Here is a 142,099-nt window from a genome sequence, read left to right as displayed (position 1 = left end):
GCTCGAGACCAGCCTGAGCAACATAGCAAGACCTCTTCCTTATTAAAAAATAACATAAAGTAAAAATTTAAATAATGTATTTTAAAATGCAAGAATAAAATATACTGCAAAATTTTAAAAATCCAGCATAACTATTTACATAGCATTTATGTTGTATTAGGTATTATAAGTAATTGAGAGATGATTTATGTACAAGAAGATGTGCACAGGGTATATGTAAATTCTACCATTTTATATAAGGCACTTGAGCATCCATGGATTTTGGTATCTATGAGGGGTCCTGGAACCAATTCCTAGAGGATACTGAGAGACAACTGCATCCCATCACCACAAACAGCTCCCTTGTTCCACCCCTTTATAATCATACCCACAAATCTTTTTTTTTTTTTGAGTCGGAGTCTCGCTCTGTCACCCAGGCTGGAGTGCAGTGGCCAGATCTCAGCTCACTGCAAGCTCCGCCTCCCGGGTTCACGCCATTCTCCTGCCTCAGCCTCCCGAGTAGCTGGGACTACAGGCGCCTGCCACCTCGCCCGGCTAGTTTTTTTTTTTTTGTATTTTTAGTAGAGACGGGGTTTCACCGTGTTAGCCAGGATGGTCTCGATCTCCTGACCTCGTGATCCGCCCGTCTCGGCCTCCCAAAGTGCTGGGATTACAGGCTTGAGCCACTGCGCCCGGCCCATACCCACAAATCTTATTATCCATCACAATTCTGCCATTTCAGGAATGTTGGCTGGGTGCAGTGGCTCACGCCTGTAATCCCAGTACTTTGGGAGACCAAGGCAGGCAGGAGTTTGAGACCAGCCTGGCCAACATGGTGAAACTCTGTCTCTAGTAAAAATACAAAAGTTAGCTGGGCATAGTGGCACATGCCTGTAGTACCCGCTACATGGGAGGCTGAGTACACCTGGGAGGTGTAGTTGGCAGTGAGCCATGATTGTGCCACTGCACTCCAGCCTGGGAGACAGAGTGAGACTCTGTCTCAAAACAAACAAACAAACAAACAAACAAAGTTATATAAATGTAATCACATGGTATGCGACCTTCTGAAATTGACTTTTTTCTCTCAGCATAATGTCCTTGAGATCCAAGTTGTTACGTTTACCAATAGTTATGTGCCACATGATGCTTCAGTGAGAGACCACATATAAAACAGTGATCCTATAAGATTATAATATTGCATGTTTACTGTATGTTTATGTTTAGATACACAAATACTTACCATTGTGTTACAACTGCCTACAGTATCCAATACAGTAACATGCTGTACAAGTTTGTAGCCTAGGAGAAATAAGCTATACCATATACCCTAGGTGCGTAGTAAGCTATACCATCTGTTTTTGGAAGCACACTCTGATGTTGGCACAACCACAAAATTGCCTAACAATGTGTTTCTCACAACACATTCTTGTCGTTGAGCAACCCATGACTGTATTTCATTTCTTTTTTATTGCTGAGTAGTATTCCATGGCATGGATGCACCAGTTTGATTAACCATTCACCTACTGAGAAATATTTTGGTTTTAACTTTTTGGATATTAACAGAAGAGCTGTTATGGACAATCGTGTACAGGATTTGGGGTGGGCATGTTTTTATTTTTCTGGCATAAATGCCCAGGACAACTGCTGTGTCATATGATGAGTATATGTTTAGTTTTTAAAGAAAATGCCAAAGTATATTCCAGAGTGGCTGGGCCATTTTACATTCCTTTTTTTTTTTTTTTTGAGAGGGAGTACTGCTCTGTTGCCCAGGCTGGAGTGCAGTGGCGCGATCTCAGCTTACCACAACTGCCACCTCCTGGGATCAAGTGATTGGCCAGCCTCAGCCTCCCCAGCAGCTGGGACTGCAGGTGTGCACCACCATGCGCAGCTAATTTTTGTATTTTTAGTAAAAACGGGGTTTCACTATGTTGGTCAGGCTGGTCTCGAACTCGTGACCTTGTGATCTGCCCACCTCGACCTCCCAAAGTGCTGGCATTACAGGCCTGAGCCACTGTGCCTCATCACCATTTCACATTCTTACCAGCAATCTGTAAGACAGCATGTCTTAGGCCCCTTGCCAGCATTTGGCAATGTCACTACTTTTAACAGTTCTAATAGGTGTACAGTGATATCTAAGTGTGGCTTTATTTTGGTTTTCCTAATGAGTAATGATGTTAAACATCTTTTTTTTTTTTTTTTTTTTTTTTGAGACAGTCTTGCTCTGTTGCCCAGGCTGGAGTGCAGTGGCACGATCTTGGCTCACTGCAAGCTCTGCCTCCCGGGTTCACGCCATTCTCCTGCCTCAGCCTCCCGAGTAGCTGGGGCCACAGGTGCACATCGCCACGCCCAGCTAATTTTTTGTATTTTTAGTAGAGACGGGGTTTCACCGTATTAGCCAGGATGGTCTTGATCTCCTGATCTTGTGATCCACCCACCTCGGCCTCCCAAAGTGCTGGGATTACAGGTGTGAGCCACCATGCCCGGCCAAACATCTTTTTATGTGTTTTTTCCCATGCATATATTCTCTTTGGCGAAATGTCGCTTTATTTTTTTTGCCCATTTTCTAATTGGATTTTTTTAAAACTGTCCAAGGAAGATTCTTAATTTTTAAAATAAAGATGGTGTCTTGCTATGTCGCGCAGACTAATCTGAAATTCCGGGGCTCAAGCAGTCCTCCTACCTCAGGCTCTGAAAGTGCTGGGATTATAGGCATGAGCCATCTTGCCTAGCTGAGCTCTTTATGTAGTCTAGATAGGAGTCCTTTGTCAGATAGGTGGTTTGCAAATTTTGACCCCAGTCTGTATCTTTTCACTCTCTTAACAGGATCCTTCAGAAAGCCAAAGTTTTCCATTTTGATCATGTCCAATTTATCCCTTTTTTCCCTTTATTGATTGTGCTTGTGGTGCAACATCTAGGAACTTCCCACCATGCCCTAGGTTCTAAAGATTTTCTCCAGTATCATCTTCTACAGGGTTTGTAGCTTTGTTTTACACTGAGACGTGTTTTTTGTTTTTTTGTAGACATGTGATAGCCTACCTTGTTTTAACCTGATTCTCTCTTAGCTGAGGGAGCCAGACTCCATTTTAGTTCCTTCACTTACAGCCCCTTTACCTCCCTCCCTTAAGGGCATAACTAGTGGAAACGGACTCAAAGCACGTCCAGGAATGCACTTACTGATAAGATATGAGGCAAGCTGCACCAGCAGCTCCTGGGCACCCGCTCAGGCACCCAAAGCCCCTGCATTTATCTCTTTGTGATAGTTTAAGCCCCTGCACCTGGAACTGTTTATTTTTTGTAATAGCTTTTGTAACCAATTAATTTTTTGTAACTTTTTGCCAGTTCTGCTTCTGTAAAAATTGCTTCAGCTAAACTCCCCCCTCCCCTATTTAGACCACAGTATAAAAACAAAACTAGCCCCTTCCTCGGGGCCAAGAGAATTTTGAGCGCTGTCTCTCGGTCACCAGCTAATAAAGAACTCCATAATTTGTCTCAAAGTGTGGCGTTTCTCTATAACTCGCTTAGTTACAACAGACGGAGTCTCATTCTGTCACCCAGGCTGGAGTGCAATGGTGCAATCTCGGCTCACTATAACCTCTGCCTCCTGTGTTCAAGCAATCCTCCTGCCTCTGCCTCCTGGTGGTAGCTGGAATTACAGGCATGTGCAACCACGCAGGGCTAATTTCAGTATTTTTAGTAGAGACAGGGTTTCACCATGTTGGCCAGGCTGGTCTTGAACTCCTGACCTCAGGTGATCCACCCACCTCGGCCTCCCAAAGTGCTGGGATTACAGGCGTGAGATAACACACCCAGCCTGGGATGTGTCATTTTCTTAAAGAGAAACTGGAAACATAGATCATTTTATGTGAACTCATGTTGGCAACTAAAATTCACAATTTTAACAGGGGTGTTTCAAACAAAATGTCTGCAAGCCATGATTGGCTCGTGGACCATTAATCTACAACCTCTAGTATGTACTGAACTAACCAGGGCTGCTCTTCCTGGGTGTTTGAGGACAGATCCGCTCTGGCAATAGGGAAGCAACAGAACATGTGTTAACTTTTGAAAATTCCATTTTTACTCCTTTCAGATTCTGTGCTATAAATATACATGACGGCCTACAAGAAAAGCACTGGACATTTTGAAAGATGGCTAAGGCTCTTCCCAAGTGTCTAGAAAATGTTGGTCAGAAGCACTACAATTCTCCCAATAAGGGAATCTAGGAGACTTGACATTTGACACTTAGGATTTTGGAGATAAAAATTTTAGAGCTAAAATTCTATCATCAAAACTATCATAAGCCCTGAAAGCTGAAGTATCAGCTATTATGACAAACAAGTTCAAACTTGTTTTATTTTTATTTATTTATTTTTTGAGGCGGAGTTTCACTCTGTCCCCAGGTTGGAGTGCAGTGGCACGATCTTGGCTCACTGCAACCTCCACCTCCCAGGTTCAACAGATTCTTCTGTCTCAGCCTCCCGAGTAGTTGGGATTACAGGCAACAGGGTTTCGCCATGTTGGCCTGGCTGGTCTGGAACTCCTGACCTCAGTTGATCTGCCCGCCTCAGCCTCCCAAAGTGTTGGGATTACAAGCGTGAGCCACCGTGCCCGGCCTTGTTATTCTTTTTTTTTTTTTTTTTTTTTTGAGACGGAGTCTCGCTCTGCCGCCCAGGCTGGAGTGCAGTGGCCGGATCTCAGCTCACTGCAAGCTCCGCCTCCCGGGTTCACGCCATTCTCCTGCCTTAGCCTCCGGAGTAGCTGGGACTACAGGCGCCTGCCACCTCGCCCGGCTAGTTTTTTGTATTTTTTAGTAGAGACGGGGTTTCACCGTGTTAGCCAGGATGGTCTCGATCTCCTGACCTCGTGATCCACCCATCTCAGCCTCCCAAAGTGCTGGGATTACAGGCTTGAGCCACTGCGCCCGGCCCCTTTGTTATTCTTATAATGCGACTTAAACCAAAGTCCTCTACAGTTTTCTTGTACCTCACCCATGTGTTTTTGTTGTTGTTGTTTTGTTTTGTTTTTGAGACGGAGTTTCGCTCTTGTTGTCCAGACTGGAGTGCAATGGCACGATGTTGGCTCACTGCAACCTCTACCTTCTGGGTTCACGCGATTCTCCTGCCTCAGCCTTCCCAGTAGCTGGGATTACTGGCACGTACCACCATGCCTGGCTAATTTTGTATTTTTAGTAGAGACGGGCTTTCTCCATGTTGGTCAGGCTGGTCTCGAACTCCCGACCTCAGGTGATCCGCCCGCCTTGGCCTCCCAAAGTGCTGGGATTATAGGCATGAGCCACCACACCCAGCCACCCATGTGTTTTCCACCTATAAAATTCCCATTTATGACCATATTTACAATTAGCATTAAACTGCTACAGTGGAAAGGAAAATCAAGAAAACGATTTCTCCTTGCCTATCCCAAATAATGCATTAGCCAAGAAACTGTTATCACATTTTCTATGAACTCAAATGTACAGTCAAAGAAGAGCTACCACAAACTTTCCCAGAGAGGAATATTCCAGGAGGTTCCCAATCATTTAAAGAGGAGAGAAGAAAAGAAAGCCTGGCTGTAGAAACACAGCTTGAAGAAATCAGAAAAAGAATCTGTACCTGCCGAGGGAGGCTGGGGAAAAGGAGTGGGAGGCAAAAGGGAAGAATCAAATATAAACAAGGAGCATTACATTCGTAAGATTATAAAATTTCATTGGGGGCACAAGAAAAACTTGCACGTATAAGAAGGTTATACTTAACTGAATGTAACAGGGTTTCCTGGATTAAGCCTCAGGATATGCCTCTCAAACTCTAAAACCGGTGCTCAAATTTTCGATTACAATACTACAGCATTTACGGTAAATTCGATTTACGCTAACCACCCAATTCATTTTAAGTTTTCTGTCCTTTCCTAGAGGGAGCAGTTTCCAATTTCTCTCAGTTTCAGTTTTCCTTCTCCTTTTTCTCATCTGCTTAACACAGATGTGCTTCTCTGAAACTACCTTCAGCAGGAGAGCACGGGCCCCAGAGAGACCCCGAGGTTCAGAGTCCCGACACTTGAAGGCAGGGACAGCGTTGTTGATCTGAGCCGACAACAAGCCGAGAAACAGATCTTTCCCACCCCGATTCTTTCTCCCAAACCGACTTTTATTTATTGATTAAACAGACGGGGTCTGGCTGTTGCCCAGGCTGGACGGCAGTGGCTATTCACAGGCGCGATCCCACTAACGATCAGCACGGGAGTTTTGCTCTGCTTGGCTTCCGAGCTGGGCCGGTTCCCCCTCCCTGGGGAACCTGGTGGTCCCCGCTCCCGAGAGGTCACCACACAGATGCAGAACTCGGAAGCACCGCGCGATGGACACAGCGCATATACAGCGCAGAGCTCCCGGGCTCAAGCGCTGCTCCCGCCTCAGCCTTCCGAGTGGCCGGGGCCACAGACTCGCGCTGCCAAGCACGGCCAGACCAGCTTTTCCCCAGGTCAATTCCAGAACAGCACACGCAGCAAGACTGCGCCTTCTCCAGCCTGGCCCGGAGCTCAGTCCGTGAGCCACTGCCAACCCCCAGACCCAGGCCCCCGCCGCCCCACTCCCTCTGCAACAGGGACCCGAGTTTCGACAGTCCTGCATCCTCCATCGGCCCCTCTTACCGAAGCCGGCTCGGCCATGGCGGTTCCGCACAAACCGGCCCCGCCTGGCACGGCCTCCCCTCCGCTCCGCCCCAACCCGACTCCCAGGAACAGCCCGGGTTGCCCCACAAGGCAGCGCAGACCGGGCGCGGTGCATGCTGGGACTCGGCGCCCGGCAACGGCGAGGGCCTCTCCGCCCCCATAGCGCCCCCTGCCGGGTGGAGGAGCGGCGCCGCCCCCGGGGTCAGTCCTCAGAGGAGGGGCCCGGGAACCCTCCGTGCAGGCCGCAGCACGCCGATGTTTGAGGGAGCCTCGGACTCCCGGGATCTGCAAGCGAGGGAGGCGGTTGGAGACCAGATGAGGGAGCTGACGGGAGGGGAAACGGAGGGGCAGGTGAACATGGAGAGAGCAGGAACAGAGAGAGAGAGTAGCGACAGCGACTGGGAGACGCGCTCCACAGAAACCCAGACTGAGAGGCAGCAAGAGGGGAGCGTCCGGTGCGGTTCCTTCCAAAGCCGTCCCCGAGTCAGGGATGAGCTCGAGGGCTTCGTCCGTGAGGGGGTCCCGGGAATCCAGCGAGGCCGGATAGGTGGTGGGAGGCGCGCGGTGGCCCAGGGTGTCTGTTCCGCCGGGGGCGCGGAGGCCGTGGGGGCCCTGGGTTTGTCCCGTCGGGGACGCGGAGGAGGGGTCCGCCCACCACGTCCAGTCCCCGTGGGTCCAGGGGCCTTCTGGGCTCCCCGAGCAGCCACGCTCCCTCCTTGGCAGAGAACGGCCCCGGGCAGAGACCCCATGCGGAAGCCACCCCGGTCTCGGGGCCGCCTGCGGGGACTCAGGGTCACCCAGGGATGCGGGCCGGGCACCCTCGGCCCCCTGCGGGAGACTGTGACAGAGCGAGAGGAGAAAGACGGAGACCATGATACAGGGCATGAGAAACACGGGGACGCAAAAACAAGGGAGAGGTGGGAAGACACAGAAGGGGAAACTAGGGAGAGACAGAAAGGAGAGAAAGGGCAAGGAAGGGGGTGGCGATTGTTCCCAGAAAATCAACCTGGCATTCTGTCCCAGTCATGTTTTAGGTGTCAGGCTAAATAAAGTAACAAATGAAAATGACTGGTTCTGTCAGGAAAGGCGGGACAACTCCAAGCGGTGCTAACAGGTCATAGGAGGATTCAGCGATTTTCTGATTGGCAATTGGTTATCGGAAGACCAGGTTCATAGAAAGGAGTGTCTGGGTTAAGACAAGTTGTGGAGACTAAGGTTCTTAGGATGTCTCATAGTGACCGGACTTAGATGGCAAAAATTTCCTATTTAGACCTTTAAAAGGTGCTAGATTCTCTGACCGGGTGCCGTGGCCCACGTCTGTAATCCCAGCACTTCAGGAGGCTGAGGCAGGAGGATTGCCTGAGCCCAGGAGTTGAAGACCAGCCAGGGCAACATGGCGAAACCCCATCTCTACAAAAAATACAAAACTTTGCCGGCACAGTGGCAAAGACGTTAATCTCAGCTATTTGGGAGGCAGACGTGGGAGGATTACTTGAGCCTGGGAGGCGAAGGTTGCAGTGAGCCCAGATTGTGCTATGACACTATGGCCTGGGTGACGGAGGAAGACAGAGGGAGACTCTCTCAGAAAAATTAAATAAATAAATAAATAAATAAAATAAAAAAATACATAGTTTTTTTGGGGGTTTTTTTTCGAGACAGACTCTTGCTCTGTTGCCCGGCTGGAGTGCAGTGGTGTGATCTCGGCTCACTGCAACCCCTGCCTCCCAGGTTCAAGCGATTCTCCTGCCTCAGCCTCCCAAGTAGTTGGAATTACAGGCACATGCCACCACGCCGGGCTAACTTTTGTATTCTTAGTGGAGATGGGATTCTGGGATTCACCATGTTGGCCAGGCTGGTCTTGAACTCTTGACGTCATGATCCACCTGCCTTGGCCTCCCAAAGTGCTGAGATTACAGGCATGAACCACCGTGCCCGGCCCTATATTTTTATATAAATATATATATGGCAAAGAAGCATATTTGGGGATGAAATATTTTGATTTCCTTCTTTGTCATCCAATGTTATGCCACAGTCAGGTTAGAAACTAAGCCAGTATATAGGGTTAAACAAAACTCTTCTGGTGAGATTTTTATGGTTTGTAGGGCGTGACTCCCTAGGTCCCTTAGTTAGAAATTTAGGCAAGAAAGGAAAAAAGGTCACAATTTAGTTATCCATATCATTGTATGTGAAAAGTTTATTTTATTTATTTTTTATTTTTATTTGTTTGAGACAGAGTCTTGCTCTGTTGCCCAGGCTAGAGTGCAGCGGCTCGATCTTGGCTCACTGCAACCTCCATCTCCCAGATTCAAATGATTCTCCTTTCTCAGCCTTCTGAGTAGCTGGGACTACAGGTGCATCCCACCATGCCTGGCTAATTTTTATATTTTTAGTAGAGACAGGGTTTCACCATATTGGTCAGGCTGTTCTTCAACTCCTGACCTCAGGTGATTCACCCACCTTGGCCCCCCAAAGTGCTGGGATTACAGGCATGAGCCACTATACCTGGCCTACAACACTTTTAATTGCTGATAGTATTCCATGGTATGAATATACTGAAGAGTATTTACCCACTGAAGGATATTTGTAATTTTTCCCGTATTTTGTTTTGTTTTGTTTTGTTTTTTGAGATGGAGTCTTGCTCTGTCGCCCAGGCTGGAGTGCAGTGGTGCGATCTCAGCTCACCACAAGCTCTGCTTCCCGGGTTCACGCCATTCTCCTGCCTCAGCCTCCTGAGTAGTGGGGACTACAGGTGCCTGCCACCACGCCTGGTTAATTTTTTGTATTTTTAGTAGAGATGGGGTTTCACCATGTTAGCCAGGATGGTCTCGATCTCCTGACCTCATGATCTGCCTGCCTCGGCCTCCCAGAGTGCTGGGATTACAGGCATGAGCCACCACGCCTGGCCATGTTTTGTTATTTTTTTATATTTATTTGTTTGTTTATTTATTTTTTGAGATGGAATTTCGCTCTTGTTGCCCAGGCTGGCTGTGCAATGGTGCAATCTTGGCTCACCGCAACCTCCGCCTCCCAGGTTCAAGCAATTCTCCTGCCTCAGCCTCCCTAGTAACTGGGATTACAGGCATATGCCAACATGCCCAGCTATTTTATATTTTTAGTAGAGAAGGAGTTCCTCCATGTTGGTCAGGCTGGTCTCAAACCCCTGACCTCAGGTGATCTGCCTGCCTCGGCCTCCCAAAGTGCTGGGATTACAGGCATGAGCCACCGTGCCTGGCCTATTTATTTATTTTTGAGATGAAGTCTCACTCTGTTGCCCAGGCTGGAGTGCAGTGGCGCGATCTTGGCTCAGTGCAACCTCCACCTCTGGGGATCAAGTAATTCCCCTGCCTCAGCCTCCCAAGTAGGTGGGATTACAGGTGCACACCACCCCACCTGGCTAATTTTTGTATTTTTAGTAGAGAAGGGTTTTCACCATGTTGGCCAGGCTGGTTTCAAACTCCTAACCTCAAGTGATCCTCCTGCCTTGGCCTCCCAAAGTGCTGGGATGACAGGAATGAGCAACCACGCCCGGCCTTTTCCAAGTTTTAGAATTCTGAATAGAACCGCTATAAACGTTTGTGTACAGGTTTTTGTGTGAAGATAAATTTTTATTTATTTAAGGTAGATACCCAGGAATGGGACTGGTGAGTCATGGTAAATATGTATATTTAATTGTACAAGGAACCAGCAAACCATTTTTAAGAGTGACTGTACTATTATGTGTTTCCCTCGTGAACTTATGAGAGTTCAGTTGCTCCACGTTCTTTATTTGGTATTTTTAGCATTTTAAAAAACTGTTAGACATTCTAATCAATGTTGTTACTGAAACACCAGGGTTTCGGTCTAGGTGCTGCTGTTTGTGGCCCAGAAAGCCAATCAGGGAGACAGCAAGTATTGCCAAGGAAGAAGGCTTTAATTGGGTGTTACTGCTGAGGAGATGGGAGATGGGAGATCAGTCTCAACTCCATCTCCCTGACAGACTAACATGAGTGGCTTATATTGCTGGGAAGAAATGTAACCATATGCGGAAAAACATGAATTGCTGAGGGGTAAGGAAGAGGGGTTGGTCAACAGGAAGTAGGTGATGGGTTATTACAATCATGATAGGTGAGGGGTCTGACTTTCATTGTCCAAATGCAGTGATCTTGTGAGTTTCAACTGGTTCATACTATCTGGGAGGCCTGATGGTTTCCTGAGAAAGGAACTCAGATAAGACAAATGTAACTGTCTCAAGTTTTAAAAGGATCAGTTACTGTGTTTATTCAAAGAAACTGTATACATCAGCTCTATAGGGCAATTGGGTTTGTTTCAGTGTAGGGGTATCTCAATGTAGTTTTTATTTGCATTTCCCTAGTTGCTAATGATATAAAAAAATTATGTGCTAAATTGCCAACTTTTAGTTAAGTTTTTGTTCTTGTTCCTTGCCCATTTTTAAATTGTATTTTTCTCAGGTTGATAAATATGGACTTTTTATTAAGGAAAGAATTTATTATAGACAATTCTTTTAACATATTTAGAACAGGCTGGGCGTTGTGGCTCACACCTGTAATCCCAGCACTTTGGGAGGCCGATGCTGGTGGATCACGAAATCAGGAGATTTCCTGGCCAATACAGTGAAACCCTGTCTCTACTACAAATACAGAAATTAGCTGGGTGTGGTGGTGCACGCCTGTAGTCCCAGCTACTCGGGAGGCTGAGGCAGGAGAATCGCTTAAACCTGGGAGGCGTAGGTTGCAGTGAGCCAAGATAGGGCCACTGCACTCCAGCCTGGCGACAGAGCGAGACTCCGCCTCAAAAACAAAACAAAACAAACAAAAAACATACGCAGAACAATATAATAAGCCCCAGCCATAATCCAGCTTTGGAAACATTTAAAAATATATATTTTATTTAGCATTTCTATTGAATTTGAAGTGGGGGGAGGGTTTCGTGTTTTAGCTTAGTCTATTATCCTAGTGGAAAATTATTTGCTTTTGACACTTTTAAACAGTTTTAGACATTTTAAGTATGTTCACACCTTTTTTAATAGCTATGCAGCATACCAATTTACCACAACTTATTCATCCAGTCCTCTACTAGACATTTTGTTTATAGTCAAGTTTTAGTTTATAGTCAAAAATTGCATCAAATATTGCTGTCGATGAGTCTTACATTTGCAAATATATTTATGGAATATATTACTAGAAAAATAATTGCTTGGCCGGGCGCGGTGGCTCAAGCCTGTAATCCCAGCACTTTGGGAGGCCGAGACGGGCGGATCACGAGGTCAGGAGATCGAGACCATCCTGGCTAATACGGTGAAACCCCATCTCTACTAAAAAATACAAAAAAGTAGCCAGGCGAGGTGGCGGGCGCCTGTAGTCCCAGCTACTTGGGAGGCTGAGGCAGGAGAATGGCGTAAACCCGGGAGGCGGAGCTTGCAGTGAGCTGAGATCCGGCCACTGCACTCCAGCCTGGGCGACAGAGCGAGACTCCGTCTCAAGAAAAAAAATAATAATAATAATAATAATTGCTTGATCAAAAGGTCTACTTATTTACAATTGACACACTACTAAGCTGCTCAGAAGAGGTTATATCAATTTATATCTCCACCAACTTCCTTATATTTTCTTTTTTTTGAGACAGAGTCTTGCTCTGTCGCCCAGGCTGTAGTGCAGTGCCACAATCTCAGCTCACTGAAACCCTCACCTCCTGGGTTCAACTGATTCTCCTGCCTCAGCCTCCCAAGTAGCTGAGATTACAGGCATGTGCCACCATGCCTGGCTGATTTTGTGTTTTCAGTAGAGAGGGGGTTTCTCTATGTTTGTCAGGCTGGTCTCTGAACTCCTGACCTCATGTGATCTGCCCACCTTGGCCTCCCAAAGCGCTGGGAATACAGGCGTGAGCCACCCCGCCTGGCCCAGAGAACCAACTTTCTCTCTTTTGAGACAGAGGGGCACCCGAATGGGACCTCCAGACCTCAGTGGAGTGCACCGGATTTTATAGGCAGGCTTGAGGAGGCAGTGTCTGATTTACTAGGGGCCCAAAGATGGGTTGGACCAGGTGTGACATCTACATAGCATGAGAGGAAGCTGGCCACCCACCCTAATCTTCTTAATGCAAATGGGCTTTCCACTGGGCCAGTGCCATGTTGTCTGCTCCCCACTGCATAAGTGGTTGGAAAGAAAAAGAGAAGATGGAGTCGCCATTTTGAACACGCCTAGTCTCTGGTAGCCTTTTCTGATTGGCACAACAGCCGGCATTCACCCGTGCAAGCTTCCACTTGCTTGTGTATGTCTGCAGCTCAACTTTACAGGCTCCTTGTTAGAAATAAAATTTGGGGACTGCTTTTTATAAAAAGGAAACCCTTACTGAGGACTTTGTTACCCTCACTATCTGCCTAAATAATTTCTTTTTAACTCCTATATCAGCAGTGAGGACAACCAGAGGTCACTTTGATAGCCATCTTGGTTTTGGTAGGTTTTAGGCTGGCTTCTTTAGTGTAACCTGTTTTATCAGTAAGGTTTTTTTTTGTTGTTGTTGTTGTTGTTTTTGATAGAGTTTTGCTCTGTTGCCCAGGTTGGAGTGCAGTGGCACAGTCTTGGATCACCTGCAACCTCTCTGATGGGTTCAATCGATTCTCCTGCCTTAGCCTCCCGAGTAGTTGGGATTACAAGCCTGCCACCACACCTGGCTAACTTTTGTATTTTTAGTAGAGATGGGGTTTCACCATGTTGGCTAGGCTGGTCTCGAACTCCAGGGACTCAAGTGATCTGCCCACCCCAGCCTCCCAAAGTGCTGGGTTATAGGCATGAGCCACTGTGCCAGGCCAGCAGCATGGTCCTTATGACCTGTATATTGTGAGGACTTCCTATCTCATCCTGTGATTTAGAATGCCGTAACCATCCGGGAATGCAGACCAGCCTCATTTTACTTAGCCCCTATTCAAGATGGAGTTGCTCCAGTTCAAAGGCTTCTGACAAAGTGATCTGCCTGCCTGCCCCAGCTTTCCAAAGTTCTGGGATTACAGGCATGAGTCACTGCACCTGGCTTTTTGGTTATTTTTGTGTTTTTTAAATATATGTATATTTTTGTTTTTTGTGACCTTCAGATTTTTTTTTTTTTTTTTTGAGACAGAGTTTTGCCCTTGTTGTGCAGACTGGAGTACAATGGTGTGATCTTGGCTCACCACAACCTCCACCTCCCGGGTTCAAGCGATTCTCCTGCTTCAGCCTCCCGAGTAGCTGGGATTACAAGCATGCACCACTGTGTCCGGCTAATTTTGTATTTTTAGTCGAGACGGGGTTTCTCCATGTTGGTCAGGCTGGTCTCCAACTTCTGACCTCAGGTGATCTGCCCGCCTTGGCTTCCCAAAGTGCTGGGATTACAGTCGTGAGCCACCATGCCCAGCCGTGCTGTTTTCATCTTTTTTTTTTTTTTTTTTTTTCTGAGACGGAGTTTTGCTCTTGTTGCCCAGGCTGCGGTGCAATGGCGCAATCTCGGCTCACTGCAACCTTTGCCTCTCAGGTTCAAGCAATTCTCCTGCCTCAGCCTCCCAAGTAGCTGGGATTACAGGCGCCTGCCCCCACGCCCAGCTAATTTTTTTTTTTTTTTTTTTTTTTTTTGTATTTTTAGTAGAGACGCAGTTTCACCATGTTGGCCAGGCTGGTCTTGAACTCCTGACATCAGGTAATCCACCCGCCTCGGCCTCCCAAAGTGCTGGGATTACAGGTGTGAGCCACCGCGCCCGGTCCATTTTTGTCTTTTTGATATGAGATCTCATTCTTTTGCCCAGGCTGGAGTGCAGTGGTGTGATCATAGCTCACTGCAGCCTCCACCCTCTGGGCTCAAGATCCTCCCACCTCAGCCTTCCAAAGTTTGGATCTTTGGGGACTATAGGTATGAGCCACGGCATCCCATCCATTATATTCTTAATGATCTTTCTGTACAACTTAAATTGTATCTTTTCAACTCTGAGTACTTCTAAAGATATATTAACTAGACATTAGGTAATAGGTAAAAGAGTAACACCTAATCATGTATTATTTATTTACTTATTTATTTAGAGATGGAGTCTCACTCTGTTGCCCAGGCTGGTTTTTTTTCCTTCAGCACTTTTATTTTTGTTTTTGGACACAGTCTGGCTCTGTCTCTCAGGCGGGAATGTGTGGTGCAATCTTGGCTCACTGCAACCTCTGCCTCCCTGGTTCAAGCGATTCTCATGCCTCAGCCTCCTGAGCAGCTGGGACTACAGGCACACACCACCATGTGCAGCTAATTTTTGTATTTTTAGTAGAGAAAGGTTTCACCACGTTGGCTAGGCTGGTCTGGAATCCCTGGCCTCAAGTGACCTGCCCAGCTCGGCCTCCCAAAGTGCTGGGATTACCACCTGACCTCATTTATTATGTTAAAGACTCTTAAGAGATAATGCTGATTGCAATAACCACATTAACAAAGCTTAGTTGAAGAAGGCAAGCATTTGAAAGTGGTTTATTTTCTTATTGTTCAGTTTTGACAGTTCTTAATTTATTCTGAATGTAAGTCCTTTGTTGGATATATGATTAATAAGTATTTTATCCTGGCCAACATGATGAAACCCCGTCTCTACTAAAAATACAAAAAAACTTAGCCGGGCATGGTGCTGGGCACCTGTAGTCCCAGCTACCCAGTAGGCTGAGGCAGGAGAATGGCGTGAACCCGGGAGGCGGAGCTTGCAGTGAGCTGAGATCGAGCCACTACACTCTAGCCTGGGTGACAGAGCGAGACTCCGTCTCAAAAAACAAAAACAAAAAAACAACAAAGAAAGCTTTAATTTTAAGTGGGAGCTACGCTATGAGGACGCAAAGTCGTAAGAATGACATAATGGACTTTGGGGACTTCGGAAGAGTGGTGGCGGGGGTGAGGGATAGAAGACTACACATTGGATGCAGCGTACACTGCTCCAGTGATGAATGCACCACAATCCCAGAAATCACACCTGGAGAACTTATCCATGTCACTAAACACTACCTGTTCCCCCCAAAACTATTGGAATAATAATAGTCCGGGTGCAGTAACTCAGGCCTGTAATCCCAGCACTTTGGGAGGCTGAAGGAGATAGATCACTTGAGGTAAGCAGTAGTTGACGATCAGCCTGGCCAACATGGTGAATATAGGTGTCCACTGAAAATTCAAAGATTAGCTGGGTGTGGTGGTGCGCACCTGTGGTCCCAGCTACTCAGGAGACTGAGCATGAGAATCACTTGACCCCAGCAGGCGGAGGTTGCAGTGAGCCAAGGTCATTGCACTCCAGCCTGGGAGACAGAAGGAGACTACGTCTCAATAATAATAATAATAATGAAGTTTTAATTTTGATGAAGTCCAATTTGTACTTTGTTGCTTTTTGTGGATTGGGCTTTTGGTGGATTGGGCTTTTGGTGTCCTGTGTAAGAACTCTGCCTAATTCAAGGTCATAAAAGTTTTTTTTGTTCTAGAAGTTTCCTAGTTTTATGTTTTAAATTTATTTATGTATATGTTTATATTCCCGTATTTAAAACTTTTAATTTAAAAGTAAAATTTAATGTCAAAAATGCAAATTTGGGGAGGGCATAAAGATCACACACAAGGCGGCCACTTCAGATTTAGAGGGTTGCACAGCGGCCAGGCAAAGGCGCTCCTCACTTCCCAGATGGTGGGGCGGCCCAGCAGACGCACTCCTCACTTTTTAGACAGTGCGGCCACCAGGCAGAGGTGCGCCTCACTTCCCAGACGGGTTGGCGGCCGGGCAGAGGCGCTCCCCACTTCGCAGTTTAAATTTATATCTATGATCTGGCTTTTTTTTTTTTTTTTTTGAGACGGAGTCTTGCTCTGTCACCCGGGCTGGAGTGCAGTGGCCGGATCTCGGCTCACTGCAAGCTCCGCCTCCCGGGTTCCTGCCATTCTCCTGCCTCAGCTCCCCCGGCAGCTGGGACAACAGGCGCACGCCGCCACTGGGAGAACAGGCGCACGCCGCCACGCTCGGTTAATTTTTTTGTATTTGTAGTAGAGACAGTTTTTCAATGTTAGCCAGGATGGTCTCTATCTCCTGACCTCTTGATCCGCCCGCCTCCGCCTCCCAAAGTGCTGGGATTACAGGCGTGAGCCACCGCGCCCGGCTATGATCTGTTTTTATTTACTTTGCATAAAAAGTGTGAGAGGTGGGTTGAGGTTCATTTTTTTTGCATATAGAAGTCCAATAGTTGAGACACAATTTGTTGCAAAACTTATTCTATCTTCATTTAAGTGTTTTTATTTTTTATTTTTTTATTTTTTTGAGACGGAGTCTCGCACTGTCAACCAGGTTGGAGTGCAATGGCATGATCTAGGCTCACTGCAACCTCTGTCTCCTGGGTTCAAGGGATTCTCCTGTCTCAGCCTCCTATGTAGCTGGGATTACAGGCGCCCGCCACCACACCCAGCTAATTTTTAAATATTTTTAGTAGAGACGAGATTTCACTATGTTGGCCAGGCTGGTCTCGAACTCCTGACCTCGTGATCTGCCTGCCTTGGTCTCCCAAAGTGCTGGGATTACACGTGCCCACCAGCATTCCCTGCTAATTTTTGTATTTTTAGTAGAGACAGGGTTTCACCATGTTAGCCAAGCTGGTCTTGAACTCCTGACCTCAGGTGATCCTCCCGCCTCAGCCTCCCAAAGCGCTGGGATTACAGGTGTGAGCCACCATGCCCGGCCCACTGAATTGCTCTTACACCTCTGTAAAAAGTCAGTCGTCCAAATTTATGTGGGTTTATTTTTGGATTCTTGTTTTATTGATCCATGTGTCTATCCCTTCCCCAGTATGACATGCTCGTGATTACTGTAGCTCTGGAGGAGTGTTGAGAGTAGACATCCTTGCCTTTCTCAATCTGAGGGGAAGCCATTTAGTCTTTCACTATTGAGTATGATGTTAACTGCAGGGTTTTGTACAACTTTTAAGACAGAGTCTTACTCTTTCTCCCAGGCTGGAGTGCAGTGGCGTGATCTCCCTCATTACGACTTCTGCCTCCCGGGTTCAAGCAATTCTGCCTCAGCCTCCTGAGTAGCTGGGATAACATGCTCATGCCACCATGTCTGGCTAATTTTTGTATTTTTAGCAGAGATGGGGTTCCACCATATTGGTCAGGGTGGTCTCGCACTCCTGACCTCATGATCCACCCGCCTTGGCCTCCCAAAGTGCTGGGATTACAGGCATGAGCCACCCCGCCTGGTGTGTAGATACTTTTTATCATGTTGTGCTAATTCCCTTTCATCCCTAGTTTTGTGAGAGTTTTTTTTCTGTTTGTTTGTTTGTTTGTTTGTTTTTGAGACGGAGTCTTGCTCTGTCGCCCGGGGTGGAGTGCAGTGGCCAGGATCTCAGCTCACTGCAAGCTCCGCCTCCCGGGTTTACGCCATTCTCCTGCCTCAGCCCCCGGAGTAGCTGGGACTACAGGCGCCCGCCACCTCACCCGGCTAGTTTTTTGTGTTTTTTAGTAGAGACGGGGTTTCACAGTGTTAGCCAGGATGGTCTCGATCTCCTGACCTCGTGATCTGCCCGTCTTGGCCTCCCAAAGTGCTGGGATTACAGGCTTGAGCCACCGCGCCCGGCCTGTGAGAGTTTTTATTGTGAGTAAATGTGAGTATTTGTTTTGTCAAATTATTTTTCTGCATTTATGGGCAAGCACAATCACATCTATTTAATTTTGAAAAACTGGAACCTAATCGTGTAAATAAGTCAGAAGCACCCATAAGATGAAATACGTAGACATTAAATTTATGTTTTCGAAGAATATTTGGCCGGGTGCAGTGGCTCACGCCTGTAATCCCAACACTTCGGGAGGCTGAGGCGGGCAGATCACCTGAGGTCGGGAGTTCAAGACCACCCTGACCAACATGGAGAAACCCCATCTCTACTAAAAATACAAAATTAGCTGGGCATGGTGGCACACGCCTGTGATCCCAGCTAGTCGGGAGGCTGAGGCAGGAAAGTAGCTTGAACTCGGGAGGCAGAGGTTGTGATGAGCTGAGATCAGGCCATTGCACTCCAGCCTAGGCAACAAGAGCAAACCTCTGTCTCAAAAAAAAAAGGAAAAAAAAAAGAAAAATATTTAATGCTATGGAAGATATTCAAGTATATTAAATAACAAAGGCAGGTTTCAAAACAGTATTTATGGCTGGGTGCAGTGGCTCACGCCTGTAATTCCAACACTTTGGGCAGCCGAGGTGGGTGGATCACCTGAGATTAGGAGTTCGAGACCAGCCTGAACAACATGGCAAAACACCATCTCTACTAAAAATACAAAAATTATCCGGGCGTGGTGGTACACCCCTGCATCCAGCTACTCTCAGTCTTTATACATCCCTGTATATTTCAAATATTCTGCAACGCACAGAAAAATAATAATAAATGTGCTCACTGCAGCCTCAACGTCTGGGGTTCAATAGATCCTCTTATCTCATCCTCCGGAGTAGCTGGGACTACAGGTGCATGCCACCATGCCCAGCTAATTTTTTTTTTTTTTTTTTTTTTTGAGACGGAGTCTCGCTCCGTCACCAGGCTGGAGCGCAATGGCACATCTTGGCTCACTGCAACCTCTGCCTCCTGGGTTCAAGCAATTTTCCTGCCTTAGCCTCTGGAGTAGATGGGACTACAGGAGCACACCACCACGCCCAGCTAATTTTTGGATTTTTAGTAGAGACGGGGTTTCACCTTGTTGACCAGGATGGTCTTGATTTCTTGACCTCCTTATGATCCGCCCGCCTCGGCCTCCCAAAGTGCTGGGATTATAGGCACGAACCACTGCGCCCGGCCTTTTTTTTTTTTTTTTTAAGTTTTAATTTTTTTTTGTAAAGATGGGGTCTCACGGTCGGGCGCGGTGGCTCAAGCCTGTAATCCCAGCACTTTGGGAGGCCGAGACGGGCGGATTACGAGGTCAGGAGATCGAGACCATCCTGGCTAACACAGTGAAACCCCGTCTCTACTAAAAAAATACAAAAAAATAGCAGGGCGTGGTGGCGGGCGCCCGTAGTCCCAGCTACTCGGGAGGCTGAGGCGGGAGAATGGCGTGAACCCGGGAGGCGGAGCTTGCAGTGAGCTGAGATCCGGCCACTGCACTCCAGCCTGAGCGACAGAGCGAGACTCCGTCTCAAAAAAAAAAAAAAAAAAAAAAAAGATGGGGTCTCACAATGTTGCTAAACTGGTCTCAAACTCCTAGGCTCAAGTGATTCTCTCATCTGGGCCTCCCAAAGTGCTGGGATTATAGGCATAAACCAGTGTACCTGGCCTATCGTTACTGTGTGAATACCTACTTTTAAATTTAGGTATTCTAAATTCCAAATGTAACTTGAAGTATAAAATCTAATGATGTGCCAGGCACTGTGGCTCACACCTGTAATCCCAGCACTTTGGGAGGCTGAGGCGGGCAGATCATGAGGTCAGGAGTTTGAAACCATCCTGGCCAACATGGTGAAACCCGTCTCTACTAAAAATGCAAAAATTAGCTGGGCGTGGTGGCACATGCCTGTAGTCCTAGCTACTTGGGAGGCTGTGGCAGGAGAATCACTTGAACCCGGGAGGCGGAGGTTGCAGTGAGCGAGATCACACCACTGCACTCCAGCCTGGCAACAGAGACTCTGTCTCAAAATAAATAAATAAATAAAAATTTAAAAATAATAAAAATCTGATGATGTGCTTTAACGTTCAAATCCTGGCAGTCACTTTAATTATATATGAATATATATTTAATACTACAAAAGTAAAATACTATAATAATTATTGAGGATTATGAAAAATGTTATTTTATGTAATAAACAGAAACTTTTTTTTTTTTTTTTTTTTGAGACGGAGTCTTGCTCTGTCGCCCGGGCTGGAGTGCAGTGGCCGGATCTCAGCTCACTGCAAGCTCCGCCTCCCGGGTTTATGCCATTCTCCTGCCTTAGCCTCCGGAGTAGCTGGGACTACAGGCGCCCGCCACCTCGCCCGGCTATTTTTTTGTATTTTTAGTAGAGACAAGGTTTCACCGTGTTAGCCAGGATGGTCTCGATCTCCTGACCTCGTGATCCGTCCATCTCGGCCTCCCAAAGTGCTGGGATTACAGGCTTGAGCCACCGCGCCCAGCCGGAACTTTCAAATAGTTACATTGACAGTATGATATTGAGTGTGTTATCTAGATAACTTTAGAAAGAACATTATGTTCTTTTTGAGCCTACAGATGTTTATAAAAATACAATTGTACCATAGGGAAAGCGAATGAACATTAGATATAATAATTCTAGTTACTATGGAATTATTTTGCACAGTTGCATTCATAACAGTACATAAAATACTTTTTTTTTTTTTTTTTGAGACAGAGTCTCGCTCTGTTCCCCAGGCTGGTGTGCAGTGGCATGATCTCAGCTCACTGTAATATCTGCCTTCCAGGTTCAAGTGATCCTCCTGCCTCAGCCCCCCAGTAGCTGGGATTACAGTCACATGCCACTATGTCTGGCTAATTTTTGTATTTTTAGTAGAGACGGGGTTTCACCGTGTTGGCCAGGCTGGTCTCGAACTCCTGACCTCAGGTGATCCACCCGACTTGGCCTCCCAAAGTGTTGGGATTACAGGCGTGAGCCACCAAGCCATAAAACACTTTTTAGAAACAAATGTTTAACAGTTTTGTTCCACTCCCTCCCCTCAAAAAAAAAAAAAAGAAAAAAAAATCCCTGGCTGTGCATGGTAGCGCACACCAGGAATCCCAGCACTTTGGGAAGTCAAGGCAGGAGCATCCCTTGAGCCCAAGAGTTGGAGACCAGCTTGGGCAACATAGCAAGACCTCCTCTCTACTAAAAATTTAAAAGTTAGCCAGGTGTAGCAGGGTGGGTCTGTAGTCTCAGCTACTTGGGAGGCTGAGATGGGAGAATTGCTTGAGCCAAGGAGGTCAAGGCTGCAGTGAGTCACACTTGTGCCACTGCACTCCAGCCTAGGTGACACAGGGAAAACTTGTCTCAAAAAAAAAAAAAAAAAAAATCCTACTTGGTAATTTTTCACACATTAGGGAGAAAAAAGCACAGTGTCAACTTGGTCACCTCAAAATTTCACAAGGAGGGAGAATCTCGTGTACAACACATATATGATAAATCATCTTTGAATCATCTTTGAGATATGATTAAAAATTTTTTTAGGCCGGGCGCGGTGGCTCAAGCCTGTAATCCCAGCACTTTGGGAGGCCGAGACGGGCGGATCACGAGGTCAGGAGATCGAGACCATCCTGACTAACACGGTGAAACCCCGTCTCTACTAAAAATACAAAAACTAGCCGGGCGAGGTGGCGGGCGCCTGTAGTCCCAGCTACTCGGGAGGCTGAGGCAGGAGAATGGCGTAAACCCGGGAGGCGGAGCTTGCAGTGAGCTGAGATCCAGCCACTGCACTCCAGTCCGGGCGACAGAGCGAGACTCCGCCTCAAAAAAAAAAAAAAAAAAAAAAAAAAAAAAAAAAAAAAAAATTTTAAAGAGTGTATGAAGAAAAGGAGAAAGTTTAGATTAAAATGGGGCACTCCAAATACAATTGTTCTCTCTAATCCACAGACTTTTTTTTTTTGAGATGGAGTTTCGCTCTTGTGGCCCAGGCTGGAGTGCAATGGCACGATCTTGGCTCACTGCAACCCCCGCTTCCTGGGTTCAAGCGATTCTTCCGCCTCAGCCTCCCGAGTAGCTGGGATTATAGGTATCGCCATCATGCCCAGCTAATTTTTGTATTTTTGTAGAGATTGGGTTTCATCATGTTGGCCAGGCTGGTCTTGAACTCCTGACCTCAAGTGATCTGCCTGCCTCGGCCTCCCAAAGTGCTGAGATTACAGGCATCAGCCACGGCGCCCGGCCCTAATCCACAGACTTTATAAGCATGCTTTTAGTAAGACAGGTTATCATAGATTGGCATCCATGAAGGCTGTTTTTGTTTGAGACTGGGTCTCATTTTGTCACTCAGGCTGGAATGCAATGGTGCAGTCATGGCTCAATACAGCCCCCAACTCCTGGGTTCAAGCAGTCCTCCCACCTCGACCTCCCAAAGTATTGAGATTACAGAGGTGAGTCACCATGCCTGGACTAATGATTTTAGAGCTTGTAGAGATAACTGCTATAGACTGGTAACCATTTTCAGTTGCGATTTCCCCAATATCTTAATTCTAAATATTATTTTAGGAAACATTCCTAAAATATTTTTCCTGATTCATTTACTGCTGTGCACAAAAAGGTTAATGAAATATTAAATATGCTGCAATAATATTAAAAATGTCTTAAATGGCCGGGCGCGGTGGCTCAAGCCTGTAATCCCAGCACTTTGGGAGGCCGAGACGGGCGGATCACGAGGTCAGGAGATTGAGACCATCCTGGCTAACACGGTGAAACCCCGTCTCTACTAAAAATACAAAAACTAGCCGGGCGAGGTGGCGGCGCCTGTAGTCCCAGCTACTCGGGAGGCTGAGGCAGGAGAATGGCGTAAACCCGGGAGGCGGAGCTTGCAGTGAGCTGAGATCCGGCCACTGCACTCCAGCCTGGGCGACAGAGAGAGACTCCGTCTCAAAAAAAAAAAAAAAAAGGCTTAAATACCAGATATATACAGTATATAACTGTATATATACCAGATACTGTATATATCTGGTATATATTTGGATATGAAGAATCAAGCTTAATTTTTTATGTTTGACCACACAGCGACCAATTATTAATTCAACTGTTTCCATTTTCCCTACTTTATGAAAAATTCCTAGGTCTCAGTGAATCTGACTTTGAGAAAAATTTATGGAATGTTAACTCAGTAAACAGAAATGCATGAAAGTCTAATTTCCCATGGAAAAATACAGTAAAGGCTATGATGAGCACAAGCACACTATAGTTTGTTCCCATCTTCAGTTTTATATTCACAAAATAGGTATAGCTTAATGTATGTTATTTTATTGATTGATTGATTAGTGTAGTGGCATGATCTCGGCTCCCTGCAGACGCAACCTCCCAGGCTCAGGTGATTCTCCCACCTCTACCTTAATGTATTAATGATGTAATACAAAATTACTGGCCAGGTGCGGTGGCCAGAGTGAGACTCCATCTCAAAAAAGAAAAGAAAATTACTGGCAGCAAGCAGAAACACTGTAGATTTTGAAATTGTCTTGTTTTACAAGATACTTAAGCAAGCTGGAGCAGTTATTATGTCTTTCTAAAGCTGATCGGATAAAGGCTTTAATTCTGTAATTTTCAGAGAATATTACCAATGTAGCAAGATTTACCAATAACCAATGGTTGCTTGCAGACAAAAGAGTTTGTTGGAACTTGCTGAATAAATTGATGTGCCATGAGGGTACTTTTTACATGATATATGCTGAAAAAAATCTGTCCTTGATTCTATGCAAGGGAAGATGCTGAAATTGGTGTGCATATACAGGGAAAGTCAAGATGCAGATGGAAACTGTGATTATTTTGTTAACTCAAAAACCAATTGGCAGGGCGTCGTGGCTCATGCCTGTAATTCCAGCACTTTGGAAGGCCGAAGTGGGCGGATCACCTGAGATCAGGAGTTGGAGACCAGCCTGACCAATATGGAGAAACCCTGTCTCTACTAAAAATACAAAACTTATTTGGGCATGGTGGCGCACATCTGTGGTCCCAGTTACTTGGGAGGCTGAGGCAGGAGACTCGCTTGAACCCGGTAGGCGGAGGTTGCAGTGAGAAGAGATCATGCTATTGCACTCTAGCGTGGGTGACAGAGACAGACTCTGTCTCAAAAAAAAAAAAAAAAAAAAAAAAAAAAACCAACCCCAAAACAAACCAAACCAATTAAGGCTGGGTATGGTGGCTCATGCCTGTAATCCCAGCACTCTGGGAGGCCGAGGTGGGCAGATCACCTGAGGTCAGTAGTTCAAGACCAGCCTGGCCAACATGGTGATACCTCGTCTCTACTTAAAATACAAAATTAGCCTCCATGGTGGCGCACGCCTGTAATCCCAGCTACTTGGGAGGCTGAGGCAGGAGAATCACTTGAACCTGGGAGGCGGAGGTTCCGGTGAGCAGAGATTGCGCCATTGCACTCCAGTCCAGGCAACAAGAGTGAAACTCCATCTCAAGAAACAAAGAAACAAACAACCCCTAAAAAAGCCACTTAAATTGTTTCATAGTCACATTTCTAGATCCAAATTTTTAGGACAATTTTTTTTTTTTTTGAGGCAGAGTCTCGCTCTGTCACCCAGGCTAGAGTGCAGTGGCGCAATCTTGGCTCACTGCAACCTCCGCCTCCTGGGTTCACGCCATTCTCCTGCCTCAGCCTCCTGATTAGCTGGGACTACAGGCGCCCGCCACCATGCCCAGCTAATTTTTTGTATTTTTTAGTAGACACAGGGTTTCACTGTGTTAGCCAGGATGGTCTCGATCTCCTGACCTCGTGATCCGCCCGCTTCGGCCTCCCAGAGTGCTGGGATTACAGGCGTGAGCCACTGCAGCCCAGCCTAGGACAAGTTTTTCTCTAGTGATTATGTATAGCAGCAAGAGCAGACAAAAATAATATAAATTAAAAATAAGTTAGTACAACAACCTTAAATCTGCTTCTGAAAATACTGTGCATCTTCTTTAAACAGCACACAAAAAGCTTCAGTCAGTGAAATTGCTTAATGAAATGCCAGTACCCTCCAAAGAATTTTTTTTTTTTTTTTTTTTTTTTTGAGACGGAGTCTTGCTCTGCCACCCAGGCTGGAGTGCAGTGGCCGGATCTCAGCTCACTGCAAGCTCCGCCTCCCGGGTTCACGCCATTCTCCTGTCTCAGCCTCCCGAGTAGCTGGGACTACAGGCGCCCGCCTCGTCGCCCGGCTAGTTTTTTGTATTTTTAAGTAGAGACAGGGTTTCACCGTATTAGCCAGGATGGTCTCGATCTCCTGACCTCGTGATCCTCCCGTCTCGGCCTCCCAAAGTGCTGGGATTACAGGCTTGAGCCACCGCGCCCGGCCCGAATTTTTAAGGCCAAGAATTAAACAGGAAGAATTTCTTGTCTTAGTAAATTCCTATTCAAGGAAGGAACATTTAATAAATTGGTGGTAATATTACCATATTAAAGCAGAGAGGTAGCCTTGCTTTCCATGGAGCTCAGTTGAAGGTGTCTTATTTAGTAATACAAATGTCCCTGTGAAATGGCCATAGGAGCATCTGACAGAAATTGTTGTTCTTGCCTTATAACATCAAACTTGAAAACTTTACTACTTTTTTTTTTTTTGGAGATGGGATGTCAGTCGGTCACCCAGGCTGGAGTGCACGGGTTTGATTACAGCTCACTGCAGTTTCAACCTCCCTGGCTCAAGTGATCCTACCTCAGCCTTGCAAGTAACTGGGTCGATAGGTGTGCATTACCATTCCTGGCTAATTTTTGTATTTTTTGCAGAGACAGGGTCCCACCAGGTTGCCCTGACTGGTCTGGAATTCTTGGGCTCCAACAATCTACCTGCCTCGGCCTCCCGCTGTGCTCGGCTACTACTTTTTTTTTTTTTTTTTTTTTTGAGATGGAGTTTCATTCTTGTTGCCCAGGCTGGAGTGCAATGGTACAGTCTCGGCTCACTGCAACCTCTTCGTCCTGGGTTCAAGTGATTCTCCTGCCTCAGCCTCCTGAGTAGCTAGGATTATAGGCACCCGCCATCACGCCCAGCTAGTTTTTCTATTTTTAGTAGAGACGGAGTTTCACCATGTTGGTCAGGCTGGTCTCAAACTCCTGACTTTAGGCGACCCACCCACCTTGGCCTCCCAAAGTGCTGGGATTATAGGCGTGAGCCGCCGGGCCCGGCGTCTTGGCTACTACATTTTAAATAATAAAATTATACAACAGAATTTTCCTTCCAAGAAAATTCAGATTATTATGTTTTTGTAACCTGGTCATATTGTGATTCAGAGAATGGTAATTTTCATTATTAAACAGTCACCATCTGACCAATATGTATATTCAGGTAAATCCCAAATTACAGACTGCATATGTAGCCCCAGGCTAAAAGTAACTTAGTCTGCTCAAGAGTAGTTGCCCCAACAGGATAGTTATCATACTTTTGTGATTTACAGATAGTTATACTGTTATGGGCATTGATGTGTTGAAATACAGGTTTGGCAGGGTTTGATTCATACATGTTTGAAATGAAGACTTACTGGAAAACCAGGGTCTGTGCTTATCCTATCAAGACACACATGAAACCGCCCCTACAGGGTTGACAAAAACTGCATGCAGGTTCTGGACAGAAATATAGTTATAATTAAGCATTAATGTGGCTGCACTTTGGCCTACTTCCTTGTTGCTAATAGTCACAAGGCACTAGATACTGATATTTGCATGTCTATTGTTCCTATAGATAGGATTTCAGACTCCAGACTAAGCATTGATTTGCATCCCTGTTGTTCCTGTAGACAGGATCTCTGACATTAGAATCATAAGGCTTTTGTTTAAGGATCGCTTAAGATGTTTTTCAGACCACGAATTCTAGTGAAACAGTTGATTTCAACCAGTTTGAAGACCCCCCACAGAGGAATGGGAAGAGCATGAGAATGGAGTTTCCTCATCTCCTTGTACCATGATTTCACCCAGCACTCTCCCACCAATCAGTCATCTCCATTACCCTTACAAACTCCAACCCCAAATTCCTAGGGGAGATGGGTGTGAGGCTTCTTCCTGCCTCCTCCTTAAGCGGCCCTATGATTAGACCTCTTTCTCGGCTGCAACCTGGTGTCTCAGTATATAGACTTGCTATGTGCGTTGGGCAAGGAACCTACTGCAGTTACACACACTCTGTTGACTTAAAACACAACCTCCCCAGGTAACACTTTGCTGTCGCAGGTCCTTTTTTTTTTTTTTTTTTCTTTGAGATAGAGTCTAGCTCTGTCACCTAGGCTGGAGTGCAGCCCTGCGATCTCTGCTCACTGCAACCTCCGCCTCCTGGGTTCCAGCGATTCTCTTGCCTCAGCCTCCGGAGTAGCTGGGATTACAGGTGCACGCCACCACGCCTGGCTAATTTCTGTATTTTTTAGTAGAGACGGGGTTTCACCATGTTGGCCAGGCTGGTCTAGGAACTCAGAGTGATCTGCCCGCCTCGGCCTCCCAAAGTGCTGGAATTACAGGCGTGAGCCACCGCGTCCGGCCTATTCTCGCAGGTCCTTCAGCTCAGACGCAGCAAACCGTAACCCTAAGCTCGATCTCTGCTGCTCTCAGGAATTCCACTTCCTCCAGCTTGGGCAACATAGCGAGACCCTGTCTCTACAGAAAAATAAATAAATAAATAAATACAAATAAATTAAACATTAACCGGGCTTGGTAGCTGCGCCTGTAGTCCAAGCTGCTCGGGAAGGGTGAGGGGAAGGATCGTTTGAGCCCAGGAGTTTAAGGCTGCAGTGAGCCTTGTTTGTGCCACATGCACTCCAGCCTGGACGACAGAGGGAGACTGTCTCTAAATAAATAAATCAATAAATAAGGCCGGGCGCGATGGTTCACGCTTGTAATCCCACCACTTTGGGAGGCCAAGGCGGGTGGATCATTTGACCTCAGGCGCTCCAGACCAGCCTGGCCAACATGGTGAAACCCCGTCTCCACTAAAAATCCAAAAAAAAAAAAAAAAAAAAAAAAACCATTAACTAGGCATGGTGGTACATGCCTGTCATCCCAGCTACTTGGGAGGCAAAGGAGGAGAATCGCTTGAACCCGGAAGGCAGTTGCAGTGAGCCGAGATCCCGCCACTGCACTCCAGCCTGGGCGACAGAGTGAGACTCCTTCTCTAAATAAATACATAAACAAAAATTAAGAATCCCATTTCCAGACCAGGCCCCGGAGAGTCAATAATCCGAGATGTGAAAGAGACCTTAGAATATTATTTGATCCCAGCACGGGCCGCATGGGACGTGAACCGCCTCACCTTGGCAACCACGTTTGTAATTTCCGCAAATGATCTATATCTTCTTCATCCCAAAATTGTGCCTCCCCGTCACTCATTCCACCCACAGGCTCCCTTCAGCCCTGTCCCCCTTACTCTCATCCTGCACATTTCCGCTGTTTTAAATACGGCTGCACTTCAGCAGAAGCCGTTTTCTGCACACGGCGCCTGCGTATCGAGACTCGGTGAAGAAAATCACTCCCCAGAATGAACCCGGCTTTGCGGCTGGGTCCTAAACTGCAGTCAGCTGAACCTTCTCGTGGGAATATGAGAAAGCGGAACACTCGTGGGGCCCAGGTAACAATCCTCCCCACACCGAAGCCCACGAGCCCGAGGAGGAGGGGTGGAGGCGGCGCTGGCCACGGGGGCCGGCAGGGGGCGCGCTGGCCGCGGCTGGCGGGCAGCGCGAGCCTGCGGCACGTCTAGGCCCGCGCGGTTCCCGGTGCACTCGCTGCCCACAAAGCGCCAGCTGAGGGGCCGCTGCGGGAGGAGTGCGGCGGAGCCTGCCTCGCGACCGCAGCTTGACTCGCCGCCTGCCGCCCCGCGTCTGCGCCGCGTTCCTGCGCGTACCGAGCCCCGACGGCCGCGTGAGTCCCGTGCGTGCGGGGAAGGCAGGGCAGGGTCGGCGCCGCCTGTGGAGAGGACCCGGCGGCCGGGCCTGCGTGGGGCCGAGCGCAGCGGCAGTGGCGGCGGCGGAGACTTCCGAGGCCCGGGCCAGACATCGCAGGGCCATGGCTGAGGCGGCCCCGGCCCCGGTAAGTGAGGCCGCTCGCGTGTTGTGAGCCCCCGAGACCCAGACCCCGAGGGAGGAAGGCGGGCGGGCAGGGAGCTGGCAGGCACAGGCGCCGTTCTCGGGTCCTACGGGCCACGTCGCTCGTCGCCGGGGCTTGGCGGCTGCAGCCTCGCGTGAGGGGACTTAGCGGGTGGGTGTGAAACCGCCCACCCGGCGACACCAGGCCGGGGCGCGGGTCTGAGGGGGACTCGCAGGCAGCTATGAGACCCGGGGCCCTGCAGTTGGGTTGAAGCCAAGGGGTTGCCCGCTGCGTGTCAGCCCCACTCCTACCCGCCAGACGCTGGCAGCGGAGTTGGGCTGGGGAGCCGTCAGCCATTCTCGCGGCCACGGGAGCGGTCGTCACTGGCAATCTGAGCGGTGGCGCGGGCGGCATTTAGTGTGCTGAGGCGCCTTCCCGCCGCGCTGCGTGGCGCCCGGCACCGGACACGGGACACGGGGGAGGCCCTCCCGAAATATCTGCCGAATGAATGGTGCGGACCCGGAGGCTGGAGTGGCTGGCCTTGCGTGCGTGGCGGTTCATTCGCGGGTGTTTGCCAAGGCCTGCGGGGGCCGGCAGCGGCCAGTTGCCAGGGCGACCGAGGCGACCGGGCAGCGCCTGCACGCAGCCCCGTAGAATGAGAAGGGGACAGTCAGGCCACAGGGAAAGCACTGATCGCATTTGCCACCCAAGAGGCCTTTGGTCACCTCTAGGATAGCCATTGTACTGGGTCAGGAGCCACACTGGCACTTGAGGGGTGACTGGGAAAAGGAGGAAGAGCAGCGATGGGTGGGGGTTAGAGCAGAGGGAAGTGCTACCTCCACTCTTGGACCTGTTTTTTTTTTTCCAACCTTTTTTTGTGTGTGTGTATAGGTGGGATGGTAGAGATGATCCTGTCTGTGCCAGCCCTGGCTAATAGAAATATAAGGGAAGCCACATGCAAAACTCTAAATCAAACTTGTCCAACCCGCAGCCCCCAGGCCGCGTGCGGACTGGGACTACTTTAAATGCGGCCCAACACAGATTCGTAAACTTTCTTAGAACATTATGAGATTTATGCACGGACCTTTTTCTTTGTCTTTTTTTTTTTTTTTTTTAAAGCTCATCAGCTATCATCATCAGTATTTTATGTGTGACCCAAGACAGTTCTTCCAATGTGGCCCGGGGAAGCCAAAAGATGGACACCCCTGCTTAAATTCTCTAGGCGTCACATTTAAAAGTAAAAAGCCAGGCGCTGTGTTGTGCGCGCCTGTAAGTCCCGGCTAGGCTGGGGGCTGAGGCGGAAGAATCACTTGAGGCCAGTGGTTCGAGGCAGTCCACACCGTGTTTCTAAAATAAAAAAATTTTTTTGAGAAGTTAAAAAATAAGGATAAATAGATGAAATCAATTTTAATGATATATTTATTTAACTCAATATATGCAAAATATTATTTCAACATGTAATCAATTTACTTTTTTATTTTTTTGAGGTGGAGTCTCACTCTGTCGCCCAGGCTGGAGTGCAGTGGCGCCATCTCGGCTCACTGCAACCTCTGCCTTCCCAGTTCAGGCGATTCTCCTGCCTTAGCCTCTCGAGTAGCTGGAACTACAGGTGTGTGCCACCATGCCCGGCTCCTTTTGTATTTTTAGTAGAGACGGGGTTTCACCGTGTTTGCCAGGATGGTCTCAATCTCCTGACCTTGTGATCCGCCCGCCTTGGCCTCCCAAAGTACTGTGATTACAGGCGTGAGCCACCGCACCCAGCCTCATGTAATCAATTTAAAACATTAATGGCCTGGTGTGGTGGCTCAAGCCTGTTATCCCCAGCACTTTAGGAGGCTGTTGTGGGAAGATGGCTTCAGCCCAGGAGTTGAAGACCAGCCTGGGCAACACAGGGAGACCCCATCTCTACAAAACAAACAAAAAAAGTTGTTGTTGTTTTTTTTTAATTAGCCAGGCGTGGTGGCATGCACCTGTACTCCCAGCTACTCAGGAGGCTTAGGTGGGAGGTGTTTGAGCCAGGGAGGTGGAGGCTGCAGTGAGCTGTGATCCTGCCACTGCCCTCCAACCTGGCAACAAAGCGAAACCCTGTCTCAAGCAAACAAACAAATATTTTTTTCATACTAAGTCTTCAAAATCTCGTGTATTTTATACTCATAGCACATCTCAATTTAACTAACCACATTTCAGGTGCTCAGTGGCCACATGTGGGTAGTGGCTACTGTATTGAAGAGTGCCAGTCTACCTTATGGAGAAGAATCAGGAGACAAATTGACACTAAGAAAGGAACAACCTACCCAAAAAAGTGGAAGGGATTGGCATAAGTGAAGCAAATGTGGAGAGTTAAGATTTAAATAGGATGCAACTTCTTTACTAAGTAAAGAAAACTTAGATTCAGTTACTGATAAGTTTGAAGCGAGGAGTATAAAGAGAGTTGAATGAATTTAGGTCTGATTAATTTTTGTCTCAAAGTAAGAGGACATGTCATCTTCTGAGAGTAGGGGACTGCAGCAGACAAGTCTTACTACTCAGTGTCAGCATTACCTGGGAGTTTGTTAAAAATACAGAATCTCAGGCCGTGTACCATGGCTCATGCCTGTAATTCCAGCACTTTGGGAGGCTGAGGCAGGCGGATCACTTGAGCTGAGGAGTTTGAGACCAGCCTAGGCAACATGGTGAAACCCTGTCTCTACCAAAAATACAAAAATTAGCGGGACATGGTGGTGTGTGCCTGTGGTTCCAGCTACACAGGAGGCTGAGGTGGGAGAATCGCTTGAGCCCATGAGATGGAGGTTGCAGTGAGCTGAGATTGCACCACTGCACTCCAGCCTGGGTGACAGTGAGACCCCACCCCAAAAAACCAAAAACAAAACCCAACAGAATCTCAGTTTTCCTCACAGACCTACTGAATCAAAATCTGTGCTTTGACAAGATCTCCAGGTGATTCTCCCCAGGCCCCCCCACCCCGCCCACACTGTCTCAAGCTCTGTCCCAGGCTGGAGTACAGTGGCACAATCTCAGCCTACTGCAACTTCCGCCTCCCAGGTTCAAGTGATTCTATGGCCTCAGCCTCCCGAGTAGCTGGAATTACATCGCTTGCCACCACACCCAGCTAATTTTTGTGTTTTTAAGTAGAGATGGGGTTTCACCATGCTGGTCAGGCTCATCTCAAACTCCTGACCTCAGGTGATCCACCTGCCTAGGCCTCCCAAAGTGCTGGGATTACAGGCGTGAGCCACCACGCCCAGCCAGCCCCTCCAGCTGATTCTTATTTATGTTAGTTGGAGAACAACTGTACTAAAAGCTGAAGGACTGTGCTGAGGCTTTATAGTAGCCACTTTATGGAATGGGACAAGCAGCATGGAGGGCACGAGTCAATGTTGAGGTCCCCACTAAGCTTAGAAACCATTGGTGTGTGGTGACAGCAGTTTACTTGGTGGTTTCCTCTAGGTGTGCTTACTAATCTGCTTACAGGAATGGGAGAAAGAATGATTGGACTGATTGAAGGCTGGAGGTTACCTGAGCAGGTGAGGCAGAAAGACATGAGAGAAGGGGGTTTGGAAGTGACTGACATGATCAACTGGAGAAAAAAACAAAGCCAGAAATGGGCAGATAAACCAGGAGCAAATGGAATGGTCAAAGAACTAGGTGAAATGAGAATAAGGTAATGGGCAAGCTGGAAAGATGGCTGGAAAGATGAAGAGAGTGGCTTATCAGGTTCATAGAGTTAGAAGGCTTTGTATACGTCATCCTAGTCCAACTTATTCATTGTGAAAATTTTTTCCTTTTATACTACTCTTTGTTTCAAAGTAAATTATTTCGGAGCAGCCTTTTATTTTCTTGGAAAGATCAATAACCCAGGAGTTATAGGATACAATGAGCTATGGTCATGCCACTGTACTCCAGCCTGGGTGACCCTGTCTCTAAAAATAAAAAATAATAAAATAAAATTGAGCTATAGAAGACACTCTGAGGTGGCTGGTTTGCATGCTAGCCTATTTATTTATTCACTCATTCAACAAATTTTTTTTTTTTATTTTTATTTTTGAGACTGAGTCTCATTCTGTCGTGTAGGCTGGAGTACAGTGGCACAGTCTTGGCTAACTGTAACCTCCACCTCCTGGGTTCAATTGGTAAGCGGATAACATTTAAACTATCCATCTTAGACTTTAAAATCATATAAAATAACGTGGCCAGACGCGGTGGCTCACGCCCGTAATCCCAGCACTTTGGGAGGCCGAGGAGGGTGGGTCACGGGGTCAGGAGATCAAGACCATCCTGGTGAACACAGTGAAACCCCGTCTCTCCTGAAAATACAAAAAATTAGCTGGGCCTGGTGGCACCCTCCTGTAGTTCTAGCTACTAGGGAGGCTGAGGCAGGAGAATCCCTTGAACCCGGGCAGCAGAGGTTGCAGTGAGCTGAGATGGCACCACTGCACTCCAGCCTGGGTGACAGTGTGAGACTGTCTCAAGAAGTAAATAAATAAGTAATAAATAAATAAATAAATAATGTGATTTCCCTTAAAGACTTTTTTTTTTTTTTTTTTTGAGACGGAGTCTCGCTCTGTCACCCAGACTGGTGCGATGTCACTCACTGCAAGCTCCACCTCCTGGGTTCATGCCATTCTGCTGCCTCAGCCTCCCAAGTAGCTCGGACTACAGGCGCCTGCCACCATGCCTGGCTAATTTTTTGTAGTTTTAGTAGAGACAGGGTTTCACCATGTTAGCCAGGATGGTCTTGATCTCCTGACCTTGTGATCCACCTGCCTTGGCCTCCCAAAGTGCTGGGATTACAGGCATGAGCCACTGCGCCCGGCCTAGATTTCTTTCTTTCTTTTCTTTTTTTTTTTTTTTTTGAGTTTTGCTGTTGTTGCCCAGGCTGGAATGCAATGGTGCAATCTCGGCTCACCGAAACCTCTGCCTCCTGAGTTCAAGCGATTCTCCTGCCTCAGCCTCCTGCGTAGCTAGGATTACAGGCATGCGCCAACATGGCTGGCTAATTTTGTATTTTTAGTAGAGACAGGATTTCACCATGTTGGTCAGGTGGGTCTCGAACTCCCGACCTCAGGTGATCGGCCTCTCAAAGTACTGGGATTACAGGTGTCAGCCACCTACCACGCCTGGCCTCTTTTTTTTTTTCTTTTTTTTTTAGAGACAGAGTCTCCCTCTGTTGCCCATGCTGTAGTGCAGTGGCATAATCTTGGCTCACTGCAACCTCCAGTTCTCAGGTTCAAGCGATTCTCCTGCCTTGGCCCCCCGAGTAGCTGGTGTTACAGACAGACGTGCACCATCACCTGGCAAATTTTTGTATTTTTAGTAGAGATGGGGTTTCACCATGTTGGCCAGGCTGGTCTCGCACTCCCAAACTCAGGTGATCTGCCCACCTCGGCCTCCCAAAGCGCTGGGATTACAGGCATGAGCCACCACTGCCAACCACAATTTGTTTTTTTGAATAGTTCAATAATTATTTATTAGTGGGTCACAAAGGCACACACCTGTAGCCCCAGCTACTTGGGAGGTTGAGGCAGGAGGGTTGCTTGAGTGAGCCAGCCTGGGCAACATAATGAGACCCCAAGACCTTGTCTCTAAAAAGAAACAAAAAATGTATTGATTGTAGGCCAAAGTTTGCCTGTCTGAAAATTTCGTTATGTTGGTTTTAGTTCTGCCCTCTGGAGTAACATAGTGTAAGATGAAATAAGTCTATTCTGCCTTCTGTTTTGTAACCCTCATTATTTGAAAACAGCCCTCATGTTTTCTTCAGATTCAAGATTCTTAGCTTATTCAGCCATTACCGAATGGTGTGGTTGTAGTTTGTAAACAGGGTGATTGACAGGTCTAGAGCATAAGTCTATAATGGATTTATCAGAGGGCACTAGGTTCAGTGAGGCCTGGAAAGGATCCCTGTACACATTTGCCTTTTCCAGAGACAGAGGATGCTGCAGCAACCTAAGCTGCTGGGCCTTATATTGGAAGAAATATACCAGACTAGTTCAAGAGCCAATTTCATTAATTCACTGTTTTACCCAATCTATCCCAGAACCACCACGTCAGGTCTCTTGGCTGTTGTTGCCAGTGAGCTTCAGAAAGATGAGACAGTACTAAAATTATATTCAAATTAATCTCTGCTGGACAGTTAAGCAGTCCTTATCTGATTTTAGTTTGAAGTTAGGGTTCCGTCTAATGCTCAATGTCTTGTTCCATCTTTCCACTGCATGCAGACATCTGAATGGGACTCCGAGTGCCTTACATCCCTGCAGCCCCTTCCTCTTCCTACACCCCCAGCAGCAAATGAGGCACACCTGCAGACAGCAGCTATCTCTCTGTGGACAGTGGTGGCCGCCGTGCAGGCTATAGAGAGGAAGGTGGAGGTCCACAGCCGGCGACTCCTACACCTAGAAGGTCGGACAGGGACAGCAGAGAAGAAACTAGCCAGCTGTGAAAAGACAGTTACCGAGCTTGGGAACCAGTTGGAGGGCAAGTGGGCTGTGCTGGGGACCCTGCTGCAGGAGTACGGGCTGCTGCAGAGGCGGCTGGAGAACTTGGAGAACCTGCTGCGCAACAGGAACTTCTGGATCCTGCGGCTCCCTCCAGGTATTAAGGGAGATATCCCAAAGGTAATACCTTCATTTCCAGATGTAAAGTGGTACCACTAAAACTTATACTAGTAGTAGTCTTGGTCATTCAGTTACTTAGATATTTTTATTTCCTTTTAAAGTTTCTTTAAATGTCTCAGGCTGAAAGAATCATGAAAGTGTTTTATGTTTGTCTATTTGGGAAACGTTTTATATTTAATTTAGTACCCATCTAGAGTGCCAAGATTCAGATTGGAAACCTCTTTCCAGACCAAAGTTGGCTATCTGGTAGATGGATTTTTTTTCTCTTTTGGTTTATCCTACCCATTACCTATGAACCGCTTCTTTCTTCGTTAACTTGTGTGCCAGAATCTTGGGGAGGAGACTACATAAATATTCACTGAAATCAGTCAATCTGAGGCTGGGCACGGTGGCTCATTCCAGCATTTTGGGAGGCTACGGTAGGCAGATACCTGAGGTCAGGAGTTCGAGACCAGCCTGGCCAACGTGAGGAAACCCTGTCTCTACTAAAAATACAAAAATTAGCCAGGTGTGGTGGTGCATGCCTGTAATCCCAGCCACTCCGGAGGCTGAGGCTGGAGAATAGCTTGAACCCGGGAGTTGGAGGTTGCAGTGAGCTGAGATCACGCCATTGCATGCCAGCCTAGGCAACAAGAGCAAAACTTACTCTCAAAAAAAAAAAAAAAAAAGCCTGGCGAGATGGCTCACGCCTGTAATAGCAGCACTTTGGGAGGCTGAGGCAGGTGGATCTCCTGAGGTCAGGAGTTTGCAACCAGCCTGGCCAACATGATGAAACCCCGTCTCTACTTAAAATACAAAAATTGGCCAGGATGGTGGCTCACACCTGTAAACCCAGCACTTTGGGAGGCCGAGGAAGGCAGATCACGAGGTCAGGGGTTTAAGACTGACCTGGCCAACATGGCCAATAAGGCGAAACCCCATCTCTACTAAAAATTTAAAAAGTAGCTGGGCATGGTGGCGGGTGCCTGTAATCCTAGCTACTTGGGAGGCTGAGGCAGGAGGATTGCTTGAACCCGGGAGGTGGAGGTTGTAGTGAGCCTAGATCGTGCCATTGCACTCCAGTCTGGGTGACAAGAGCAAGACTCCATCTCAAAAAAAAAAAAAGTTATCTGGGCATAGTGGCGGGCACCTGTAATCCCAGTCAGGAGGCTGAAACAGGAGAATTGCTTGAACCCGGGAGGTCTGGGTGGCCCTGTCTCTAAAAATTAAAAAATAAATAAATAAATAAAAATTGGCTGGACGCGGTGGCTCACACCTGTAATCCCAGCACTTTGGGAGGCCAAGGCAGGTGGATCACGAGGTCAGGAGTTCGAGATCAGCCTGGCCAACATGGTGAAACCCTGTCTCTACTAAAAATACAAAAATTAGCCTGGCATGGTGGCATGCATCTGTAATCCCAGCTACTCAGGAGGCTGAGGCAGGAGAATCGCTTGAACCTGGGAGGCAGAGGTTGCAGTGAGCAAAAATCATGCTACTGCACTACAGCCTGGGTGACAGAGCAAGACCCTGTCTCAAAAAAGAAAAAAAAGTAAGCTACAAGAGATAGCCCTGAGGAAGCTGGTTTGCATGCAAGCCTATTTATTTACTGTTTCATTCATTCAACAAAAATTTGTGTTTTTTTGTTTGTTTTTTGAGATGGAATCTTGCTCTGTTGCCCAGTCTGGAGTGCAGTGACGTGATCATAGCTCACCACAACCTCAAACCCCTGGACTCAAGCCATCCTCATACTTCAACTGAGACTATAGGCGTGTTTCACCGCACTCAGTTAGCAAATATTTTTTGAATGCTTACTATTTGCTATCAACATCCTGAGGGCATAGCAGCAAACAATTCACTTAAGCTCCTCTGGAGCTTAGGTTTTTTTGAGGAAAGAAAAATAATATAAACCCACATACACATTTAGATGCTTTGATAAAAATAAAACAAAGTGCCCTCTGGTAATCTGTTTTCATATTTTCAATTGGATGTCAGAGAAGCTCTCATAAAGAAGCTAATATTTAAGCTGATTCTTAAAGGTGAGGAAGGATTCAACTGTGAGAAGATCTGAGAAAGAGCTTTCCAGGCAGAAAGAATAGCTATGCAAAGTCCCTAAGGCACAAACAGATTTGGAACCCTGAGGCAAAGGAAAGATGCCAGTGAGTTGGTATGGATGAATGAGCAAGAGCGTGACTGGAGAAAGGGGCAGGGGTCAGATCATTTAGGGTGGTGTTTTTCAGCCCTGGCTGTACGTAAGAATCACCTGGGGCCAGTTGTGGTGGCTCATGCCTGTAGTCCCAGTACTTTGGGAGGCTGAGGTGGGCAGATCACGAGGTCAAGAGATTGAGACCAGCCTGGCCAAGGTGGTGAAACCAGTCTCTGCTGAAAATACAAAAGTTAGGTAGGTGTGGTGGCAGGTTTCTGTAATCCCGGCTACTCGGGAAGCTGAGGCAGGAGAATCGCTTGAACCCGGGAGACGGAGGTTGCAGTGAGCCAAGATTGTGCCACTGTACTCCAGCCTGGGCAACAGAATGAGACTCCGTCTCCAAAAAAAAAAAAAAAAAAACAAAAAAAGAAGAATCACTTGGTAGGGTTTTAAAATTTTGATGAGCATCACATCCAGATTCTGACCTAATAGGTCCAGGATGGAGCCTAAGCATGAATAATTTTTTTAAAAACCTCCATAGATGATTCTAATAAATGGCTAGGGTTGTGAACCACTGATGTGTAGGGCATTTAGGACCAAGGAAAGGAATTTGGATTTTTAACTAAGGTGTAATGAGGAGAAATTGGAGGGTTTGAAGCAGAGGAATTATATTTGGTTTTATCTTTTGAAAGAATCCCTTTGGCTGCTTTGTGGAGAATGAATCGTGGAGGCAAGAACGGAAGAAGGGAGGGAGGAAATACTAAGGCAGGGAGGGATGCAGGCGGCTTGGATGAGGGTAGCAGTTGCAGAGATGGAGAGAAGTGGACAGATGCAGGGTGTTTGGTGGTAGAACTGACAATAAGAGTTATTGATGGGAAGGCCAGGTGCAGTGGCTCACGACTGTAATCCCACCACTTTGGGGGGCCAAGGTGGGCGGATCACGAGGTCAGGAGTTTTAGACCAGCCTGGCCAACGTGGTGAAACCCCGTCTCTACTAAAAATACAAAAAAAATTAGGTGGACATGGTGGTGGGCACCTGTAATACCAGCTACTTGGGAGGCTGAGGCAGGAGAATCACTTGAACTTGGGAGGGAGAGGTGGCAGTGAGCCGAGATTGCGCCACTGCACTCCAGCCCGGGTGACAGTGCAAGACTCCATCTCAAAAAAAAAAAAGGGGGGGTACTGATGGGAATTAGGAAATAAGGCATTAAGAACAGTAATTTTAGACCAGTCGCGGTGGCTCACGCTTATAATCCTAGCACTTTGGGAGGCCGAGGCAGGTGGATCATCTGAGGTGAGGAGTTTGAGACCAGCCTGACCAACATGGATAAATCTCTACTAAATATACAAAAAAATTAGCTGGGCGTGGTGGCACATGCCCGTAATCCCAGCTACTTGGGAGGCTGAGGCAGGAGAATTGCTTGAACCCAGGAGGTGGAGGTTGCAGTGAGCCGAGATTGTGCCACTGAACTCCAGCCTGGGCATCAAGAGCGAAACTCCATTTCAAAAAAAAAAGAACAATAATTATAAATTTACTGTGTGGTACTTTAGTTAGAATTTACTATTCTAAGTGTTCTACTTATTTTAAGGCATATGAGTCTCATAATAACCCAACTTGCCTGAGATCACATAGTTACTTAATATAAATAACAAAGTTGTGTGTTAAGTAGGTTGGCTCCAGAGCAGATGCTCTTAACCACATCAGGTTTACTGACTCAGGCTTTCGACTTGAAGAACTGGGTAGATGGTTTTGGCGTTTCCTTGAGAGGAATAACTTGGGGAAGCGTGGCCTTGGAGGTGGGAGGAAATTAGGAGTTCACCTTTGACAATGTTAGGTTTGAAATGCCTGTGATACTTTCAGGAGAGACGTTTAGTAGACTAAGAAAGTCCAGGACCGGCCGGGCGTGGTGGCTCACGCCTGTAATCCCAGCACTTTGGGAGGCCAAGGCAGGCGGATCACGAGGTCAAGAGATCAAAACCATTTTGGCCAACATGGTGAAACCCCATCTCTACTAAAAGTACAAAAATTAGCTGGGCAATGGTGGCGCTCGCCTGTAGTCACAACTACTCGGGAGGCTGAGGCAGGAGAATTGCTTGAACCCAGGAGGTAGAGGTTGCAGTGAGCCGAGATCGTGTCATTGCATTCCAGCCTGGGCGACAGAGCAAGAGTCCGTCCCTCCCAAAAAATAAAAATAAAAATAAAAAAGAAGGAAAGGCTGATGAGGTAGAGGAAAAACAAACAGGAAAGTATGTGGTGTCACAGGGCCAAGGAGAATAAAAAGCATCCCAAGTAGAGAGTTGTCATTTGTGTTACCTGTGTTACTGGGAGGTTTAGAAAGATGAGGACAGTGAGTATAATTTGTCTATATAGATGTCACTGGTGGCTTTTACAATAATTGCTTGTGTGGACTGGTGGGATAGAAGACTGAATGGAGCAGGTTTTGAAGAGTAAATAGGAAGAGAGAAAATGGAAAGATGATCAACAACTCTTTTAGATTTTTCTGTGAAGTGTGGTGGAGGATGAATGAGGAAGTACCTGGGAAGGATATTAGAGACATTTCTCATAGAGAACCTTCTCCATAGTACATTTATTTGTGCATCTGGAGCTCCTCCAGAAGTTCTTGGGATAATTTAAATTTAGTGTTCATGGCCGGGCGTGGTGGCTCACACCTGTAATCCCAGCACTTAGATTAGAGGAATGTGCCACCATGCCTAGCTAATTTTGTATTTTCAGTAGAGACAGGGTTTCACCATGTTGGTCAGGCTGGTCTCGAACTCCTGACCTCAGATGATCCGCCTGCCTCAGCCACCCAAAGTTCTGGAACTACAGGTGTGAGCCACCAGGCCCAGCCAATGTGATACTTTGATACATTTGTATAAACTGTAATGATAAAATGAGGGTAATTAGCATATCCATCACCTGAAGCATTTATCATTTCTTTGTGTTTGGAACACCAAAAAATCCTCCCTTCTAGACCGGGCGTGGTGGCTCACGCCTGTAATCCCAGCACTTTGGGAGGCCAAGGTGGGTGGATCATGAGGTCAGGAGATTGAGACCATCCTGGCTGACACGGGGGTCTCTACTAGAAATACAAAAAATTAGCTGGGTGTGGTGGTGGGCACCTGTAGTCCCAGCTACTTGGGAGGCTGAGGCAGGAGAATGGAGTGAACCTGGGAGGTGGGACTTGCAGTGAGCCGAGATTGCACCACCACACTCTAGCCTGGGCGACAGAGCGAGACTTCATCTAAGAAAAAAAAAATCCTCTCTTTTAGCTATAAGTTATTGTTAACTATAATAACTGTACAGTGCTATATAACGCTAGAACTTACTCCTTTAATCTAGCTGTACTTTTTTGTCTGTTAACTGACCTTTTCCTATCTCCTCCACCCACTACCCTTCCCAGCCTCTAGTAACCACCATTCTACTCTCTCCTACTGAGATCAGCTTTTGCCCCGACTGGTCTCAAACTTCTGGGCTCAAGCAGTCTGCCCACCTTGGCCTCCCAAAATGCTGGGACTGCAGGCATGAGCCGCTGTTCCTGGCTGTGGTGTTTAACGTTCTGTGCCAGGCTTATTTCATTTAACACAATGTCTTCCAGATTCATCCATGTTGCTGCGAATGACAGGATTTCATTTTTTATTATGGCTTCACAGTATACCATTGTGTGTGTGTGTGTGTGTGTGTATGTATATATATATATATATCACCTTTTTCAAGTCCATCCATTGATGGGCACTTAGGCTGATTCCATCGCCTGGCTGTTGTGAATAGTGCTGCTATAAACATCGAAGTGCAAATATCTCATCAGTTACTGATTTCCTTTCCTTTGAATATATACCCAGCAGTGGGACTGCTGGAACCTAGGGTAATTCTGTTTTTAGTTTTTTGAACCTCCATACTGTTTTACATAACGGCTGTAATAATTTACATTCCCAACAACGGTGTATCAGAATTCGCCTTTCTGTGAATGTTCTAGCATTCATTATTCTTTGTCTTTTAGATAATTGACCATTCTAAGTGGGGTGAGATAATACCTAATTGTGGGTTTTTTTTTTTTTCAACAGTCTTGCTCTGTCACCCAGGCTGGGGTGCACTGGCACAATCTCAGCTCACTGTAACATCTGCCTCCTAGGTTCAAGCATTTCTTCTGCCTGAGCCTCCCAAGTACTTGGGATTACAGGTGTGTGCCACCACGCCTGTATTTTTATTAGAGACAGGGTTTCACCATGTTGACCAGGCTGGTCTCGAACTCCTGACCTCAAGTGATTAGCCTGCCTTGGCCTCCCAAGTGCTGGGATTACAGCGTGAGCCCCTGCGCCTGGCCTCATTGTGGTTTTTTTTGGTTTGTTTTGCTTTTTTAATTTTTGTATTTTCACTAGAGACAATGTTTTACCATGTTGACCAGTCTGGTCTTGAACTCCTGACCTCAGGTGATCCATCTGCCTCGGCTTCCCAAAGTGCTGGGATTACAGGCATGAGCCACTGCACCTGGCCGAGTACCTTAATTTTCCTAGAAAACTCTGAGATTTCTTCACAGAATAACTCCAGTTTTTGCCTAGGGATAAGTGCCTAGCTTTAGACCAGTCTATACTAGGAAGTGGGATTCTCTTCTGCATATGGTCATTCCCTACATGCAGTCTTAACCCCAACAAGGCAGAATTACAGTCCTCCTCTGAATGCACTCTTCAGTTTCCCTCACTTGAATGTTTTCTCCATTCCCATTAGGACTAGCCAAAGTCACATCTCTTTTAGAGTCAGGCCGGCCCCATGTCTTGTCCATGTCATTCATTTGCAGATAGTCATATTCCCCTTCGGGGCAGAAACCATATTTTAATTATCTCAGTGCTTAGGGAAAACCTTGTATGTAGTGGATACTCAGAATGATTTCTCGTGTCAATTAAGTACACTTTGTGTTTGTATCTAACTCTGAGTAACTGTTTAGAAGTAATGTCCTCCACCCTCCTGAAGCTCATAGCTTTAGATTATCACCTTTCTTCTTGAAAACATTGTGAACTCCTAGAGATTGGTCTGTGTCTTACTTTTCCTGTATCCTTTCAGTACCCCATATAGTTTTTTGCAGTCAGGAAACACTTAGTAAATAGTAAAGATTTTTAGACTGAGGGGGCTGGAGTGGGGGCGGGCTGCTGGCTGAGATGGTGTCTGCTCCGCACCCCAAGGAAGCCTGTCAGGAGGAGGGGGGCTTTCTCCAACGCTGCCCTCTTCACCCTTGGAACTTTCCCAGGATTCCTCAGATTTCCCCAGTGCCCCTTTGGCACTGTGTCTTCTCCTCTTTGCCCTGCCTCCTCCCTGTCCCACCACTACCTCCTCACCCTGTCTCTCCCTTCTCCTCTTTGCTCTGGCTCCTTGCCACCAGGATCTTTTCCCAACTTTTTTTTTCTTACTAGAGACAATGGGCTGACAACCTGACTTCCAAAAAATATTAATTGAGGAAAGGTAAAAACTAGTTTTTAGGCCAGGTGTGGTGACTCAAGCCTGTAATTCCAGGGCTTTGAGAGGCTGAGCTCAGAGGATTGCTTGAGGCCAGGTGTAGGATACCAGTCTGGGCAGCATAGCCAGACCCATCCCTACAAAAATTGTTTCTAAAGATTTGAGTCGCCATAATGGCGTGTGCCTGTCGTCCCAGCTACTTGGGAAGCTGAAATGGGAGGATCTCCTGAGCCACGATCACATCACCGCACCCCAATTTGGGTGACAGAGTGAGACCCTGTCTTAACAACAAAACAAAACAAAAAACAAAAACTAGTTACCAGATTCTGAATGCCTAACATACAAGCATACAAGGTGGCAGGATGAGTACATAAAGATGCAAAAAGTACTCAAGCACCTATTAAATGAAAAGCAAACATACCAGGAAAAACTTCAGCACCTGCTTGAAGAACTAAGAGAGGAATTAGTAGAAAAGCTAAGGACTTAGAAGAAATGAAGCTTCAGGTATTAACTCAAAAAAGGAGAATTGTTAAAAGCCCAAATACAACAAGAATTAGAAACTCCAGTGTTTTTGCAGTTGGGATGAAGAAGTGGAAAAGTATAGAGCTGCAAGCTTTGCTATAAACATAAATTTCTTCAATCAGAATCTAAACACTAGGAAGAAGAATTTGCATATAGTTTAGAAAAAAACCCTAAAATTTGAATTAGAGATTTATTTTTATTTTTATTTATTTATATTCTTTTCAAGACAGGGTCTTGCTCTTGCCCAAGCTGGAGTGCAGTGGTGCTATCTTGGCTAACTGCAGCCTTAAGGCTCAAGTGAACCTCTTGCCTCAGTCTCCCAAGTGGCTGGGACTACAGGTGTGCAATACCACAGCTGGCTAATTTTTTTTTTTTTTTTTTGGCAGGGGATGGAGTCTCGCTTCATCGCCCAGGCTAGAGTGCAGTGGCGCCATCTCGGCTCACCGCAAGCTCCGCCTCCCAGGTTCACGCCATTCTCCTGCCTCAGCCTCTCAAGTAGATGGGACTACAGGCGCTACTATATATATATATTCAGAAGCTAAAGTAGCAGATTTAGGGGCTGAAAAAGAGAATTCTGGTGCTCAGTTAGAAAATGTCCTAAGAGGCCGGGCGCGGTGGCTCAAGCCTGTAATCCCAGCACTTTGGGAGGCCGAGATGGGTGGATCACGAGGTCAGGAGATCAAGATCATCCTGGCTAACACGGTGAAACCCCGTCTCTACTAAAAAAATACAAAAAACTAGCCGGGCGAGGTGGCGGCGCCTGTAGTCCCAGCTACTCGGGAGGCTGAGGCAGGAGAATGGCGTAAACCCGGGAGGCGGAGCTTGCAGTGAGCTGAGATCCGGCCACTACACTCCAGCCTGGGCGACAGAGCAAGACTCCGTCTCAAAAAAAAAAAAAAAAAAGAAAGAAAGAAAATGTCCTAAGAACACAGGTGTGGCAGTTGGCTGAGATGTGGTTACAGTCAGGTCCCAGGAGGCCAAAAATGTCACCTAAACTATAAATTAAATGCTCGGAAAAAGAGCCACAATCAAACAATGAACAAAATACCTGGGTTTTTTGTTTGTTTGTTTGTTTTTAAGACGGAGTTTTGCTCCTGTCGCCCGGGCTGGAATGCAGTGGGGTGATCTCAGCTCACTGCAACCTCCGCCTCCCAGGTTTAAGTGATTCTCCTGCCTCAGCCTCCTGAGTAGCTGGGATTACAGGCATGCGCCATCACGCCCAGCTAATTTTTTTTTTTTTTTTTTTTTTTGAGGCAGAGTCTCACTCTGTCGCCGGGGCTGGAGTGCAGTGGCTGGATCTCAGCTCACTGCAAGCTCCGCCTCCCGGGTTTACGCCATTCTCCTGCCTCAGCCTCCCGAGTAGCTGGGACTACAGGCGCCCGCCACTTCGCCCAGCTAGTTTTTGTATTTTTAGTAGAGACGGGGTTTCACCGTGTTAGCCAGGATGGTCTCGATCTCCTGACCTCGTGATCCGCCCGTCTCGGCCTCCCAAAGTGCTGGGATTACAGGCTTGAGCCACCGCGCCCGGCCTTTTTTTTTTTTTTAAACAGAGTTTCGTTCTTGTTGCCTAGGATGGAGTGCAATGGTGTGATCTCGGCTCACTGCACCCTCCACCTTCTGTATTCAATCAGTTCTCCTGCTTCAACCTCCCGAGTAGCTGGGATTACAGGCATGTGCCACCACGCTGCCAGCTAATTTTGTATTTTTAGTAGAGACGGGGTTTTCTCCATGTTGGTCAGGCTGGTCTTGAACTCCCAACCTCAGGTGATCTACCTGCCTCGGCCTCCCAAAGTGCTGGGATTACAGGTGTGAGCCACTGCACCTGGCCACGCCCAGCTAATTTTTGTATTTTTAGTAGAGACGGGGTTTCGCCATGTTGGCTAGGCTGGTCTCAAACTCCTGACCTCAGGTGATCCACCTGCCTTGGCCTTCCAAAGTGCTGGGAGCCATCACGCCTGGCCAAAATACCTTTTTAATCATTAAAGATTACGTAAAATTGAACAAGAAAGAAATACCCTGACCAGGCTGGGCATGGTGGCAGTGGCTCATGCCTGTGATCCCAGCAGTTTGGGAGGCTGAAGTAGGTGAATTTTTGTTTTGTTTTTTTGTTTTTTGAGATGGAGTCTTATTCTATTGCCCAGGCTGGAGTGCAGTGGCGCAGTCTCGGCTCACTGCAAGCTCCACCTCCCAGGTTCATGCCATTCTCCTGCCTCAGCCTCCTGAGTCGCTGGGACTACAGGCGCCCGCCACCATGCCTGGCTAATTTTTTCTATTTTTAGTAGAGACGGGGTTTCACCATGTTAGCCAGGATGGTCTAAATCTCCTGACCTCGTGATCTGCCCGCCTTGGCGTCCCAAAGTGCTGGGATTACAGGCGTGAGCCACCACGCCCTGCAAGGTGAATCATTTGCGGTCAGGAATTCAAGACCAGCCTGACCAACATGGTGAAACCCCATGTCTACTAAAAATACAAAAATTAGCCGGGCATGGTGGTGTGGACCTGTAATCCCAGCTACTCGGGAGACTGAGGCAGGAGGATTGCTTGAATCCAGGAGACAGGTTGCAGTAAGCTGAGATAGTGTCACTGCATTCCAGCCTGGGTGACCGAGCAAGACTCCATCTTAAAGAAAGAAATACACTGACCACTAAAGTCAAAAAGCAAAACTTTCAAGCATACTAGAAATAACAGCCATAAAACTAGAGGCAACAAGAGTCAGCTAGAAAGGGAAAGGAAAAAGATTCAAAGTGAACTGGATGGTTTACAGTTAGACAATGAAAGTCTCAGACCAGCTATTGAACACCACAAAGTGCCCTTAGTAAAAAAATATCGTGTGTTAATATGTAAGGCACCAGATGCCAAGGAAGAAGGTTGTAAAAGACTTGTGGTATTACAGGAAGAAAAGCTAGAAGAATTTGAGAACAAGTTAGCGGATAGAAAATGAAAGTGGAGCCCGATGTCTGGAAGCAATCTGAAAAGCATCAGTGTGAAAAGAAACTGTGGGAGGCCGGGTGCGGTGGCTCACACCTGTAATCCCAGCACTTTGGGAGGCTGAGGCTGGTGGATCACGGGTCAGGAGCTCGAGACCAGCCTGACCAACATGGTGAAACTCCATCTCTACTAAAAATACAAGAATTAGCGGTGTGTGGTGGCGGGCACCTGTAATCCCAGCTACTCGAGAGGCTGAGGCAGGAGAATTGCTTGAAGCCGGGAGGCAGAGGTTGCAGTGAGACGAGATCGCACCACTGCACTCCAGCCTGGGTGTACAGTGACACTCTGTCTCTAAAAACAAAAACAAAAACAAAAAAAAAAAAGAAAAGGAAAGAAAATGCAGAGGAAGAAAAAAAATGAAAATTTTGACCTGGAATAGTAAATCAGTAGTTTTCAGATCCAATCCAAGCTACCTCACTTTCAGAGTTCAAACCAAATGCTGAAGGAAACGATGGAGACATTAAAATAGGAATGCTGAAATATAAGAAATCAAGCTGAAAAAGTCTAACTAGAAGTAAAAAAGATACTGGAAAAAGAACAGGCACAGCAGTTAGAAGAAAAGCATATGCTTCATGAATGTATCTCAGAGAAATGTATCGTTAAGCTAAAGAGAAATTGCAGTGAGCTGCAGTTGCCCAGAAAAAGAGGAAATCTTGCCCTGAAAACATTTGAAGAGATGGTAGGACAAGGTGTACATCTTGGAGGCAGGTAGAGAAGACATGGAAACAAAATTGGGTTTTAAATAGACAAAATGTTCCATTTGAAGAATATGCAAAGCTTCAGAAGAGACTAAAGGATGCACACAGAAGACATCATGAGTTCTGAAGTTTAATTTTGGTTCCTAACCTGCCTCCAAAGTCAATCCTGTTTGCTCTCAGTCATCAGCCATGGTATTATCCTTTCCTCCGCATGTGCAGGGTGAACAGCATCACAGGGAACTCTGTACTTGGCAAAATACTGGAGGAAATAGAAACAACACAAAGAAAACAAGTAGAGGAATTTTGGGTCTCCTGGAGAGTGATGCTCTTAGAGAAAAGGCATTTTTAAAGAGGTGAAATCAAAGACTCAATAAAGCCTGAAGTTTGAACATACATGATATTTAGATATTTTATTACTGCTTACCAGAATACTGGAATGTGCCTCAAGAAAAGGTCCCAGCTTTATTTAAGGTACTCGTGCTGTATTGCGTGAGTACTGGGATTTTAGGATTTACTAATGACAAGTGAAGCATTAAAAGAAACTGTTTCAGAGATATTTAGAATATTTGTTGACCACCCTTTGAAAATGTAAAATAAAATGAAAGGAACTAATTGGGGGAAAGAGATTTATTGAATGACTGAATTATAATGGGAGGAACTAACCCATGTGATTGTAATTTTAGGTGCCTGTGGCATTTGATGATGTCTCCATCTACTTTTCCACTCCAGAGTGGGAAAAATTAGAAGAATGGCAAAAGGAACTTTACAAGAATATCATGAAAGGCAACTATGAGTCTCTCATCTCCATGGGTGAGGCTGAGTTGACACCTTTTGAATGAAGTGACAGCAGCTCCAAGAGGGCTCAAAACAGTCCCTTTTCCTCCAGTGACCTCATTCTCACTCTGTCTTCACACACTTCAAATTCTGGTTTCAAGCCAAAAGATGACCAGTTCGGGCCGGGCGCGGTGGCTCAAGCCTGTAATCCCAGCACTTTGGGAGGCCGAGACGGGCGGATCACGAGGTCAGGAGATCGAGACCATCCTGGCTAATATGGTGAAACCCCGTCTCTACTAAAAATACAAAAAACTAGCCGGGCGAGGTGGCGGCGCCTGTAGTCCCAGCTACTCGGGAGGCTGAGGCAGGAGAATGGCGTGAACCCGGGAGGCGGAGCTTGCAGTGAGCTGAGATCCGGCCACTGCACTCCAGCCTGGGTGACAGAGCGAGACTCCGTCTCAATAAAAAAAAAAAAAAAAAAAAAAAAAAGATGACCAGTTCATTCTTGCTAAATAGGAATCATAATCTCTCCTTTTACCAAATTTTAGGACAGAGAATGAAGTTCAGGGTTATGGGTGTGACAGCTGGTGGTTTCCATGGGTATTCTTTACTTTGAAAGGAGCTTGACTTCTCCCCCTTGAGGCACACTGTCACTCTGAAAGCAGTGCTAACCTAGCACATGTGCTTTCCCCACACATTACATCTCCACTGCCTGCTTTCCTGAATAGATAGCCACAGTTGAAGGTGGATAGATGGGAAGAAGTGATATGAAGTCTAAAAGAAATTGCCTGGGCCTATGACCACAAAGCTTCAGCTCAGCCTTGATGGCAATTAGTTGTCTTCCTCATTTATCTTTTTGTCATACCCTCTCTTCCTTTTTCTTCTCCTAGATTATGCTATAAATCAACCTGATGTCTTATCTCAGATTCAACCAGAAGGGGAACATAATACAGAGGACCAGACAGGGCCAGAGGAAAGTGAGATTCCCGCCGACCCCAGTGAAGGTAAGTGGGAGAAGAGATTCCTACTTCTTGTCTCCCTTTCCTGGTCAGAGATGGTGGCTCAGAACTAAGCAGGGCTTAGGGACTTCTAGAGCCATTCATTGCTAAAGCAACTAGATTCTGAATGTGTCATCAGGCATTTAAATATAAAAGGGAGCTTAGAGGTCACCTTGTCCAGTGTCTTCACTTATCAGTACTACACATCTAACAGTTACTAGTTGTATTCCCTGACACAAGTACTGATACCTAGCTGTTTAGTAAAATAAACATGTCCTTGCATGATGAAGGAGGCAGTCATGCTCATCTGGACTAAAGTGGCTTGAGCAAACGTAAGCGTGGCCCTTCTTAAGTGCTGAAGGGACTAGGAGTCTGCATGGTCCCTCCAAGATGCATGGCATCAGTAGACACTGATGACATCCACCTGGGCAACAGGGATTTTTCTCAGATCTGGAAAGCTGGCTATCATGAACTCTTCCTAACTTTTTGGCTGGCAGTTGCTTAATATTGTGTGGGAAAGACTGCCAACCAAAGTCCGGTTGTATTGTTTCTCTCATGCCTCACCTTTGCTGTCAGAAAATTCTCATACACTTTTTTTTTCTTTGTTGGATAGAAGCACACAGAAAGTTCATCCTCCAGGCATCTCTGTTACATGAACTTCTCTTACAACCCACCTGCTGTCCCATACAGTTATTTTTTTTTTTCTTTATTTTTTTTTTTTGAGACGGAGTCTTGCTCTGTCGCCAAGACTGGAGTGCAGTGGCGTGATCTTGACTCACTGCAAGCTCCACCTCCCGGGTTCACGCCATTCTTCTGCCTCAGCCTCCTGAGTAGCTGGGACTACAAGTGCCTGCCACCAGGCCCAGCTAATTTTTTCTATTTTTCAGTAGAGACCAGGGTTTCACCATGTTAGCCAGGATGGTCTCGATATCCTGACCTCGTGATCCGCCCACCTCGGCCTCCCATAGTGCTGGGATTACAGGCGTGAACCACTGCCACAGTTATTTTTTCCTAACATTTTATTATGAAAATTTTCAATCAGAAAAGTTAAAGTAGTTTTATAGTGAACACCTGGATATCCAGCGCCTAAATTCTACCACTAACATTATACCATCCATCCTTATCGTGCATATATCTATCACTGCCACTCCATCTAGCCATCTATTATTTATTTATTTATTTATTTATTTTGGAGATGGAGCCTCACTCTGCCCCCCAGGCTGGAATGCAGTGGTGCGATCTTGGCTCACTGCAACCTCCACCTCCCAGATTCAAGCGATTCTCCGGCTCAGCCTCCTGAGTAGCTGAGATTACAGGTGCTTGCCACCATGCCTGGCTAATTTTTGTATTTTAAGTTGAGACAGGGTTTCAGCATGTTAGCCAGGCTGGTCTTGAACTCCTGACCTCAAGTGATCTGCCTACCTTGGCCTACCAAAGTGCTGGGATTACAGGCATGAGCCACCGCACCCAGCCATCTATCCTATTTTTGATGTATTTCAAAATCAGTAAAGACATCAATGCATTTTCCTATAAATAGTCCAGCGTGAATATTATTAACCTAGAGTTCAATGTTTGTTTTTTTCTTTTCAGGTAAATTTTACATATAATGAAATTTCAAGTCTTAATTGAGTTTTAAGCAATGCACACATCTGCCACACATTTATTATTATTATTATTATTATTTTGAGATGGAGTCTCTGTCGCCCAGGCTAGAGTGCAGTGGTGTGATCCTGGCTCACTGCACCCTTTGCCTTCCAGGCTCAAGTGATTCTCCAGCCTCAGCCTCCTGAGTAGCTTGGATTACAGGCATGCACCACCACACCCAGCTAATTTTTGTGTTTTTAGTAGAGATGGGGTTTCATCATGTTGGCCAGACCGGTCTTGAAATCCTGACCTCAAGTGATCCACCGGCCTCAGCCTCCCAAAGTGCTGGGATTACAGGAGTGAGCCACTGCGCCCCGCCATATTATTTTTTAAGAATGTGCAGGTGATTGCATTTAGGCAGTATAACAGGTTGAATTTTACTAATCTTTATATCACAGATGTAAGTAATGAGGCTAAAATACCACCAATAAAGATGAGTGACTTGACTACAGAAAGATTTCTTATTGGGTATATTTCTTTGGTCTACATTATTATTTATCTGACATAGCCCTCGGCAAGTACAAATGAATATATCATTGTATTTTATGGGATGGGTGAAAAAGATAACTAATTAGGTTTTGTAATAACGTATCAAAGTTTCATTTTACTGTCATCTTGTCACTTTGTTTTTACCATGGTTTTTCAAGATGCTTGTGCCTCAACCTCCCGAGTAGCTGGGACTATAGGCATGTGCCATCATGCCCAGCTAATTTTTGTATTTTTAGTGATGATGGGGTTTCGCCATGTTGCCCAGGCTGATCTCGAACTCGTGGTCTCTGGTAATCCACCCACCTCAGCCTTCCAAAGTGCTGGGAATATAGGCGTGAGCCACCGCACCTGGCCAGTTATTTTCTTTTGGTTGATCAAATTGTCAACTTCACAATTTCTTTTGTTTGTTTTTAAGACAATGTCTGGCTCTATTGCCCAGGCTAGAGTGCAGTGCCATGATCTGAGATCACTGCAACCTGTGCCTCCTGGGCTCAAACCATCCTCCTACCTCAGCCTCCCAAGTAGCTGGGACGACAGGCACACACCACCATGCCTGGCTAATTTTTGTATTTTCTGTAGAGATGTGGGTTTGCCATGTTGCCCATGCTGGTTTTGAACTCGTGAACTCAAGTGATTCGCCTGCTTCAGCCTCCCAAGGTGCTGGGATTACAGGCCTGAGCCACCACACCCAGCCTCAGTACTTGTTTTCTTTAAAAAAAAAAAAATGCGGCCGGGCGTGGTGGCTCAAGCCCGTAATCCCAGCACTTTGGGAGGCCGAGACGGACGGATCACGAGGTCAGGAGATCGAGACCATCCTGGCTAACACGGTGAAACCCCGTCTCTACTAAAAATACAAAAACTAGCCGGGCGAGGTGGCGGGCGCCTGTAGTCCCAGCTACTCGGGAGGCTGAGGCAGGAGAATGGCGTAAACCCGGGAGGCGGAGCTTGCAGTGAGCTGAGATCTGGCCACTGCACTCCAGCCTGGGTGACAGAGCGAGACTCCGCCTCAAAAAAAAAAAAAAAAAAAAAAAAAATGCTCCTGGTTCTGTTGGAGAGCCCAAAGACCACTCCCAGATTTGGTGATCTGCTAGGAGGACTCACAGTATTCCCATATGGTTGTACTCACAGCAAGATTTGTTAGAATGATACAAAGTAATATCAGCAAAGGGAAAAGGTGCCCGGGAGAAAGTCTGGAGGAAACCAGGGATAGGCTTCCCAGAGTCCTCTCCCAGTGGAGTCTCATAGGATACACTTAATAGTTCCAGTAACGAGTTGTAACAACCAGAAAAGCTCATTAGACACTCAGTGCCCAAGGTTTTTATTGGGGGCTAATCACATACATACCCTCTGTCTAGCACTTACCCAAATTCCAGACTCCTAGAAGGAAAGCATGTGTTCTGCATATACCACAGTGTTTGACACACACAGTCATGCGCTGCTGAACAATGGGGATATCTTCTGAGAAATGCATCATTAGTTGATTTTGTCGTTGTGCAGACATCATAGCGTGAACTCACACAAACTAGATGATGTAGCGTTCTATGTACCTAGGCTATATGGTATAGCCTATGGCTTCTAGGCCACAAACTTATACAGCATGTTATTGTCCTGAATACCGTAGGCAATTGTAACACAAGGGTAATTGTGTATCTAAACACATGTAAAGATAGGAAAGGTACAGCAAAAATCTCTTATAAAAGTTACAAAATCAGGCAGGTGCAGTGACTCACACCTGTAATCCCAGCACGTTGAGGCCAAGGCGGATGGATCATGAGGTCAGGAGATTGAGACCATTCTGGCTAACACGGTGAAACCCTGTCTCTACTAAAAATACAAAAAATTAGCCAGCTGTGGTGGTGGGCGCCTATAGTCCCAGCTACTCGGGAGGCCAAGGCAGGAGAATTGCTTGAACCCAGGATGCAGAGGTTGCAGTGAGCCGAGATTGTGCCACTGCACTCCAGCCTGGGCAACAGAGCGAGACTCCGTCTCAAAAAAAAAAAAAAAAAAAGATACAAAATGGTACACCTCTATAAGGCACTTGCCATGAATGCAGCTTGCAGGACTGGAAGTTGTTCTGATTGGGTCAGTGAGTGAATGTGAAGGCCTAGGACATTACTGTACTACTGTAGACTTTATATAAACACTATATACTTAGGCCACACTAAATTTACAGAAATTTTTTTTTTTTTTTTTTTGAGCCTCCTGGGTTCAAGTCATTCTCCTGCCTCAGCCTCCCGAGTAGCTGGGACTACAGGCACGTGCCACCACGCCTGGCTAATTTTTTGTTTTTTTAGAAGAGACGGGGTTTCACCATATTAGCTAGGATGGTCTCGATCTGCTGACCTCGTGATCCACCCACCTCAGCCTCCCAAAGTGCTGGGATTATAGGCATGAGCCACTGCGCCTGGCCAAAAAATTTTTTCTTTAACCATAAATTAACCTTAGCTTACTGTATTACTTTATAATACAGTAATATACTTGTATAATAATACTTTAAAATACAGTAATATACTTTTATTATTTTTTAACTTTCTGACTTTTGTAATAACACAGTGTAAAACACATTGTACGTATATACAAAAATATTTTTTCTTTATACCCTTTTTCTATAACTTTTTCGTATTTTTAAATTTTTTACTTATGTTTTTGAAATAGAGTCTCGTCCTGTTGCCCAGGCTGGAGTGCAGTGACGTGATCTCCACTCACTGCAACCTCCGCCTCCTGGGTCAAGCGATTCTCCTGCCTCAGCTTCCCCAGTAGCTGGGATTACAGGCACGTGCCCCCATGCCCAGCTAATTTTTGCATTTTTAATAGAGACAAGGTTTCACCATGTTGGCCAGGCTGGTCTCAAACTCCTGGCCTCATGATCCACCTGCCTCGGCCTCCCAAAGTGCTGGGATTTACTTTTTATTATTTATTTATTTTGAGATGGAATCTTGCTCCGTAGCCCAGGCTGGAGTACAACGGTGTGATCTCGGCTCACTGCAACCTCCACCTCCCAGGTTCAAGTGATTCTCCTGCCTCAGCCTCCCAAATAGCCTGTAGGCTCGAACCACCACACCTGGCTAATTTTTAAATTTTATATAGAGATGGGGTATCGCCATGTTGCCCGGTGTGGTCTCAAACACCTGGACTCAAGTGATCTGCCTGTCTTGGCCTTCCAAAGTGCTGGGATTACAGATATGAGCCCCCATGCTTGACAGTGGCCTGTTTTTGACCAAAATACCATTATGCGATGCATGACTCCATGTGTCTTGCTCAAAACTGTCCTTATGTTCAGCACAAATATAAACCTTTGACTATTATACAAATGTTACGTGGTACGTGACTGCAGTTAGGTATAGCCAACTCATCATTTAGGGGAAGTTTTGTATCAGCATAGAGACTACATACAGTAGTCCCCCTTTACTGATGGTATCATTTTCCATCTCGAGATGGTATAGATTCCATCTCAAGAATTTTCCACAGTTTGTTACCTGCCATCAACTGTGATCTGAAAATATTAAATGGAAAATTCCAGAAATAATTTATAAGTTTTAAATTGTTTGCCATTCTGAATAGTATGATGAAATCTTGCGCTATCCTGCTGTGTCCCATCTGGGGCGTGAATCATCCCTTTGTCTAGTGTATCCACACTGTATACACTACCTGGCCATCAGTCACTTAGAAGTCATGTCAACTATGGCGGTATTGCAGTGCTTATGTTAAGTAACCCCCCCCCCCCCCCGCTCCCCTGCTTTTTAAAAACAAATAATGGCCCCAAACTGCAAAAGTAGTGACAGTGGCAATTCAGATGTATCAGAGAAGCCATCAAGTGCTTCCTTCATGTGAAAAGGTGAAATTTCTTGACTTAAGAAGGAAGGAAGGAAATTACATGCTGAGGTTGCCAAGATCTCTGGTAATAACAAATCTTCTATGAAAATGTGAAGAAAGTAGCCGGGCGCGGTGGCTCAAGCCTGTAATCCCAGCACTTTGGGAGGCCGAGACGGGCGGATCACGAGGAGATCAAGACCATCCTGGCTAACATGGTGAACCCCGTCTCTACTTAAAAAATACAAAAAACTAGCCGGGCGAGGTGGCGGGCGCCTGTAGTCCCAGCTACTCGAGAGGCGGAGGCAGGAGAATGGCGTAAACCCGGGAGGCGGACCTTGCAGTGAGCTGAGATCCGGCCACTGCACTCCAGCCCGGGCGACAGAGCAAGACTCCATCTCAAAAAAAAAAAAAAGAAAATGTGAAGAAAGTAAAAGAAATTTGTACTAGTTTTACCGTTGCACCTCAAACTGCAAAAGTTACGGCCACAGTGTGTGATAAATACTTAGTTAATATGGAAACAGCATTAAAGGCAAGTATAGGCATATCCAGGATATTGTGGGTTCAGTTCCAGACTACTGCAATAAAATGAATATTGCAGTACAAGTCACAATAACTTTTGTTTTCCCAGTGATGTGAAAGTTTACACTATGCTATACAGTCTATTAAGTTGGCAATAACATTATGTCTAAAAAAACAATGTACATACTTTAATTTAAAAATATTGCTAAGAATCCTAACAATCATCTGAGCCTTCAGAGGTAAAATCTTTTTGTTACTGGAGGGTCTTGCCTCAGTATTAATGGCTGCTGACTAATCAGGGTGGTGGTTCCTAAAGGTTGGGGTGGCTGTGGCAATTTCTTTCTTTTTTTTTTTTTTTTGAGACAGAGTCCTACTCTGTTGCCCAGACTAGGGTGCAGTGACACGATCTTGGCTCACTGCAACCTCCGACTCCCGGGTTCAAACAATTCTCTTGCCTCGGCCTCCCGAGTAGCTGGGATTACAGACACCTGCCACCATGCCTGGCTAATTTTTTTGTATTTTTAGTAGAGACGGGATTTCGCCATGTTGGGCAGACTGGTCTCGAACTCCTAACCTCAGGTGATCCACCCGCCTTGGCCTCCCAAAATGCTGGGATTATAGGTGTGAGCCACTGCGTTCGGCCGACAGTTTTCTTAAAATAAGGCAACAATGAAGTTTGCCACATTGATTGACTCTTCCTTTAACAAAAGATTTCTCTGTAGCTGCAATGCTGTTGGATAGCCTTATCCCCACAGTAGAACTTCTCTCAGAATTGGAGTTAATCCCTCAAACCCTGCTGCTGCTGTATCAACTAAGCTTATGCAATATTCTAAATCCTTTGTTGTCATTTCAAAAGTGTTTACATCTTTACCTAGGAGTAGATTCCATCTCAAGAAATTGCTTTCTTTGCTTAGCTATAAGAAACACTCCTGATCTATTCAAGTATTATCATGAGATTGCAGCAGCTAAGTCACATTTTCAGGCTCTACTCCTAATTCTGGTTCTCCTGCTATTTCCACCCCATTGCAATGACGTCCTCCACTGAAGTCTTGAACTTCTCAGTCATTCTTCTGGGTTGGAATCAAATTCCAAACTCCTGTTGATGTTGCCGTTTTGACCTCTTCCCATGAATTATGAATGGTCTTAATGGCACTTAGAATGGTGAATCCTTTCTAGAAGGTTTTTAGTTTACCCAAATCCATCAGAGGAATCATGCTATGTATGACAGCAATAACTTTATATAGTCTTATGAAATATATTTCTTTTTTTTGAGACAGTCTCACTCTGTTGCCCAGGCTGGAGTACAGTGGTGCGATCTCGGCTCACTGCAACCTCCGCCTCCTGGGTTCAAGCGATTCTCCTGCCTCAGCCTCTCGAGTAGCTGGGATTACAGGCTAATTTTTGTATTTTTAGTAGAGATGGAGTTTCACCATGGTGGCCAGGCTGGTCTCAAACTCCTGACATCAGGTGATCCACCTGCCTTGGCCTCCCAAAGTTCTGGGATTACAAGTGTGAACCACCACGCCTGGCTGCAGTATGTTTGTTGGTTTGGTTTTGTTTGTTTATTTATTTATTTTTCGAGACAGAGTCTAGCTGTGTCACCCAGGCTGGAGTGCATCGATGCTGAAATGTATTTCTTATGCCATAAGACTTCAAAGTAAAAATTAGTCCTTGATCTGTGGGCTGTAGAATGGATGTTGTTTTACAGGGATGAAAACAAGATTCATCTCCTTGTTCATCCCCATCCGAGCTTGTGGGTGACCAGGTGCATTGTCAATGAGTATTAATATTTTGAAAGGAATCTTTTCTTCTGAGCAGTAGTTCTCATCAGTGGGCTTAAAATATTCCATAAACCATGCTGTAACAGATGTGCTGTCATCCAGGCTTTGTTGTTCCATTTCTAGTGCACAGGCAGTGTAGATTTAGCATAAGTTTTTTTTTGTTTGTTTGTTTGTTTGTTTTTTGTTTTGTTTTTTTTTTGAGACAGAGTTTGGCTCTTGTCGCCCAGGCAGGAGTGAAATGGCGCGATCTTGGCTCACCACAACCTCTGCCTCCTGGGTTCAAGCGATTCTCTTGCCTCAGCCTCCTGGGTAGCTGGGAATACAGGCATGCACCACCATGCCCAGCTAATTTTGTATTTTTAGTAGAAACAGGGTTTCTCCCTGTTGGTCAGGCTGGTCTCAAACTCCCGACCTCAGGTGATCCGCCTGCCTTGGCTTCCCAAAGTGCTAGGATTATAGGCATGACCCCACCACGTCCGGCCTGATTTAGAATAATTCTTAAGAGCCCTAGGGTGTTCAGAATACTAAAATGAACACTGGGTTCAAGTCACCAGCTGCATCAGCCTCTAGCAAGAGAGTCAGCTTGTCCTTTGAAGCTTTGAAGCCAGACATTGACTTCTCTCTAGCTATGAAAGTCCTAGATGACATATTCTTCCAATAGAACGCTGTTTCTTATACACGAAAATTTGTTGTTTAGTGTAGCCACCTTCCTCAAGTAATTGTAGCTAGATCTTCTGATGACTTGTTGCAGCTTCTCCGTTACCACTTGCTGCTTCATTTTGCATTTCCATAAACCTCATCAATCCCACTTCTGCTAGCTTCAGACTTCTATGGCTTCCTCACCTCTACCAGCCTTCCTAGAATTGAAGAGATTTTAAGGCCTTACTCTGGATTAGACATTGGCTTAAGGGAATGTTGTGGCTGATTTGATCTTCTATCTAGAGTACTCAAATTTTCATCATATCAACAATAAGATTATTTTGCTTTCTTAGTCATGTATTTACTGGAGTGGCACTTTTAATTTCTTTAAGAACTTTTCCTTTGCATTTACAGCTTGGCTAACTGTTTGGTTCAAGAGACCTACTTTTTAGCCTACTTCCCCTTGGCTTTTGACATGCCTTCTTTACTAACCTTAAGCATTCTAGCTTTTGATTTAAAGTAAGAGATGTATAAACTCCTCCTTTCACTTAGAGGCCATTGTAAGGGTTACTAATTGGCCTAATTTCAATATGGTTGTGTCTCAGGGAGTAGGGAGGCCCTAAGAGAGGGAGGGAGAGAGGCAGGGAACGGCCCAGTCATTGGACCAGTCACAAAAACACATAAAACATTTATTAAGTTCATCATCTTATATGGGTGTGGTTTGTAGTGCCCCCAAACAATTACGATAATTATATCAAAGATCACTGATCACAAGCCAGGTGCCATGGCTCATGCCTATAATCCTCGCACTTTGAGAGGTCAAGGTGGGAGGACTGCTTGAACTCAGGAGTTGGAGACCAGCCTGGGCAAAATGGTGAAACCCTGTCTCTACTAAAATACAAAAAATTAACCAGATGTGGTGGCATGTGCCTGTAGTCCCAGCTGCTCGATATGCTGAGGCAGGAGAATCGCTTGAACCAGAAAGGCCAAGATTGCTGTGAGCCAAGATCGCACCATTGCACTCCAGCCTGGGCAATAGAACCAGACTTTGTCTCCAAAAGATAGAAAGAAAAAAAGATCACTGATCACAGATCACTATTAACATACATAATAATAATGAAAAAGTTAGGAATATTATAAGAATTACCAAAATGTGACCAGGCGCAGGGGCTCCCACCTATAATCCCAGCACTTTGGGAGGCTGAGGCAGGCGAATCACCTGAGGTCAGGCGTTCAAGACCAGCCTGGCCAACATGGTGAAACCCTGTCTCTACTAAAATACAAAAATTATCCAGGCATGATGGCGGGTGCCTGTAATCCCAGCTACTTGGGAGGCTGATACGTAAGAATTGCTTGAACCCAGAAGATGGTGGTTGCAGTGAGCCGAGATCATGCCACTGCACTCCAACCTGGGCAGCTGAGTGAGACTCTGTCTCAAAAAAAAAAAAAAAGAAGTACCAAAATGTGACACAGAGGCACAAAAGGAACACATGATGTTGCTGCCAATGGACTTGCTTCAAGAAGGGTGCTACAAACTCTTTTTTTTTTTTTTTTTTTACTCTGTCACCCAGGCTGGAGTGCTGTGGCCGGATCTCAGCTCACTGCAAGCTCCGCCTCCTGGGTTTACACCGTTCTCCTGCCTCAGCCTCCTGAGTAGCTGGGACTACAGGCTCCCGTCACCACGGCCGGATAGTTTTTTGTATTTTTTTTTAGTAGAGACGGGGTTTCACCTCCTGAGCCAGGATGGTCTCGATCTCCTGACCTCGTGATCCGCCCGTCTCGGCCTCCCAAAGTGCTGGGATTACAGGCTTGAGCCACCGCGCCCGGCCCAGACCTTTACTTTGTAAAAACAAAACAGAAAGCAGTATCTGTGAGGTGCAATAAAGCAAGATATACTTTTTAAGTATATATTGGGTTGAGTACTATCTGAGGTTTTAAGTATCCACTGGGGGGTCTTGGAACGTATTCCTTATGATAAGTGGGGAACTGCAGTATTTGCTTATATATTTACAAAGAAACAGGCCGGGCGTGGTGGCTCAAGCCTGTAATCCCAGCACTTTGGGAGGCCAAGACGGGCGGATCACAAGGTCAGGAGATCGAGACCATCCTGGTTAATATGGTGAAACCCCGTCTCTACTAAAGAATACAAAAAACGAGGCGGGCGCCTGTAGTCCCAGCTACTTGGGAGGCGGAGGCAGGAGAATGGCGTGAACCTGGGAGGCGGAGCTTGCAGTGAGCTGAGATCCGGCCACCGCACTGCAGCCTGGGCGACAGAGCCAGACTCCGTCTCAAAACAAACAAACAAACAAACAAACAAAAAACAAAGGAACAATGGAAGATTAAAACAATAATTAGTAAGAATGGCTTCCCTGTACAAGGAGAGAGGGAATAAGATGGAAGCTAGACTTCTCTGAATATACCTTGTTTCACAGTTTTGATTTCAGAACCCTGTAGATATTTTACATATTTTTTATTTTTATTTTTTTTGAGATGGAGTTTTGCTCTTGTCACCCAGTCTGGAGTACAGTGGCACAATCTCGGCTCACTGCAACCTCCGCCTCCTGGGTTCAAATGATTCTCCTGCCTCAGTCTCCCAAGTAGCTCAGATTACCGGCATGCACTACCACACACAGATAATTTGTGTGTGTGTGTGTGTGTGTGTGTGTGTGTATATATATATATATATATTTTTTTTTTTTTTTTTTAAGTGATGAGGTCTCACTGTCGCCCAGGCTGGAGTGCAGTGGCGCAATCTCGGCTCACTGCAAGCTCCGCCTCCCGGGTTCACACCATTCTCCTGCCTCAGCCTCCTGAGTAGCTGGGAATACAGGCGCCTGCCACCACGCCCAGCTAATTTTTTGCATTTTTTCGGTAGTGACGGGGTTTCACCGTGGTCTCGATCTCCTGACCTTGTGATCCGCCTGCCTCGGCCTCCCAAAGTGCTGGGATTACAGGCGTGAGCCACCGCGCCTGGCCTTATTTATTTATTTATTTATTTGTTTTTGAGAGGGAGTGTCGCTCTGTCGCCCAGGCTGGAGTGCAGTGGCCGGATCTCAGCTCACTGCAAGCTCCGCCTCCCGGGTTTACGCCATTCTCCTGCCTCAGCCCCCGGAGTAGCTGGGACTACAGGCGCCTGCCACCTTGCCCAGCTAGTTTTTTGTATTTTTTAGTAGAGACGGGGTTTCACCGTGTTAGCCAGGATGGTCTCGATCTCCTGACCTCATGATCCGCCCATCTTGGCCTCCCAAACATTTGGTGGTTTTTAGAGCACTAACTCATCATTCAGAATTTTTTTTTTTTTAAGATAGAATCTCACTCTGTCGCCCAGGCTAGAGTGCAGTGGTGCCATCTTAGCTCACTGCAACCTCCACCTCCCGGGTTCAAGCGATTCTCCTGCCTCAGCCTCCTAAGTAGCTGGGATTATAGGCGCCCACCACCGCAGCCAGCTGATTTTTGTATTTTTAATAGAGACTGGGGTTTTACCATGTTGGGTCAGGGTGGTCTCGAACTCCTGACCTCATGACCCGCCCGCCTCAGCCTCCCAAAGTGCTGAGATTACAGGCATGAGCTACTGCACTTAGCCCATTCACAAAATTTTTAAAAACAAGCAGGTTTTTTAAAAGTCAGGTTTTTTGGCTAGGCATGGTGGGTCATGCCTATAATCTCAGCACTTTGGGAGGTTGAGGCAGGTGGGTCACCTGAGCTCAGGAGTTCAAGAACAGCCTGGGCAACAGAGTGAGACCCCATTTTTACCAAAAATACAAAAAGTTAGCTGTGGTCCCAGCTACTAGGGAGACTGAGGTGGGATAATCTCTTGACCCTGGGAGACAGAGGTTGCAGTAAGCCGAGATTACGCCGCTGTAGTCCAGCCTGGGTGACAGAGTGAGACCCTGTCTCAGAAACAAACAAACAAACAAAAGTTAGATGTTTTGAATGGAAAGTTAATCCTCTGGATATCGGTTAAGAGGTCTTCTTCCTTATATCCAGTCTTTCCCCCTCTGCCTTTTTCCTTATAGGTATGTATGTGTATAACATCTGGAAGAGAACAAAGATAAGATTAGACTATGTTTAATACACTTCAGCTTTGCTTTTAGGTTGGAAGGCAACTGTTGCATGTGCTAAAATCTATTTTCCAAATCTCTCCCCATAACCTGATGGTCTTTTGGGCTGTAGTCTTATCCCAGCCTCTTATTTCTGCTTTGAGAACACCTTTAGATTTCAGTGGCATCTAACTGATTTAAAAGACATTGGGGTAAAGTAGTGGGTTCTGTTAATTTGCTGTGAATTAAACCATATTCTGCTCACAAGGCTGTGTTTGAGAAATAACCATAGAGAGCTTCAGGGTACTCTCTGGAGCTTGACAAGCTCTCTTGTCAGCTTGCCAGCTTGTCCATTTAGTCCAAAAAAAAAAAAAGGCAATATAGGCCTAGGTTGTAATAGCTAGCACAGCTGTTTTGGTACTGATCAGATGAGGCATGTTGTGTGCAAAGCCTCTATAGGCTATGCACTTTTTCTTTCAGAAAGAACCCCCAAGACCTGAAGGACTTGCCAATACTATATTCTTCCCCCTCCCAGCATTTAGGAAACAATGACTTGTATCATTTAATAGACAAAGGTAATGTATCTCTTAGAAAGAGCCCAGAATTGGGAATCTGAAAAGAGTGTTTCTGAGGAGTTGGATTCTGTGTCTGTACTGACCTAACTTTGTAATTCTGGAAATTGATTTGGTTTTTTGTTTGTTTGTTTGTTTTGAGGTAGAGTTTTTTTGCTCTTGTTGCCCAGGCTGGAGCAATCTGGGCTCTGTGCCATCTTGGCTCACTGCAACCGCTGCCTCCTAGGTTCAAGCGATTTTTCTGTCTCAGCTTCCTGAGTAGCTGGGATTACAGGCGCCTGCCACCACGTCTGACTAATTTTTTGTATTTTTAGTAGAGACAGAGTTTTACCATGTTGGCCAGCTGGTCTTGAACTCTTGACCTCAGATGATCCACTTGCTTCGGCCTCCCAAAGTTCTGGGATTATATGCGTGAGCTACCACACCCAGCCTGTATGCATTTTTTAAAAGGCTGGTTATGTGTTATTGTTATAGTTATTTGGAAATAAATATTTGGAGCCGGGCGCGGTGGCTCAAGCCTGTAATTCCAGCACTTTGGGAGGCCAAAGTGGGTGGATCATGAGGTCAGGAGATCGAGACCATCCTGGCTAACACAGTGAAACCCTGTCTGTACTAAAAAAACAGAAGAAAAAAACTTAGCCGGGCGTGGTGGCGGGCACCTGTAGTCCCAGCTACTCGGGAAGCAGAGGCAGGAGAATGGCGTGAACCCAAGAGGCAGAGCTTGCAGTGAGAGGAGATTGCACCCTGCACTCCAGCCTGGGCAACAGAGCCAGACTCTGTCTCAAAAAAAAAGAAAAAGAAAAATATTTGAGTGAAATATAGTATTCAACAAACCGACATGATTATCTCACCTTCTTATTCAAGTTCATGAAGGCCATTTTTTTTTCCCTCCCATAAATTAGAGCCTGGTATTTCAACATCAGATATTCTGTCTTGGATTAAACAAGAAGAAGAGCCTCAGGTTGGGGCCCCACCGGAGTCCAAGGAAGGTGACGTGTACAAAAGCACTTATGCTGGTGAGTAAGAAATTAAAGAGGTGTTCATGTCCATATCTAGCTCATGCCAGGACTGACTGAAGAAACAGCAGGTGAAATTTGTAGAGGCAAATGTGTGGGAAAAGAATGAGGAAAAGAAACAAAGCCATGCTCAACATTATGAATGAAACCAGTCACTAAAATAAATTTTAAGTGAGTGAGAAAATATACTCCTACATGCAAAGACAAATGAGAATTGTCAGAAGAAGAAAAATAAGTGCATACAGACAAACCAAAATTACAGGGATGGGGAAAGACAGAAGAACATGTGAAAATCATGTAGAAAGGGTAGAAAAAGTGGGAGTGGAGTGGGGAGACAAGCTCTGGAGACAGAAATAGCGGTGGAGAAGTGTAAATAGGAATGTTAAGTAAGAACCCTCCCTCAGTGAAAAGAAAATCAATGATGGGAGAAGAAATAGAAGTATCTTCCTTCCAAGATACTTTTGCCATTTGTATTGTAGAAGAGAATCTCAAGATCAGAAGGGTCCCAGTCATTTATACAGCTTAATGCAGTCTGTTTTTTTTTTAGTATTTTCTGTGCTCTGTGTTCTTTTAGACTGGGAAACACAAATGAAAAATAAGACAGTTTTAGCTCTTGAAGAAGCTTATACTAGGGACATACATATCAGTACTAGGCAAGCCTGTTAAGTATCAAGGATGAGTGGGGTGGATGACTTACATAAACGAATGAGAAGTTTCAGGAACATGCATCAGGTTGGGCTTGGTGACTCATGCCTGTAAGCCCAGCATTTTGGGAGGAAGTTGAGGTAGGTGGATCACTCGAACCCAGGAGTTCAAGACCAGCCTGGGTAACATAGGGGGATCCTGTCTCTAAAAAAAGAGGAGAACGTGCATCAGTTTTAGTTTAGGTATTTAGATAAGACCTAAGGAAGGGCATAAAGCCACAATTGTACCTTAAAAGATTGGTATGATATGGTTGGGTATAATTTGGGAAGATGGGGAGAGAGGGGTAGCATTCTGCAAAAGGGAGGACAGACTAAGTAAAGATGCATAGCAGAAATGTGTATTCTGTTCTCAGGGGAAGTAAAGAGACAGCTGACCACAGTGATGGGTTGGTAGAAATAGGAATAGATGATTATGTGATTTTAGGCTTTGTCACAACAGGCAATAGAGAAAGTTCTTGAGTAGAGGTAAAATATGGTGAAAGTGACATTGGGAAGACTGATGCCAAGGATTTTCTGTTTCAAGACAGATAGCATAGAAGAGGTACAATGTTAAATTTTCTGATGAGGGCTGGGTGTGGTGGCTCATGCCTGCAATCCCAGCACTTTGGGAGGCTGAGGCAGGTGAACCACTTGACGCCAGGAGTTCAAGACCGCTGGTCAACATGGCAAAACCCCATCTCTACTAAAAATATAAAAATAACCTGAGCACGGCTGGACACGGTGGCTCCTGCCTGTAATCCCAGCACTTTGGGAGGCCGAGGCGGGCGGATCATGAGGTCAGGAGATCGAGACCATCCTGGCTAACACGGTGAAACCCTGTCTCCACTAAAAATACAAAAAATTAACTGGGCGTGGTGGCGGGTGCCTGTAGTCCCAGCTACTCAGTAGGCTGAGGCAGGAGAATGGCATGAACCTGGGAGGCGGAGCTTGCAGTGAGCCGAGGTTGCACCACTGCACTCCAGCCTGGGTAACAGAGCGAGACTCCATCTCAAAAAAAAAATTACCTGAGCACAGTAGTGCATACCTGTAATCCCAGCTACTTGGGAGACTGAGGCAGGAGAATTGCTTGACTCAGGAGGTGGAGGCTGCAGTGAGCCAAGGTCACGCCACTGCACTCCATCACGGGCGACAGAACGTGATTCTGTCATAAAATCAAATAAATTTAAAATTTCATTTCATTTCTCTGATGATTTGTCCCAGAGAGACCACTGTTGTCTTGGTTATTATTGCAACCTTCTGCTGAGTTTCTGATCTGAGCTAGTTGAGAGCTTAGAGTGATCTGTTAGAGCTGGGTAGGAATGCATGAGAGTTGCTAGTGAGACAGTTATTGATAGGTGTAACTCTGGAGTCTTTTCTTTCAGATGAAGAGCTTGTCATCAAAGCTGAAGGCCTTGCTAGATCCTCGTTGTGCCCTGAAGTTCCAGTCCCTTTCTCTTCACCAGCAACAGCAAAGGATGCTTTTTCAGATGTGGCTTTCAAAAGCCAGCAGTCTACATCCATGACACCTTTTGGACGTCCAGCCACTGACCTGCCTGAAGCCTCTGAGGGACAAGTGACTTTTACTCAGTTGGGTAGCTATCCCCTCCCACCTCCAGTTGGCGAGCAGGTGTTCTCATGCCACCACTGTGGCAAGAGTCTCAGCCAAGACATGTTGCTGACCCACCAATGTAGCCACGCTACTGAGCACCCCTTACCCTGTGCCCAGTGCCCTAAGCACTTTACTCCACAGGTGGACCTCAGCAGCACCTCCCAGGACCATGCCAGTGAGACGCCTCCCACCTGCCCACACTGTGCCAGGACTTTTACTCACCCATCAAGACTTACCTACCATCTTCGGGTCCATAACAGCACTGAGCGTCCTTTCCCCTGTCCTGATTGCCCCAAGCGCTTTGCTGACCAGGCTCGACTCACCAGCCACCGGAGAGCTCATGCAAGCGAAAGGCCCTTCCGCTGTGCCCAGTGCGGCAGGAGCTTCAGCTTGAAAATCAGCCTCCTGCTCCACCAGCGGGGTCATGCACAAGAGCGCCCTTTCTCCTGCCCTCAGTGTGGCATTGACTTCAACGGCCACTCGGCGCTTATCCGTCACCAGATGATCCACACAGGCGAGCGTCCTTACCCCTGCACTGACTGCAGTAAGAGCTTCATGCGCAAGGAGCACCTGCTGAACCACCGGCGGCTGCACACGGGCGAGCGTCCCTTCAGTTGTCCTCATTGTGGCAAGAGCTTCATCCGCAAGCACCACCTCATGAAACACCAGCGCATCCACACCGGGGAGCGGCCCTACCCCTGCTCCTACTGTGGCAGGAGCTTCCGCTACAAGCAGACACTCAAGGACCACCTGCGTTCGGGCCACAATGGAGGCTGTGGGGGTGATAGTGATCCATCGGGTCAGCCCCCCGACCCACCAGGTCCCCTTATAACTGGGCTTGAAACTTCTGGCCTGAGTGTCAACACTGAAGGTCTAGAGGCCAGCCAGTGGTATGGGGAAGGGAGTGGAGGGGGAGTTTTGTAAATCCAAATCTCTGTGGCTTCATGGTTGTATATGCTCACAGCAGGGTACAAAATCCAAGAGAAAGTCTGTGAGCCCCATCCAACACCCACAGTAATTATTACCTGGTACATCACTGAATTTAGGGTCCTATACACTTGACTAGAGACATGGTTGTGGTTTGGAATTTCACACACTTACAAGAATACCACATTTTGAAACCCAGAAAGACCTGGAAGGGGGCCCAGCACCTCCGTCTTTTCAAAGATACAACAAAAGCAGAGGTTACAAGAATATTGTGGAGAGGTTGGAAAGCAGGATTTAACCTCTGGTTCTCTTGTTCTCAGAGAACAGCAGGTTGATAGTAGATTATGTCTCTAGGTAGAGACAGGTACATGGGAAGAGTCTCCAAAACTGGAAGCCCATTATGAGGCATGAGAATGTTTAACTATAAAGCCTTTTATTAGCTCCTTGATAGCTAAGATGGTTGTTGGAGAAAGTGCTTAAGCCACTGTTTATGTTGCTGCCTCCTCTCTCAAAACCAGCCAAGATCTGTTCACAAGCCTCTGTGGCTGCCTTTCCCTGAAACATGGTAACTCAAGACTGCCTGCCTAGATTTCTTAGATTAATTCTTCACGTACATTTTGTTTAATATTGGTTGAATATGAAATCTGACTTTAAAAGATTATTGGCCGGGCACGGTGGCTCACGCCTGTAATCCCAGCACTTTGGGAGGCTGAGGCGGGCGGATCGCAAGGTCAGGAGATCAAGACCATCCTGGCTAACACGGTGAAACCCCGTCTCTACTAAAAATACAAAAAATTAGCCGGGCGTGGTGGCGGGTGCCTGTGGTCCCAGCTACTCGGGAGGCTGAGGCAGGAGAATGGCGTGGGCCCGGGAGGCGGAGCTTGCAGTGAGCTGAGATCGCGCCACTGCACTCCAGCCTGGGCGACAGAGCAAGACTCCGTCTCAAAAAAAAAAAAAAAAAAAAAATTATTAAGGAGAACATTCCTTAACTATACTGGCTTGATTTGAAACAGGCTCTTATTGCCATTTAAAGTGCTAGAAACCTTTGGCAAGGTCCTGGTTAAAAAATTGGGAACAGTTTTCTCAGCCCCAGCTTTAAAAGCTAGAGACCTCAGAGAAATGGCTGGCTTAACAATGATAGAACGGCCTAAAATTTGTGCCTACACCATGTTCTGAGAGTCGTTCACATCAAATTCTTCCTTATCTTTTCCATTCCTGGTGTCTGATATTCTTGACAATCATCAACAACAAAGATCACAGCACTTTCCAGAAGCATGGAGCTTCCCGAAAGTGAACTCTTCATCCTCAGTAGTGAAATGATAACAGTGTTGTAATGCAGCTTTCTTGAGTCATCAGAGAGAGTGTATGTTCACCCTATCTGGCTGTATCCCATTGACTGGACAGATTGAGGAACTTCCTAGATCACTGAGAACTAAGCACCATGCATAGACAACAGTTTGTTCTTGCTTGTATTGCTTTTAAGGACTTTGACTACCATTCGTTCTTTTCTTGGGGTGATTTAATCACCTGGGAGCATCCGAGTCTGCTGCTAAGTGGCTTTGCAGCTGGGCCTAAGTTCTGTTTCCTTTACGGATCTCAAATTTTCATCTGCAAAATGAGACTTGAAAAAAAGTGAGCCTCTAGGAGTTACTCAAAAAAAATCTTGTGATACATTGCTTTTCCTGCCAAAATTCTGTCTCTGTCTTTGGCTTCTGTCCAGGCAAAGCTAAATAAGACAGCAATATCAAAGCAGATAAATTCCTGCTGAAACTTGACTAAAATTTATTTGATTTGTTGTTTGACTCCCACTTGGAAGCCTGAGGTAGAAGACAGAATGCAGAAGTCCTACATCTTGGGCAGAAAACTTGTTCATTCCTATACTGTTGTTTCCTCTGCTTCTTCCTGATGTGCCTAGAAAAAGGTCTGGAAATATTTAGTCAGGATATTTTCTTGATGAAGTGATAAGGAAAGGACCCATTTTTTGCTTATCACCTAGCCCAACCTTCAGTCTCTTTAGTTATGCATAACAACACTAGGAAAAGGTGTTAGCCCAGCTAGCTTGGCTTCTGGGAAGGCTGTGTCTGAACGTGTTGCTCTGTAGGATTTACAAAACATCTGCTCTATGACATTCACAATACCAGGGACCATGGGAGACACAAGAAATGTGTGTCTGCTGTCATAACTTACAGTGGAAAAGCCCAATAACACAGAACAAGACATGATGGGCAATACCCTAGCATATTGGGATTAAGAGCTTTCTAGCCGGAATCTGAACCTATACCATGGGAAGATTTAGGGGTTCTGGGATCCCAAAGCCAGGGTTCTGGCTTCATCGGCAACCCACTATGAACTTGAATGTGAGATTCAGCTCTAGTTTGCACCTTGATTTCCCCAGTGAAAAGGGAGAAGAGCCAAAGTATTGTCTAGGTGCTGAGTTCCTTTTCTGAATGGATTTCAAGCATTTGCCAGGGTATCCTGGAGGAGGGACTCCTACAGTAGGTGAGATGTGGGACTAGGTAACACTTTAAATATTTTTTTACTCAAAGATTTGCCAAGAGCACAGCTTGTTAATGAAAGAGACCTGTGGATTGAAATGCTGCAGATAGATCCCACAGTCCCTTGTGAAAGGAACTCAAATACGAATGAAGCAAGAGCCCTAAAACGGAATGAAAGAGGATGTGCGAGGCCATCTCGGATGGAAGCAGGCATGATACTAATCCTCAGCCCAGGAATAAAGTAGAGAGTTCAACTGTTACTCTTTTCTTTCATCAGTCCCCTATCAGAACTGCAGGCCCGCTCCAAAGAGTGCTTAAGATTCAAAAGTGGATAAGTAAAATGGATCAGTGGGGAGGATAAGGTGTCCAACAGAAAGTGGAAGAGAAACTCTTAGCCCATCAAGTGCTCCTGAGAGAAACCATGCAAATTTAACTCTTCAGTTAAAGAAATAACGTGAGAACTGCTTGTCATGACCAGACAAGATAGGAAAGGGGAAACCCCAGAAATGTGCTCTTCATCTGTCAGCCTTTTGGACCAAGAAGTTGTCACTATTACACATAAGCACCATTCCCTTAGAGTGGATCCAGGTGTTGACTATAACCAGATTTACTCTTTGCTTACTAGGTTTTTCATTGCCACCATTGGATGAACCTCTGGTTTAGCCACAGTTGTGAAAATAAATGGAAGTTGGTTGATTGTCTAGAAAGTGAAAGAAGATGGCCCTGCTCCTTTTCTGCTGAACATTTAGTATTGGAAACTCCTACTTCCCTTTTCATTAATAATAAAGTGTGCAAGGTTCCTACTGGGGGGAAGGTGTGGGGCTCTGCTGGGCTTCTCTTGAGCATATCTGAGAAATGTTCATGCCTGTCTCAACCAGGACCAGACCCTGTGACTTACTAGGTAGTAACAGTCCACAAAAGCCTCATTGATTAAAAAGAGAGAGAGAGAGAAAGGACCTCATTCTAAATGGAATGGGAATCCCAAATTTCTGCTCAGATTTTCTCTGAGGAGGGACAGGACACCCGCCCTTCTTCCCATGTCTTAGCTTCTTAAACTACAAAAAGCATCCTCAGTGGCTGCCTGAGGGCAGCTCAGTAGCCATGAGCGAAAGCATCTTTCCCAGAAAATTTTCTTAGGAACAAGGACCTCTGATGGACTAAAGTTTCTTTTTCCTTTCTTTCTTTGGGCCTTACTGATATTTCTAACCCTGTTCTCTTTAGTCTTGGTTTTTTGTTTTTGCTGAAAAATTCTTTTCAGAGAAGTCTCACTGTGTTGCCGTGTTGCTCAGGCTGGTCTTGAACTCCTGGGTTCAAGTGATCTTCCTGCCAAGGCCTCCCAAAGAACTGGGATTATAGGTGTGAGCCTCCTTGCCTGACGTAGCTCCGGTTCTTTATCTGTAGCAAAGGAGCAGTCATTTCTCACAGAATTTATACACAGAAGCCGTTGTTTGTTTTTGGTTTTTGGTTTTGAGATGGAGTCGGACCCTCCCGCCCAGGCTGGAGTGCAGTGGTGTGGTCTCAGTTCACTGCAACCTCTGCCTCCCGGGTTCAAGTGATTGTCCTGCCCCAGCTCCTGAGTAGCTGGGATTGCAGGCGCACACCACCACACCTGGCTGATTTTTGTAGTTTTAGTAGAGATGGAGTTTCACCATGTTGGTCGGGCTGGTCTCGAACTCCTGACCTCATGATCCGCCCACCTTGGCCTCCCAAAGTGCTGGGATTACTGTGCCTGGCCTGTTCTTTGTTTTAAAATGTTTCAGACTCTTATAAGCAAAAGATGTTACTCTTTTCTTTCATCAGTCTGCTATCAGAACTGCAGGCCAGCTCCAAAGAGTGTTTGCTTAAGATTCAAAAGTGGATAAGTAAAATGGATCAGTGGGAAGGATAAGGTGTCCAACAGAAAGTGTGGAGGAGAAACTCTTAGCCCATCAAGTGCTCCTAAGAGAAACCATGCAATTTAACTCTTCAGTTAAATACGTGAGAACTGCTTGTCATGACCAGACACGATAGATCAAATTGGTGGGGGCAGGGAGCGTGCAGAGCCTTAACAATACATCATGTATGTTAGTACAGCTTAATGGTTATGAGCGGGGACTCTGGAGTCCTCGATTCAAGTCCTGACATCATAAGTAAGATAACGGATGTGTTATTTAACCATCCTGGGCCTTAGTTTCCTTATCTGTAAGATAGGGATAACAATACCTGTGTCTCAGAGGTGTTAAGGCTGAGGAGGGAACGTATGTAGTGTTTAACACAGGACCCTGACAGGAGGTGTTCAGTATCAGCTATCAGGAAAGATTTTACAGGAACAACCAGATGGGGGGCGGGTCATAAAGCCGGGCAGAATTTGAAGTGAAGATGCCAAGAACAGAGGCTGCTCTGCAGAACTATCATGGGCCAGAGCATATTGTTTCTTGCAGAAAACAATATGGAAGGTTCAGTTTACGTATCTTGAAGGAGTCATTTGTCACTTTCTAGGATGTTATTCCTCCCTTCTGGCCTTGTTTTAGTTTCTTTTTAAATGAGTAACTGGCACAATAATATATGTATACACACATACACGTATACACACATACACAATGATTTTGCTCAACTTGGTTAAATTGCCTCTTCAAAAAAAAAAAAAAAATTTACCCTTAAGACCAACCTCCCATCAAAGAAGGCAGATATTACAGCCCAGAGATGCCTTGAAAGCAGTGTCCTGCAGTGCTCTCAAAAATTGCCAGGTTACATTTCAAATAAAACTTGATAAAGGCCAGGCACGGTGGCTCATGCCTGTAATCCCAGCACTTTGGGAGGCCGAGGTGGGCGGATCACCTGAGGTCAGGAGTTGGAGACCAGCCTGGCCACCATGGCAAAACCCCATCTCTGCTAAAAATACAATTAGCCAGGCATGGTGGCGGGTGCCTGTAATCCCAGCTACTCAGGAGTCTGAGGCAGGAGAATTGCTTGAACCCTGGAGGCGGAAGTTGTAGTGAGCCGAGGTTGCGCCACTTCACAGCCTGGGTGACGAGCGAAACTCCCATCTCAAAAAAAAAAAAAAAAAAAAAACCCATAAAATATTTGATAAAACCTCATTGAGCTATGCGGCTTTATGTTTATTAGCAAAACCAGTATTTACTGTAAAATCTTAGAACTGGTCTAAAACTTAAGCTACCCAAGAACAGAGACCATGTATTATTTTGTATTCCTCATGATGCCACATGCTTTTAGGCACATGGTTGCTCAATGAATAATTGTATAGTAGGAAGGTCACCAGAAGTAGGAGTTAAAAAGTGGATGATGGTCCTTGCTTAACATTCTCTACTTGTATGAGGCAAACTACCTAATTTACAAAGATCTCATTTTCCTATCTCTAATGTGAAGATAGAACGACATGGTAATATAAGGTCCTTTCTTCTGGATTAGGATTGCCAGAGTTGGGGAAAAGACCCTTCAATTCTAAAATTACAGAATTTAAGATTTTACTTTTGGGTCCTCTTTCCTTGTCTGGTTTCTTCCTAGATTCTGCCCTTTTGAGTGATTGTTCTGCACAGCAGTATAAACATCTTGGAGAGGTATGCGTTTTTACAGACTAAAGAGTCTCATTCTATCCATATTATAATAACTCCAAAGCTACACAAACTGAAAACGTTCTAGTAAAAGTAGAAAATGTTTTAAATATAAAGTATACATTTAATTCACTTTTTCAAAACAGGAAAACAAAGTAATTCTTTTGTTAGGGTGCTGGGTAATTCAGTGATTACTTTTCCCTATAAATTTTGTGTAATGTAAAGCTCTTTGTGTAAACCTTTTTTTTTTTTTTTTTTTTTTTTTTTTTTTTGAGATGGAGTTGCCTATGCTAGAGTGCAGTGGCCCAGTGTCACCTCATTGCAACCTCTGGCTCCCAGGTTCAAGCAGTTCTCCTGCCTCAGCCTCCCAAGTCGCTGGGATAATAGGTGCCTGCCACCATGCCCAGCTAATTTTTGCATTTTTAGTAGAGATGGGGGTTTCACCGTATTGACCAGGCTGGTTTCAATCCCCTGACCTCAAATAATTCACCTGCCTTGGCCTCCCAAAGTACTGGGATCAGAGCCACCACACCCAATTGCATAAAGCTTTTTTTTTTTTTTTTGAGATGGAGTCTCACTCTGTCACCCAGACTGGAGTGCAGTGGCGTGATCTTGGCTCACTCCTACCTCCGCCTCCCAGGTTCAAGAGATTCTCCTGCCTCAGCTTCCCGAGTAGCTAGGACTACAGGCGTGAGCCACCACACCTGGCTAATTTTGTATTTTTAGTAGAGACGGGGTTTCACCATGTTGGCCAGGCTAGTCTCGAATTCCTGACCTCAGGTGATCTGCCCGCCTCAGCCTCCCAAAGTGCTGGGATTGCAGGAGTGAGCTACCGCGCCCGGCCCGCGTAAAGCATTTTTAATGTTTTTGTAAGAATAAGGATTACTGTCATGAAAAAGATCCTGGAAAGCAAGTCAGGAGACCAGAGTTTTAACCTTGCTTTCGGTTTTCTCATTCATAATGTGAGGATAATACCCAGTTTACAAAGGTGTTGTGAAGATCAAATGAGGAAAGTGTTTTTCTTTTTTTTTTTTTTTTTTGAGATGGAATCTTGCTCTGTCGCCCAGGCTGGAGTGCAGTGGTGTGGTCTCAGCTCACTGCAACCTCTGCCTCCGGGGTTCAAGCGATTCTCCTGCCTCTGACTCCTGAGTAGCTGGGATTACAGGCGCGCACAGTCCCGCCACCCCCCGGCTAATTTTTGTATTTTTAGTAGAGATGGGATTTCACCATGTTGATCAGGCTGGTCTTGAACTCCTGACCCTCGTGATCCGCCCTCCTCAGCCTCCCAAAGTGGTGGGATTACAGGCATGAGCCACCACACCTGGCAGGAAAGATTTTGAAGTGCTTTGAAGTCTATATTTCAGGCATAAGAAGCCAGTGTTGATATAGTAGTTGTAGGAGAATTCCTTTGTTAGCCAGTTGAACAATATCGTGGGTCATATTGATGCTTCTCTTCATTCAAGACTGGACAGAGGCCGGTTGTGATGGCTCACTCATGTTATCCCACCACTTTGGGAGGCCGAGGCAGGAGGATCACTTGAGCCCAGGAGTTTGAGACTAGCCTGAGCAACATAGTGAGACCCCTATCTCTACCAAAAAATTTTTTAAAAGCTGGGTGTGGTGTCACATTCCTGTAGTCTCAGCTACTTGGAGGCTGAGGTAGGAGAATCCTTTCAGCCCAGGAGGTTGAGGCTGCAGTGAGCCATGATTGTGCCACTTCACTCCAGCCTGGGTGACAGAGTGAGACCTTGTAGCAAAAAAAAAAAAAAAAAAAAAAAAGCAGTAGTTGTTTGTTTCCAATTTGCTTTGCCTATGATGAGAAGCTAGCCCAAGATTGCAATTTGGGGAGCAATAGGAGAAGTGTAAGTATGCATGGACAGAGATGAAGAAATTTAATGCCAAAAAATTAGTTTTACGTGTATAGTGTGTTTGGCTCTAGCAGCAACTTTTGTAAGATAACCACTTGTATGTATAGGAAGAATTAGAACATCAGGAAGGCAGGCACGTTACTGGAGAGAGTTGACTAAACAAGCAGGATTCAAAATTAAGGATGTACATCAATCTATGTACATCAGGTCAGTTCTTGGCCTTGAGTTTATAATTTTAAAAAATTGTATAAGACAATACCTACAAGCCACCCTCAGTGAGTAAAAAGCAGGATAAAAGCAAGAATAATTACACCAATCATATTTATGTTGTTAGCCAAGAAAGTAGTCATTTAGGTTGTTTATTTGCCCAGATGGATCTTGTGGGGCTGAGACAAGGAGATGAGGAGTAGGAGGAAGATTCTTTTGCACTAGTTTGTTTTTGGCTGAACTTTAGAATAACCTGGGGAGCTCAAAAAAATATTTATGCCAAGGCCCACCATGGCATGATTTAATTGGTGTGTGATGAGGCCTGGATGTTTTGTGTTTTAGAGTTCCCCCAAGTGATTTTAATGTGCCTACAAGGTATAGAAGATCAGAGAGAAAGTGAATTATTGGACTGGAAATGGCTACTTAGCCTGCTTTATTGGAGCAGGGAGCTGTGGATTGGAGATTAATAAAGGGTTTTTGAATCCACAATGGGAAGTCATAATTTGATTCTAGAGGCAGGACTCAGAAGGATGTAAAACTCTGGGAATGGTGGTTGAAAAAGTTATGACCTCAATAGTTAGGAGCTCTAGAGTCAGTGGGAAAAGCAGCATTCACTTCAGACTGCAGAGCTGTGTCCAGAGCCTCTGATTTAAAAACAGTTGGCAGGACCAGGTGAGCACAGATGAGACTGGCACCCCATGCCTATGCTGTAGACCTAACTAACTTCCAGAATGGTGAGGCTAGTACCTCATAAGAGCAGTTTAGTGAAGAGCAAAAAAGGACTTTAGTGACATCCTTACCAACTTGGATTTAACAATAACACTTTTGTTGTTGTTGTTTGTTTTTCTTTTGTCTTGAGACGGAGTCTTGCTCTGCCGACCAGGCTGGAGTGCAGTGGCGCGATCTTGGCTCACTGCAAGCTCCGCCTCCTGGATTCGCGCCATTCTTCTGCCTCAGCCTCTGGCGTAGCTGCGACTACAGGCGCCTGGCTAATTTTTTTTTTTTTTTTTTAGTATTTTTAGTAGAGACGGGGTTTCACTGTGTTAGCCAGGATGGTCTCGATCTCCTGACCTGGAGATCCGCCCACCCAGCCTCCCAAAATGTTGCGATTATAGGCATGAGTCCACGCCCGGCCAACACTTGGTTTTAATACCTTATTTTTGAATTTGGAAGAACTAGGATGTTTCTGTATGAGCACGAGACTTTATTTTACATGAATTTCGGCCATTTTAAGTAATCAAATCTGCACTTGAAAGGTTGCTGGGCATGGTGCCTCCTGCCTGTAATCCTAGCACTTTGAGAGGCTGAGGTGGATCACTTGAGGTCAGGAGTTCCAGACCAGCCTGGCCAACATGGCGAAACCCCGTCTCTACTAAAAATACAAAAATTAGCCAGGGGTGGCGGCGCACACCTGTAATCCCAGCTACTTGGGAAGCTGGGACAGGAGAATCGCTTGAAGGAGGCAGCGTTGCAGTGAGAAGATCGTGCCACTGCGCTCCAGCCTGGGCAATAGAGCCTGACTCCATCTCAAAAAAAAAAAAAAAAAAAAAAAAAGGTTTACAGGTTGTCCACTGAGGAGATTCACGAGAACATATAGCAATTACCAACATAAAACCTGTCATCTGCATAAAGGGTTTCTAAGCCCTAGGTGTCTGTTGTGTTAGTATGTTACTAGCATGCTCAGTTAGTTACCTGAGCAGTGGAGAGGTACCATGGAGTCACTAAGAACTAACAAGAAGCCAGTCAACTTTACTCATCTACAGTCAAAACTTGTAAAGGTAATGAAATGCTTATTTGAAGGAGACTGAGAATGAATTCAAGAGGAAAAAAGTACTTTCTCCAAACGTTGCATATGTGTAAAGCAAACATTTTCAGAAATAAGAGAAAGAGAATGTGTATGTGTTTGGGTGTTTAAGTTTGAAATAAAATGTTGCCAAAAGGTGGGTCTGTAAAGGGCAGAAATGTTAAAAAATGTCTTTGCAAGAGCAGATTGCCCTAAAACTTCATAATACAAAATATTTGACTGTATTTCTCTCCCACCCCCATATTAATACTTTCTGCCCCTTTAAGTGGTCTGGGAGCTTTGTCACCTTACTCCTAGTGCCCATCCCATCCATAAAGCCCTGTCTCTGATTTTTTATCACACTGAGGCTGTCACTGATATTGTAACCTAATTTGTTGCTCGGCCCAATGCAGTGGCTCATGCCTGTCATCCTAGCACTTTGGGAGGCCAAGGCGGGCAGATTGCCTGAGTTCAGGAGTCGAGACCAGCCTGGGCAACATGGTGAAACCCCGTCTCTACTAAAATACAAAAAAATTAGCTGAGTATGGTGGCACATGCCTGTAGTCCCAGCTACTTGGGAGGCTGAGGCAGGAGAATCGAACCCGCGAGGTGGAGGTTGCAGTGACTACCGCCGCACTGCAACCTGGGTGACACAGCGAGACTCTGTCTCCAAAAAAAAAAAAAGAGTTGCTCTTCCTTGGAGGTTGGCATAACTAGGCACAGTGTCCTAAAATGAAGGTGGAAAACTGCGACCAGGGACATGCCAGTGGCGGAGGAAGCCTGAGAAACTGAGCTGCCTTACTTTCCCTATCCTGGTGACCACATTGGGACTTCATAGCCTGCTCATTAAATTAGGTATGGGGCAAAAAGCCAAGATAGGAGTTCAAATTTGGTTACCCTCTTCACTTAGCTAACAGTTAGTCTAGAAGTTTTCTTCCTCAAATAAAGCTTTATTGCAGTTGTTGAAAAGACGCAGAGCACCAGAAATCTTTAGGAAATAGTAGACATAAATGTTCTGGCGTTGATGCATCTCCTCTCCATTGACCTCTCCTGTATTCTTTAATTTGGCATCTATCACTTCAGATATCCTGTCCAGAGCAGTAACAATAAAATTTCTAGGGGTGGGGATGAAAAGCAATCAGTTCCCACCTGAGAGACTGAGGGGCCAGGCCTGGGTCCTTCCCTAACAAGAAACGTGTATTAACCGTCATATGTGGCATTTATAATCCACTTTATCCAGTTGCTCATTCTGCTCCTCAGTACGTTAGATAACTGTCTCCTAGTCACCCAGTGATTTCTGGAAACGAGTTTTATGCCTGGACACCTCTCCCAGTGTAGGATCTCTCCCACTCTTGGGGATCTCTCTGTCTCATCCGCCGGTTGATCATGGAAGGACCTGTAATTGGGCCCATAGCCTGTGCAGCTACAGCAGCTTCCTCCTCATTCCCTGCTTGTTTTCGTTCTGGGAAGTTCTCCTTAATCACTCCCTTCACTACCTTCCTGCTGGTATCCACTACAGCCTTTTATGGCCTGTGGTTGCTAGGCTTGGTGGTTATAAAATAATGTTAGTGGCTAGGTGCGGTGACTCATGCTTGTAATCCCAACACTTTGGGAGGCTGAGGCGGGTCGATCACGTGAGGTCAAGAGTTTGAGACCAGCCTGGCCAACATGGTGAAACTCCACCTCTACTAAAACTACAGAAATTAGTTGGGCATAGTGGCAAGCACCTGTAATCCCAGCTACTCGGGAGGCTGAGGCAGGAGAATTGTTTGACCTCAGGAGATGGAGGTTGCAGTGAGCCGAGATTGAGCAACTGCACTCTAGCCTGGATGACAGAGTGAAACTTCGTCTCAAAAATAAATAAAATAAAATAATGCAAGTACAATGAAGCCTGTGCATTTAAATTCTGTTTGAGTTGAGTAGCTTTGCCCATATATATATATAATATATATATAATATAAAATATATAATTATATATATATATTTTTTGAGATGGAGTCTTGCTCTGTCTCCAGGCTGGAGTGCAGTGGCAGGATCTCAGCTCACTGCAACCTCCACCTCCTGGGCTCAAGCGATTCTTCTGCCTCAGCCTCCCGAGTAGCTGGGACTATAGGCGCCCGCCACCATGCCCGGCTAACTTTTGTATTTTTAGTAGAGATGGGGTTTCACCATATTGGCCAGGCTGGTCTCAAACTCCCGACCTCATGATTTGCCCGCCTTGGCCTCCGAAAGTGCTGTGATTATCTTAACAATGAATGGGACCTCTAGCTCTGAGCTAAAGATTTGTGTTGATGGCTGCATGAAAGTCCACCCTCCGTGAAGGAGAAATGTGAAGTAGACACACTACATTGATGTCTTATTGTGTAACAAGGGACATCGTTATAACTAGTTAAGTGCTTAGGAAGGCAAGTCATTTTAAAGGCTTTATACTGAAAAGATAGCATAAATGTTTGGGACTAACCTAGTCCTGCCTTTATCACCTCTAGGAAAGAGGAAAGATAGTTGATCATCTGTAGTGCAGAAGATGTGTTCTGAAATGTGTCTCGCTGGTGGAAATGAATTTGCCTAGAGCTTTTCAGTCTTGACTTGCCTGGTTCCTCTAATAAAAGTGGATGTGATGTTTATAGTCAGGGCCAGGAAGCAGGGAAGGAAATCACTGATTTCTGGGAGCATGGACTTTACTAGCCTATAAGCTCCTTGAGGATAATCTTAAGTCTGTGAAGTACTCATTTCTGTGTCCTGGAAGTGTGCCTAGCAGAGAAAGTACTTGATAACTGTTCTTCTGGATATGGCCCTCTAAGCACATGTCTCACGTAGGCCAATAATGTCCTTTATTTTACGAAGTGCAGTGGAACTTAAAGGTACTAGCAGGTCTGCCTCCACACAGGGTGATGAGCCTTAGAGATCTCTTCCTTATCAAGACAGGGACTGGTCCTTTAGGAAAACAAAGTAAATACTATTTTGAGAATAATTACAAAAACACCTTTGGGGGGTAACTATCTTTGCAGAATGCTCACTATGTGCTAGGCACGATTCTCATCTAATTTTACAACATTAAAATAGAGTTGCCAATATTTTCTTCATTTATATAGGAAGAGAGTGAGGCTCAGAGAAGTTAAATAAGTTCCTCAAAGTCATAGCTAGTGAGTGGTGATTTCGGGATTTAAACTCGGGTGTATGCAACCACAAAGCTCACCCTCTTCCTAAACAGTACCTGGCACACAGTAGGTGTTCAATAAATACATTTGGAATGACTGAATTTTCCCCTCCTCCATCTTCGTCAGCTTATACTGGCCCCTCCTCTGACCTGGCCTGATGTTTCAAAGTGACACTGACCTGCCCTTAAAGGGTTTTATTTGTAGAGAAGGGGGTCTTGCTGTGTCACCCAGGCTGGTCTTAAACTCCTGGCCTCAGCCTTGGCCTCCAAAGTGTTGGGATTACAGGTGTGAGCCACCATGCCTGCCCGATTTAAAGATTTATTTATTTTTTTTATTTGACACATGATGTTTTCTATGCTGCCCAAGCTGGAGTGCAACGGCACGATCACAGTTCACTGCAACCTCCAACTCCTGGGCTCAAGCAATCCTCCAACCTTAGCCTCCTGAGTAACTAGAAGTACAGGCATGAGCCATCATGCCCAGGTAATTTTTATTTTTTATTTTATTTATTTATTTTTTGAGATGGAGTCTTGCTCTGTCGCCCAGGCTGGAGTGCACTGGTGCGATCTTGGCTCACTGCAACATCTGCTTCCTAGGTTGAAGCGATTCTCTTGCCTCAGCCTCCGAGTAGCTAGGATTATAGGCCCATGACACCACGCCCGGCTAATCTTTTACCATGTTGGCCATGCTGGTCTCGAACTCCTGACCTCAGGTGATCCGCCTGCCTCAGCCTCCCAATGTGCTGGGATTACAGATGTGAGCCACCGCGCTTGGCTGATTTTTATTTTTTGTAGGGATGGGGTGTCAATATGTTGCTCAGTCTGGTCTCGAACTCCCGGGCTCAAGCCATCTTCCTGCTTCAGCCTCTCAGAGTGCTGAGATTACAGGTGTGAGGCACCGCGCCCAACCCAATTTCAAGGTGTTTGAAGAGGCCAGTGTTAAAATGCACTGCACCTTACCTGGGAGAAAGAGCTGAGCCCTTTTTTGACACCTTAGCATGAATCACTTCTCTATCATCCATAACAGTGCAAAAGCTCTGGGATGGGACCAGGTAAATCTGGACTGGGAAGAAGGGGAGTGGGAGGTAAAGTCTGCAAAGGAGTGAGGGAAGGCAGACGGCCAGAAGAAAGTGTCTGAAGACAGAATTATTCTTGCAAAATTTTCAAAAGGGTCAGGCACTATTTTCTCCCAGGATGCCCAATACATTTGCAGAATTAACAGTAATCAAGCCCACAGTCTAGGTCCTCGCATAGTTTGGGCCTTTAAAGTCGGCCATCCCAGACTGAGGGGGCCTGACCCCTGGACCAGGCCGCCGCCTCTCAGCTTTGGGGCGGGGGCGGGGGCGGGGGCGGGGCGGGGGCAGCCCCAGCCCGGGAGTGGCCCCGGCCGGTCCCCGCAGGCGGGCAGGAGCTCCGAGGCCATTGGCTGGCGCGCGGGCTGAGGAGGGGCGGGGAGCGCCGCCGAAGGGGACTGTTTGCTCCTACGGGCTGTAGATGGAGCTGTCCGGCCCCGGAGAGGGGGAAGGCGCCTGGAAAACGTTCTTCTTCTCCCTGGCCGGCCCGAGCGGGGAACAGCACTCCCAGGATGCAGTTTGTGTCAACACGGCCGCAGCCTCAGCAGCTGGGCATCCAGGGCCTGGGGCTGGACAGCGGGAGCTGGAGCTGGGCCCAGGCTCTGCCCCCGGAGGAGGTCTGCCACCAGGAGCCGGCGTTGCGCGGGGAAATGGCCGAGGGAATGCCGCCCATGCAGGTGGGAGAGCCCCGCCGGCGCCATGGCCGCGCTGCCGTGGGGGCGGGGCGCAGGCTGGGCCGCGGGACCGGGCCGCGCAGTCCTCCGGGAGCCTTGCGGCGCCCTCCCAGCTCCCGCGCCCAGACGAGGCCCGAGGCGGGCGGGGCACGGCCGGGCTGCGCGGCGGGCAGGGCGGAGCGGGCCCGACGCAGGCCCGGAGCGGCAGGCCTGGCCCGCGCGGCGCGGAGCAGCGATCGCCGGGCCCGAGTAAGGAGGCCCCGTGGGGCGGGGGCCGGGACAGTCCTTTCCGGGACCTGGCGGAGCTCTGACCCCGTGGCTGAGCCCCGGCTCGGGGCTCCCTTTGCGCCCGGCCGGCGGAGGGCTTCGAGGGCAGTGCTTCCGCCCGGCCGCAGGAGTGAATGCCTCGTTCGTGTTTACACGGTGGCCAATCTGACGAAGAGATTTTTAAAATGTTTGATTACCACCTTTCACCAAGTGTAATGAGTAATTCACTCTCCCCCTGCACCAGCTGTGATCCAGGGAAGGGGCCATGGAGAGGTGACTTTGGGGTCTTTCCTGCGGTTGACAAACTTGGCCCTATGTTGGAATGGCCTGGGCAGCTTTTAAGACTCCCGAACCGTTGCCTCGTCGCAGAGCTCAGGGTCTTTGCCGGGTGAGAGTAGCACCAGGCATTTCTTCAGGCTTCATCGATGATCTCCGTGGGCAGAACCAGTACTCCAGAATTGGGTATAAAACCAGGCGAGGTGGATCTCAGAGAGGCCTGAGAGCTTCCCCAGGGAAGAGTCTCTGGGCCGACCCTGGGGCTGGGCTCCTCAGGGGCGCCTCTGCTCACCACCGGGTGAGCAGAGCCGGGTGCTAAGGAGAGAGCCAGGAGCTGCTGTGCTGTGTTTGATCATTTTCAGAGTTAGGGCTTCAAACCTGAGAAAACTAAACTGGGCCCCGGGACTTTCTTAACTTCTACTGTGGACTCTGTCCCCTTCTGTGGGCTAGGGCGGAGTGGAGCCTCCGTGATGGAGGAATGGGTGCTTTTGATGGAAATACCAGCACCTCTTACTCAGCAGGGCCTGGCAATCCTAGGGCCCTGCTCTCCACTCTGCCCTGTCCCAGAGCAGGTCTCAGGAAGCTGGGGCTGCTCTGAGTCAGAGAGGGGAGCTGGTCTGCCCAGATCACCCCAAGCAGCAGGCCTCGCCTTTTCCTAGCCTGAGGGCCTCCTTCAGCAGCCACCAGGAGGACAGAAAATGACACCTCCTCCTGTCCCAGGTGTGAAGGAGAGTCGGCTGCCAGCCCATGCGGTCCAGTGAGCCCAGAGTCTGACACCAGGTCCCAGATGACCAGTGAACTGTCACCAGCCGCAACCGGCCCCCCTTAGCCACAGGTCTCAGCTTTCAACTCTACCAATTAGTCTACCCTTCTGGGGTGAGGGCTCGGTGCTGGAAGATAAAAGGGGGAGTCCCCAGGCCATGGGGCACCCCTTCCCCAGGAAGCAAGGAGGGGTCCCGGAGGAGTTTTTCTTTTGGTCCTCTTGGGTGTGAGGGACATCCCCTCTTCACCTTTAATGAGTGACCTTTTTTGGTGAACCCATTTTCAGTTTGGAAAATATTTATGAAACAATAGTTGTATATGGAGGGGGGAAGCTGCTTTTCTGCCCTAGCTTAGGCTCTCCGGTCTTTCCCTTGACCGCAGCCCTGGTAGGAATGTGGTGGGGTTTTTTTGTTGTTTGTTTGTTCTGAGACGGGGTCTTGCTCAGTCGCCCAGGCTGCAGTACAGTGGCACCATCTCGGCTCACTGCAACCTCCGCTTCCCAGGTTCAAGCGATTCTCCTGCCTCAGCCTCCCGAGTAGCTGGGATTACAGGAGCCCACCACCACGCCCGGCTAATTTTTGTGTTTTTAGTAGAGACAGGGTTTCGCTGTGTTGGTCAGGCTGGTCTTGAACTCCTGACCTCAAGTGCGCTGCCTGCCTTGGCCTCCCAAAGTGCTGGGAAGGTGTGAGCCACTACGCCTGGCCAGGAATGTGTTTTTTGTTACCTGCAGCACCTAGAGCTGCCCCAGCTGGCAGTGCAGGGAGGCACTGCGGAGTGACCAGCTGCCTCCTTGTGCTTTGGTTTCATCATCTTTAAGGCAGAGATCATCATTCTTGCCCTAACCTGCTGAGAGATTGCTGGGAGGATTAGCATCAGATAACCTACATCAAAGTTCTTGGAAACATAAAACACTAGGCAAATACGAAGTTTGTCATTAAGCCTAGCTCTTGAAGAAATCAGTTGGTCTATTCAGAGAAAGTGGCCTGTGACATTTTAGGCAGGGGTCACAGCCTTAACTTGCTAAGGGTCAATGTGGGTGAACTAGTGACCAGCCTGACTCACCTAGGCAGGAGATGGGAGAGTGGTAAGTTGGGTGGGTGGGTGGGTGGGTATCTATTGCTGGGAGCATTAGTGTATCCTGAATTACGTGGGGTTGGCAGAAGAAAGACAACATGTAGCATTTGATTAGTTGACCCGTGTTCCCAGCTGACTTCCCCCGCTCACACAAGGTCTCATCCTGGGTTGTCGCTTTCTCCCTCCGCATACAGGCTCAAGAATGGGACATGGATGCCCGGCGGCCAATGCCTTTTCAGTTCCCACCCTTTCCAGATAGGGCACCTGTCTTCCCCGACCGCATGATGCGAGAGCCCCAGTTGCCCACAGCAGAGATCTCACTCTGGACGGTGGTGGCTGCCATTCAGGCTGTGGAGAGGAAGGTGGATGCCCAGGCCAGCCAGCTGCTGAACCTGGAGGGGCGCACGGGGACAGCCGAGAAGAAGCTGGCCGACTGCGAAAAGACGGCCGTGGAGTTTGGGAACCACATGGAGAGCAAGTGGGCCGTGCTGGGGACCCTGCTGCAGGAGTACGGGCTGCTGCAGAGGCGGCTGGAGAACTTGGAGAACCTGCTGCGCAACAGGAACTTCTGGGTCCTGCGGCTGCCCCCGGGCAGCAAGGGGGAGGCCCCCAAGGTATGTGGCGGTCCCCGGGCAGGGATGGAGGTGAGGAACAGCACAGGTGAATAAAATCCTTGGTTTTATTTTGTCAGCCCTTCTCATAAACTTCTCTGGCTCCCTGTTTTCCAATTTCAGTGTTCTTAAAGCCTGTTTCCACTGAAACAACCTGGTCTTGAACGTTCTACCCCAGCAAGGTTTACTCCATTCATTCCCCATAGTCTGCATTTCTGTCTGGGAGTCTTTGCTCTCGCTGTTCCTGGACTCCTCTGAGTTGTCTGATTGCAAGTTCCTGCAGCTCTTCACTCCTGGGTTTTCCCGCTTGACACCTACCAACGACTATGTGTCATTGGCTGCCTTGGTATATGCTCACCGGAATGTGGCTGGAATTGCGCCTCAAACCAGGCTGCCTGCAATTGCTTTCAAGTCATGGTCACTGACCTCAGGGGGCCCTTCTTAAAGTTCAGAACACACACTCTGTTTCTTATTCCATTCCCTCTCTTGCTTTCCTCCCGGATCCTCAACACTGCTTTTCCTTTCACTGAGAGAACAGTCACTCAGAAGAGGCGTCCACATGCAGCCGGCTTGTTCTTCCGTCTGCTGCTCGGTGGCCACAGCCTCTGCTTTCCCTTGTTCCTGTGGCTTGACGTCCCCTGCCCACCCAGGAGGTCACCCCAGCGTCTCTCTCCTTTCTCCTCTGAGTCATCAGCTCTCCCCTCTCTGCTGGGCTGTTCCCACCAGCATGTGACTGTTCTGTCCTGCTATCCATCTTTTACAGAAAACCTCCCTGGGCCCTGCATCTACCTGCATTGGTGCCTCATTTCTCCACTCCTCTTTAGAGCAGAATCCCTTGAAAGAGTTGTCTATACTTGTTATCTCCAATTCTTTCTTCCCCATTTTCTCTCCTTCCCTCTCTTTTCCACTTCTCTTTATTATAGAATATTCAAATAAAAGTAGATAGAATACTATAATGGGTCCCCATGTACCCAACTTCCAGCTTCATTAGCTGCCAACTCTTGGCCAGTCTTGTTTCCCCTAAATCCCTGCCCACTTCCCCACTCGCATTTTATTTTGAAGCAAACCCCACACGTCAATCATTTCCTTTTCAAATATGTCAGTATTAGCTCAAAAAGTAAGGACTCTTTTTATTTTAAGTGATAACCTCAATGTTATTACCACCACCACCATAGTAAAAGCTTCAGCCTAGATCACTATCTAGTCAGTGATTAGATTTTCAGTTGTTTCAATTAAAAAAATTTTTTTTTAGTTTGAATTAGGATTCAAGTAATGTCCACACATTATGTTTGAGATGTCTCTTAAGTCTTTTTTAATCTGCAGGCATCTCTTCCATCTATTATTTTTCCTTTCAGTTTATCTGGAAGGAATTGGACCATCTGTCCTGTTTTGCATCTCATTGTCTGGATTCCACTGATTGCTTCCCCCGTGGTCTCATTTCACATGTTCCTCTATTCTCAGTATTCCAGTTGATTGGTAACTGGATCTTTCTGGAACGCACTCTGATCAGGCTTTTGCACACTAATGATGTCCATGGTATTACAGCCAGTGGTCGCTTCTCAGTCTTCATCCTCCCTGCCCCGTCAGCAGCATTGTGTGTAGGTGACCAGTCTCTCCTTGAAACCCCTTGCTGTGGCTTCTGGGACACCTCTCTCTGTTGATTCTTTTCCTACCTCACCAGCTGCTCTGTCTCACTGTTTGCCAATTTTGCCTCCTTTGGCCAGCTTTCTAATGCATGGAGTGGGCCAGACCTCTGTCTTGGCCTTTTCCTCTTTATTCACTCTCCTCCCTCATCACTGCATCCCGTCTCACAGTCTTTATTATTTATTTATTTATGTTTGAGACACAGTCCTACTCTGTCACCCAGACTGGAGTGCAGTGGCATGATCTCAGCTCACCGCAACCTCTGCCTCCGGGGTTCAAGTGATTCTCCTGCCTCAGCCTCCTTAGTAGCTGGGATTACAGGCACCTGCCACCATGCTGGGCTAATTTTTTGTATATTTAGTGGAGATGGGGTTTCACCATGTTGGCCAGGCAGGTCTTGAACTCCTGACCTCAGGTGATCCACCCACCTCGGCCTCCCAAAGTGCTGAGATTACAGGCGTGAGCCACCACGCCCAGCTAGTTTCACAGGATTAAAAGCAATCTGTATGCTGTCACCTCCCAAACAGATGCTTTCTCTCCCCTGCCCCCTTTCTTTCTATATGTTGCCCAGCTTTCTTTCTGGAATGCCAGATTCACATTCCTACCTATTAATTCATTTGGATGTCAGTAAATCTTAGATTTAACATGTCCAAAGTGAACTGCGGGCCACCTGCCTGGGACCTGTTCTACCTGCAGTTGTCCTCATCTCCATTGGTGACAGATGGTTCCATCCTTTCAAGTGCTCAGGCCACTTGGAGTCATACTTGTCTCCTCTCTTTCTCACACCCTGCTTCCAATCTATTAGTAAATACCCTGAATTTTCTTCAGAATATATCTGCAACCTGGCCACTCCTCACCACTCCATTGCCATTGCATCGTCTGGTCCCAGGCACCATGGTCTTTCATCTGATTTTTGCCATGGCCTCCTGGTGGGTCTCATTGTCTTCATCCTTGTCCCTCCAACCCATACAGTCTATCTGAACACAGCAGCCAGAGTGATCCTTTGAAAATGTGAAGCAGTCACATCACACCTCTGCTTAAACCTCCCAAATGGCTGGACACGGTTTTGGCTCACGCTCGTAATCCCAGCACTTTGGAAGGCCACGGCAGGTGGCTCATGTGAGGTCAGGAGTTCAAGACCAGCCCAGGCAACATGATGAAACCCCACCTCTACTAAAAAATACAAAAATTTGCTGGGCGTGGTGGCAGGTGCCTCTAATTCCAGCTACTCAGGAGGCTGAGGCAGAAGAATTGCTTGAACCTGGGAGGCAGAGGCTGCGATGAGCTGAGATCTTACCACTGCACTCCAGCCTGGGTGACAAAGTAAGAATCTGTCTCAAAAAAACCAAAAATCACCTCTCAAATGGCTTCCCATCTGATTAGAATAAAAGCCCATGTCTGTTTATGGCCCACGCTCTCTTTCCCTGCCTCTCTGACCTTTCTATCCACTCCCTCCTGCCCGCTCCCATCTGTGCTGTTCTGCCAGCACACCACGCGCGCCCCAGCTCAGGGACTCTCCGCTGAGAAGCTCCTGCCCTGAATATCTGCATGGCTGTCCTCGCCTCCTCTTCCATCAGGGTCTGCTCAGGTGCCACTTCATCAGCGGGCCCTTCCACAACCATCCTATATAAAAGAACTACATCCTCTCAGCACGCTCTTCTCTCTGCCCTTACTCGAATTTTCTCCAAAGTACTTTTGCCATTGACATCTTAAATATTTAAGATCTTCTTCTTCTTCTTCCTCTCCTTCTCCTTCTCCTTCTTTCTTCTTTCTTCTTTTTTTTTTTGAGACAGAGTCTTGCTCTGTCACCCAGGCTAGAGTGCAGTGGCGCAGTCTTGGCTCACTGCAACTTCTGCCTCCCGGGTTCAAGCGATTCTCCTGCCTCAGTCTCCCAAGTAGCTGGGATTACAGGCACGTGCCACCAGACCTGGCTAATTTTTGTAGTTTTTAGTAGAGACAGGGTTTCCCCGTGTTGTCCAGGCTGGTCTCGAACCCCTGACCTCAAGTGATCCATCCTCCTCAGCCTCCCAAAGTGCTGGGATTACAGGCGTGAACCACTACACCTGGCCTTAAGATATTATTCTTAAGTATAATCCTCTTTTTGTCTTCTTGGTTGGTTTTCCCTAACCAGAGTGTAAATTCTGCTCGGTTGCCTGCTGTATCCCTGTGCCTGGAATGGTACCTGGCTTAGGCTGGTATGCAAAAATGTTTGTGGAGTGCCTCTCTCCAGCTGGAGAGCTAACAGCTTCCTGGCAGGGACCGGGTCTTGTATGTCTCCATGTCTGCTGAGGCAACCAACCCGGTGACTTTGCCAGAGGAGTTGTTTGACGTTACTCATTGAGGCTTCACAGAACTGAGTTGTAATAGTGGCTCTGGTTCCTCTGCAAAACCTTTCCTGGCACTGCAGCCACAGAGGCTGGTTTTTAGTATGGTTTTGCATACGTCGCTTGTCTAGCACAGTCAGCATCTACGTACACACTACCCTTTTCTTTTGTCTGCACTGTGTGTCTCAGCGCATATCCTTGTGTGGCACTGTGATGTGTTCTGTGCGTTGGATTAGGCATTAGAGTAGACTTGACTTGACAAGGGCTCTTACAGAATAATGAAATGGTTTTGGGGTCTGGAATCAAAGGACTTGCGTTTAAATCCTGACTTCGCCATATACTGGTTTTGCTTTTTGTTTTTCTGGTATGGTCTCACATTGTCATCCAGGCTGGAGCACAGTTATACAATCATAGTTCATGTAACTTTGAACTCCTGGGCTCAAGCAATCCTTCCACCTCAGTGTCTTAATTAATTAGGACTACAGGCACATGCCACCACACCCAGTTAAGTTTTTTATTTATTTTTATTCTTTGTAGTGACAGGGTCTTGCTATGTTGCTGAGGCTGGTCTTGAACTTCTGGGCTCAAGCTGTCTTCCTGCCTCGGCTTCCCAAAATGTTGGGATTATAGGCTTGAGCCACTGCATGAGGCCTGCTTGTACTGATTTTCCTATCATTGGTCAAAAGTGTTTTTTGTTGTTTCTGAGCCTCCTCAATTCCTCTTTTGAAGGAAGTGAAATATAAATAATTCAGTAAATTCCCAGCTGGTGTCTCTGAGTTTCAGGGTTATTGTCAATAAAATGAAGATTATAATATGCTTACTTCATGGAGTTGTGAGGATTAATTAACTTTATTTGTGGGACGACACTATGTAGATTGTTGTGTTAGTTACGTGTTGCTGTATAACAGATTACCCCGAAACATAGCAGCCCAGCCTAAAAAAATAATTATTTATCATCTCACCATTTCTGTGGGTCAGGAATTGGGGAGCAGCGTAGGTGAGTGGTTCTGGCTCAGAGTCCCATGAGGTTACGGTCAAGCTGTTGAATGGGGTAGCAGTTATCCGAAGGTTTGACTGGGGCTGAAGGGCCTGATTCCAGCGTGGCTCACTCACTCAGCTGTTCTGGGGGAGGCACATGGTCTTGGGGGAGGAAGGAAAAAGTAAAGAAGACATGTGCCAGATGGACGAAAGGCAACATAGTTACAGGAACCAAGCAGGATAAAATTCTAGAAAGACCATCTGACCTTTCAAAGAGGTCAAAAATGTTGAGAATTTCAATAGAAGGTCGCTGATGATCTTCCAGAGTGTGGTTTCAGAGAAGGGAGGGTACGGCCAGGTGCGGTGGCTTAAGCCTGTAATCCCAGCACTTTGGGAGGCCGAGACGGGCGGATCATGAGATCAGGAGATTGAGACCATCCTGGCTAACACGGTGAAACCCCGTCTCTACTAAAAAATACAAAAAAAAAAACTAGCCAGGCGTGGTGGCGGGCGCCTGTAGTCCCAGCTACTCAGGAGGCTGAGACAGGAGAATGGCGTGAACCCGGGAGGCGGAGCTTGCAGTGAGCTGAGATCCGGCCACTGCACTCCAGCCTGGGTGACAGAGCAAGACTCCGTCTCAAAAAAAAAAAAAAAAAAAAAGAGAAGGGAGGGTACAGAGGCAGACGGAGTCTAAGGGGGTGAAGAATGCGTAGATGGTGAAGAGGAAAAAACAGAATGTGTCTCTTGGGAAGTTCCCAGTGAATGGAGAGGGCAGAGTGACCTGAGCAAGCAGCATTTTGCGGGAAGGTTTTTCTGAGGTTGGAATGACCCTGAAGGGACGGAGCCAGTGGAGAGGGAGAAACTGATGATGTCGATGAGAAGGATATTTGGATTAAGCTCCACAGGCAGGAGGTGGAGGCAGAGGTGAAGGGCACATGCTGGTGGCCTTGGATTGGCAAGGAGAGGAGCAAGGAAGGAGCCTGCCGGCGCCTACCTGAGATCAAAGACAGACAGGTGTGGGAGGTCACTTAAAGGTCTGGGAGAATGAAATGTTTGAAACAAGCCTCCCGGGGAACATAGCAAGGTGTCAGCAAGAGACAAACAAGCTTCTGAAGCTGCCATGAGACAGCAGTATGAATTGGTGGTGGATGTCTTCTGTGGAGTCCTAGTAACAGAGAATTAAAATGAAGAAAGGGGACGCTCGCACCTGTAATCCCAACACTTCCGGAGGCCAAGGCAGGCAGATGATGAGGTCAGGAGATCGAGACCATCCTGGTTAACATGGTGAAACCCCGTCTCTACTAAAATACAAAAAAAAAAAAAAAAAAATTAGCCCGGTGTGGTGGTGCATGCCTGTAGTCTCAGCTACTGGGGAGGCTGAGGCAGGGGAATCGCTTGAAACTGGGAGGTGGAGTTTACAGTGAGCTGAGATCGTGCCACTGCACTCCAGCCTGGAGACGGAGCAAGACTCCGTCTCAAAAAATAAATAAATAAATAAATAAGTAGAAATAAAAAAATAAAACGAAGAAGCCGGGTGCAGTGGCTCACGCTTGTAATCCCAGCATTTTGAAAGGCTGAGACAGGCAGATCACAAGCTCAGGAGTTCGAGACCAGCCTGGCCAATATGGTGAAACCCCGTCTCTACTAAAAACACAAAAATTAGCCGGGCGTGGTGGCAAGCGCCTATAATCCCAGCTACTCGGGAGGCTGAGACAGGAGAATCACTTGAGCTCGGGAAGCAGAGGTTGCAGTGAGCTGGTATCATGTCATTGCACTCCAGTCTGGGCGACAGTAAGACTCTTTCTCAATAAATAAATACATATAAAATGAAGAAAGGGATCTGTATTAATTTTCCCAGGTTGGGGCTTTTCCTGCATCTGGTGGAAGGTCCAGGAATTAAAGGTTCTAGTTCTGATTGTAAAGATGGACAGTGAGTTGTCAGTCCGTAGGGATGGAGCATGGCACTGAGGTATAGACATCACACCTACACGTGGCATTCTCAGAGTTACAAGCACCTGGTAAAAGGGCTGACATTTCTAACTTACATAAAGGTGCTGCCCACTCACCATGCTGAGTAGCGGTAGCTGTGCTCTTGACTTTGGTGTCTTTTTTTTTTTGAGACAGAGCGTCGCTCTGTCGCCCAGGCTGGAGTGCAGTGGCCGGATCTCAGCTCACTGCAAGCTCCGCTTCCCGGGTTCACGCTATTCTCCTGCCTCAGCCTCCCGAGTAGCTGGGACTACAGGCGCCCGCCACCTCGCCTGGCTAGTTTTTTGTATTTTTTTAGTAGAGACGGGGTTTCACCGTGTTAGCCAGGATGGTCTTGATCTCCTGACCTCGTGATCCACCCATCTCGGCCTCCCAAAGTGCTGGGATTACAGGCTTGAGCCACCGCGCCTGTCCTGGTGTCTTTTTCTAACTCACCCCAAGGTGCCATACAGGCCAGTTTTACCCTGTAAATGAAATACATAGATGAATGGACTGTAATCATGGGATAGGGGAGGATTGAGGGGTTAGATTTCAGACTGAAAGGCTGGTTCAGTCGGAATGTGAAAGTGGTAAGAGGGAAGGCTGTGTGTCCAGAGAAGGAAGTTCAGTTATCAAAGTCATGGAAGTGAAACGATTTTGGACAATTCGGTCCAAGTTGAGGTCATGCTGATGAGTGGCCGAAGTGAGTGATTGCAAACTGAAATCAGCTTTCTGTAACAGATCCGAACACACTCGTCATCAGTCTGACAAGTGACTGACACCACGTGATGACTTGGGCTGCAGTGGAGCTTCCTGGTATTGGCACCCACTGTGCAGCACACTCAAGTATTTATTGATTCCCTACTGTACGCTCCTTGAATGATCCAGATAGAGCAGTGAATGAAGTGGACCAAGGTTCTGAACCTTAGCACAGGCCTCAGATTTTACATGCTCTGCTGACAAAGAGGTAACTGTGTACACAGAGGTGACCTGACCTGAAATACAGGTTTGGTAACCAGGTTTTACTCTACTTGGCTCACGGATACCCACTCTGAGAACCTGCCACCCCTCTGTCACCCTGAATACCAAAATAAGCATATTGACTGCTCTTTACCCTCAGGTATCCAGTTGACCTAAAAGTGAAATAACAATGGATGTGGCTAAATGCTATTTCTAAAAAGGCAGGGTTGACCATCTGTGTTATTGAAAGCATGAGAAGGTCTGGGACAGAGAGAACTGACTCCACTGAGATGGACGTTGGGGACTGGGGAACCACGGAGAGCAAAGGCCGGTCTTTGGTGGGGAGTGGGTCCTGTGGCCTGCAGGAGAAGGGGAGGTGGTAGGGAGGAGCAGGCAGGAGGCGCTAGATTAACTGCTTGTTGGCTCAGGTTCCGGTGACTTTTGTCGACATTGCTGTGTACTTCTCCGAGGACGAGTGGAAGAACTTGGACGAATGGCAGAAGGAGCTTTATAACAACCTTGTGAAGGAAAACTACAAAACCCTCATGTCCCTGGGTAAGGACGCCTTCTCTCCTCTTTGGTGAGCCATCTCTGCAGAGGGTTGTGACATGCTTATTCGTCCACGTTAGCACTGCCTAGGCAGGTTGTTTCATGTTTTTATGTAATGGAAACTCAGAAAACCATTTGCTTATAATGCTAGTAAAATAGAACAGTTTACAATAGGATAAAAATTTAAAACCCAATAACAGGGCCCATTACCATAGAACTCAACGTTACAACACTACCACGTTGGATTACAGTAAAACAGCACCATTTGCACTTCACCACGCCCCACATCCCAGCAGTCCAGGGTGAGCCATAGCTGGTCTCATGTTGGCTTTCAGAGGCCAGCTCTTCCTACAGTAGAAATTTGAGAATCTATCGACTTGTTTTCAAGGTTCTTCATAAGAGATTACCTGCCTAACTTGCATAACTGCTGCCAAAGAGGGACATCCAGGTGGAGAGGGCGAGATGGGTAGCGGAGAGTTCTCCTGTCCCCTTGCTGGATGTGTTGGTCAACTTCACTCAATCTTTCCCTCCCTCCTCCTCACTTCCAGACGCCGAGGGCCCAGTCCCCAAGCCAGATGCTCCGGCCCACCCTGAGCCCAGGGAAGAGCCTTGTGTGTGGGAGCAGCGCCACCCCGAAGAGAGAGAAATCTCAATGGATCCTGATGCAGGTGATGGCAGCAGAAGAGTGCAGGGTCCAGGGAAGGGCAAGAGAGGACAGCCGGCGGCCCGCACCACTGTGTATGCACCATGGGGCGAGGCTCTTGGGTGGCTGCCAGGGGCCAGTTCGGCCACAGTTGAAATTTGGTGGTCACTTGCAGGAAGAGATCTCAGGACTCAGAATAGCACCCTGGATATTTGTCGTTTGGTTTGTTAAAGCCGCATAGCTCTGGACTCACAGGTAAGCTGGGTGGAGAGACGAGGAAGGGCTTAGGCTTATGCTACCGCCCGGGCCTGACGTGGAACTACAGAGAGAGGCCCCAGGCCCGGGCTCAGAGAGGCTGACGGAGGAGGGAAAAAGGAGTCTGCGGCACGTGCGGGGTTTCGCCCCGGCCCGGCCCGTCGCTTATTGCTCAGCCTAATGTGCAGCGTCATCACCTCATTCTTCGGCCAACACATGCGGCTTACCTGCAGGCTTGCCTTGCAAGGCACTTGACTCACTCAAGAAGGAATCTTAAGCCCGAGGAAATCGGGCCTGTTGAACACATCACACTTGATGAGCTGTTGCTGGGGTGGAAGGCCCAGGGTTCTAGGCCTACCTCTGCCTTGGAAAGCCTTCCTCAGGGCCAGCTTTCCTGAGCATTGTTGGACTAGGTGAAATCTGGTGCTCAAACTGTGTTCTCTACTTCATTGGAGGAACTTTTGCCGGTCTGGGCCCTCTGTCCTCTCTTGTTTTTTTGTTTTTTGTTTCTTTGAGACGGAGTCTCACTCTGTGGGTCAGGCTAGAATGCAATGGTGCAATCTCAGCTCACTGCAACCTCAGCCTGCTGAGTAGCTGGGACTACAGGCATACGCCACCATGCCCAGCTAATTTTTGTATTTTTAGTAGAGATGGGGTTTCGCCATGTTGGCCAGGCTGGTCTTGAACTCCTGACCTCAAGTGATCCACTCACCTCAGCCTCCCAAAATGCTAGGATTACAGGCGTGAGCCACCATGCCCGGCCATGTCCTCCCTTGTTTTTAAGTGGAGAACGTTTTCCTGAAACTCACCTTAGAAGGCAGCTCGCAAGGCCACTCTCTCCCCTCCTCCCATTCCCAATCTTTCCTTTTTATTGAGATGTGATTTATAGACCATAAAATTTACTGTTTTAAAGACTGCAATTCGGTGGCTCACAAAGTCATGCAACCAAAATCATTATTGAATTCCAGAAGAAACCCTGCACCTGGCAGGGCACAGTGGCTCACGCCTGTAATCCTAGCACTTTGGGAGGCCAAGGCGGGCGGATTAGCTGAGGTCAGGAGTTCAAGACCATCCTGGCCAACAAAGAGAAACCCCGTCCCTACTTAAAAATACAAAAAATTAGCCGAGTGCAGTGGCGTGCACCTGTAATTCCAGCTACTCGGGAGGCTGAGGCAAGAGAATCACTGGAACCTCACACACACAAGCAGTCCCTCCCTGCTCCCTTTTACCCCCAGCCCCTGGGAACCACTAATCGACTGTCTGTGTCTATGGATTTGCCTGTCCTGGACATTTCCTCTAAATGACTCCTTCCCTGTCTTCATCAAGCACTGCAGAAGTTTGAGGTCAGCAGTGGTAGTAACAGCACCTAGTCTTATGAGGTAGCTTTTTACATTTGAAGCACTGTAATCTCAACAGTTTCAGGTGGTTATCAAACCACCACTGAGCTTGAGGTAGAACAGGGATCACGGTGTCCCTTTTGTAGATGAAAAGGGTAGACTGGAACCCAGAGAGGCTAAATGACTCATCCGCTGAGTTGGTGCAGAGTTGAAGCCAGGATCCCAGTCTTCAGGTTCTTCGTCTTCTCTCTTTCCTGGTGCCTGAGCCTCCTCTTGCACAGGGGGCGCCATCAGAAGAAAAGGCCCTGTTTGTTTCATGCTGGGCTTCTATGTAGAGGCTATGTCATTGTCTTTTATGCACAGCGAGTCCTCACTTAATGTCACTGATAGGGTCTCAGAAACTGTGGCTTTAAAATGACATATAACACAACCAATTTTTCTTTCTCATCAATGTTGTAACTAAACACCATGGGAGGAAGTGACGTTATTCAAGGATCTACTATGTGTCATTTCACTTGAACTCACTGTTTCCAAGAACCTGTTGATGACAGTGAGACTGACTGTATAAGGAGGTTGTGCACTATCTGTCCAACAATAGAGCTTAGTTGTGCCTTTTTGCCCAGCCTGGTTTCTTACAAATCATATATATACACGTGTGTGTGCATCTGGCCTCAGCCTGGCCAGCTCTTTCTGATTGAGGTGACAAACAAGGACTAGTGACTCCCACAGAGAGGTCCAACTTGTGGCCCAGTCCTGATTAGGACCCAGCCAGTTATGTAGCTCTAGGGTATTTCTGAATTCTCTCTTCAGCCTCATCACCCCTCATTTTGCTGCTTGCCTAGCCCTTTTTCTTGAATGTTGACTCCCTCTCTGCTCCTGAGACCTTCTGCTCCTCAGGGTCCCCCATGGCTCCGACAGGAACCCAAGACCCCTGTCTTCTCCCCTGGCAAGTGCTGTCAGCCATGCTTCTGAGCCCAGAATGTCCCGGTGACCAGCACGTAGAAAAAAAGACACAAAGCAATGTCATTCTCTGTTCCCAGGAGCAGAGCTCATGGTGCCTGTGGAAAAAAAGACACAAAGCAATGTGATTCTCTGTCCCCAGGAGCAGAGCCCCTGGTGCCTGCGCAGGATGCGTCTTCCCAGGTGAAGCGTGAGGACGCCCTGTGTGTCCGGGGCCAGCGGGGCCTGGAGGAAAGAGCCATCCCCACGGAATCCATTACCGGTGAGTGAGCCAAGCAGCCGTCCACACCAGAGAGGGGAGGGGAGAGGGTTAGCATGGTCTGCCAGACCCCAGAGTTAGCTGTCGCATGTGCCAGGCCAGAGGGCTGAGCTCGAAATGGAAGGGCTGTGCATCCAGGTCTGGGCTGAGCCAGGATTCCTCCAGGGGACACAGACGTGGCAAACAGCATTGACAATTTGCTGGCACACCTGGGCTCAGCGTGTTCTGTTTCCTCTCTTCCTCATATTATCTGTTTTTAACTATTCCATCTTCCCCTTGAGAAACAATATCCTGGCAGAAGTACTAAGTGTAAGGCGTCATGGGTGGGAAGCAGGCAGGTCAGGAAGACCTGTTGTTCCCTGACCAGGAAGGCCTTTCATTGTTTTAGACAAGTGTTTATGGGCTGCTGCCTCTGTGCCAGGCACCCACATACCTGCAGTCCTGTGAGGGACCTCCTCTTAGCTGGCATTGCAGCTGGACTCTGTCGTAGGTGAGAACTCTGTTAGAGCAGATGTATGTATCAATCAGAGTTCTCCAGAGAAGCAGGACCCGTAAGGGTGTGTGTGTAAAAGAGAGATTGATTTTATTTTAAGGAATTGGCTTGTGATTGTGGAGGCTGGCAAGTCCAAAATGTACAGGGCAGGCCAGCAGGTTACAGACCCGAGGAAACGCTGATGCGGCTGCTCCAGCCTGCGGGCAGAATTGCCTCTTCCTTGAGGGAGGTCTGTGTTTTTCCTTAGGCCTTCAGCTGGTTGATGAGGCCCGCCCACATCATAGAGGGCAGACTGCTTGACTCCAGTCTGCTGACTTACATGTTCAAATCTCATCTAAAAAATACCTTCATAGAAACAGCTAAATAATGTTTGACCAAATATCTGGGTACCATGACCAAGCCAAGTTGACACATAAAATCAACAATCATGAGACATATTAACATACTGTAGCCCTTTACTTATTCACAGGTTAGAGCTCCACAAACCTCATCCCCCCTTAGTCAGAGCCTCACACCCATAGGTAAGTGCTCACAGTATCTGGGTAGAGGAAAGCCTGTTCACTTGTCATCAGGCATGACCCTTGAAAGCATCACAGTATTAGGATCTTTAAGGAGATCTTTAAGAGATAAGAAGGCAATAAGGCTAAATTAGGTTTGAGACTCTGTAGAAGAAAGAAAATATAGGGTCTTTTTCTTACATCTTAGAAAAATCCCATTCAACAGCTTTAAAGGCTTCTCGTAACATTACTTTATACCCTATAAATATATACCACTATAATCTGTCAATATATAATTTAAAGAAAAGGCTTTCTGGAAGTTGTCATCTTTCCAGAGGAAATACCGCTTTCCATGGTGGTCTCAGCACCAGAATAGGAACCGTAATCTTTTTTTAAAAATTTTTTAATTTTTTGTTGTTGTTGTAGAGACAGAGTCTCGCTCTGTCGCCCAGGCTGGAGTGCAGTGGTGCGATCTCGGCTCACTGCAAGCTCCGCCTCCTGGGTTCACGCCATTCTCCTGCCTCAGCCTCCTGAGTAGCTGGGACTACAGGTCCCCGCCACCATGCCCGGCTAATTTTTTGTATTTTTAGTAGAGACGGGGTTTCACTGTGTTAGCCAGGATGGTCTCGATCGCCTGACCCCGTGATCCACCTGCCTCGGCCTCCCAAAGTGCTGGGACTATAGGCGTCAGCCACCACGCCCAGCAATAGGAACCTTATTCTAAGGAGATTTAAGTTCCTGCAGCACAGAAAGACTCTTTCTTAGAGACCGTAATGTCACTCCCCTACAGCATCCTCTTATTTGCAGCAAAAGCTCCGTTAATTGGGGCCAAGTGGACTTCAACCTTTAGTTAATGAGACTTATGTAATTGTACCTGATGTTTAGGGGAAAGAGATAATTGCATGAAATCAGAGATTTACTCAAAACACAAACTTGCAGTCAATTTCTCATCTTCTAACACCTTTGCCACTCTTGTTCCCGAGAGTAGACTCCCCAATTTCTGCCCAGGACCTCTTGTCCCGGATTAAACAGGAGGAGCATCAGTGCGTGTGGGATCAGCAGGATTTGGCAGACAGAGATATTCCCACGGATCCCAATTCAGGTGAGAACAAGGCCAGAATGAATATTGAGGGCAACCAGCGCTTTTCCAAAGGAATTATTAAATTAATAATTTATTGTGTCTATGCAACTGATACTAAAATTACTTCAGCACTGATTTTTTGTTTTTTGAGGTGGAGTCTTGCTCTGTTGTTCAGGCTGGAGTGCAGTGGTGTGATCTCAGCTCACCGCAACCTCTGTTTCCCGGGTTTAAGCAATTCTCCTGCCTCAGCCTCCTGAGTAGCTGAGATTACAGGCATGTGCCACTACACCCGGCTCATTTTTTGTATTTTTAGTAGAGATGGGGCTCCACCATGTTGGTCAGGCTGGTCTTGAACTCCTGGCCTCAAATGATCTGCCCGCCTCAGCCTCCCAAAGCGCTGGGATTACGGGCATGAGCCACCGCGTCCAGCTATTCAGCACTGATTTTTGAACAATAAAAACTACCAAAAAGCATCTGAAAGCTGCGTATAGTTCTGTGTCAGAAAATCGTTTACATTTTCTGGAATTTCTCTTGAGTGAATACTAGTTAGAAGTTTCCCAAGAAACTTGTAGGGAGGGTCTAGGCATTCAGGGAGGCATAAAAGAACAATAGAAGCCCCACCTGCCCACGACCTGTGTGTGTGTCCGTGTGTTTGCAGAGCTAAGTCCAGTGTCATCGCCTGGTAGTTAGGACACAAGTCTCATCCTACCCACCGTCCCAGGGAGAGAAGATGAGAAGTTGAATCCAGGATTCCTTGTGCTTTGTCACCTTCACAACAGAAATTGAGGGGACCCAGGGCAGAGGGAAAACAGGGCCTTCCTGCTTCACTGTGGTTCTTATCAGTGACCTCTGGTTGCAGCCTCTGCCATCGCTGATTTCTAAGTCATACCCGTTAGCTATGGCCCTGTGGGCCATTATCTGGGGCTTTTTCTGGCCTGTCCTGGCCCCATGAGTTCCTCTGGGGCTAAGCAGTAGAGCTGGGAGGTCTGGGTTTTAATCCTTGGCCTCCACTGCACAGACCTTGGGCTAAGCCTCTTTCTGGCCAACTTGAAATGCAGTGAGCAGAGAGAGTCCCTTTAGGAAGGGGCTTACGAGGGTAAGGAGGATGGCCTGGAAATGCAACACCGATACCAAAACATGCCCTGCAGGCTGCAGCCGCCGCGTGGGATGGTTTTGAGACCTTTGATGGGAGGCCGAGTGGAAATGAACAAAATCTAAGACTGCCTTCTTTCCATGACAACAGAGTCTCTCATCTCAGCGCATGACATTTTGTCATGGATCAAGCAGGAGGAGCAGCCATACCCATGGGGACCACGTGACTCAATGGATGGAGAGCTTGGATTAGACACTGGCCCTAGTGAGTAGTGCCTACCTGGGCCCCGGGGTTTCTCCTCTGGAGCTGTACAGCTGAGGCCTGGAGGAAGGCTGCTGCTCTTCTCAGCTCACCCCTCTTAGGGCGATGTTCTGTCGATGGCAGCCTTTCAAAGTTCTGCACCAAAGCGCCCCCATTCTTTTTGGAGTGTGATATTGTATTGGTTCCCTGGGGCTGTCATAACAGGGTACCACAGGCTGGGCAGCTTAAACAATAGAAATTTATTCTCTCACAGTTCCACAGGTTGAAAGTCCAACATCAAGGGGTGGGCTGGGCCTTGCTCCCTCTGAAGTCTGTAGGGAATTCCTCCCTCGCCTCTCCCAGCTTCTGGTGGGTGCTGGCAACCTCTGGCGCTCCTTGGCTTGTAGATGCGTTGCTCCAAGCCTCTCTTGTCACATGGCGTTCCCTTGTGTCTGTCCTCACATGCCATCTTAGAAAGATACCAGTCATATTGGATCAGGGCCACCCTACTCTAGTATGACCTCATCTTAACTAACTACGTCTGCAACGACCCTGTTTCCAAATAAGGTCGCATTCTGAAGTCCTGGGGGTTAGGACTTCAACGTACTTGGCAGGGTGAGGGGGAGGGCACAATTTAACCCTTCATGGCAGGGAGGGGAGGAAGGGAGAGGGGACGGGAGAGAGCTGAGCCAGTGTGCCTGAGGCAGTTGACAGCAGCAGGTGGCTCACATGCTGGAAGACACTAGCCTGCCTGCTCATGGTGGCTCATACCTAAGATCCCAGCATTTTGGGAGGCTAAGGCAGAAGGATCTCTTGAGCTCAGGAGTTTGAAACTAGCCTGGGCAACATCGTGAGACCCACAGAGTCTACAAAAAAATTAATTAATTAGCCAGGTGTGGTGACTTATGCCTGTGGTCCCATCTACTCTGGAGGCTGAGGTGAGAGGATCGCTTGAGCCTGGGAGGTCATGGCTGCAATGAGCCATGCTTGCACCACTGCACTCCAGCCTGGGCGAGAGCGAGATCCTGTCTCAAAAAAACCAAACAACAGTAGCTGAAGTACCCCAGGCATCCCTGAGCTACCATCCCTGAGTAACTGATGAACACACTGAAGCTCAAAGAGAAAGGGAAGATTGTTTTCCCCAACAGTTATGGAACCGAATGTCTCACCAGACTTGGGTCTCTTGGGTCTTTCTGAAGCTCTGCTTATTAATCTATGACCCTAAGCATATGTTTATGGATTATTGAACACTCTTAGCTCAGGCTAATATTCCTCGCTAAAACCCAGTACCATCCTCTTGCCCTCAACATGGCTGACCTAGTGTTTTTTGGCTGGTCGAAGTGTTAACAGAATAGCTGAATGTGTGTTCCCTGTCCATATTCCTGACATCTTTTTTTTTTTTTTTTTTTTTTTTTTTGAGATAGTCTCTCGCTCTGTCGCCCAGGCTGGAGTGTAGTGGTGCAATCTCGGCTCACTGCAACCTCCGCCTACCGGGTTCAAGCAATTCTTCCGCCTCAGCCTCCCCGGTAGCTGGGATTACAGGCACCCGCCACCATGCCCGGCTAATTTTTGTATTTTTAGTAGAGACGGGGTTGCACCATGTTGGCCAGGCTGGTCTCGAACTCCTGACCTCAGGTGATCCTCCTGCCTTGGCCTCTCAAAGTGCCGGGATTACAGACATGAGCCACTGTGCCCAGAGCTGACATCTTGAAAGAGCTTAAACTCCACATAAGAGCGGAGGACATGGGTTGTTTCTGGTTCTGAACAGCCATTCACACTCTCTATAAGACAAACTTAGTTCTAGAAGAGCCAGTGTGGGCCTGGAGGAATTGGCAGGAACGAGATAGGAACAATGTATGTCCTTATTTCAAATAGAATTGAAAGCGGTCCTCTTTATAACTGCTGGCTTGGTGGGATGAGATGGGGGAAGCCAGGACACTGGTGGTGAGCACTGGAAGAAAGCCAACTCCACCTCTTCCCCCACAGCTGTAGGCTACCATTGCTAGCTCTGGCCCTGAAGGCATAGGAACTAGTGCATCTGACCTGGGGCCAGCAAATTCTGCCCAAACCCTTCCTTATCCCTCAATGCTATCTTCTGATTCTTCCCAGTTGGCTAGGAGCATGTGGGCCTCGAGGAGCCTGTTCTTGGGGACCTGTACTGTGGGGAAAGCAGTCTAGGAAGGCCCATGGAGAATTTGCAAGGATTTGCAAAGGACCCAACCATTTTCCTCCTTAAGTTTGGATATCATAGAATGATTTGCCTCATGTTGTTTTACCTTTTCTTTGTTTCTTTAAAGACAGGGTCTCACTCTGCTGCTCAGGCTGGAGTGCAGTGGTATGATCGTGGCTCACTGCAGCCTCGATCTCCTGGGCTCAAGCGATGCTCCTGCCTCAGCCTCCCAAATAGCTGGGACTACAGGCATGCACCACTGTGCCTCACTAATTTTTTAAAATGTTTTGTAGAGATAGGGTCTTGCTGTATTACCCACGCTGGTCTGAACTTCTGGCCCCAAGCAGTCCTCCCACCTGGGCCTCCCAAAGCTCTGGGATTACAGGCAGGAGCCACCAGGCCCAGCCTATGTTATTTTATATTTGAGAGACCTTTGAACCCTAACATTTGGGAGGAAATGCACAGAATTTGGAAGATAGGAGTATCTGGAAATGGTTCTCTTGCCTTCCTAGTCACGATAGCCTCTTCCCAAAACCTCTGTTCTTTCTCCCAAAGTGAGCCTGCTTCCTATTTATCAGTGTTGGAATTTGACACTGGCATCTCATCTGTGGTTTCTTTGAGGTTTAAAACCAACCTAGGCCGGGCGCGGTGGCTCAAGCCTGTAATCCCGGCATTTTGGGAGGCCGAGACGGGCGGATCACGAGGTCAGGAGATCGAGACCATCCTGGCTAACACAGTGAAACCCCGTCTCTACTAAAAATACAAAAACTAGCCGGGCGAAGTGGCGGGCGCCTGTAGTCCCAGCTACTCGGGAGGCTGAGGCGGGAGAATGGCGCAAACCCGGGAGGCGGAGCTTGCAGTGAGCTGAGATCGGGCCACTGCACTCCAGTCCGGGCGACAGAGCGAGACTCCGCCTCAAAAAAAAAAAAACCAACCTAGTACTGTGGTTGCCAGGGACAGCCAGATGGTAGACATGCTATTACGTGGAAGAGTCTTCTGGAAAGGGGATGGAGGGGAGAAGAGTCGGGGTAGAGAACACAGTGCAGACACGGGATACCTGTCCCTGCCAACTTCCTTCTCCAGCCCTGGGATACATAAGAGGGAAAGAACTGGTATCCGTTTGACTTAAAGGCAGACCTCAACCTAATTGGATATTACATTCTTGTAAAAGGGCCTCCTGAATTTATTTATTAATGAGTGTGTACTGAGACTGCTCTCAGCCAGTTAGTGTAAGACAAGAAGAAGATTCAGTTTGCCCAAAGTTAACGTGCATCATTGCCTCCACTGAAGCAGGAAGCGTAGCTAGGACTCTGGAGTCCAGTGGCTAACAGGTGCTTCCGGAGTGAGAGGTGGTCAGGATCCGGAAGCCGGGCCACCATTCCCAGATGCCAACACCCACAGAATATGACATGAAAGCACCCTCTTGAAATTCCCGCATTATTCACTGCATTGGGTTAAAACAGTGGTTCCAACCTTTCATAGTTTCTATTTTTTTTAGCAAGTATTTACTTAGTGCCTGCCATGTGTTACACAATATTGTAAGCACTTAGAATCGGCAGTGAAGGGCCAGGTGTGGTGGCTTAGGCCTGTAATCCGGCACTTTGGGAGGCCGAGGCAGGTGGATCACCTGAGGTCAGGAGTTTGAGATTAGCCTGGCCAACATGGTGAAACTCCGTCTCTACTAAAAATACAAAAAGAAAACTAGCCAGGCGTGGTGGTGAGCACCTGTAACCCCAGCTACTTGGGAGGCTGAGGCAGAAGAATTGCTTGAACCCGGGAGGCGGAGGTTGCAGTGAGCAAGATTGCACCCCTGCACTACAGCCTGGGTGGCAGAGTGAGACTCTGTCTCAAAGAAAAAAAAAAAGAAAAAAAAAATTGGCAGTGAAGAAAGACCCTTTGTGGAAAGAGGATGAATAAGCAGGCCAGCAAGCAGGCAAGGTAAAGCCAGGGTGCAGCAATGCTCTGAGAACAATGGCAGGGAGAACAGGAAGGAGTGTAGACATGAGGCAGAGCAAGGGCAGAGTGGTCAGGAAAGACCTCCAAGGGGAAGCGGTGCCTGACTGAGTGTGCCCTTGGCAGTGGGAAGGAGCCGGCCATGGGGCTGCGGGGGTAATTGAAGACCAAGAAGAGGGAAGTGAGGGCAGAGGCCATGGAGGCTTTGGGGAGGAGGATGGAGCCGTAGACTGAGGCACCTGAGCATGTATGACCTATGGGCCAAGTTAGAGTTTGGATTTTATTCTTATAAGAAAGGAGACTAGGCCAGGTGTCATGGCGGGCACCTGTAATCCCAGCTGCTCGGGAGGCTGGGGCATGAGAATCCCTTGAACCCAGCAGACGGAGGTTTCAGTGAGCAGAGATCATCATGCCACTGCATTCCAGCCTAGGCAACAGAGCGAGACCCTGTCTCAAAGGAAAAAAAAAAAAGAAAGAAAGAGAGAGACTAATAAAGGGTATGAAATCGGACATGATCTGGTTTACATTTTTATAAGTTTCAGGAATGGATTGGAGTGGGGTGCAGAGCCATGTCTGAGGCTCATGCATTTGATGCACACCAGGTGGGGAGATGCAGGTGGTCAGAGCTGCGGTAGCAGCAGTGCACAGGGAGAGAAAGGACAGATTCAGATGCACTTTGAGAGTGTCACTCATGGGTTGCTTGTGGGGCCTGTGGAATCAAGAATGACTCCTGCGTCTGGGTCCTACAGAAGTGAGTGAACGGTAGTGCTGTTTGCTCAAGTGCCAAGCCCTGGAAAAGAACCTGTGTTGCTGGTTCTAGTTTGGAGTCAAGAGTTCTAGTTTGGACCTATTAAAATTTGAGGTGACACTCAAGTAGCAGATGAAGTAGGTGAATATAGGAGTCTGAAGTTTAAGAGAGAGCTTGGGGGTAGACTGATTTGGGAGTTACAGGTTGCAGTGACTTCCAACATCAGCGACCTGGAGTTGGCCAAACCTCACAGGTTGAGGGCTCAGGCCTCCACAAGACTGTTCTCTCTTCAGATACCAGCCGTAAATTTGGGGGTTCTAGGCCACCCTCACTTCTGACCAGCTGGCTACAAATTCTGGGTTTCCCATCACCCCCTCATAATTTGCTAGAATGGCTCATAGAACTCAGGAAAGTGCTATATATATCATTATAGTTTTATTACAGCAAAAGGTTTCAAATCAGAACTAGCCAAAAGGAGACTCATAAGGCAAGGTCTGGGATGGTCCTAAGCATGAAGTTTCCATTGTTCCCTCCCTGTGGAGTCAGGATGTGTCACCCTCCCAGCATGTCAGTGTGTGAAAATATGCAGAGCATTGCCAACCAGGGAAGTTCACTGAACTGTGGCGTTCCAAGTTCCTGTTGGAGCTTCTTTATATAGGCATGATTGATTGACTCATTAAGCCATGATTCAGCTCAGTCTCCAGCCCCTTTCCCTCCCCGGAGGTTGGGCCTCAAACCCTAACCCTTTAATCACGTGCTTGGTCTTTTTGGCATGGCAGCCCCATCCTTTGTCATCTCCTTAGCTTAAACTCTCTAAGAGACCACCATGAATAACAAAGACACCCCTGTCACTCAGGAAACCCAAAGATTTAGAGGCTCCTTCCCAGGAACCGGGGACAAAGGCCAGTCAAGTTATTACACTTAGGTTGTTGAGGACTGTATAAGTTCTAGGGACAGTGTAAACAAAGAATTAAAGAGATCTTAGCTCTGAGCCTGGCAGAGCTCTGGGGTAATGGGAAGTTTGATGGGAGGCTTCTGGAAGGATTTCCTCACTCCTTAGAGTGTGCAGGAAAAGATGGGCTCCTCCCCAGCCAGAGGAGCAAGGTGTTACAGAGGCTGGGAGAAGAGAATCTCTTGGAGGGTTAACTACGTCAGACACCCATGAATGGTTACATATGCAGGACAGGGAAGAGGCTGGTGGATTTGGTAGGTTGGAAATTGTTGGTGATTGTGACAAAAGTTTTTGGGTGTGGCGCTCACACCTGTAATTTCAACACTTTGGGAGGCCGAGGCAGGTGGATCATTTGAGGTCGGGAGTTCGAGATCCAGCCTGGCCAACATGGAGAGACCCTGTCTCTATAAAAATACAAAAATTAGCCGGGCATGGTGGCAGGCACCTGTAATCCCAGCTACTTGGGAGGCTGAGGCAGGAGAATTGCTTGAACCTGGGAGGTGGAGGTTGCAGTGAGCAGAGATTGTGTCACTGCACTCCAGCCTTGGCAACAGAACAAGACTTGGTCTCAAAAACGAAAAAGTTTTTCAGTGGAATGGCAAGGGTGCATGCCTGATTGGAATCATTTAAAAGAATGGGAGGTGAAGAAGTGGTAAGGGCAAGCACAGTGACTCTCGATGAGTCTTGCTATGAAAAGGAATGGAAATGACATGTGAGGAGCTGGGGCAGGGGCCATGCAGGTCTAGGGAGGGTTTTTTTTTTTTTTTTTGAGACAGAGTCTGGCTCTGTCGCCCAGGCTGGAGTGCGGTGGCCAGATCTCAGCTCACTGCAAGCTCCGCCTCCCAGGTTTACGCCATTCTCCCGGCTCCGCCTCCCAAGTAGCTGGGACTACAGGCGCCCGCCTCGTCGCCCGGCTAGTTTTTTGTGTTCTTTAGTAGAGACGGGGTTTCACCGTATTAGCCAGGATGGTCTCGATCTCCTGACCTTGTGATCCGCCTGTCTCGGCCTCCCAAAGTGCTGGGATTACAGGCTTGAGCCACCGCGCCTGGCCGGGAGGGGGTTCTTTTAAGGTGGGAGATAACTAGATCATTGTCTCAGGTCAGATGCTCCCAACTACTTTAGAACCCTGATTCAAACTGCCTTAAATAATAAAGAAATATCTTCTCTTACGTAACTAGAAGTCCTAAGGTAGGTCAGGTTCAGGCTTAGTTGATTCAAAGACTCAGCATGTTTTTAAGGACCCAGGTTCTTTCCAACTCCTTGCCTGACCATCCTCGATGTGGCTTCACGCCCAGGCTGGTAGAATGGCAGCTGTAGCTGTCCCAAGCATCACATCCAGACGTGAGTGCACAGGAAAGCCCATCTTTTCCTGCACACTCTAAGGAGTGAGGAAATCCTTCCAGAAGCCTCCCATCAAACTTCCCATACCCCACTGACCATAACTAGGTTACATGCTTTCATGTGACTCACTTACCAGCCAGTGACTGGAAAGGAAAAGCCCTCATGGCCATGCATGGGGCAGGGGGTGGGGGTGGGGTGGGGTAGAGGAGGAAGGATGATGTCATCGTTTCAGAATGGAAAAGTAAAACCCACTAGAGATGTGGGCCAGGATGCGGGGCTGTGTGGAGGCCCCTCAAGGGTTTTTATTTTTATTTATTTATTTTTTTTGAGACAGGGTTTCACTCTGTCACCCAGGCTGGAGTACAGTGGCATGATCACGGCTCACCACAGCCTCAACCTCCCAGGTTTAATCTTCTCGCATCAGTCTTCTGAGTAGCTGGGAACATAGGCGTGTGTCACAGTGCCTAATTTTTAAATGTTTTTTTTGTAGAGATAGGGTCTCCCTAGGTTGCCTAGGCTGGTCTCAAACTCCTGGGCTCAAGCAATCCTCCTGCCTTGGCCTCTCAATGTGTCAGGATTATGGGCATGAGCCACTGTGCCTGACCAGCTTGTGCAGTTTTTCAGCTGCCTGAGTGCAGTCACAGGACTGGAGTTCTCCAGGCAAGCACAACAGAGGAGCAAAGGCAATCACAGTGCCCTAGCAAGTGCCTGGGCTGCCGGGCCTGGAGAGCCAAGTTGGGTCAGGAAGACAGAAAAAGGTTGGAGGTGGAGGGCATGGCGGGATGGTGAGAATGTGGATTGAGGCTTACACTGGGTTGGAAGAATGGTCAGAGTAGGACTGTCTTAGGTTGGCTTCCTGGGAGACAGCCCCTGGGAGTTTATGTGCATCTGGTTTCTTTGCAAGTCCTCTAGGAATAACACCTGGGAAGGAGTGAGAGTAGCAGGACTGGGTAGACAGAGAAGCAAAGACCCTCAATGCCATGGCCACAGAGGCCACAGTGATCTCCCAGGATGCTCTGGAGCTGGGATGACCTTTCCCAGGCATCCTGCACTGAGATGAAGAGAATTCTTTTGGCCTCTGCACCTGGCCAGTGTCCTGCAGAGATGGTTCTCTGCCAGGTCAATTTTGATTGAGACAGAGAGGGAGGGCGGGCCCAGTCTATTTAATAGTATCATATAAGGACAGATCTCAGTCAAACACCAATGAATACAGGAGGGCTGGATGGAAACATGGCAGATGTGGCCTGAGAAGCGGCCTCCGGGGAGCAGTTGGGCCCTAGGCAGAGGGGTGTGAGCACGGAGAAGAGAAAAGGATGCCGAGAAGAGGTGGGAGGCAGTCCCTTTCTTCAGAGCTCTTCCACAGCCTTCCCCTAAATTGGGGAGCAGGGCTCCTCTAGGGAGAAAGGAATTCAAACGGAAGACCAGGGAGGTGATGGAGCGTGAGGCATAAGAACCACTGGGTGGGGAGTGGTGGGAGGGGGAAGGACTGGGCCTGATGTCACCATTCTGATACTCAGAGCCTGGGCTTTGTCTCCCACTGCACCCCAAGGCACAAGAACTGTGCACTGGGAGGAAAGGGGGTAAGAACCGCGTCTCCTGGGGTGGTAGGCTGGGCGGCCACTGCCATGGGTGCAAGGAGGGCCTGTCACTGTGCTGCCAAGGTCCAGGTGGGTCAGGTGCCCACACCTGCCCAAATCAGATGCCCCACATGCTTAGTGGAAACATGATTGCCAACCTGTCTGATGCTTATGTTTCCAGCTCCCTGCATTCCATTCTGTGGGTCTCTAGATGGTTTTCACCTTGGATAAAATTCTTTCCTTCCCATTGAGAGATTGTTCTGAGATAAAAGTGAGCATTGTCAGTATCTGTGCTGGCTCACATCTGTAATTCCAGCACTTTGGGAGGCCAAGGTGGGAGGATTGCTTGATCCCAGGAGTTGGAGACCAGCCTGGGCAACATAGTGAGACCCTGTCTCAAGAACAAAAAAAAAATTGTATTTCTTATTTTTATTTTTATTTTTTTTTTGAGACAGAGTCTTGCTCTGTCGCTGGGCTGGAGTGCAGTGGCGGTATCTCAGCTCACTGCAACCTCTGCCTCCTGGATTCAAGTGATTCTCCTGCCTCAGCCTCCCAAGTAGCTGGGACTACAGGTGTGTACCACCACACCCAGCTAATTTTTGTATTTTTAGTAGAGACGGCATTTCGCCATATTGGCCAGGATGGTCTCGATTTCTTGACCTCGTGATCCACCCCCCTCAGCCTCCCAAAGTGCTGGGATTACAGGTGTGAGTCACCGTGCCTGGCCTTTTAAATTTTTATTTTATTTTATTTTATTTATTTACTTTTTTGAGAGATGGAGTTTCACTCTTGTTGCCCAGGCTGGAGTGCAATGGAAAGATCTGGGCTCACAGCAACCTCCGCCTCCCTGCTTTCAAGCGTTTCTCCTGCCTCAGCCTCAGCTGGGATTACATGCATGCGCCACCACTCCCAGCTAATTTCGTATTTTTAGTAGAGACGAGGTTTCTCCATGTTGGTCAGGCTGGTCTCCAACTCCCAAACTCAGGTGATCCGCCCACCTTGGTCTCCCAAAATGCTGGGATTATAGGCATGAGCCACTGCGCCTGGCGGAAAAAAATTGTTTTTTTAATTAGCTGGGCCTGGTGGCGCATGCTTATGGTCCCAGCTCCTTGGGAGGCTGAGGTGGGAGGATCACTTGAGCCCAGGAGGCCAAGGCTGCAGTGAGCCATGATCTCTCCAGTGCACTACAGCCTGGGCGACAGAGCCAGACCCTGTCTGGAAAAACAAACAAAAAAATCGTCCATCAGACTGCAAGTAAGTCTTGTTTTTTTCTGAGCAATTCTATCTTCCAAAATGATTTCTGGACAGCAGGTCCCCTACCCCTTAGTCCTCAGCGTTCTGGAGAGACTTCCTGTCCTTGCCGTGTGCCACCTGCTTGACCCGTTTCTGGGCTCCACAGCAGGGGGGCTTCGGGAAGGTCGAAGGGCCATGTAGATCGTGGCCCAGCACCTTGTGCAATCCCTCGTAGTTAGTGGAACTGAGGCTCAGATAGCACGCTCCCTGGACCCCCTTCGGGAGCAGTGTGGGGTCCTGGTTGAGAGCCCCTGTCAGCATGTTACTTCTTCCTATCTCCCCAGGTGACAGCCTGCTGATGGTGAAGAACCCACCCCCAGCCCCGCCACAGCCCCAGCCCCAGCCCCAGCCACCGCAGCCACAGCCACAGTCGCAGCCCCAGCCGCAGAGCCTGCCCCCGATCGCGGTGGCCGAGAACCCGGGTGGCCCCCCGAGCCGAGGGCTGCTAGACGACGGCTTCCAGGCGCTGCCCGGGGAGCGTGGCTCGGGGGAGGCGCCGCTGGGTGGGGACCGCAGCACTGGGGGCGGCGGGGGCGATGGGGGCGGTGGGGGCGGTGGGAGCGGCGGCGCGGAGGTGGGGACGGGGGCAGGCGGCGGCTGTGGCAGCTGTTGCCCTGGCGGGCTGCGGCGGAGCCTCCTCCTGCATGGCGCCCGCAGCAAGCCCTACTCGTGCCCCGAGTGTGGCAAGAGCTTTGGCGTGCGCAAGAGCCTCATCATCCACCACCGCAGCCACACCAAGGAGCGGCCCTACGAGTGCGCCGAGTGCGAGAAGAGCTTCAACTGCCACTCGGGCCTCATCCGCCACCAGATGACGCACCGCGGCGAGCGGCCCTACAAGTGTTCGGAGTGCGAGAAGACCTACAGCCGCAAGGAGCACCTGCAGAACCACCAGAGGCTGCACACGGGCGAGCGGCCTTTCCAGTGTGCACTGTGCGGCAAGAGCTTCATCCGCAAGCAGAACCTGCTCAAGCACCAGCGCATCCACACAGGCGAGCGTCCCTACACGTGCGGCGAGTGCGGCAAGAGCTTCCGCTACAAGGAGTCGCTCAAGGACCACCTGCGCGTGCACAGTGGCGGCCCGGGCCCAGGCGCCCCACGGCCACTCCCGCCGCCACCCGAGCGAGACTAGGGCCCGGCTGGGGTAGGGCAGGGCCGGACGGAGTGGGCCGTGAGGCGACCCGAGGGCGGTGTGAGCACCAACCACCCTGCCCGGTGTCCTTGGCCACCGTCTGGAAATCGGCAACAGGCATTGCACTCCGGTTGGGGGTCCCCCAGATCTGTCTGGTCTGAATGGACGCCCAGCTCCTCTCTAGGGTGGACCCAGTGGCCGGGGAAGGGCCAGGGGAGCCAAGCGTCCTCGGGCACCGCCCTCACACCCCCTCGGGTTCCCTGGGACCACTGGGCCACAGATGGTCATCAGGGGAAGCCACCAGGGAGTCCCGAAGCCCTTCCGAGATCAGGAAATCAGGTCCCAAGGTTAGGAGACACCCTGAAAAAAAGCGAAGGCCGAGGGATGTGCTAAGGGTAACACCATGATGACAACACTGCCTCGCGTTTCAATAGCGCTTTATACTTTTTTAAGTGTTTTCTATCCGTTATCCATTTCACCCTTGGCCTATCCCTCTAAGATAAGCGGGGTAGGATTTTCCTGGTGACTGAGGAAAGTGAGAGGCAGGTGAGACGGTTCACCCAATCACAGGGGAAGGGGCGCGCGCGGCCCCGCCGCGCTCACCGCCTACCTCCACTGCCCGGGAAGCTGCCGGCCTGGCCCTCCTGGTCTCTCTTCCGTTCCTCTCTCTCACCCACGGACAAAACCAGAAGCGACGGGAGGCCAGCTCCTGGGGTTCCTGGGAGCGGGGAACAGATTGGCTACGAAACTCCCCAGGTTGTGCATCCAGAGGGTTCTTCCTCCATGGGAGCTCCTGGTGCCCCCTCGGCCCCAGCCTGTCCCTCCCGCCCCCAGCCCCTCAATCTCGTGCAGCAGCATCTTGTCACTGCACAACAGTGGCCTGGTCCCCCAGAGGCAGCTAGGGCCCCAGGTCAGACCTCACCGTGATGATTTGTTCAGTTTTCCCAGGGCAGAGAGGCGAAGGAGAGGCTTTTGCTGAGAGAGCAGCCAAGAGTCTCTTCCCAGGAGCGCCAGGCAAGTGGGTGCTAGAGTCTGAGCCTCAGGCTCTCCTGCCCTGGGCCTCCCAATTGGTGCTATCTGTTACTGCCCGTGTTCACGGACATGGATACAGACCCTGCTATGCTCCATACCCTGCAGGCGCCTCGGGAAGCACCCAAAGGACTCCCCTTCACGTTGGTGCACCTGCTCCATGGCTCTGGGCACTGTGTCCCGAGGGGCCACAGTCTCCATTTCAGCGTCTTGCATGGCCTGGCACCAGGGTGGGGTGGCATGCCCCAGGACCCTTGTTTGTGTCAAAAATGACTTTCCCTGCCCCTGCCGTGAGTCTGGCATTCTTCCCAGCCCGGAGCACAGTGGGTAGCCGGCACCCAGCACCACTTTGGTGAGCGCCCTGCTTCTGCCCTCACCCTCATCTACGCTGCTCTGCTTTCCTCAGACCCCTTTTTGCCGTGCAAAGGGAATTCTTGACATTAAATAAAAGGTATCCAGATTGCAGACTGCATGTTCACAGAGCTGGGGGTTCTCCAGCTTGCCTACAGTAAAGCCTCAATGAACTGGAATCCAATTCAATGGGGTATTTTTTTTTTTGTCTTCATTCTGCTTTTTGAAGGAGACAAATATTAAGAAAGCAAATTGAGATGAGAAATTAGGGTTCAGTAGAGTGTTTTTAGAGCAGAAGGGGACCCTCCAGTGATCAGTTGCTGGGGGAGGGGGTAGTGTGCCACTTTTCAAAAGCATATGCAGAAAGGATTTTCCTAATCTAGATCATGGAAGGGTCAGAATGCTTTTTGGTTGCCAGGAGTGTGAGGAGAGGGGAGGCGTCACTGTTGAGACATGGGTTTAAAACACCTGGCCGGGCGTGGTGGCTCACACCTGTAATCCCAGCACTTTGGGAGGCCATGGCGGGCAGATCACGAGGTCAGGTATTTGAGACCAGCCTGACCAAAATGGTGAAACCCCGTCTCTACCAAAAATACAAAAATTAGCCGGGCGTGATGGCGCGTTCCTGTAATCCCAGCTACTCAGGAAGCTGAGGCAGGAGAATCGCTTGAACCCAGGAGGCAGAGGTTGCAGTGAGCTGAGATTGCACCACTGCACTCCCACCTGGGCGACAGAGTGAGACTCCCTCTCAAAAACAAAACAAAAACACCTGAGCACGAGGCTGTCTGACCCCTTTATTTTACCTTCAAGGGGCAGATTCCCAAGGAGGCCTAGTGACTGAACTAGTGAGAGCCAAGCCTCTCTGCTTTCCTGTATCCTAGGCTGGTGGATGCCACGGCACCAGGTACCCCTCAGCTACACCATGAGTCGCCCCAAGCCCTGGCACAGGTTGCTGGAGAGCCCCATAGTGAGCCTCATCCCCAGAACTGATTGGAGATGGTGACACTCAGGGTGTTGGCCTCTGCTGGCTCCCAGGCAGTGAAGATCCTCAGTGAAGACTCTGGAGTCCACATCCTGAAGCAGGACTGGGGCCTTGCTTTGGGGGTGGATTTTTATTTTCCTTCTGAGGAAATGTAGTTTATGTATTTATTTAGAGACAACGTCTTGCTCTGCCATTCAGGCTGAGTGCAGTGGCGCAATATTGGCTTACTGTAGTCTGGACCTCCAGAGCTGAAGCAATCTGGTTGGGCGTGCTGGCTCATTCATGTAATCCAAGCGCTTTGGGAGGCTGAGGTGGGAGGATTGCTTGAGACCAGGAGTTTGAGACCACCCTGCCAACATAGCGAGACCCCTGTCTCTAGAATAAAGAAACAATTTTTAAAAACAGAAAGGCCAGGCGTGGTGGCTCACGCCTGTAATCCCAGCACTTTGGGAGGCCAAGGCAGACAGATTGCCTGAGCTCAGGAGTTCGAGACCAGCCTGGGCAACTCAGTGAAGCCCCATCTCTACTAAAATACAAAAAATTACCCGGGCATGGTGGCGTGCGCCTGTAGTCCCAGCTACTTGGGAGGTTGAGGCAGGAGAATCATTTGAACCCGGGAGGTGGAGGTTGCAGTGAGCCGAAATGGCAGCACTGTACTCCAGCCTGGGTGACAGAGAGAGACGGGGTTTCACTCTGTTGTCCAGGCTGAAGTGCAGTGATTCAATCATGTCTCATTGCAGTCATGAACTGCTGGGCTCAAGCAGTCTGTTGCCTCAGCCTCCCGAGTAGCTGGGACTATAGGCATGCATGCATCACCACACCTGGCTTTTTTTTTTTTTTTTTTTTTTTAACTTTTTGTAGAGATAGGGTCTTGCTATGTTGCCCAGGCTGGGCTTGAACTCCTGAGCTCAAGCAACCCTCTCTGCTCAGCCTCCCAAAGTGCTGAGATTATAGGTGTGAACTGCTGCACTCGGTCTTTTATTTATTTATTTTTTAGATGGAGTCTCACTCTGTTGCCCAGGCTGGAGTGCAGTGGTGCCATTTCAGCTCACTGCAACCTCCGCTTCCCGGGTTCAAGTGATTCTCCTGCTTCAGCCTCTGGAGTAGCTGGGATTATAGGCCCCCACCACCATGCCCGGCTAACTTTTGTATTTTTAGTAGAGACGGGGTTTCACCATGTTGGCCAGGCTGGTCTGTAACTCCCGACCTCGAGTGATCCGTCCACCTCGGCCTTCCAAAGTGCTGGGATTACAGGTGTGAACCATCTCGCTCAGCCCAGCCTATTTTTTAAATTGACTTTTAATTTAAAAATCAATGCAGGCTGGACATGGGGGCTCATGCCTGTAATCCCAGCACTTTGGGAGGCCAAGGCGGGTGGATCACTTGAGGTCAGGAGTTCGAGACCAGACTGGCCAACATGGTGAAACTCCATCTCTACTAAAAACACAAAGATTAGCCAGGTGTGATGGCACACAACTACTCAGGAGGCTGAGGCAGGAGAATCGCTTGAACCCGGGAGATAGGGTTTGCAGTGAGCCAAGATTGTGCCACTGCACTCCAGCCTGAGTGGCAGAGTGAGACTCTGTCTCAAAAAAAAAAAAAAAAAAAAAAAACACACACACACACACACCACAATGCCTGCAATAAAAATTTGAATAGTTAAAAAAAAAAAAAGAAAAAGAAAAGAGGACCCAATAAAGAGTGAAACTCTTTCCCAACAGACTTCCTGGAAGTATGAGAGCTGCATCTGTGTCCTTACAGACCTGTGTTCAACTTCTCAGGCATTCAAATTCCTTCCTCATTTCAGGATATGCTTTTCTGGGCTTTCTGTCCCCATCAGCCTAGGAAGTTCTAACAGGGACATGTGGATTGTAGCATTCCTTCCTCAGCACTGTGCCAGATGATCAGCTACAAGCAGTGCTCTGCAAAGGTTGCTGCTCCAAAAAGCTCAGAGAGGTGGAACAGATCCTGAGGTGGGTGGATAGCTCAGGTAACTTCATGCTCATGGCCTCAGTTTGTGCCTTACTTTATGGAAAGGGGAAGGCAGGGTGTTAGGAGAATGAGATCGAGGGTGGATGGGTGGCTGCATCGTTATTGTTTCATGAACACCTATTAGGGAACAAAGAAGTGTAAGACCTAGTCCTTGCCCTCTGGGAGCCCGACGTCTAATAGGAGAGAAGGTATTTGTGAGAACAGCACTACTAGAAAGCATATGACTACATGAGGGTGGGGGCTTGAGAAATACACACCTGATCTTCCTGGAAGACTCGCCACAGGACATACCACTGAGAAGTTGGGAAAATACTGGTCTATAGAAGCTATACTGAGCTAGTGATGGCCAAGGCTAAGTCTCTGGTTTCCTGGATCCTGGGCTGGGGGATCCTACTGCACTAGTGCCCCTTAGCTACGCTATGAGTCACCCCAGCCACTAGCACAGGCCCTAGGAGAGTCCCATAGGGAGCTCTAACCCCAGAGCTGATCAAAGATGGTGACACTCAGGATGCTGGCCTCTGCATTTTGTTCACTTAATTACCTCTTTAGTATTTAGCACGTGTCTAGCCAGGATGGGCACCATAGGGGGTACAAGTGATTGGAGTTGAGCGACAGACATGAAGAGGAAACTGGCAACCTAAGGCAGTACAATTTGCTTGACAGCAGAGTTGATGGGAGGAGTCGGAGCTCCTGATACGATAAGCATGAGATGAGACTTCATGGAGAAGTCAGGGATTGGAGGATGAATTGGATGGGACAGAGGGAAAGGAGGGAGGAGGCAATGTGGGACGAAGGTGAAACACACTGGGGAGACAGGAATTGGGATTGTAAGGCAGGAGACTGGCATAGCCAGAGGCCGTGGACCAGCTGCTGGTGGTCTGGGCCCCACAGAGCTGCAGCCCCTTTGGAACTCCTCAGGAACAGGAATGCATGGCGCTGAAAGGAGGCCAGAGAGGATGAAATGGAAGTCTTGAGAAGGTTGGTTTAAGTCAGACACCACCAAAAATGAGAAACACCCCAAAACACACAGGTAAAGGCAGTTATGGTCAAGGATTTGGGCACCATGACCGGCTGTCTGACATCTGGGCCCTGGGTATTGGGTGTTGGCAGGGAGTAAAAGGGAAAAGTAGGAAACTTCATACCAGGCTCAGGATGAGCCAGCCTGTGCCTATAATTTCACAGCATTGGTCCATCCAGCTGTTACTGTAAAAACATGGAATAGAGCAGCATCCTAGAGGCCCAGAACCCTGTTTTGGAAGAGCACAGGACAGTTTGGGGGAGGCCATGGCTGTCATTCCACCCCCCACTGACTCCTAGGGAGTCATTAGGGAGGCATATCCTCTCTCTCTCTCTTTCTCTCTTTCTCTCTTTCTTTTCTTTCTTTCTGAGGCAGGCTCTTTCTCTGTCGCCCAGGGTGGAGCACAGTGGCACGGTATTGGCTCACTGCAACCTCTGCCCCCAGATTCAAGCGATTCTCCTGACTCAGCCTCCTGAGTAGCTGGGATTAAAGATGTGCACCACCCAGCTCGGCTACTTTTTGTATTTTTAGTAGAGATAGAGTTTCTTCCATATTGGCCAGGCTGGTCTCGAACTCCTGGCCTCATGTGGTCTACTCACCTCAGCCTCCCACAGTGCTGAGATTACAGGTATGAGCCACGGCACCCGGCTAGGGAGGCATATCTCTAAACTGGTAATTCTTGAGATGAGAGATCCTAAATATCTGTTCAGAATCATACGCAGCCCCCAGCCCACGCTGATAAGGGTTCCAGATGTTTCCTTCCAGAAGAATCACTCTGCTCGTGAGATGCTGGCACTGTACCCCAAAGGTTGGGAACCTCTGTTCAAACTTCTTTGGACATAATTTAATTTAATTTAATGTGTTATTTTTTGAGATAGGGTCTCGCTCTGCTGCTCACTCTGGAGGGCAATGGTGGGATCATGACCCACTGCAGCCTTGAGCTCCTGGGCTCAAGCGATCCTCCTGCCTTGGCCTCTCAAAGTGCTGGGATTACAGGTGTGAGCCACTATGCCTGGCCTAGACATATTTTAAATCCACATCACCCCTCAGATAATTATATACCCCTCAAATAATAAAGCATGATAATTTCTATAGGTTTATCATAAGACTGTCTTTGTTATAAAAGACTACCTTTGGGCTGAGTGCGGTGGCTCACACCTGTAATTCCAGCACTTTGGGAGGCCAAGGTGGGCGGACCACCTGAGGTCAGGAGTTCGAGACCAGCCTAATCCACATGGAGAAATCCTGTCTCTACTACAAATACAAAATTAGCCAGGTGTGGTGGTGCATGCCTGTAATCCCAACCACTCGGGAGGCTGAGGCTGGAGAATAGCTTGAAGCTAGGAGGTGGAGGTTATGCGAGCCCAGATCATGCCATTGCACTCTAGCCTGGGCAACAAGAGTGAAACTCTGTCAAAAAAAAAAAAAAAAAAAAAAAAAAAAAAGACTACCTTTGATGTCTCCCATTCAAGATTCAAGTCCTGTATCTGTTGTTAGAGGTGTAAGCCAGTGTTGACTATCTGGGTGTCCCCACACTTTTCTTTTCTTTTTTTTTTTTTTTTTTTTGAGACTGAGTCTTGCTCTGTCGCCCGGGCTGGAGTACAAGTGGCCGGATCTCAGCTCACTGCAAGCTCCGCCTCCCGGATTCACGCCATTCTCCTGCCTCAGCCTCCGGAGTAGCTGGGACTACAGGCGCCCGCCACCTCGCCCGGCTAGTTTTTTGTATTTTTAGTAGAGATGGGGTTTCACCGTGTTAGCCAGGATGGTCTTGATCTCCTGACCTCGTGATCCGCCCGTCTTGGCCTCCCAAAGTGCTGGGATTACAGGCTTGAGCCACCGCGCCCGGCCTTCCCCACACTTTTCATTCCAATGGTGTCAATATTCTTTAAGTGAAAAATGGCTGCTTCAGACCCTATCCTACATATAGTGTCAAAGCCAGTGCCCCTGCCCCACACTTCAAGGATTTGGGGATGAGAAGTGGTTCTCTTTTTTCTTTTGAGATGGAGTTTCGCTCTGTCGCCCAGGCTGGAGTGGAGTGGTATGATCTCAGCTCACTGCAACCTACGTCGCCCAGGTTCAAGCAATTCTCCTGCCTCAGCCTCCCAAGTAGCTGGGACTACAGGAGCGTGCCACCACGCCTGGCTAATTTTTGTGTATATATATATGTGTGTGTGTGTGTGTGTGTATATAGACACACACATACATACATGTATATATATACACATACATATGTGTGTGTATGTGTGTATGTCTATGTATACACACATATATATATATTTGAGACGGAGTTTTGCTGTTGCCCAGGCTGAAGTCCAATGATGCAATCTCAGCTCACTGTAACCTCCATCTCCTGGGTCCAAGTGATTCTCCTGCCTCAGCCTCCCGAGTAGCTGAGATTACAGGTGCCCGCCATCACACCCAGCTAGTTTTTTGTATTTTTAGTAAAGATGGGGTTTCACCATGTTGGCCAGGCTGGTCTCGAACTCCTGAGCTCAAGCAATCAGCCTGCCTCTGCATCCCAAAGTGCTGGGATTACAAGCGTGAGCCACTGCACCTGGCTGCCACCCTATTTTATTTTTATTTTTTTTCTTGCCTTATCACCCAGGCTGGAGTGCAATGGCACAATCTCAGCTCACTGCAACCTCTGCCTCTCAGGTTCAAGCGATTCTCCTGTCTCAGTCTCTCAAGTAGCTGGGATTACAGGCACCCGCCACCATGCCCAGCTAATTTTTGTATTTTTAGTAGAGACAGGGTTTCACTGTGTTAGCCAGGATGGTCTCCATCTCCTGACCTTGTGATCCATCCGCCTTGGCTTCCCAAAGTGCTGGGATTACAGGCGTGAGCCACTGCGTCCAGCTGCCAGCTTTGTAGTTTTCATTGACTGAACCTAATTTATTTCACCAGGTCCCTATTGACCGCCTTTAGTTTTTATTTATTTATTTACTTTTTTGAGACGGAGTCTTGCTCTGTTACCCAGGCTGGAGTGCAGTGGCGCGATCTCAGCTCACTGCAAGCTCTGCCTCCTGGGTTCATGGCATTCTCCTGCCTCAGCCTCCCGAGTAGCTGGGACTACGGGCGCCCACCACCACGCCCAGCTAATTTTTTTTTTTTTTTTTTTTTTTGGTATTTTTAGTAGAGACAGGGTTTCACCATGTTAGCCAGGATGGTCTTGATCTCCTGACCTCGTGATCCACCTGCCTCGACCTCCCAAAGTGCTGGGATTATAGGCGTGAGCCACCGTGCCCGGTGACTGCCTTTAGTTTTTAAAGGAGCATTTCTTTCTTTACACTGCCCCATGATAGCAATACAGACATTTAGCCTGTCAGTGGACTCTCTCTCTGCTCTATTGCCTGCTACCCAAACTTGCCCGGCTGTGCTCAGCCCTTCCTCCCTCCTTCCCTCTCTCCCTCCTCCCTCCCTCCCTCCCTCCCTCCCTTCCTTCCTCTTTCTCTTTTCTTTGCTTCTTTTTCCTTCATTTTGTCTTTCTTTCTTTCTTTTTTTTTCTTTCTTTCTTTCTTTTCTTTTTCTTTCTCTTTCTCTATAGGGTTTTGCTCTACGTATCTATCTATCTAGCTATCTATCTACCTACCTACCTACTATCTATGTATCTATAGGGTTTTGCTCTGTCACCCAGGCTGGAGGTCTGCAGTGCTGCAATCATAGCTCACTGCAGCCTCGACCTTCCAGGCCCAAGCAAGCCTCCCACCTCAGCCTCCCAAGTAACTGGGACCACAGGTGTGTGCCACCATGCCTGGCAAATTTTTAAATTTTACGTAGAGAGGAGGTCTCCCTATGTTGCCCAGACTGGCCTCAAACTCCTGGGCTCAAGGGATCCTCCTATGTCAGCCTCCCAAGGTGCTGATATTACAGGCTTGTCTCTTGACCACTTCCAAGCCATGCCCTGTTTTTTCCCAGTTTTGTTCTCCAGGGGTCCTGGGCCAGGGGAGCTGTGTCCAAGTCCTGGTCTCTCAAGCCCCAGCTCTGGTTCCACTTTGTCCCTGAAGACTCTTCACCACTCTAGGCCACACCCTTCCCTGACTTCCCACAGAGCTTTTAGAAGTATCTCCAAGTCCAAGAAACTGTGCGGCTGAGAAAGACACAAAGACAGGATGGGAGGCACTCCTTGCCCCCTGGGACTTTCCATTCAGTTTGGGTATATAGAGAGCCACCATTCCTTCACTAGTCAGTGTGCTTCTGGTTGCAATCAACAGAAACTGACAGACCAACCAGGAAGAAAAGGGAACATTCTGGAAGGAACCTGGAATCATTCACAGACTCAAAGGAACTGATGAAGAACCAGTATTGGATACTGACAAAAACGTGTCTGTCATTTCTGCTCCTTTCATTGTATTGGGATCATTCTTTCAAACCAACTTACTCTAAAAAAATGGAGGATGGCTGGGCGCGGTGGCTCATGCCTATAATCCCAGCACTTTGGGAGGCTAAGGTAGGTGGATCACTTGAGGTCAGGAATTTGAGACCAGCGTAGCTAACATGGTGAAACCCCATCTCTACTAAAAATACAAAAATTAGCCGGGCGTGGTGGCGCATGCCTGTAATCCCAGCTACTTGGCAGGCTGAGGCACAAGAATTACTTGAAACCAGGAGACAGAGGTTGCAGTGAGCCGAGATCGCGCTACCGCACTCCAACCTGAGTAATGGAGTGAGACTCTGTCTCAAAAAAATTTATAAAGAAAAAAATGGAGGACAAGATTATTCCTGACTCATATAGTTATAATTCACCAGAGAGGAAATTAGCTTTTTCCCTCAACTCAGTTAGAAAGATCCCAGGGGAAAGCTTGGATTGGTCCAGCTCAAGACACATCCCACCCTGGCTTAATGACTGTGCTATGACTGGGCCCACAGGGCGCTATGATTGGGCTGGCTTGAGTCAAGTGCTCACCCTTCAAGCAGTTACTGAGACCAGGCTGGAGTTGCTATGCAAGAAGATGGCAACACACATTTGAATTACATGGGTAGGACCTAGGGAGGCGCATTTCCCAAAGTGCAGGAGGTGTGATGCTCAAGGAAGAAAGGAGTCGTGCTGGGCTGAAGAAGTTCGTGGGTGCGCACCACGGACACATAAACAGCAGGGGAGGCATCTTGAGCCAAGGCGTGTTTGTTCCAGGATTCTCACTGACCTGCAGTCTAGCAGGGCGTGCTCTCGATAGGATTATTAGTGTGAGGGAAGGAATACAAAAGACGTGGTGCGGCCGGGGCGGTGGCTCACGCCTGTAATCCCAGCACTCTGGGAGGCTGAGGCGGTTGGACCACTTGAGGTCAGGAGTTCGTGACCAGCCTGGCCCACATGGTGAAACCCTGTCTCTACTAAAAATACAAAAATTAGCCAGGTGTGGTGGGGCACGCCTGTAACCCCAGCTACTCGGGAGGCTGAGACAGGAGAATTGCTTGAACCCTGGAGGCAGAGGTTGCCGTGAGCCGAGATTGCACCACTGCATTCCAGCCCAGGCAACACAGCAAGACTTAGTCTCAAAAAAAAAAAAAACAAAAAACAAAAAACATGGTTCATGCCATGTAGGGACTTGCAGGATAGTAATGGCAGTGGGACAGAAAGAGCCTTTTTATTTTTTTTGAGACGGAGTCTTGCTTTGTTGCCCAGGCTGGAGGTGCAGTGGCCCGATCTTGGCTCACTGCAAGCTCCGCCTCCCGGGTTCACACCATTCTCCTGCCTTTGCCTCCCTAGTAGCTGGGACTACAGGCGCCCGCCACCTCGCCCGGCTAGTTTTTTGTATTTTTAGTAGAGATGGAGTTTCACCGTGTTAGCCAGGATGGTCTTGATCTCCTGACCTCGTGATCCGCCCCCCTCGGCCTCCCAAAGTGCTGGGATTACAGGCATGAGTCACCATGCCCGGCCCAGAAAGAGTCTTAATGAGTGGAATGAAGCCATGGATTATAAACTTTTTTGAGAAAAAAACAGGCATACATATATGTATTTATATAGGCTAATATGTATGCTATAAATCATACACATGATACAAATTTAAAGGATAAGATAATTTTTTTTTTTTTTTTTTTTTTTGTGAAACAGAACCTCATTCTGTCACTCAGGCTGGAATGCAGTGACGTGATCACAACTGACTGCAACCTCGACCTCCTGGGCTCAAGTGATGCGCTTACCTCAGCCTCCAGAGTAGCTGGGACTGCAGGCACGTGCCACCATGCCTAGCTATTTTTTTTTAAATTTTTTTGTAGAGATAGGGTCCCATTATGTTGCCCAGGCTGGTCTCCAACTCCTGGCTTCAAGCAATCCTCCCACCTCAGCCTCCCAAAGTGCTGGGATGACAGGCATGAGCCACTGCAGCTGGCCAAGATAAATATTATTAAAACATTATTTTAACAATGTATGTTATTTGTTCAAATAATACTTTTTTCTTTCACTAAAAATGAGGGTCTGGGGTGAGATGATGTCTAAGGTAATTTTCAGCTCTGCATGTTGTATTCATATTCCACAAATGTAGAGATGATAAGCTACAAGTACTAAATGTCTGTTTTCTTGATTCTTGAGGTACCACTGCCACTAATGGGAATAACTGTGAACTTCATTTAAAAGTTTTTTAAGCAGGGCACGGTGGCTCACACCTGTAATCCCAGCACTTTGGGAGGCTGAGGCAGGTGGATCATGAGGTCAGGAGATCAAGACCATCCGGGCTAACATGGTGAAACCCTGTCTCTACTAAAAATACAAAACAAAAACAAAAACAAAAAAACTTAGCCGGGCGTGGTGGCAGGTGCCTGTAGTCCCAGCTACTCAAGAGTCTGAGGCAGGAGAATGGCGTGAACCCAGGAGGCGGAGCTTGCAGTGAGCTGAGATTGTGCCACTGCACTCCAGCCTGGGTAACAGAGCGAGACTTTCAAAACACACACACACACACACACACACACACACACACACACACACACACACACACGGTTTTTAAAAACGGACTGGGCGCAGTGGCTCACACCTGTAATCCCAGCACTTTGGGAGGCCAACGTGGGCGGATCACTTGAGGTCAGGAGTTCGAGACCAGCCTGGCCAACATGATGAAACCCCTTCTCTACTAAAAATACAAAAATTAGCTTGGCGTGGTGGCACACACCTGTAATCCTGGCTACTTGGGAGGCTGAGGCAAGAGAATTGCTTGGACCTGGGAGGCGGAGGTTGCAGTGAGTCGAGATTGCGGCACTACACTCTAGCCTCGGCGAGAGAGCAAGATTCCGTCTCAAAAACAAAAAAGTTTTTTAAAACAGCATATGTCAAGATTTGAATGTCAGTGGGAAAAAACAAACGGGTAGCTTCTAAGAGACACAACAAAGCCACATTTATCCTTCTGAATTCATTGCAATACAAGGCTTGGGCCTTGCAAAAGTAAAGCAGAGAGAAGAAATTGCCTGTTATCAAGTGCTTGCTGTATGCCGGGCACTTGACTACATAAGCACTTTACATAACAAGGTTGTTGTTCCATCAACAGCCTTAGGATGAGGTGTTCACATTCTCAGCAGAAGACAAGGATACTAGGGCAGAGTGAGCACAAGCCGCAGCACTTAGTAAATGAAGGATCTGGGACTAAACAACAATAACGATCATGAGTACTTCTCGATCTCTTCCTCTGTGCCAGGTACTGTTCTAAGTACTTGACTCGAATTCACTCATTTAATTCACACAACTCTGTGAGCTAAGTACTGTTTTCTTTTTTTTTTTTTCTTTTTTTTTTTTGAGACAGAGTCTCACTCTGTCGCCCAGGCTGGAGTGCGGTGGCTTGATCTCGGCTCACTGCAAGCTCCGCCTCCCGGGTTTACGCCATTCTCCTGCCTCAGCCTCCTGAGTAGCTGGGATTACAGGCGCCCGCCACCTCACCCGGCTAGTTTTTTATATTTTTAGTAGAGACGGGGTTTCACTGTGTTAGCCGGGATGGTCTTGATCTCCTGATCTTGTGATCCACCCGCCTCGGCCTCCCAAAGTGCTAGGATTACAGGCGTGAGCCACCGCACCCGGCCCTAAGTATTGTTTTCTATTCACCAATAATAATGAGGAAACAAGTACTAAGAAGTTAAAGACCTGACCAAAGTTCATATCTAGTAAGTGGCTGTGATGGTGAATACTGAATCAACTTGATCGTATTGAAAGATGCAAAGCATTGATCCTGGGTGTCTGTGAGGGTGTTGCCAAAGGAGATTAACATTTGAGTCCGTGGGCTGGGAAAGGCAGACCCATCCTTAATCTGGGTGGGCACCATCTAATCAGCTGGCAGCACAGCTAGAATATAAAGTAGGCAGAAAAATGTAAAAAGACTAGACTGGCCTAGCCTCCCAGCCTACATCCTTCTCCGGTGCTGGACCCTTCCCGCCCTCAAACATCAACAAACATCAGACCCCAGGTTCTTCAGTTTTGGGACTCGGACTGGCTCTCCTTGCTCCTCAGCTTCCAGACGGTCTATTGTGGAGCCTTGTGAGCATGTGAGTTAATACTTAATAAACTCCCCTTTATAAAATATTTTATATATATATATATATCTATCCTATTAGTCTCTCTAGAGAACCCTTATATAGTGGCAGTGCTGGGCTAGGGACCCAGACGGTCTCACTCCCCAGCCCCACTTAGCAAATTGCTCTACCCCACTGTCTTCACCAGCCCAGGGGACTGCAGGCGCCACACTATCTCCACCAGCCCAGGGCATTGCAACCCTGGTGCCTGGTGCTGCCTCCTTTGCAGGCTGGAAATTTGAACTGAACCTTTTTCCAGACTTGCAGGCTCAGAGTCTGGGATGCTGAATCATGCTCATTTTCAAGAGACTGACGTATAAGCCACAGTGTGGACATAGGCATTAGCCTCACCTGCATGTTGCCTCCCAGAAGCTACCTGGCAACATGCATTGTCAGAAGGTTGCCTCGTGAGTATAGAAACAGAGTAGAGGGAATGAGTTCTACGAGTGAACTGTTTAATGACCTCAGCATCCTATGTCCTGATATTGTGCCTGTGGAGGACAACATTTTTATTTTATTTTTAAAGACAAGGTCTTGGTCTGTTGCCTACGCTGGAGTGCGGTGGTGCAATCATGGCTCACTGCAGCCTCGAACTACTGGGTTCAAACGATCCTTCCACCTCAGCCTCTTGAGTAGCTGAGACTGCAGGTGTGTACCACTACTCCTGGCTCATTTTAATTTTAATTTTAATTTTGTAGAGACAGGGTCTGCCTATGTTGCTCAGGTTGGTCTCAAACTCCAGTGATCCTCCTACCTCGGCCTCCCAAAATGCTGGGATTACAGGCATAAGCCACCTCACTCATGACACATTTTTTTTTTCTGTATCTGACACCAAGAGTTTGTTGGTCTGAGAGATCAGGTCAGACCCTCTGGACAGAATCTCCCTGACTGATTGGTTTCTGCAGCCTGGCCCATGCTTTCTCTAGATTTATTAATGATCCAATGAAGTGCCTGTCGATCTAGTTGCCCTGGAAATAATGCCTGTGTTTGAGATGACGTTTCATATCCTTCCACTCTGATTCATCATTCAATCATTTACAAATATGACTACTTCTATCTACAACAAATGGAGGATATAGTAGAGAGACATTTCAGTGGAAGAGATATAGATAATTAATATGTAAACGAGTGAAAAAATGAGATTACTTCAGATGGTGATAAATAGTATGAAAAATTTCCAGCAGGGAAATGAGACTGAGTATTGAGATGGAGGATGGTGTGGGGCTGGAGAAAGGGGGGTCTGGGGATGTCTCTCTGAGGATGTAGAATCTGAACTGAACCCTGCATGTGAGGAAGGAGCCAGTCATGATCTTAAAAGTTTCATTCTCCGCTGGGTGTGGTGGCTCACACCTGTAATCCCAGCGCTTTGGGAGGCTGAGGTGGGCGGATCACCTGAGGTCGGGAGTTCGAGACCAGCCTGGCCAACATGGAGAAACCCTGTCTCTACTAAAAATACAAAATTAGCTAGGCGTGGTGGCACATGCCTGCAATCCCAGCTACTCAGGAAGCTGAGGCAGAAGAATTGCTTGAACTTGGGAGGTGGAGGTTGCAGTGAGCCGAGATTGTGCCATTGCACTCCAACCTGGGCAACAAGAGCGAAACTCCATCTCAAAAAAAAGTTTCGTTCTCAGAGGAAACAACTTCATGCCTATCACGTGAGGTGGAAGTTCATTGCTTGTCTCCGGAGAGACAATGGTATAAATGAGGCAGGTATGGTTGCAGTAGTGTTGCTGGTATTGGCGATAACGTACATGGCGATGAAATGGTAATATGGCTGTGCCTTCCAACAAAAATTCCGAACACATCGTCTTACATGTAGCATGAGGACTGAAAATATTTGAAATCAGGGTTGTCTTGGACTTTCCAAGGCACATGATTACCATAATTAACAGGCTACAGAGGGCTGGCCTGGGCCTGCCTCCACACTCCATATTTACAAATATGACTACTTCTATCTACAACAAATGGAGGATATAGTAGAGAGACATTTCTACTCTCTATAGTAGAGAGACTGTTGCTGTGGAAACTGTTCCCAGTTTCTAAAAAGCCAAATAACAGGTGAACTTTTGGAATAAAATCACTTGCCTTTTTGAACCATATTTCTTTTCTCCAACAACGTTACATGTTCTTTCCTCAGCAAAAAGTCTGACTTTTACACATTTTTGAATCCCTCAAAGCATTTAGCAGAGAGCTGGACATACAGAAGACAGCAGGGTCCCGTGGCTTTGCCTGAAACGCGGAACCCGGTCTTGACTTTTGAGTAACTGAGCCCTCCTGGTGCCCACACTCTGGCCGAGAGTGCCAAGCGGCGTTCTCCCTCCCGCCGCACGGGAGCACTATGGAAAGCCTGCGCAGTGAGGAAGAGCGGCTGGAGCCTGTCTTACGCCGGGGAGGTCGACGCTCCCAGAATGCACCTGGCATCAACACGGCGGTGGCGGCGGCGGTTTCCCGCAGGCTCCGGGGCTCTGTGCAGACAGGAACGCAGCCGGGGGCTCTGAGGCTTGGTCCAGGTGTTGAGGGGCGACTGGAGCCATGGCGGAGTCGGCGCCTGCTCGGGTAAGAGGCCCCGGCGCGCTGGCTCGAGGGCGCGTTGGGGATGGCGGAGTCCCCTGCCCGGGGCGGGGCTTCGCGGTTTGGACGCCGCCGGGGTCTTGGTTTCCCGGGGCTGCAACTGGCGCGGGTGAACGGGAACCCTCCTCCTCGCGACCCCAGTGCTCTGCCCTTTTTTCCCTCCGCTTCCTTCTGCAGCGGGGTCGGAGCCTCGGCGCCGTGCGCCCTTGCCTAGAAACTTCTCCGAAGCTTGTTTTAGGTTGGTGGATGTGTGACCCTGCCCACACATTTTCGCTTTCGTGCCAAAAGAGCCCATTTCCAGGTTGGAGCGGTGACGCAGGATGGAAACGGTCTCCGTCGCTACGAGTGAGCTCTCCCGCTGCCCTGGAGACCCCAGGACTTTCCTGTCTGCGACCACCTCCTGCTTGGTCCTGTGTGTTGTCCGTTTCTCCCGTGCTGCAGATTTCTGTCTTGGGGTTGCAGCCACAGGTTGAAGTCAGCCTGGGCTGCTTCTCCTTGGGAACAGGTGTTATCTACAGTGTAGTTGCTGCATTTTGCATTTTGTTTGTAGAGCTGTAGAGTTGTCCAAACTCTCTCCTTCACCGCCCCCCCTCGCCCCCATCGACCCCCATCGACCATCGCCATTCTGGGAATGTCAAGATACGGAGCTTGGTGTGAGGAAAATCCTATTTGTGTGGAGTCACGAAACGAGTTCAGCCGTAACTCAGCTCTCAGCTATCCATTTGGGTGATTTTAGGCAACTGTGTTCGCCTCTCTGGGTCTCTTTCGTTTTCTTAACTGTAAATCGAGAGTGTAGGAGTAGTTGCTAGATAATCTCTAAGGCTCTAAGGTTCCTTCCAGCTCCGACATTCTCATACTATTCCAGAGTAGTGGTTAATTTAACAACACCGGAGGGTTTGCAACGGAAAGGGCAGCTGGAATTGAATTGATTTTTAATGAAGTGTTCCTTGGTCCAGAAACACTTTGAGAATCATGTTAGATCTTTGTGAGAATGGAGGGCTAAGGAGATTCTGTGGGAAAATTTGATCATGAGCAGGGTGCACTATATTTGATTCTTGTAGAAAGTGCGTTAAGAACTAAGAAGGGAGGGATTGGAAGACTTAGAGAACACAGTATTTGCTTTCAAGGAAGTTAACAGTTGAATTGGGAAGACAAGACACAAATGTTTACGTTATTAACCTCATCTGACTTCTGTAAGCTAGGCTGAGCCAGTCAAAGACTTGGCTTTTCCACAAGATCTAGTTAGTGTTTGAATCCGGCAAGAGGACTCTGCCACAGTTCTTTCTGCCAGGTCACTCCACAGTTACTTACATGTCATCAGTCGACCTTGTTAGGAAGAAGCCTTAAAGAAACCACAGGCCAGGCACAGTGGCTCACGCCTGTCATCCCAGCACTTCGGGAGGCCGAGGCGGGAGGATCAAGAGGTCAGGAGTTCAAGACCGGCCTGGCCAATAGGGTGAAACCCTGTCTGTACTAAAAATACAAAAATTAGCCGGGTGTGGTGGTGTGTGCCAGTGGACCCAGCTACTTGGGAGGCTGAGGCAGAAGAATCGCTTGAACCCGGGAGGCGTGGAGGTTGCAGTGAGCTGAGATCGTGCTACTGCACTGCAACCTGGGTGACAGAGTGAGACTCCGTCTCAAAAAAAAAAAAAAGGCCGGGCACAGTGGCTCACGCCTGTAATCCCAGCACTTTGGGAGGCCGAGGCGGGTGGATCACGAGGTCAGGAGATCCAGACCATCCTGGCTCACACGGTGAAACCCCGTCTCCACTAAAAACACAAAAAATTAGCCGGGTGTGGTGGCGGGCGCCTGTAGTCCCAGTTACTCGGGAGGCTGAGGCACGAGAATGGCGTGAACCGGGGGAGGGGAGCTTGCAGTGAGCGGAGATCGTGCCACTGCATTCCAGCCTGGGCGACAGAGGGAGACTCCGTCTCAAAAAAAAAAAAAAAAATCCACCATAATCCGAAACTATGACTTAAATAACATGAATTTGTCGTTGTAGAACTTATTCAAATTGTTCTTGAGCCTGTTTCTCTTCTCAGACATCTCTTCAGGTGAGGATTCTGTGTCTCTCGTTTGACAGACCAATTATAGGTGCCCTGATGAAACAACTAAAAATGCTGGGAAACCCTGCACATAAATGCATTTGAAATGTATTTTAGTAAAGAATACTTGGAGCCCCAAAACTTAAGCGAAAGAGGGAAATCGAAAGTGGTAAGAGTTCGGAAGCCAACTTTGAGGGCATTGGCTGAACAATCATCTTTGGTGTTTATGATTCAAGGGACCTGCAAAATGGAACACAAATCTCAGAGCCTAAGATGGAAAGTCTAAGAAGCTCCCTAACCCAGTCCCATGAACAGACTTCAAAGGGCAACATTCTGTGTAAGGGTGAACCGAAAGTAAGGTCTGCCCTTCAGGTGATTGCAAAGAAAATTGTTAAACCTTGGCACTGAGGTTACAGGCGTGAGCCACCATGCCCGGCCGTAGTTTCTTTTCTTTTCTTTTTTTCTTTTTCTTTCTTTTTTTTTTTTTGAGAGAGTCTTGCTCTCTTGCTCTGGCTGGCGTGCAATGGAGCAATCTCAGCTCCCTGAAACCTCTGCCTCCCAGGTTCTAAGCGATTTTCCTGCCTCAGCCTCCAGAGTAGCTAGGATTACGGCAGGCGTCACCATGCCTGGCTAATTTTGTATTTTTATAGAGATGGGGTTTCACCATGTTGGCCAGGCTGGTCTCTGAACTCCTGACTTCAGGTGATCCACCTGCCTCAGCCTCCCAAAGTGCTGGGATTACAGGCATGAGCCACTGCACCCAGCCTAAGGCAGAGGGATTTCTTAAAAGCAACCAAAAAAAAAAAAAAAAAAAAGACTACCTTGAAATGAAGTACAGCAAAACTAATGGGGGCCAGCTTCTCAACAGCAACCATGGAAGCCAGACAACAGTAAAATGATGTTGTCAGTAGGCTGAAAGAAAGTAACTATAATCCCATAGTTTTATATGCAGCAAAAATATGTTTCAGAAACAAAGATATAATGAAGACATTTTCAGACAAATTAAAAATGACAATTTGCTACCAGTACACTCTTAGTAAAGGAAATTCTAAAATACGTACCTCAGGTAAAATGAAAATTATCCCAAATAGAAAGTCAGAAAATGTAAGAAGATGTGATGATGCATGGAAATGGTTAAATCTAAACAAATAGTGACTTAATGAAACAGTAACAATTTCTTGTTGTGTTAAAAACAATTAAAATACATGATGGCATTGTTGTAAATATGAGGAAGAGATGATCAGAATTAAACTGTTTAAAGGGCTTTGTTAAAGGGCCTTCTATGTATATTTCCCATAATTTCTAGGATACTTGCTAAACAACTAGAAATTGGTTGTATAATTTACAGATTAGAAAGAGGGATAATAGAATAAGAAAAAATTAAAAGAAGACAAGAAAATAGAGAAGAAAGATGGGATAAATAGCACAAAAAAGATAAAAATAAATAAAAACTAATGAACAATTACAATAAATGTAAATGAATGAAATGTTCAAGTTAAAAGGCATAGATTGTCAGGATGGGGGAAAAATCCAACTAGATGGTTTAAAAGAGATACAACTGGCCGTGCACGATGGCTCACACCTGTAATCCCAGCAGTTTGGGAGGCCGAGGTGGGTGGATCATGAGATCAGGAGATTGAGACCATCCTGGTTAACACAGTGAAATCCCATCTCTACTAAAAATACATAAAATTAGCCGGGCATGGTGGTGGGTGCCTGTAATCCCAGCTCCTCGGGAGGCTGAAGCGGGAGAATCGCTTGAACCCGGGAGGCAGAGGTTGCGGTGAGCCGAGATCTTGCCATTGCACTCCAGCCTGGGCAACAAGAGCGAAACTCTGTCTCAAAAAAAAAAAAAAAAAAAAAAAAGTTGACTTAAATATATTTAGTATCTCTAGAGATAGAAGGCTACTACTACTTTTGTAATGGTAAAAGACTCAATTTTTCAGCTAGATGCAAAATTTCTAAACCTGTATGCACCTAATTACATAGCCTAAAAATATATAAAACAAAATTGACAGAACCGCAAGAAAGATTCACTGTTATAATAGGAGATTTTAATACAACCTTAGTATTTTATCAAATAGAAAAGAATTATAAAGGTGTAGCGCATCCAGTAGAACTTTCCAAGATGATAGAAATGTTCTGTTCTGCACTGTTTAATACAGTAGCCACTAGTCACATGTGGCTTTTGAGCACTTGAAATGTTAACTAGTATGATGGAGGAACTGAGTTTTAAATTTTATTTATTAATTTAATTTTTTTTTTTTTTGATACAGACTCTCACTCTCACCCAGGCAGGAGTAGAGTGGCACGATCTCGGCTCACGGCAACCTCTGCCTCCCGGGTTCAAGTGATTCTTCTGCCTCAGCCTCCCGAGTAGCTGGGATTACAGTTATGCGCCACCACACTCGGCTAAATTTTATATTTTTAGTAGAGACAGGGTTTCATCATATTGGCCAGGCTGGTCTCGAACTCCTGACCTCAAGTCATCTGGCTGTTTTGGCTTCCCAAAGGGTTGGAGTTACAGTCATGAGGCACTGTGTCCGGCTAATTTTATTTAATTTTAACCAGCCACGTGTGACTAGTGGCTATTATATTGGAAGCACAGGTACAGAAATGATTATTTTTACCTTTTTTCTGAGACAGAGCCTCACTCTATTTCCCAGGCTGGAGTGCAGTGGTGTGATCTCAGCTCACTGCAAGCTCCACCTCCCGGGTTCACGCCATTCTCCTGCCTCAGCCTCCCAAGTAGCTGGGACTACAGGCGCCCACCACCACGCCTGGCTAATTTTTTTGTATTTTTAGTAGAGATGGGGTTTCACCATGTTAGCCAGGATGGTCTCCATCTCCTGACCGTGATCTGCCCACCTCGGCCTCCCAAGAGGCTGGAATTACAGGTGTGAGCCACTGTGCCTGGCCAGAAATGATTAATTTTTTATCCATATATCTATCAGTATATAATATCAAAGTGTAGAGACAAAACAAAAGAGAGGAGGCAAAAATAAAAACCTATTGGGAATGAAAATGTGTGCATTCCATGTCTGTTGGTTGATGCTGGTGTGTAGACTGAGATAGCAGGTGAGGCTGTGGAACAGAACACTTCATGCACCCTCTTCATGTGGCTTAGGATTTCTCAAGCGATTCTAGCACCTGGCTGCCTGTGATTTGCCCCACCAGACAGAGAGTGGAGCAGAGACAAACATCCATGTGCCAACCTCCTTTAGTTGCAGATTCACGTGTAAAGTAGATGATGATGTCTTAAGCCACTAAGTATGGGGATTATTTTTCATACAGGAGTTGATGATTGGAATAGATACCTAGGGAATATGTTAAAACATTGAAAGATATTAAAAATGGAGTCTCAAAAGACTGGGCATGGTGACCCATTCCTATAATCCTACCACTTTGGGAGGCTGAGGCGGAGCTCGAGACTAGCCTGGGCAACATGGTGAAACCCTGTCTCTACTAAAAATACAGAAAAATTAACCAGGTGTGGTGGTACACACCTGTAATCCCAGCTACTTGGAAGGCTGAGGCAGGAGAATCACTTGAACCTGAGACGGAGGTTGCAGTAAGCTGAGATCATGCCACTGCACTCCAGCCTGCAGCCTGGGTGACAGAGCGAGAGACTGCATCTCAGGAAAAAAAAAAAAAAGGATTTGCATACTGTGTTTATGAATTGAAATTCATTGGCCGGGTGCAGTGGCTCACGCCTGTAATCCCAGCACTTTGAGAGGCTGAGTTGGGCAGATCACGAGGTCAGCAGATCGAGACCATCCTGGCTAACACGGTGAAACTGCATCTCTACTAAAAATACAAAAAATTAGCCAGGCGTGGTGGCGGGCACCTGTAGTCCCAGCTACTCAGGAGGCTGAGGCAGGATAGTGGCATGAACCCGGGAGGCGGAGCTTGCAGTGAGCCGAGATAGCGCCACTGCTCTCCAGCCTGGGTGACAGCGAGACTCCATCTCAAAAAAAAAAAAAAAAAAAAAAGACTGATTATAAAGGGATATGAGAGAACGTTCTTGGATGATGGAAATATTCATATAATATTCTCCTGCTTTGACATTCTAATAGGCTACAATCCTTAGCCCTTGGCAACCACTGATCTGATTTCTGTCCTTATAGTTTGCTTTTTTCCAAACATGTAAATGAAACAAATGTAGCCTTTTGTGTCTGAATTCTTTTTTTTTTTTTTTGGAGTTTTGCTCTTGTTGCCCAGGCTGGAGTGCAAAGGTGCGATCTCGACTCACCGTAACCTCCACCTCCCAGGTTCAAGTGACTCTCCTGCCTCAGCCTCCCGAGTAGCTGGGATTATAGGCATGCGCCACCCTGCCTGGGTCATTTTGTATTTTTAGTAGACATAGGGTTTCTCCATGTTGGTCAGGCTGGTCTCAAACTTCCAACCTCAGGTGATCCGGCCACTTTGGCCTCTCAAAGTGTTGGGATTATAGGTGTGAGCCACGGTGCCCGGCCCTTCTTCTTTTTTTTTTTTTTTTTTTTTTTTTTTAGGTGGTCTCACTCTGCCACTCAGGTTGCAGTGCAGTAGTGCAATCATGGTTCACTACAACCTTGAACTCCAGGGCTCAAGTGATCCTCCCATCCTCAGCCTCCCAAGTAGCTGGGAGTACAGGCACATGCCACCACGCCTAGTCATTTTAAAAAATTTGTGGAGGGGGGGGTCTCGCTTTGTTGCCCAGGCTGATCTCGAACTCCTGGGCTCAAGTGAGCCACCTTAGCCTCCCAAAGTGTTGGGATTGTAGGTATGAGCCACCATGCCTGACCTGTGTCTGATTCCCATCACTTAGCATGTTGTTACACATGTCAGTGATTTTGGTTCCTTTTTATTACATAGTAGTAGACTTAGTAGTCGAAGTGGTAGTCTACTACTAAGTAGCAGGCTTAGTAGTCTACTAAGCTATATAGGAAAAATACACTAAATATCTAATATGGTATATAATGAAGTGTCTTATATAGTGTATTTGTTTCCTAGGGCTGGTATAACAAACTGGGAAGCTTAAATAACAGAAATGTATTGTCTCACAGTTCTGGAGGTTATGAGTCTGAAATCAAGATGTTTGCAGGGTTGGTTCCTTATGAGGTTTGTGTTTCTCTCCTGGCTTCTGGTGGTACCATGTGTTTTCTTGGTTTGTGGCAGCATAACTTCAGTCTCTGCCTTAATCTTGACATGGCCCATTATGTATTGGTGTAACAGAATACATGAAGTTAGGTAATTCATGAAGAAAAGAGGTTTAGTTGGCTCATAATTCTGGTGGCTGGAAAGTTCAAGACTGGGCAGCTGGGCTTCAAGCTGCTTAAACTCGTGGCAGAAAGTGGAAGGGCAGCAGATGTGTGTAGAGATCACATGGTGACGGAGGCAAGGGAGAGACCGAAGAAGTCAGACTGTTTAACAACTCACTCTAGTAGGAACTAATCCATTCCTGCCAATGACAACTCACCCCTGTGGGAGCGCATTAATTTATTTATGAGGGATATGCCCTCATGATCCAAACACCTCCCACGAGACTTCACCTCCCAACACTGCCTCACTGGGAATAAAATTTCAGCATGGGTTTTGGTGAGGACAAACCATAGTAGACATCTTCTCCCTGTGTGTGTGTCTCTCTGTGTCTAAAGGTCCTCTGTTTTAAGGACATCAGTCATTGGATTAAGGCCCATCCTAATGACCTCATTTTAACCTGATTACCCTTGGAAATACCTTATTTCCAAGTAAGATCACATCCTGAGGTGCTGAGGATTAGGGCTTTACTGTATTATTTTGAGGAGACACAGTTCAACCCATGACATTGGATGGATCACAATTTTTTCATCTATTCACTGGTTCGTGAACATGTGAATTGTTCCCATCATGTTAGATAATTCAAAACAGAAGACAAGAAGAAACTTAGTTTAATCATTCTTTTCAACCTCTTACTATGGAAGGGGAGGGGGGCGTATTCCTTTGCACAGATTCTCACCTATGTTCCTGTCTGGAAAACATGCTACTAAGCGCAGAATGCTGGGCCACAGGAAAGAGGAGACTCACAGACTTAAAGTAGAAGCAAAACAAACATGATGGCATGTATATATCTAGTTTAATATTTTGTTTTGTTTCACTTGTATTTGTTTTTACATTGAACTTTTCTTTTAATCTTTTGTGGGAGGATGTATTTAAGCTTTTGTCTCATGTGTTCCATGATGAATTAACTGACTTGAGTAACTAGAGTAGGTCATGGCCAAACTTAAATGTTCAGTTCTGCACCAGTCAGTTTCCTTTTGTCCCGTGTTCTCCGGACCACGACCCCTGGCCCCAGCAGTTCTTTCCAAGATATTTCCTCTCAGTGTTTTGGTCTTGGTGGCCTCACTGTGGTTTGAAAAGCAGCCATGAATAGTGTGTGTGCCATGAAAGAACATGAAGTTTGCAGAGGGAGTTAGGACTGAAGCGAACGTGCAGGGAGACAGTAGGGGGACAGCTTGGGGAAGACTTCCCGAATGTTGATTTCAGTAATTTTAGCTTCTACGACAGCAATTTTCCTACTGTCAGAGACAGCTCATTAAAGTGAAAATTATAAAGAAAATGTCAGTAGACTTAGTCACATCATTTCAGTAAATATTTTTTAAGGATTTATTCACCATCCTAGCTGCTAGAGTGCAAAGATGAATGGATTAGATCTCGTAGGCCCTGCTAAGGAATTTTGTCTTTATTGTGGGGAGCCATTGAAAGTTTTCAAACAGGGGTGACATGATCAACTGTGAAGTCTGGCAGGGATGTGGAGGCAAGATAAGATGTAAATGACATCTTTTATCATATAGTCCAAAACGTTAAATAAAAATAGGTTTAAAATGAACACCGATACAGGAGTCTCAGAGAATATGCTAAGCGTAAAACATAGGTAACAAAACGTGCACACTGTAATTTCACTTTTGTTGAAAAAAATAAAAGATGAAAAAAGCCTACAGGAAATACACCAAAATTCAAACAGCTTCCTTCCCTCCCTTTCTCTCTCCCTCCCTTCTTTCCTTCCTGTTTTGAGACAGGGTCTCACTCTGTTACTCAGGCTGGAGTGCAGTGGCACGATCTTGGCTCACTGTAGCCTCAACCTCCTGGGCTCAAGCCATCCTCCCACCTCAGTGCCCCAAGTACCTGGGACTATAGGCATGCATCACCATGCCTGGCTAATTTTTTTTTTTTTTTTGAGACGAAGTCTTGCTCTGTTGCCCAGGCTGGAGTGCAGTGGCACGATGTCAGCTCACTGCAAGCTGCAAGTTCTGCCTCCTGGGTTCATGCCATTCTCATGCCTCAGCCTCCCGAGTAGCTGGGACTATAGGCGCCTGCCACCATGCCCGGCTAATTTTTTGTATTTTTAGTAGAGACAGGGTTTCACCTTGTTAGCCGGGATGATCTTGATCTCCTGACCTTGTGATCTGCCTGCCTCGGCCTCCCAAAGTGCTGGGATTACAGGCGTGAGCCACCGCGCCCGGCCTGCTCCTGGCCCATACCCGGCTAATTTTTTGAACTTTTTCTTAGAGACAGGGTTTGCCTTGTTGGCCAGGCTGGTGTCAAACTCCTGAGCTAAAGTGATTCAGCTGCCTTGGCCTCCCAAAGTGTTGGGATTACAGTTGTGAGCCACTGCGGCCAGCCCTAACAGCTTATTTCTGTGTGAGAATATTTTGTGTAATATTTTCTTTCTATTCTTCAGCATTTCTCAACATTATTAATGCAATATCTACATATAATTTTTAGTATCAATAAAAGACATGCTTTTTTTTTTTTTTTTTTTTTTGAGACGGGGTCTCGCTCTATCATCCAGGCTGGAGTGCAGTGGCGTGATCTCCGTGCACTGCAAACTCTGCCTCCCGGGCTCATGCCATTCTCCTGCTTCAGTCTCCTGAGTAGCTGGGGCTACAGGTGCCCGCCACAACTCCCGGCTAATTGTTTTGTATTTTTAGTAGAGACGGGATTTCTTTTTTTTTTTTATTTTTTTATTTATTTATTTATTTATTTTTTTGAGACGGAGTCTCGCTCTGTCGCCCAGGCTGGAGTGCAGTGGCCGGATCTCAGCTCACTGCAAGCTCCGCCTCCTGGGTTTACGCCATTCTCCTGCCTCAGCCTCCCAAGTAGCTGGGACTACAGGCGCCCGCCACCTCGCCCGGCTAGTTTTTTGTATTTTTTAGTAGAGACGGGGTTTCACCGTGTTAGCCAGGATGGTCTCCATCTGCTGACCTTGTGAACCACCTGCCTCAGCCTCCCAAAGTGCTGGGATTACAGGCGAGAGCCACCATGCCCGGCCCAGATGTGCTTTTTTTTTTTTTTTTTTTTTTTTTTTTTTTAAATTAAAAGAAACTAGGTAACCCTGAGCACCAATAGACTTGAACATTGCTTTCTTTACTTGATGTTTGGAAGTGACATTTTCTGACTCTGTGTCTTTGATGTTTCAGCACAGGAGAAAACGACGCTCCACACCTTCAACTTCTTCCACACTTCCTTCACAAGCAACAGAGAAAAGCTCCTATTTTCAGACCACCGAGATCTCACTCTGGACGGTGGTGGCTGCTATTCAGGCTGTGGAGAAGAAGATGGAGTCCCAGGCTGCCCGGCTACAGAGCCTGGAGGGACGCACGGGGACAGCTGAGAAGAAGCTGGCTGACTGTGAGAAGATGGCTGTGGAGTTCGGGAACCAGCTAGAGGGCAAGTGGGCTGTGCTGGGGACCCTGCTGCAGGAGTACGGGCTGCTGCAGAGGCGGCTGGAGAATGTGGAGAACCTGCTGCGCAACAGGAACTTCTGGATCCTGCGGCTGCCCCCGGGCAGCAAGGGGGAGGCCCCCAAGGTAGTCTCATTGAGGATTAAAAGTTAGAAGAGAAGGGGGAGCCAGCCCTTTAATATGTAAGCACCTCAGTTGCTGGCTTTTCTGTCATAGCTGTGAGTAAAGGCACTCACAGTGTGCCATTGGTGATTCCAGGTGTCCAGGTCACTGGAGAATGATGGCGTCTGTTTCACCGAGCAGGAATGGGAGAATCTGGAGGATTGGCAGAAGGAGCTCTACAGAAATGTGATGGAGAGTAACTATGAGACACTGGTCTCTCTGAGTGAGTAGCAGTTTTCTCCCTAGAATTCTGTCTCAGACATACTACAGTTCCTGGCTGGTAGCTTGTAATTCAGACTACACCTGTGGCTCTTGTGGCTGTGGGTCCTCTGTTGGCTTGCACGGGTGGAGAAATGCAAGTCTCTAGGTCCTCCCATTTATAGAGACTTTTGGAAAGCTCTCGGCGTTGTGCCTTTCGTGTTTCTTTTCTGTGGTCACATAGTCTGTTCTTGATAGTATTTTCTAATAAAGAAAATGTCATATACCCTACAGTGTGATATGGCTAGGATTCCTCATGTTGTTTTTTGATTTGTTTTATCTTTTTTTTTTTTTTTTTGAGGTAGAGTCTAGCTGTGTTGCCCAGGCTGGAGTGCAGTGGCGCGATCTTGGCTCACTGTGTCCCGGGTTCAAGTGATTCCTCCTGCTTCAGCGTCCCAAGTAGCTGAGATTACAGGTGCCCACCACCATGCCCAGTTAATTTTTGTATTTTTAGTAGAAACAGGGTTTTACTGTGTTGGCCAGGCTGCTCTTGAACTCCTGACCTCGTGATCTGCCCGCCTCGGCCTTGCAAAGTGCTGGTATTACAGGTGTAAGCCTCTGCGCCAGGCCTGTTTTATCTTTTTTTTTTTTCTTGAGACTCTGTCACCTAGGCTGGAGTGCAGTGGTATGATGTCAGTTCACTGCAGCCTGGACAGCTCGGGCTCAAATGATTCTCCCACCTCAGTTTTCCGAGTAGCTGGGATTACAGGCACATGCCACTGCGCCTGGCTAATTTTTAAATTTTATTTAGACACGTGGGTCTTACTACATTGCCCAGGTTGGTCTTGAACTCTTGGGCTCAAGTGATCCACCTGCATCGGCCTCCCAAAGGGATTACAGGCGTGAGCCTCCGCACGTGGCCTCACATGCTGTTTTTAATATTTAAGACTATTTGAGATGGGTATGATAGCTCAGATCTGTAATCCCAACACTGGGAATCCAAGGTGGGAGGATAGCTTGAGGCTAGGAGTTTGAAACCAGCCTGGGCAACATAGTGAAATCTCTGTTGCTTAAAGAAAAGAAAAAAGATGATTTGACAACCCTATATTACCTTGGATGAGGCAGGCAGCACAGGCTGACCAAAAGCATTTTCTTGGTGTTTGGCCAGAATTATAGCTGGTCATTGTGGTCTCAATGATTTTTGCTTATTGATTAGAAGTACTACTTAATAGGTATAAGTCTTTATATGCAAAATGTTACCTATTACATAATAAATGCGTTTTGTTTGGTAGACAAAGTCTTTTAAAACCTAGGTACTTAGAGGAGTGTCAAGTGCCTGGAGCAGAGTAAGAGGTAAAGAAAATAGAAAATGGGCCAGAAAAGTGACCTTGTAAGCTTGGTTGGGTCACATGCTCTCATTGGGACTGTTTTTCCTTGTCTGTCCCAGTGTCCATCTTACCTTGCAGTGCCTTAGCAAGGATGAAATTAGATCCCCCAAAAGGAAGTACTGGCAAGACTTAAACTGCACACACATGGAGAGGCAGAGGTGGGTGGTGGTGCCATCAAGAGCAGTGGTGGCTCTGTAACCTGCCTGCCTGAGCCACAGGCCCTCTAATGGAGGAGCACTGGAGGCAGCAGCTAGCCAAGTCAGTTGTTAGGATTGGCCAGAATTTTATAATTGTCCCAAACTGCTAGGGGAAACTGACACGAGCAGTAGCCTTTGAATCTGTTGAAGCTTTAGTATATCCTCCCTGCCATTGTTCACCGTGGTCATTGGCAGCTGATCAGTGTGCAGTGAGCTTTTGCTCTCCCCTGGACTCACACCGTGCTGTTTCCCCACCCAGAGGTCCTTGGCCAGACAGAGGGAGAAGCGAAGTTGGGTACAGAGATGCTGGGTGACTTGGAAGAGGAAGGTCCTGGTGGTGCCCACCCAGGTGAGTGGCTCTGGAATATTCTGTTCCCTTCCATAGCCCTCTGCAGCCTAGAGTGAGCTTTCCCATGGCTGAACTGCCAGGTGCTGACTTGGTAACTTCATCTGGCTTTGCTTGTTCTGGACTCCTTTATGATTGTTGTTAGTTCAGCTGTTACATGTGCCTCAACTCCTACCGTCCTGTGGGGCCTTTAAGACTAACGGCCACATCAATCACTCTTCTTCATGCCCTACAGAGTAGAGTACCATACTAGGCGGTAGTCAAAACCTGCCGGAGATTGAGTGTGGGCACGTCAGAGCTTCAGGAGGGAAGGCAGTGCAGGAAAGGCACTTGTCACTAGGTCATTTGGGAGGTTTTGGAGGAAGAACAGAGCTGGACATGAATTTTTAAGCTGTAGGTTTAGTTTGTCTTTAATCATTCAGATTTGTTATTTTAACACTCTTAGTATAGTTGTTACAGTGTATTCTGTCATTTTTCACAGAGATTAAATATAAATTTGTAGACAAGCTTGGAGAACTATAGTTTACAGTATTTTATAAGAGTAATACATTCATATTTCCAATCAACATTGGAAAAACTATACATGAATATAGTTTTATACAAGTCTTGGAACCTAGCCAGTGTCATCCTCCTCTATGTTGTCCTAATTCACTTATTCCTGGGGTGCTTCTGAAATCGACAGATGTTTGGTCCTGAAGAAACCAAAGGTACTAGAATGTGATCTTTTTTGTTGGTCTTCTTCCACTTTGCAGCAGGTGGGGTCATGATCAAACAGGAGCTACAGTATACACAGGAAGGCCCTGCGGATCTTCCTGGAGAGTTCTCATGCATTGCTGAAGAGCAGGCTTTCCTGAGCCCGGAGCAGACTGAGCTCTGGGGCGGTCAGGGCAGTTCTGTCCTCCTGGAAACAGGTCCTGGGGACTCGACTCTACAGGAGCCTGTTGGTAGTAGAGATCCTAGCAGCAGCAGAACTGTGGGCTGCCCGAAGCAAAAATCTCATAGGCAGGTACAACTGGGCCAGGAATGTGGGCAGGGCCTGAAGCTGAAAAAGGACACTTCCCGCCCCTATGAATGTTCTGAGTGTGAGATCACCTTCCGCTATAAGCAGCAGCTGGCCACACATCTGAGCAGCCACTCTGGGTGGGAGTCTTTTACACCTGAGGAGCCAGAGGAGAGCCTTAGGCCCAGGCCACGGCTAAAACCACAGACCAAAAAGGCCAAGCGACATCAGTGTGAT

General features: G+C 47.5%; 4 protein-coding genes across 7 annotated transcripts in view; 3 read left to right on the top strand and 1 right to left on the bottom strand.

Annotated features, from left to right (window-relative positions):
* The window catches only part of ZNF425 (zinc finger protein 425), a 23,310-nt gene extending 16,553 nt beyond the window's left edge, over positions 1–6,757 (bottom strand). The window contains exon 1 of the mRNA XM_010369174.2: positions 6,613–6,757. Within this exon, the coding sequence (XP_010367476.2) occupies positions 6,613–6,630 (18 nt within the window). The 5' untranslated portion in view covers positions 6,631–6,757. The remainder of the gene's footprint in view (positions 1–6,612) is intronic.
* Positions 6,758–28,946: 22,189 nt separating this feature from the next.
* ZNF398 (zinc finger protein 398) lies at positions 28,947–67,819 on the top strand. Its single transcript, XM_010369173.2, has 6 exons — positions 28,947–29,267; positions 35,480–35,875; positions 48,338–48,464; positions 49,319–49,432; positions 63,826–63,939; positions 66,005–67,819. Exons 1-6 carry the CDS (start codon positions 29,244–29,246, stop codon positions 67,153–67,155), a joined length of 1,926 nt encoding a protein of 641 aa, XP_010367475.1. The 5' UTR covers positions 28,947–29,243; the 3' UTR covers positions 67,156–67,819.
* Positions 67,820–81,661: 13,842 nt separating this feature from the next.
* Positions 81,662–112,891, top strand: ZNF282 (zinc finger protein 282). The gene is made up of 8 exons (XM_030933082.1): positions 81,662–81,969; positions 84,540–84,959; positions 93,256–93,382; positions 93,925–94,044; positions 96,714–96,833; positions 98,809–98,922; positions 100,145–100,258; positions 110,553–112,891. The coding sequence occupies exons 1-8, from the start codon at positions 81,805–81,807 to the stop codon at positions 111,395–111,397; spliced, it is 2,025 nt and encodes a 674-aa protein (XP_030788942.1). The 5' UTR covers positions 81,662–81,804; the 3' UTR covers positions 111,398–112,891.
* Positions 112,892–127,652: 14,761 nt separating this feature from the next.
* The window catches only part of ZNF212 (zinc finger protein 212), a 16,009-nt gene continuing 1,562 nt past the window's right edge, over positions 127,653–142,099 (top strand). Inside the window, exons 1-5 of one of the 4 annotated variants that reach the window (XM_010369171.2) lie at positions 127,653–127,809; positions 138,308–138,697; positions 138,830–138,956; positions 140,776–140,865; positions 141,615–142,099. The exon at positions 141,615–142,099 is cut by the window's right edge and continues 1,562 nt beyond it. In XM_010369171.2, the coding sequence (XP_010367473.1) occupies positions 127,786–127,809; positions 138,308–138,697; positions 138,830–138,956; positions 140,776–140,865; positions 141,615–142,099 (1,116 nt within the window). In that variant the 5' untranslated portion in view covers positions 127,653–127,785. The other 3 variants (XM_030933181.1, XM_030933180.1, XM_030933182.1) reach the window with 3 other exon arrangements.

This window comes from Rhinopithecus roxellana, chromosome 6 (genome assembly GCF_007565055.1).
Source record: "Rhinopithecus roxellana isolate Shanxi Qingling chromosome 6, ASM756505v1, whole genome shotgun sequence".
In the NCBI taxonomy this organism is placed as follows: domain Eukaryota; kingdom Metazoa; phylum Chordata; class Mammalia; order Primates; family Cercopithecidae; genus Rhinopithecus; species Rhinopithecus roxellana.
The sequence above is the reverse complement of the archived record's forward strand: the minus strand, read 5'-3'. Positions and strand labels throughout refer to the sequence as shown.

What these genes read in the sequence shown, in the direction of transcription:
- ZNF398 (XM_010369173.2), top strand. Translation starts at nt 29,244, where the DNA reads ATGGCTGAGGCGGCCCCGGCCCCG. An exon ending in CTGAGGCGGCCCCGGCCCCG is followed by an intron (nt 29,268 to 35,479) that starts GTAAGTGAGGCC and finishes CACTGCATGCAG; the next exon opens with ACATCTGAATGGGACTCCGA. An exon ending in TCCCGCCGACCCCAGTGAAG is followed by an intron (nt 49,433 to 63,825) that starts GTAAGTGGGAGA and finishes CCCATAAATTAG; the next exon opens with AGCCTGGTATTTCAACATCA.
- ZNF282 (XM_030933082.1), top strand. Translation starts at nt 81,805, where the DNA reads ATGCAGTTTGTGTCAACACGGCCGCAGCCTCAGCAGCTGGGCATCCAG. An exon ending in CAAAACCCTCATGTCCCTGG is followed by an intron (nt 93,383 to 93,924) that starts GTAAGGACGCCT and finishes CCTCACTTCCAG; the next exon opens with ACGCCGAGGGCCCAGTCCCC. An exon ending in TGGATTAGACACTGGCCCTA is followed by an intron (nt 100,259 to 110,552) that starts GTGAGTAGTGCC and finishes CTATCTCCCCAG; the next exon opens with GTGACAGCCTGCTGATGGTG.